Here is a 144,179-nt window from a genome sequence, read left to right on the forward strand (position 1 = left end):
ATTGGTCTCTCCAGCATTGAGCTCTAATCTTGTAGAGAGATAGAGTAGTTAGTTAAGGCTTTGCTATGTGACAATGTTGGATGATATGATGCTAAACAGATGGATTACCAATCTAACTTTTCTTATGAGAATTCTTCAAATTGAGAATGTCCCAGTACCTTGTATGGATTATGAATACCTCCCTAGTTAACAGAGAATGTTGAATTATGTAATTAGGTTCAGTCTTCATAACAACATGTGTAATCATGACTTTATGTAATTAATGTAAAGAAAAATAAAATTATTTAGTAATGCTGGAGTCATGGGTTTCATGCTCAAGGAAATTTATTTTATAAATGAAGCTCCCATTGTGAGCTATTAGGTTTGGTCATCAAGTCATAAAGTCTATTGAGTCAATATCAAGTATTGAAGACCCATTTGGGCATGTTACACATTGTAAAAAGAGAATTTATTTGAATCACAAACTCTCCAAGACCTTGTCACAAGAACTACCTCATGTCCACCTTCAAAAGGAGATGAAGATCATTCTAGAAAAGCATGTTAGCCTATCCAATGGCACAAGTCAGCCTATTTTACATGAACAGATCACTATATATAGAAGTGCTCAACCTCGCTTGAAGGGCATACTCTCAAGCGTTTGAAATACATTAAGAAGTGCGAGAAAAGGAGAAATAGGAGCCTCTCATCCAGCAAAGGAAGAAGGAGAAGGAACCGAAGTATTTTGGCACTATTCTTAGGTAATTTTTCTCGCATGTGTGATAGGGGTTAGGGTTTCTGCAGCAAGGTTACACCAGCCTTTGAAGAAGTCAAGAGGAAGGTGACTAAACCAACATTCTTGCTAGTCGAGGTCACAAGGAGAACCTCTCAAGTCAAGTCAAGAAGGAAAACACTATCAAGATCTATAATTCAGCCCACACATGTGAAATTGCAAAATTTTCAGGCAGCCGAGAATTGCAGGACTATGGAGGAGGACCGAAATTTCAGAATAGCCGAAATTCGCAATGCTAGAAGTCAATTTCACTAGAGTTGACTTGGGCAAGAAGAAGAAGCAGTAAAGATGGGTCTTGTGACTTGGCCTTGGAGAGGTTTATATGTCAAGGGTCTTGATCTTGGTATTCGTCAATTAGAGTTTCTATAAGAAGAATTCATTTGGGTTTTCCTCTCAAGTTGGAGAGGTTTTGGCCCTGGTTGATAGCCTACATTCTGTCTCTTGTCTCATGCTTGTTTATGTTTTGGTTGTTGTTTGATGATAGAAAACATTAACATTAATTAAGAGAAAGAAGAAGCCAATTAAAGACTACGAAAAGTTGAATCACAAGCAGTTATCATAGAAGAGAAATCACCTAATTTCCATGCCCATGATTTCTCAACAAATCTTTCAATATTAATATTAGATTTAATAATGTTTTTTTTATGGCATGATAACAAAATTTATAATAAAATTACATCAAATCAATATTTTCAAATATTACAAATTTTATATGGAAATATTTATGTCTTTAAAGGATTTTAACATACCCATAGGATATGGTTTTCCTTTTAAACATTTATTTTACAAATATTTAGTTAAAAGAAATATTAAAGATTTTGGAGCAATATTTTCAATTATTTGTGTTGAATCAACCTTTTTACTTTGATTTCTTTTTTATTTAAGAAATGGTATTGGCTTTAGAAAAAAGTAAAGATGTTTAAAATTTTACCTAGTTTGAAATTCTAATGTGGTAAAAAAAAATTGTTGAAGGTAAATTTATGATCATGTTGTATTTTTTTTTATCTATATGGTTATTTTTATTTTTGTTTAGGGCTGACATTAATTTTTTCTATTATTATTATTATTTATTGGAAGGACAGAGATACTTACACATCACCCTCATACTGGGTTGTAAGATGCACCTCTCGGCGCAATAAATGAAGGTTACTTCTTAGATTGCTACAAGATTGTTTTGAGATTTGAACCAGCATTACACAGAATAAGGTTCAATGCACTGAACAACTAAATTCCAATAAGAAATGGAAAATCTAATCTACTACACCATCCCTTTCACACAATGGCTTAAGCTCTACATTGGTTTAACCATTCCTTTCACACAATGGCTCAACCTCTACATTGGTTTAAGATGGTGGTACTGACAACGCTTAACCTTCAAGCTCCCAATCTTCAAGATGATACCATCTGCAACAAGCTGCACTGATGAAGAGAAATACAATCATGTCGTGAAGGATAACAACAACCCTTCATATGTAGATTTGTAACTTTGATAGCGACGACCCTCGAATATAAGTTACGAACTTTACAACGTGTTTCTCATTGTTAACTCTCTCTCTCTCTCTCTCTCTATATATATATATATATATATATGTAATATATATATATATATATATATATATATATATATATATACGTAATATATATATATATATATATATATATTACGTTGTATGTAAAGACATTTCCAACTTTAATAAATCGTTTGACTCACTGCCTCATTTTATAATGTCCCTTTCAAGTAATATAAATTTAATTCCACAAATATATATATATATATATATATATATATATTGTCTAAGTTGAACCTAGGCCAAGGCCAGCCCCTATATTGCATGGAAGAAGAACTGATCATCCACAATGGGATGATTATGGCCGGGATTGTGCGAAGCTCGGTCAAACTTGGATGGCTCTTGGAAGGTTTTTAATTCCCCCAAAGTGGCTTCCATCCTCAACCCTTCCCATGAGGTTTGAACATGTGACCTAGTGGAGACACCCCACGCAAATCCGCGGGTCTACACCTCATGGTCACAATTATCATATCTTATATATGCACACAATCCTCAACCCTTCCCATGAGATTTGAACATGTGACCACGTTACATAAAATTCAATTTCACGATTATCATAGCTTCTATACTTGCTAAGGTTGACAACATAATCTCCTCTCAAGTTACATAAAATTCAATTTCAATATTATCGTATCATTTATGTTTGCTAATGTTGACAACGTAATCTTCCTTTCAAACTACATAAACATGGTTGAACCATATAAACAAGGTCGAAAAAGTGCCCTCTTGATAGTCTCCAATATTGGAAACAGGCAGATCACTGATATGCAATTGTCCATATCAACAAAATATATAGATATATATATTCCTCTATTTTCCTGTTATTGAAATTCTAATTTGGGCATCCGTTGAAAGATAATCGAGCGTAGGTAGAGTTCATATTATATTGGCATCCGTTGAAAGTTAATCGAGCTTAGGTAGAGTTCATATTATATCCGTTGAAAGATAATCGAGCGTGTAGAGTTCATATTAAAGAACAGGAAAATAGAGAAATATATGGGCAGCTAATGATCAGCGGATATCTGAAACTGTCGTCTCCATTGATCATCAACAGCTGAATAACCAGTTTCAATGACTTTGCTAGGACCAGTAGGTAAATACCTGAACCACGGAGCTTCTACTAGTAAGAAGAACCACATCTGCTAATAGCACACTGATGTAGTTCATGAAGAGCACCGTAAATTTATTGCAATTTTCTACTGACATCATACATTAATATGGCAAAAACTGAATACTTCAAATGACAGACAACAACAAAAAGTATGCAACTTTTCTCTATGCAAAATTCCCACTCATTACCAGGATACCTTGAACGACGACCTACTACATCCACCCTTAGCCATGTGATCCAGCAGACCTTGCAAAAATTCGGTATCAGACAAACCATAACAGCAGAGGAAAACAGGACCGCAAAATAACAGTTTCCTTGAAATTGATGTCCAAGTTATACAATGGCAAACATCATGCATATCAAAAAGCAGCATGTAACAATCGGATGACATCAATTTATCACTAAGACCGCAAAATAACAGTTTCCTTGAAATTGATGTCCAAGTTATACAATGGCAAACATCATGCATATCAAAAAGCAGCATGTAACAATCGGATGATATCAATTTATCACTAAGACAGGAGATATTAAAGGGCTTAAAGTTTAAGCTTGCCGTATCAAGGGCTTTGCTTTATGCTTATGACCCATGCTGTTTACAAGTGCTCGACGAGTACAGACAGGAAACATATTGATTCGCATTGTATGCAGATGTTTGAGGACATATGGAAAACTTAATTGATCCCTTGAAGTGAATCGAACCACTTCGCTGAACCAAAGACACATGAATAAATTTGTCATAGCCGTGTGCTCCCTCACAATGACAGAGGCTTCTGCAAGAGCTGCATGAAACAATATTAATGGTTAAAACAAAGACACAAAAAATTTAAAAAGGCTTATAAGTTCATGTTTGTAACAGTAACACAGCGTCAAATGGAAAAGAAAAGGAAGAAACAATGGATATACATCCTTAAATGACTCCCCTAAGACATGCATTGAGATGATAATAAGAAACAGAGAAATACAAAAAACTCTGTAAAATCTACAGAAAAATAACAACACTAGGGGTTTTCCATCTGTTAAAATAATATAAAATAGGCAGCAGAAACAAGTCTCTAACCTAGACAAGCAACTCAATTACCACTAAGCCATGAAGAAATGTTGTTCTTTACGCATTCCGGAGGCAATTTCATTACTTTTTATCTCAATTATCAGTTACAAAGGACTTCTCAAGGTGCAAACGATGCATCTCCGAAACGTTCACTATTCTTGACATACCAATACAGTCGAGACACTTAACTGACTTAAGTAACTTCCCTCACGGTCAACAAATGCCCAGCCCTCGCTCACCTTATCTCCTAATATATTATTTACTAGGATCCCTAAGTCAAGACCTTTCACGGTGTTCCATCTCTTCTGCAATACATAAACTCATCTTTCTTCGCATCAATTTTTAAATACTTTTTATCTACATGCGTCTTATGGGCTCGTCCCTCTTCTCTATGGATGTATTAGCTCATGAACCGTTTTGTTCACTACATGCTCGATATATATAGGGAACATATCGTGTCTGCAAATAAAATCTTTCGGTAGAGCAACAGGAAAGTTTTTAAGATCGGCAAGCTCAAACCAATTGGTTGCATGCCACGACTAGGTAGGAAAAGGTAACGATCAACAGCACAATTTCCTCTCAATTTCTGACCAATCTTAAATCACTCTAGTAAATGATTAAACTAAGTTATTTGAGCGACTAAGCAGTCAACAGTCTAACAAATTAAGAGGTGGAGGTGCCCTCTCCGCCAGAATCAAACTGGACTATAACAAATCCAACCCTCTTCAATTGACAGCATTTTACATGGGTTGGCTTTCAAGAAACACTCCATAACTGAAAGATAGGCCATAAAACTCAAACTTTTTCGGCCATAGGCTACTCAGGGCTCTGTCAGTTCCTCTTGAAAATGAAATACATAACTCAGTGAAGAAACAAGATCGTATATTTTTTTTGACATACAAATTCTCCATCATAAGGTCAATAAAACATCTTAAATTTATTATCAAGAAGTAACAATTAGAATTAGGAAGGTCACATTCTCATGATGAAAGGCTAAAACTACAGAACGAAAAAATCCAACTAGCCTAACGCATCAACTAAAATACTCATACTGAAAGATCGAACTACACTAAAAATATTATCATTGAGCATACATTGAATGTAGTTTTTATTTTGAACGTCTTGTGAACATTTCAACAGGTACCACACTTCTGAATTGGCTCGCAACGTGAAATGTCAAAAACAATATCCCCAGTACCAATAGCTAAAGTAATAATGAAATCTAACCTATGCTGCACGGTGCACCAAGTCGTGAGGATGGGCTTAGAGGGAGAGCATAATATATTTTAAAAACATTAAATATCAAAAAACAAAAAACAAAAATTCTAGAATATAGGACGATGATACAAAGGATATAGATTGATGGACCATGGTGTGTGTTGGTATGTATTGATGTTCGTCTTCTTGATGGCACACTCATGTGATGGCATTGATAGAGCTTGATGGTAGCACGTTGGTCATGGAGGAGTTAGCATGTGTTGGCATGTACATTGATGGACATGTCATGATGGTTTGCTGATGCTGCTACATATAGATGGTGCTCCTACATGTTGATCATGTAGATCTACATGTGATGGAGATTGTTCATGGCACACTAATTAAGTTGTCAACTAGGTCATCATTAGGTCATCATGTCTATGCCTATGAGGAGACTTGTTTTAGTGATGTGATGGTTTGAAAATGGTGCTATAGAGGTTGCAGAAATGCTTCAGATGTGTTGCAGCTTGTTCAGATGTCTATTGGAGAGTGGAGGACTTGTTAGCACACTTGCCAACCTTGTTTATTGGCCCTTCTAGGTCAACTTGGCAGCGACAATTGAGAGACTTATTTGGTCTACTTGCAGATGTGTCAGAGACAATGTCAGAGGCTTCGAGGAGTCCTCAGATGCTAGAAAAGATGTTCCAACAGATGGCAGAGGTTCTGCACTGAAGAATAGATGTTTTACTTCAGTTTTAGGCCCAGTTGTTTAGTATGGTGTTTGGATAGAAGTGACAGTTTTTCATTGGATTTTTTGGGCAAATAAGGACGGATCTCAAAATTCTGAGACATGGGTTTTGTGCAGAACTAACTAAAGTGGCTTTCCAATGACCATTTTTTCAAAATTCAGTCTAGATTTAGAAAAACGAAAGCTTCTTCGAATGTTCTTCTGCCCAGTCGCATGCTTGCTGAGTCAAGGGAGCAGTTTTAGAGCCATAGTCGCATGGAGAGCAGCCTCTATGGGAGCGACTATAGCTCCAAAAGGCTAAATTTCCCTGCAGAGCAGTGCTAAGGGAGCAACTATGGGTTGTGACGAGAAAAGCTCTGCATTCCTCGCATTGTTTGGAAGTTAATTAGCATGGAAATTCCTAGAGGCTTCCAGAATTAGTGAAAAAGGTCACAAATGGTTTGAAAATGTCCTCTCATGATGTGCACACATTTAGTGCACTAGTAGTAACCTTAGTGGATTGATTTGGTCCAATTTGTGCACATTTGATCCTAGCCCTAAGCTCAATTTCGCCCTACATGTTTTATATACTTGATCTTGGAGCTATCTAAGATTTGATTGTGAGTTGGAGGATGTGTATGTGAGTGAGAAGGTTGCAGAGAAGTAGTGGATGCTTCAGACCTAGTGGAGAGTGTATATGCTTCAGTCTATGAGTGCTAATGACTGAATAATGTGCAGATCTGAAGCATGATTCAGAGTAGATCAGATTTGGAGCTGCCAGTGTAGTGTTTGGTTGGAGAAGTTTTGTATGCCGCTGAGTAGAGTTTTTTTATGGTGATTCGCACGCTTGTTTTATGCAGGAGGTGCTAATGCATGTACCACATAGCCATGTGTCTTATGATGTTATATGTAGTATGCAACATTCTATTGCTGTGAGGGTCTGATATTCAGATTTTTGTTGACACAGTTTGTATTGGAGAGCACATATTTTGTGCATTTGTTTTTTTATTGATCTGATGATGAGATCTTGCTACTGAGAGCATGTATGCAGAGTTGATTTCTAGTTGAGCATAGTGTCTTGGGATCCAGTTTGAAAATAGATGAAAAGAAGGTTTGCATGGTGGTGAAGAGTAGTGACTTCATGGAGGTGGAGCAGTAATAGGGAAGCTTCAGCGAAAGGAAGAAGTTGTTGGATGGTGTTGTCATTGATGTCAACCCATGGAGTTAATTGGGTTTGACTTTGACCAAAAATGCCATACATTGATGTCAAATGGTTAATGAACGCTTCTTAGTAATTGTCAGATTACATCAATATGGCAGCTATACTGTTGGATGGTTAAGAACCCAAGTCCTAGGGTTTGGGTTCCTTGGACTGAGGATGTGCCCTGACTTTGTCAAGGGTTTTTGGTAGGTCAAATCATTGATTTTGGGTCGAAAATCCATCTCATTATATTCTCCTCAAAAATATGTTTCTGCTAATATGTGGTACACCCCAAAAGGCCTCCTGGTTTGAGAGATATTCACAATTGAAGTTAGTAACCCCAGTTTCTGGGCTAAAACCCCAAGGTGTAGTGACGTGACACCTCCTCGTACAATTCTCAATATATGATATTGTTTATCACTGTAATCTCGATTCTCACCCCATATAAGTTACATAACTTCAAAACCAAAGACAATAAATCAATCATTGACTTTATACACTCATGTGTCACCTACAAAGCACACCAAAGAGGGTTAGTGTACAAATTGTAGGAATTTACAGGGTAAGTTCCTCAGACAAAACACCAAAGGACACCGCTCACAAACAGATCACAGATCAATACACCAGTATTTTGACGTGGTTAAAACCCTCAAAGAGGGAAACAGTCCACGGCCTGAGCCAACGCGGCCACTTCAGGCAATTCATTAATAAAAGAATGAAAATTTACATAAGCTTCTCTCATGAACAGTTAACCTACAAATGACCCTCCATGCTCTTTAAATAGAGATCATGGACCAATCGGGTGTTAAGCCACGGATCAAGTGTCGGTAATACCGAGGAGAGAATGAACCGTCGGATCACTACATATCATGACCGTCGGATTGTAAGTTACAAAATGTACATAGTAAAGAAACACACTTTACCTAACTCTATACTAGACCAAGTTATACTTAACTATTTCCTATGTGTCGGAATATCCTAACATCCCCCCATAAGAACAACTTGGGATAGGATTGAAGGATTTACAAATATGACACAATAGGAGAAGGAAGGAGGCACTAGAGCCTATCCCCCCTTAGTGACAACTTCCTGAACTCCAACCATAAATCGAAGTTTAGTAAACTTCGCGTCTGTGAGAGCCTTTGTAAAGATGTCTGCAACTTGATCATCTGTTGAACAATATTGCACTTCAAGAACATGGTCATGAATGAGCTTTCTGATGAAGTGCGTGTGCAGTTCAATGTGTTTGATGCGCTGATGTTGGACTGGATCTTTGCATAGTTGAATGGCACTTTGATTATCACACCAAAGTGTAGTCGGATGCTGCTGCTGAAAGCTAAACTCTGACAGGATCTGACGAAGCCACAAGGCTTCCTTACTAGCTTCTACGGCACCACGATACTCTGCTTCTGCTGAAAAAAGAGAAATGGCACCTTGTTTCTTGCAAGCCCATGTAATAGGTCCTGAACCAAGAGTGAACACATAACCTGCAGTAGACTTCCGATCATCAGGGTCACCAGCCCAATCGGAATCAGTGAAACCAACCAATAGAGGAGCTGCTTCGGCACTGTAATGAATCCCAAACTGAATTGTACCTCGAACATAATGAAGTATCCTTTTAGCTGCTTTCCAATGACTTTCATGTGGGTTTTGCATAAACCGAGCAACAAGGCCAACGGCAAAGGAAAGGTCAGGACGAGTATGGGTTAGATACAAAAGTTTTCCTACAAGTTGACGGTATAAGGTAGCATCAACTTCAGGAGAAGTACAAGTGACCGAAAGTTTGACTCCAGACTGGAAGGGAGAAGGGGCTGGCTTACAGTCTTCCATGTGAAAATGGCGTAGAATATCACAGGCATACTTGGACTGGGAAAGGGAAATACCTTCCTTGGATTGCAAGACTTGAAGACCAAGACCTAGACTTCACATGGTTTATAAGGTTGGGATCACTACCAGTCAGAATAAGATCATCAACATAAAGAACAAGAATGATAAGAGACTTGCCCACTTTCTTGGTGTAGACAGTATTGTCAGAATGACACCTAGAAAACCCAGATTCTAAAAGAAAGCTATCCATTTTGGCATACCAAGCCCGAGGAGCTTGCTTGAGACCATAAAGGGATTTCTTAAGCCGACATACAAGACTGGAGTCTGTTTGTATAAAGCCAATAGGTTGTTCCATATAGATTTCTTCATGCAAGTCCCCATGCAAGAAGGCAGATTTAACATCCATCTGATGGACTTCCCATTTGAAAGAAGCAGCGAAGGAAAGAACAAGGCGAATAGAGTTCATTTTGCCAACAGGGGAGAAGGTTTCAGTGTAGTCAATGCCTTCAACTTGTGAAAAACCCTTAGCAACAAGACGAGCTTTATGTTTATCAACTTTCCCATCTGGTCCATACTTGGTTCTGTAAACCCATTTGCATCTAACAAGTTTTCGTCCCTTTGGTAGAGGAACAAGATCCCATGTATCATTTGCCAATAATGAATGATATTCTTCATTCATAGCTGCTTCCCAATCTGGATGGCCTGAAGCTTCTGCAAAGGTGTCAGGATCATAATTCACTGAAGCTTGAGCCAGTAAAGAAGAGGCTCTATCAAACTGAGAACGTGTACGTCGCTGATCTGTAGGATCACCGGCAAGATCACCTGCTGCATCCCGAGTAGCACGAACCCATTTTGGAAGCTGAGGAGTTGAAGGAGGATCCTGAGAAGGTGGGGAAGGATTTTCATCCTCGCTTTCATCATCTAAAGAAGAAATATTTTCAAAAGTAGAAGAGATAGGGAGAGGTGGCACATCCGCCGAACTAGGCTCGTAGGCCAATATATTTTCAGCAAACTTTACATCTCTTCTAATGATAACATTCTTGGACTTAAGTGGAATAAGTCTATATCCTTTGACATCTTCAGAATATCCAACAAAAATACATTTTTCACTCTTAGGTTCTAAAGCTTTATGTTTCTCATCTAGAATATGGGCCCATGCTTCACTTCCAAAAACACGAAAGTGACTTACATCTGGTTTAATTGAGCTCCATGCTTCTTCTGGAGTGATATTTTTTAAAACCTTACTAGGAGTGCGATTTATTATGTAATTTGCACAGTTAATTGCTTCTGCCCAATAATTAAGACTAAGTCCTTTAGATTGAAGCATACAATTAGCCATTTCCTTAAAGGTGTGATTCTTCCTTTTAGCTACACCATTTTGTTGTGGAGTATATGGAACAGTATGTTGCATTTGAATTCCATTCTCAGTGCAAAAGTTGATGAATTTGTTGTTAACATATTCTCCGCCATTATCAGATCTTAGCTTAAGAATTTGATGTCCAGATTGTTTTTCAACAAAGGCCTTAAAGCCAAGAACATGTTAAATACTTCACTCTTGAGTTTTAAGAAGTATATCCAAGTGCGTATGGAGAAATCATCAATGAAAGTTAAGAAATACTTGTAGCCAAAGAATGAAACAACTGGAAGTGGACCACATAAATCACTATGCACGAGCTGTAAAGGAGCTGAGGCGTGCCAAGAGGCACGTTTTTCAAAACTATCCCGATGATGTTTTCCGAGTACACATCCGGAACAAACACCATCTCTGCAAGATACCATTGGAAGACCTATCACCATATTTTCTTTACATAGATTCTGAAGAGAGCGATAGTTTAAGTGACCAAATCGCTCATGCCAAAGTTTGCTCACTTCATCATTATGAGCAACAAATACCAAGGGAAGATTTGATGACCCAAAGTTGTGAAACTTATAAAACCTTGTAGAATCATCAGCAATGCCAGTAGCTAAAATCTGTCTAGGATCTCTTAGGTCCTTAATTACAACATCGTGAGGTGAAAATTCAACGATTTTACCTTCACCTGAATGAGTTATCTGATTTACAGATAGAAGGTTGCAGGATAAGGTTGCAACACATAATACATCATTAAATTGACCATTGTCTATATGAACAGTTCCAGTCCCTACAACACTAAGAGATCTATCATCACCAACATATATATTTTTGGTGTTACAATCATTTAAAGAAGAAAACATGGCTTTGTTTTTGGCCATGTGATAAGAAGTTCCAGAATCAATGAGCCACTCATGAGAATGAGAAGAAGAAGATACATTTAGTGCATAGCCAGACCGAGATGCTTGACAACCACATGCAGAAAGTGCCATTCCTGAAGATGAAGTTGAAGTTGAAGAGTGCTCCAAATGGATATTATGCTTCTTCATTGCTGCTTCCAAGGCTTCCATCTTCTTAAAGCATTTGGATTCTAAGTGGCCATCTTGATTACAAAAGTTGCAATGTCTATCAGTCTCCTTCCCTTTGTTTTTATTTGTCTTATCATTTTGTTGAAATGATTTTTCATTTTGAGGCTGAAATTGCTTATGACCCTTATTTGGTTTAGGACCATTCCTTTTAGGATACAACTTCTTAGGATTCTTTGAATTTGGTTGTTGTTGGGCGGGTAACGCTTTCTTAGAAGAGTTTCCAAGATGAAGCAGACAAGGTGTAAGAGTTTTTCATGTTCTCTTATTAAAGAATCACAAAAGGAATCAAAGGAAGGGGACTTGTAGGCTTGTCCTTGAGAAATGAAGGCTTCTCTTGTAGAATGGAAGGTGGAAACAAACACAGAATAGGTTGGTCCCAACTTAGTAAGAATGGAGTAGATAAGGCTACTATCTTCTTTCTTAACCTTAACACCTTCCAAGAGAAGTCTAAGGGTCTTGAACTTGGACAAAAAATCTTCAATGCAAGAAAAATTATTGGGGTCCAATGTAAGCAACTCATTTTCAAGTTGATGGGATTTAAATTCATTTTTAATTCCAAAAACTTTAGTGATCTGTTTCATTGCTTCTTCAGGAGTATCAAGTTCTGCAATATGGAATCTAAGATCTGGAGAAATAGACATCCCTATCAACCCACGTGCTTGATCTTGCCTATTTTCCCATTTAGTTGTCTTATCTTCATCTTTCGGTTTGGTTTCTTGGCCTGAGGCTATTCTGTAGAGACCTTTACTTCTAAGTAAATCCACAATGTAGGACCACTATTGGAAGTAGTTGGTGCTGTCAAAAATAACTTGGCATGGACTTTCCATTTTAACAGAAACTGAAGCTATAGATGTTGAAACTAAGTGTTCCAATGGAAAGATCTCAAAAAATTAGGCTGGTTCAAAAAAAACGGCTCTGAAAACGGCTTCCGGATGAAGAAGTTATGGCTTTTTGAAGAAAATTTGATGAAGATGCCGACGAAGTGCAGGAATGTGCGGAAATGAAAAATCCGCCCCCACAAAAAGGAGACTTGAACTCAAGACCTCTACTCTCATAAATTAGCTTTGGACCAAGTGAGCTAAACTAAAAGTTTGAGAGAGAGGGGGGTTTAGTCACTGAAGCTTTGGGTTGCGTGCTTGCTTTGAGAAAGCTCTTTTTTCCTACAAAACAAAAAACACAAAACCCAACACGGACATACAAAAAAAAACGAACCTTGCGGCTCGAAGTTAGCTTTAGCCGGAAACTAAATATTTTCCTCAATGTTTCTGATTTTTCAAGCTCACACTAAGGCGCAACGGAAAAGAGCATACGCATGAGAAAAATCTTTCCTTTCTCTTTCTGATTTGCCCAGATCGCACAGAGTCGCGGGGCAAAGAGCATACGCAGAAATGAAAGGTATAGATCCGGTAATAAAAAAATCTAAATAAACCGAAACCGAAATAAACAGAGAGAAAATAACTGTAAACTACAAATAAACACTATATACCTCCAGATCTTAAAAATGACGTAGCTAGGGCTACCGGAAACCTTTTCACATGAAACGAAAGGGGTTCCTCACTGGAACAGATGCTCCCAACACAATAGAGCAGTCCTCTCGGCCCGAAAGTAGTCAGAAACAGTAGATCTAGGAAACGACAGTCGGATGCAGTTCTACCGGCTTCAGATTTGGATCACCAACGGACGCGGCCCTCAAATAGCTCTGATACCATGTAGGAATTTACAGGGTAAGTTCCTCAGACAGAACACCAAAGGACACCGCTCACAAACAGATCACAGATAAATACACCAGTATTTTGACGTGGTTAAAACCTTCAAAGAGGGAAACAGTCCACGGCCTGAGCCAACGCGGCCACTTCAGGCAATTTATTAATGAAATAATGAAAATTTACATAAACTTCTCTCATGAACAGTTAACCTACAAATGACCCTCCATGCTCTTTAAATAGAGATCATGGACCAATCGGGTGTTAAGCCACGGATCAAGTGTCGGTAATACCGAGGAGAGAATGAACCGTCGGATCACTACATATCGTGACCGTCGGATTGTAAGTTACAAAATGTACATAGTAAAGAAACACACTTTACCTAACTCTATACTAGACCAAGTTATACTTAACTATTTCCTATGTGTCGGAATATCCTAACACAAATTTCTTAGGGCATAAACAAACAAATTTATAGCACTTATAAAATAAATTAACCATACTTTAAAGAATCTTAGAAAGACTATTAAATTATTTTCTTTCATAAAAGATATCCCTCGTATTGTAAAGGCTAAGATCTTTTACCCATAAAATTCATGGCCTTTCTCACTCATAAGGTTCATGGCTTTCCTTACTTAACACACAACACATGAAATAATTAATTTCTAATAATTTAATTCCTTATGGAACCTCTCCCAGTCACCAACGTTCATTTCAATGAAGCCCTTCTTAGCCCACACCTATGTCTATAAAAAGGAGACATTATACCTTACCTCACATATCATAGTTCAACATATCTTATGCCTTTATGCTCTGAAATAGTTCGGATTCCTGAGGTAGAATAACGAATTTCAGAAGACGGCTAGGGCTTGTTTCTCTTGTCTTTTACTTAATTTGGATTTTCTAGGCAAGGTGTTTCGCAGGTACGCTCTCCCTTTTAGGCTTTAAATCACTCCAAAAGCAATAACTTCGACGCATGGTATTTAGACCTTGAAGAAACCAGCGAAGAAATCTCAGTGAGTTTGGTTTGTTTGTCACGTGTTTGGGGACGGTGTTTTTTGAAGAAGAAATCTCAGTGAGGTTGGTTTGTTTGTCACATATTTGGGTGGTATTTTTTGAAGGTTTGTTCTTGTTAAAGGGTATTGCAAAAAGAGTGAAGGTTCAAGAGTGAAATATCTCCAAAACAACAACGAAATCTTTTAATGATTAAGTGCAGTCTTGTTACAGGTCAGTGAATTGCATATTCTTCTGTTTTGGATTTACTTGAGTTAGTTTTTTATTACAGCTGGAGGTGCGGTCCTTAAATGGCATAACCATGACACAAATACCACTCAAATTCTGAAATTTAAGGTCAAAATTGCAGACCAACAAAGGTTGATTTAGAGTAGGGTTTTGCATTGCAAAATTTTTGTATCTTGTGATGGTTTCACTTATCCTTGAAGGAGTATCCATATCATTTCTGTTTTTGAAATTTAGTGATTCGACTGGGCATTAAGAGTAGGTCTCATTAGGGCACAAAACTGTTTTAGTGCATTCATCACAGGTTTTCCTTTTGGCTTTTGGATTCGCTTGGGTAAATTGTTTTTGCAGGTGGATGACGACCCTTACATGACACAACTGTGACATGATTATGCACTGAAATTACAAACCAACGAAAGGTCATAGGTCTGCTTGGGTAAAATGTTTTTGCAGGTGGATGACGGCCCTTACATGACACAACTGTGACATGATTATGCACTGAAATTACAAACCAACGAAAGGTCATAGGTCTGCAGTAAAAGACGTGAAGTTTGGAATAGGTTTTCATTTGCACATCAGCCAGTCTCCCTTATGTTTGGAATAGGTTTTCATTTGCACATCAGCCAGTGTCCCTTTCTTTTTGGACATTTGGATGTATGTTGGTATTGCATTGGCACCTACTTCATCGTTAACAAAAATTCGAATGTAAAGACACCTTAGTCAAAGGTCCTCTTGTCAATATATGACGTTGAATTTCACCTTAAGACAGTGGCAGTAATCTCTTTGTATATCAAAGAGTAACCTCCAGAATCAAATGTGCTAAGCCAATGATTGATTTAGCATCTTGTTGACAAACCTCTCATTGCAATTCTGAAACAAAGTAAAGTAACAAATAATCATTATGCCATTACACTTACCTCGTGTGACCCTGCGACAATACAAAACAGTGAGACTGTAAAGATGATAATGACTTTTGATGACTAGACTTTGTTGACATATAGACATCTCTGTGACAATCCTAGTGTAATAGTGAAAACTGACTTGACTTGATGTGATGGCAGCAGTGCTATTGTTCATATGATTTAGTAATGGAACTATGCCATTCATTATGATGAATTAAGGATTGTAACAATAATACAGTGACCTGATTGTATTGTCTGTGATAATGTGTACTTACAACGACCTCAGTTATTTAATTGGCTATCCAAGATATATGTATAATTAACTGCTGCTTGCCATAAAGACTGTTGAAATTTGGTATTGGAGGACCGCTGGTTCCCTAAGGCTTTGATCTTTAGCCTAGGGAAAAGTGTCCAAAAGAATTTAATTTTTCTCCTAAAGTGACTTTATAATTTTATAAAGTTAAATCTAATTTAAAAGTGACTTTAAGTGATAAAGTTACTAAGTCTAATTTTAAAGTGACTTTTATAAAGTCAATGAAAAATTAGAAAGGAAAAGTGACTTTGGAAATAAATGACTAAGTGGGTCTTTATTAAAGTGGGGTGAATTAAAAAATAAAAAGTGAGATTTAAATGAGCATTTATTCTCAGCCTTAGATCTCAATCTATTTCAGCCATTGGATTTAGGGATCACCCAAAAGTCACTTGGGGTTAGATTAAAGGAGAAAAAGGTCATTCATTCTTTCATGAGCAGATTGGGAGAAGGAGAGCAAGAGAGCAAGGGAGATTTCTGGACAGGGAGGAGAAGGAGAAAGCAGCTTGGCACACATTCCAAGGCAGCAGTTGAGCAGATTTGTACAGCTGGTTCAACACACAGTGAAAGGTAGATTTTGGCACGATTTTCTAGAAATCCGTACAGCTGGTTTGCACAGAAATCGAGCAGTTTGTTGTTTTTTTCTGCACGCAAATCAAGGTCCGTACAGCGCATTTATTGCAGTCCGTACAGTGCATTTAATGCAGGTCATACAACAGCATTTAATGCTGAAAGTGGGCACGAAAATCGAGGAGGCCGTACAGCATTTTAATGCAGGTCATACAACAGCATTTAATGCTGAAAGTGGGCACGAAAATCGAGGAGGCCGTACAGCATTTATTGCTGTCCTGTTTGCTGCAATTTCCAGTTTGCTGTGAGGCATGGGAAAAGAGATAAGTTGTAAATTTGCTTGCTGATTTTTTGTTGAATATTTCTCACTATAAAAAGACAATTTTCAGAAATAAAGAAGATTCTCAAACTGGTTTTCCCCAAGAGTTGTAGGGGGTTTTTCCAGGGTCACATTGACCAAAAATATCTGTGTTTAAATGTGTTTTAATGGCTGTTTATTACTGCTGATTTTTATTTCTGCAATTTCCAGCATTCTGTAAAATTACCAGAATTTGTGTTTTCAGCAAATTTATTTTTTCCAGCTTATTGAATGTATGGTTATGGGAAAGGGCATTTAACTACATGGGAGAAATGAGGTGAAACTGAAAACCGGAGTAGGAAAACAGAAATTTCTACATGGTATCAGAGCTTGAGTGCTGAAGAACAGTTTGGGACAGCAAAAGGAAAAATTACAGCTGCTGATTTTTTACTCAGAAAATTCCAGCAAGCTGATTTTTTCATAAACAGCAGTTTTATCTTTACTACAGCAGTGCTATTTTTCAGTTTTAGGACAGCAGGATGTCATTGGGATTGAGGGTGGAGGATAGGCTGGATGGGCATACAAATTACAACGTTTGGAAGGAGAGAATGCAAAGTATCTTTGAGGAGGCAGAAGTCTGGGATATCATGGTGCATACCACACAGAACCCTGTTGTTGTGCCTACTGATGCTACTCAGTTGACAGCTTATAATAAAAAGAACAACAAGGGTAAGAGGCTGATTCTAGACGGAATCAAAGACCATTGCATTCCTCATGTGAGAGGAAAGATCAATGCCCATGAAATGTGGACAGCATTGTCCAATCTCTACCAGAGTACCAATGAGAACCGGAAGATGGTCCTGAAGGAGAAGCTGAAGAACATCAAGATGGGTAATGATAGTGCAGCTGGATATCTCACAAAGATTACTAATGTGAGAGATGAGTTGGCAGCGATTGGAGAGGCCATTCCACCCACTGAGTTGGTGCGGATTGCAGTGAATGGCCTCCCCCGTTCATGGTTGAACTTTGCTGATGGGGTTTGTGCACGTGAGACCCTTCCCACATGGGAGAGGTTTTGGGATGATTGAATTCAGACAGAGATCAGGAAAGGTCAGCTTGGGGCAACCAAGCCAGTTGAGCAGGATGAGGATGTAGCACTGGTGGCAGGAGGCAAGAAAGGCAAAGGGAAGAAGCAGGCTTCCACAAGCAGTGGTGGGGGCAAAGGCAAAGGTAAAGGTAAACAGGGGAACACACAGAAGGACTATTCCAAGGTGAAGTGTTGGAATTGTCAAAATATGGGACACTATGCAGTTGTGTGTCCGGAGAAGAAGAAGAAGAAGGGGAAGAACCAGGACGTGGCAGCTTCAGCAGAGATTGAGGACTTTGCAGGTCGTTTTGACCGGGAGTTTGCGTTCACTACGTGTGAGTCCTCTAGTGCAGGATCACCTGCCACACAGGTTCAAAGGGAGCATGCTTTTCCCTTGATTAGCAGAGCATCTTCAGGTATCTGGTATGTGGATAGTGGGGCTTCACGTCACATGACAGGAGTCCGTGAATATTTCTCAGAGCTTTCAGAGAGTGGCACTGATATAGAGGTAGTACTCGGTGATAACAGAGTTGTTAGAGCAGTCGGGGTGGGGACACTGACATTTCAGAGGGAGTCCAAACCTCCCTTGAAAGTGTCAGATGTTCTTTATGTGCCAGGGATGAGGAAGAACCTCATATCCGTCTCAGCTTTGGAGGACAGAGGATATGAGGTACTGTTCAGAGGAGGACAGGTGTTGATGTATCCCAGGGGCACTCCAGCTGATTCAGCTAGAGTGATAGGTGTACGCCATGCAAAGGTGTACAAGTTTGCATTCCAGCCCCTTTTGGCATTGAGCAGTAGTACCGACAACAGAGCTAGCAGTTCTGAGCTGTGTGAGATTTGGCACCGCAGGATGGGTGGGACATATGTATCATGGAGCCTTGAGGACATTGCGGGAGATCACTACAGGTGTGCCAGATTTCAGTACTAATCACTTTGATACTTGCAGAGGTTGTGCAATGGGCAAGTTTGCCAAATCCCCTTTTCCCAACAGTGACAGCAGAGCGGTCGGATGTCTCATGTTTCCTTGAGTGGATATGAGTACTATGTTTTATTCATTGATGATCACTCCAGGAGGACCTGGATTTATTTTTTGAAGACCAAGAGTGAGGTCTTCAAGCGGCTTCAAGAGTTTAGAGCTCTTGTGGAGACACAGACAGGTCGGAAGATCAAGTCCCTGAGGTCGGACAATGGAGGAGAGTGCACCCTTGGAGAGTTTGTTGACTATTGTACGGAGGCAGGCATTAGGAGGGAGTTCACTGTTCCTTACAACCCCCAGCAGAATGGGATTGCAGAGAGGAAGAACAGATCCATCATAGGGGCTGCCAAAGCCATGTTACATGATCAAGGGTTGCCATTGTTCTTGTGGGCAGAGGCCTGCAACACAGTTGTTTACTTGCAGAACAGGAGTCCGCATCGTGCCTTGGGGCACATGACTCCGGAGGAGGCTTTCTCTGGGAAGAAGCCTGATATTGGTCATCTTTATATCTTTGGATGCATTACATACTCCTATATACCCAAGGAGAAGAGGACCAAACTAGAGCCCACCGCAGAGAAGGGTATCTTTGTGGGCTACAGTGAGACCTCAAAGGCCTTTCGGATTTACATTCCTACGCAGAGGAGAGTTGTTGTCAAACGGGATGTGAAGTTCGAGGAGGACAAAGCCTTTAGAAGGTCACGGGAATTAGAGTATCTGGATCAGCCAGACCCTCAGCAGCAGTTGAGTCAGTCGCAGGGATCAGGAGGATCAGGAGGTACATCTATGAGGATGTCAGGTCCGTCAGTGAGCAGTGGCTCACCGAGCCAGAGGGGTGGTGCTCCGGGCAGCATGCAGAGCAGTTCACTAGGGAGTCCACTGATGGACAGTTCACACGGTACCTCAGCTTCTACAGGTTCAGGTGCAGGCAAGAGGACAGCAGACAGACAGTCAGGAGTTCAGGCTCCTGATGATGATGAGGAGGAGTTTCATTCTCCGGTGGGAGCTTAGGGAAGAGGAAGCCCAAGTGGCTTCAGGACACCTTGAGAGATGCCACATCTGTTGCTGAGCCGAAGAGGCCAGTCAGAGAGAGTAGACCACCTGAGAGGTTTTGTAGCTATATGGCGATGGTTACCAGCATCCTTGACTCTGAGCCTTCTAGCTATGAGGAGGCAGCTAGCCAGCAGGTCTGGAGAGAGGCCATGCAGGAGGAGTATTCTTTTATCATGAAGAATGATGTTTGGGAGGTGGTGCCGAGGCCTGAGGGAAAATCTGTGGTTACTTCCAGATGGCTTTACAAGGTAAAGCATGCTGCAGATGGCAGCGTTGAGAAATTCAAAGCGAGGTTTGTGGCTAGAGGGTTCTCCCAGGTAGAGGGAGTTGATTATGAGGAGACCTTCGCTCCCGTGGCTCGATATACTTTGATCCGCTCCATTATATCGATAGCAGCAGAGATGGGTTGGAAGATCCACCAGATGGATGTGAAGACTGCATTTCTCAATGGCTTCATACAGGAGGAGGTGTACATTGAGCAGCCACAGGGCTTTGAGGTGCATGGGAAGGAGTCCCATGTGTGCAGACTGAAGAAGGCCCTTTATGGCCTGAAGCAAGCTCCCAGAGCTTGCTACTCCAGGATAGATACATATTTGCAGGGGATGGGTTTCACAAAGAGTGAGGCAGATCCGAACCTTTACTTTATTGTGATTGGTGAGGAGCCTCTCATTCTAGTGTTGTATGTGGATGACTTGGTCATTACAGGTGCAGAGAGACTCATAGAGCACTGCAAGAGAGATCTTGCGACGGAGTTTGAGATGAAGGACATCGGCTTGATGCATTACTTTTTGGGCTTGGAGGTGTGGCAGGAGGAGGGGCATTTCTTCCTGGGGCAGGGGAAGTATATTGTGGACATCCTTAGCAGATTCCACATGGAGGATTGTAGACCCATGTCGACACCGATGATCACCAACTGGAAGAAGCTTCATGCTTCGGATTCCAAGTTGGTGGATCCCACATTGTACAGGGAGCTGATTGGTTCCTTGATGTATTTGGTCAACACTAGACCAGATATCTGTTTTGCAGTCAACACGATGAGTCAGTTTATGTGTGAGCCTAGGAAGGTTCACTGGGTGGCTGCAAAACACATTTTGTGGTACTTGCAAGGGACAGTGGATTATGGGGCCGTCCATCATGCTGTATTTTTTTTGTATACGTTTTTTCCATTGTATACGTTTTTCCATTGTATACGTTTTATGTATAAGTAAAAAAAAGGTAAATGCTCCTTCACATAAAAAAAATATTGATTTTTTTTTCAATCTTTCTGAAATGGCCTTTTTATATGCCTTTATATCACTTTTTTTTTTTTGGCTTATTTCTAAATAAAAAAAAATTTACTATGCTTTAAATGCTATAATTTGGGTATTTGATATTGTTTTTAATAATTGTATTGGCTTTAAATTGTATTTTTTTTTTTCTTTTTTTTTTTTGAATTTACCCTTCCGTTTTCTTTACCGACTTTCTGAAATGGCCTTTTTATATGCCTTTTTTTTTTTAATTTTGATATAAATTTAAATTTTGTCCAATTTTTTTTACTATCACTTAAATGCTCTAATTTGGGCCTTTGAAAAGGTTTTCAATTAGCTTTTTTGGACTACAAGCAGGGAGATGGAGTGAGATTGGCAGGATACACTGATTCTGATTGGGCAGGTTGTGCTTCTGATAGGAAGAGCACTTCAGGGTGCTGTTTTGGGTTGGGTTCAGCAGTAGTGTCATGGTTCAGCCGGAAGCAGCAGTCAGTAGCACTGAGTTCAGCGGAAGCAGAGTATATGGCAGCCAGTCTAGCTAGTTGTGAGGCCATCTGGCCTCGCAAGATGTTGTTTGGCTTATTTGGTCAGCCGTTGAGACCTTCAGTGATTTACTGTGATAATCAGAGTTGCATTAAACTCACGGAGAATCCAGTGTTTCATGACAAGTCAAAGCATATCGGGATCAGATATCATTTCATCAGAGACTATGTTCAGAAGGGCGCTGTGAAGCTTGAGTATATTTCCACTGATGAGCAGGTTGCAGATATTCTTACCAAAGCCTTACCACGGGGCAAGCATGTCTACTTCAGAGACAAGGTGGGTGTGGTGAGGAACACCTTCCTCGGTAAGAGGGAGTGTTGAAATTTAGTACCGAAGGACAGGTGGTTCCCTAAGGCTTTGATCTTTGGCCTAGGGAAAAGTGTCCAAAAGAATTTAATTTTTCTCCTAAAGTGACTTTATAATTTTATAAAGTTAAATCTAATTTAAAAGTGACTTTAAGTGATAAAGTTACTAAGTCTAATTTTAAAGTGACTTTTATAAAGTCAATGAAAAATTAGAAAGGAAAAGTGACTTTGGAAATAAATGACTAAGTGGGTCTTTATTAAAGTGGGGTGAATTAAAAAATAAAAAGTGAGATTTAAATAAGCATTTAATCTCAGCCTTAGATCTCAATCTATTTCAGCCATTGGATTTAGGGATCACCCAAAAGTCACTTGGATCACCCAAAAGTCACTTGGGGTTAGATTAAAGGAGAAAAAGGTCATTCATTCTTTCATGAGCAGATTGGGAGAAGGAGAGCAAGAGAGCAAGGGAGATTTCTGGACAGGGAGGAGAAGGAGAAAGCAGCTTGGCACACATTCCAAGGCAGCAGTTGAGCAGATTTGTACAGCTGGTTCAACACACAGTGAAAGGTAGATTTTGGCACGATTTTCTAGAAATCCGTACAGCTGGTTTGCACAGAAATCGAGGAGTGGTTTGCACAGAAATTGAGGAGCAGTTTGCTGTTTTTTCTGCACGCAAATCAAGGTCCATACAGCGCATTTATTGCAGTCCATACAGCGCATTTAATGCAGGTCGTACAGCAGCATTTAATGCTGAAAGTGGGCACGAAAATCGAGGAGGTCGTACAGCATTTATTGTTGTCCTGTTTGTTGTAATTTCCAGTTTGCTGTGAGGCATGGGAAAAGAAATAAGTTGTAAATTTGCTTGCTGATTTTTTGCTGAATATTTCTCACTGTAAAAAGGCAATTTTCAAAAATAAAGAAGAGCTCTCAAACTGGTTTTCCCCAAGAGTTGTAGGGGGTTCTTCCAGGGTCACATTGACCAAAAATATCTGTGTTTAAATGTGTTTTAATGGTTGTTTATTACTGCTGATTTTTATTTCTGCAATTTCCAGCATTCTGTAAAATTTCCAGAATTTGTGTTTTCAACAAATTTATTTTTTCCAGCTTGTTGAATGTATGGTTATGGGAAAGGGCATTTAAGTACATGGGAGAAATAAGGTGAAACTGAAAACCGGGGTGGGAAAAGAGAAATTTCTACAAAGACATGACATGTTGACTTGCCATATACGTATGCAAGACTTGACAATGAGTTGACACATAGATTTGGCATTGATACCTTGAAAATGACATTGTGATAGTAGGAGTACATATATATTGTTTCACTTTTAGTTCACAGCAGCTAGATAAAAACCATTGACATGACAATTCCTATGTGACAGTGATCTACTTGATATGATAGCAATAAATGATGATGGCACATTGACTATCTGAGCAGCGGCAATAAGACATATGCTGGTAGCCCTCCTTGGGTAAAGTTTGAGAGCATTGCGAGCAGGTCATAGGGATGACCCAAGGCACCTTGGTTTGAGCCATCATCACACTTTAGTGGCCGGTACAGGCAGTTTGGTATAGTGATGTGGGTTGCCTGCATATGAGCTTTGATGCTTATTCATTCGTAAGCAGTGCAGTGCAGTGACGTGCAGTTGGTAGCCAGTTTGTGAGCTCATGAATGCTCATCTATTCATGTGCAGTTGAGCAGTGACAGTGATGTGCAGTTGAGTAGTGGCAGTGATCAGTGATGACAGGTTGTATAGTGGTCAGCTTGTGCAGTGGTTAGTTGACTTGGTAGCATTAGCAGTGAGGCCTTGATGTGTAGTATTGTGTAGTGGTCAGCTTGAGCAGGATTGTACAGTGGTCAGTGGCTACCAGGATTTGACAGGATACGCATTATCTTCATTACAACATTCTTATATTGATTTAGAGCATAGGGGGATCCAGTGTGAAAATTTTGAAACATGGTCTTTTGGCTCGTTAGGCTGGCAAGGTGGTGCAAGGCAAGTGATTGGAGTCACCTTCAAGTTGTGGCTTGAGAACACTTCAGGGCGGCAGGGTGGTGCTAGGGTAAGTTGTGGCTTGCACAGGGCATTGTGGCGTCCATTCAGTTGTGGCTGATAAACTAATAGGGCAGCAAAGCATCCTTTCTGAAAACATCTAGTAAACAGAGTGTTGGGACACTCATCAGGTTGTGGTCTGATCTACAGGGCGTTGGGGTGTCCTTCTGGTTGCAAGAGGATATTAGGGTCTAGTAGCATCCTACAAGTTGTAGCCTGTGAATTAGGTGGTTGACGCCTCCCTCAGTGGTAGCTGAAATCTTGATGTAATCAATTTTCTTTTAACAGGGAGAAGACAATTACTAAAAAAGCGTTCGGTGGTTTTTGACCCGGAGGGGGTTTTCCAGCTAAAAATTTGTGTCTGTTTCATTTTTCAGCGTTGTTGTATGGTGTTGTCTAATGTTGATTATTGTTTATGATCATCTGAAGAAAAACAATAATAATAACTGAAGATTAACTAATGCTCTGAAAAAGATTAAAAAGTGCTAATTGCTAGGAATCACTGATTCACCCCCCCCCCCAATGTTTCCAATAGAAGTTTCTCAATCCAATGGTGGTTGGATAGTCTAATGGTAGTTGGGCGAGCATTGACTGATCGTGGTGGCCTTCAACAGATGGTAGTTCGTAAAGATCTGTAGAGAACAGAGTATTCTGAGTTGATCCAGTAGTATCGAGTCTCCTAGCCGATGGGTGTTGGCGTTATGTATATGAGGTCGAGACTCCATGTTGATGGGAATCAACACACTATGTAGAAAACCAATTGCTTGACTAATAGAAATTAAGAGCAGAGCAATAGCAGCAAGGGTGGTTTTTCTCCCAGAAGGGTTTCCACCAGAAATCTTGTGTCTCATGTGTGATTGATGTGATTGTGCATTTTTATTGTTTATATTGTTGCTAATGGTTTCAATTATGTTATGTGATGCACATGTTTAATGAGTAGTTGTTAACATATGTGTGATTCAGTAATTGAAGTAATAAAAGGAAAAAATCATATATAGTTCACACTACTGATTCTCCCCCCTCCCCTCCCCCCGTTGTAGCTGAAATCTTGATGTCAATTTTCTTTTAACAGGGAAAAGACAATTACTAAAGAAGCATTCAGTGGTTTTTGACCTAGAGGGGGTTTTCCAGCTAAAAATTTGTGTCCTCTGTTTTATTTTTCTGCATTGTTGTATGGTGTTGTTTACTGTTGATTATTGTTTATGATCATCTTAAGAAGAACAATAATAATAACTGAAGATTAACTAATGCTCTGAAAAAAGATTAAAAAGTGCTAATTGCTAAAAATTACTGATTCACCCCCCCTCTCAGTATTTCCAACAGAAGTTTCTCAATCCAATGGTGGTTGGATAGTCCAATGGTAGTTGGGCGAGTATTCACTAATCATGGTGGCCTTTAGTAGATGGTAGTTCGTAGAGATCTATAGAGAACAGAGTATTCTGAGTTGATCCAGTAGTATCGAGTCTCCTAGCCGATGGGTGTTGGCATTATGTATATGAGTTCGAGACTCCATGTTGATGGGAGTCAACACACTATGTAAAAAACCAATCGCTTGACTAATAGAAATTAAGAGCAAAGCAACAACAGCAAAGGTGGATTTTCTCCTAGAAGGGTTTCCACCATAAATCTTGTATCTCATGTGTGATTGATGTGATTGTGCATGTTTATTGTTTATATTGTTGCTTATGGTTTCAGTTATGTTATGTGATGCACATGTTTAATGAGTAGTTGCTAACATATCTGTGATTCAGTAATTGAAGTAATAAAAGGAAAAAAAAATTGTATATAGTTCACACCACTGATTCACCCCCCCCCCCAAATAGTGCTCAAAGGTTTCCAACAATTGGTATCAAAGCGGGGCTCTTGGTTGCATCTTGATCGTTGGAAAGTAGATCTGAGGTTTTGTTGGCAAAAATTGAAAAAAAATTTAGGAATGGTTGTGCTCACTGCTGCAAATTACAAGGTATGGCACAAAAATGTAAAATCTTAATTATTATATTGTGGATCTAACATTTGGAAAGTAGTGTGTGAAGGTTGTGGCAATGATCCTATTCCAGACGAAGTTTTGCAGCAGGATGCACAAGCACGATGTATAATCTATGAGAATCTTCATAATCATGATATGAAGAGACTAGTGGGTTTGAAACGTGTCAAAGATATGTGGGACGAGCTAGAATCCATTTTTGGACATGATACGAGCAACAATAAGGAAAATGAGAAGAAGAACAATAATAACAAGAACAAGAAGAACAAAAAGAAGAGTCTCCAAAAACTAGAATCCCAACCATAAGAGTCTCATTCTTCCACTACACATGATTCAGCAGATGATGAGGAGAGATCAGAAAATCTTGCACCTAAAGGTATAACCATTAATGATTTTCAGTTGAGTTATAATTTTGATGATTCAGATTTTGATCATGCTAAATTGGCTAGTGAAGATGAGAATGATATTAAGGTTCTTAGAGCTGAGATTTCTAGACTAACAACTGCATGCAAAGATCAAGAAAAATTGTTGCAGATCTGTGATTATAAGGAGGCCAAGCTCAAGGAAGAGATTATGAGCTTAAAAGTTAAATTGGCTTAATCTGAAAAAGTGGAGAAAGGTATGAGGAAACAATATCCAGTGAAGGTAGAAGAGGTTGAGAAATTAGAGGCCAAAGTTGTTTCCTTGAGAAAGCAGGGAAAAATGGAGAAGGGCACCATAGCTTTGGATAGTTTTCTTGAGATCCAAAAATCACCATTGGATAAAACTAGTCCTGGATTTCAAAACGGTGAATCTAGTTTGCATGCAGGTAGCAGCATGAAAGAAGAACCCAAAAAACCTGTAGCAAACAACACCAGTAGAAAAAGTGAGATCCAAGGAAATAAGAAGCAGATCCAGCAGCGAGATAGCAAACAAAAGAACTAGCAGCAGAAGAGAAAGCAGAACCAGCAACAGATCAAGCAGCAAAACCAGCAATAGAGGAGGAAATCTCAAGGATCTCCTACATTCAGAAGATCCTTTGCTCCTAGAGATGATCGTGGTAGCTCCATTAGATTTCAAAGGAAGCAAAGCCCTTTCATTCCTTTGATGCATGACATACAATGCTACATCTATCACAAGTTTGGGCATATTGCAACGAATTGCTGGAGCAAATCGTATAGACCATATCAGCAAAGATTCCAGCAACGAAGGAGAATGGCCAACAAGTATACTTGTGATTTTTATGGTTATTATAACTCATGTCACTTGTTTGGCCATAAGGCAATAGATTGCAAGTCTAACCGTTGGAGAAGAGATACATTTCAGTCAAGGTCTAAATCTAACATGAGCAGTAGAAGACTTGATCCTCTTAGCCATGTGGAGTGTTATATTTGCCATAGATTTGGCCATATGGCAAAAGATGGTTTGTTGCCCCGTTACTCAAGACAAAACCATCAAGGCAAAAAAAAAAGGTTCTAGCTCAAAAGCGGTGAAGCAAGAAAGAAAGCAAAAGGAGGAGGAAAATAAGCAGCCCAAAACTGTTGATTTCTGGTAGCATCGGATGTGCTCTAAGTCTCAAATTTTGCAGGGAGGCTTGGGCACATGTATTCCAAAGAACCCAAAAATTATTTTGGGAAATTCCACCAAAAAACAGTTGTATTAAAATAATTAATTTTTTTAATGGGACCCTAAGTCTAAACTTAGGAAAATAAACAAATTGAAGGGTATTAATATAAATTGTGGGTGTAACTTCTAAAAGAAGACAACGATCAAGCAAAAATAATCTTAACCATTGATTAACTTCTAATCTGGGCCGTTGAATGTCAACGAAAAGATTATTTAAGGAGGCTTGAGGGTCACTTGGAAGGACACACAAAGGGAATTCAGAGAATCAATTTTCTGAAGCAGAGTAGCTGCCAGGAGATTTTCGATAGTGAGCTTTTGCAGTGAGGGGCAGGTATAGTTGGGTTGGAGTATCTTCTCCAGGTTCTCGGATCAGTAGCAAAGAGGCAAAGAGACACCAGGAGAAGGCAGCGCAGATGGCTCAGCGTGAGGAGAGCTGGTGGGACCAGTTGAGGCTGACGCAGGGCCAGCGCAGACGCCTCGGCGTGAGGAGAGATGGTGGGACCAATTGAGGCTGATGCAAGGCCAACGCAGAGATAGCCGAGGACAGTCAGTACAGCTGTCGGAATAGCCGGAATTGCCGAGTCAAGTGAGGTAATCTCACTAAGTTTTTCTGCCAGTTTATTTTCTTTGTAACTGGATTGCCAAAAGGGCATCCAGAGTTGTATTCAGAAACTATTGCTTAATAGTATAAAACCCTCAGACCTGCTGCATCGGTTTTCCAGCATTGGGTTTTTCCGGGGACATTTGTCCAAAAAATATTGTCACTTGTGCATCTTTCTCTATTTGTTCTTTTCTTGTTTTGGGCAAATTAATTAATTAAGTGAAGGCTACCGTTTGTTAGCTTCGATATTTGTTGTAGGAAACAGTAAATAATTTGTTTCAGTAATTAACAGATAGAAGTTTAATCAGTTGTTGCAGTAGTTGATTCGGGTGGGATTCTCGAATTTTCACAAAAACCGTGGAAAAAGGAGCTTTAGCTCTTCAACTAGTGAAGAGCATTCCCTCCTGCAATCCATGGTTATTTCATGCGTACTTATAGAGGATTGTAGATCATGAGAGGTGCATAACCTCAGGGGGAGTGTATGATGGAGTTTTCAGCAGCATTGATGAATTCATTTCAGCCTCATGCACATTCAGGTCCACAGGATCAGCCTGTCTCTTGGAGGTATATTGAGCTTAGAGAGAGCTATGCATGGTATTGAGATTCATGATTTATCTTGTCTCTTTCATTTCTTTCTGCTCATGTGTTTATAGCAGCCTTATATGTCTTTCATGAGTAGAAAGTAGAGCACATTTTTCAGACATGTATGTGTTTTTGGTTTCCAAGATGTATTGTGATGACATGTGACATGGACCAGCCATGTATGAGTTGTTGTATGATGCTTACTACAGCCATGTATTTTCTATTGTTTCATCATTATGTATTGGTATTGAGTCCATTCAATAGTATGATGAGTCATCATGGTGATAGGCTTGTTATGGAGGAGTCATATGGAGTCATTTTGCAGCCATATGTATGGGCTAATGATGATGTAATTGTCATGATGTATCATGTTTTTGAGTCATTGGTCCATAGGAGATGATTATAGCAGCCATGTATTTCATTGATATATTCATGTAAAATGCTCATGGAGCCATGTACTTGTATTGTACTATCTTTTGGGTCATATAGCCATGATTCATGAGGTCATGTTATGGTCATATGAGAGTATGTATGAGGTCTTATGTCACTGCTACATCCATGTATTTATCATTGTATATGTCACTTGAGTCATGGTCATGTGGAGTCTTGGTCCATATGGTGCTTCTATTTGTCAAAGGAAGCATTGTTTGCAACGGAAGCATTGATTTCAGCCCAACAATTGATATCTCTACAGCTTGGAGATTGCATGTGTTCAAGGGGACCATTATTTGTTCCTATTTGCTCCGGCCATACATTGTTGGCATTCTGATCCACATGGAGGTGTTCACGCTATGCCTCATACTATACTATGACAGTGGGGTTCTTGGCCTTATGTGATGAGATGTTATGGTAGTTGCTACTATGTAGTCATGGGGGAAATAGTGTGTGGTTGCCTCATATGATGTTTCTATATGAAGGAGTGTTGGATGATGCTCATGTGCATGTTGATGTTATACTTGATGTTGCTCATAGTTGTTATTATGATGATGTTGCATATGTTGATGATGGTTGCCTTCTGTAGGCATATTGTTGCTTGCTGCTAGAGGTGTCGATTGGTGTTTTGCTCTGAATGATGATTGGTTCTATATGTTGCTTGTTGTTTATATGGAGACATGGATGAGTTTTGATATGAATTATATTTCAGCCATGTAGCGATGTATGCTCTAGTATGTACTTCAGTTCTAGCTACCTATTCATATGGAGTTGACCCTTTGCCATTGATGTCAAAGGGGGAGAGAAGTTTCTCAAGGTTTGAAGCATCCACTACTTCTCTGCAACCTTCTCACTCACATACACCCTTGGCCAAAGGAAGAAGTTTCTCAATCCAATGGTGGTTGGATAGTCCTATGGCAGTTGGGCGAGGATCGATTGATCGTGCTGACCTTCAGCAGATGGTAGTCCGTATAGATCCGTAGAGAACATAGTATTCCGAGTTGATTCAGTGGTATCGAGTCTCCTAGCCGATGGGGGTTGGTGTTATGTATATGAGGTCGAGTCTTCATGCTGATGGGAGTTAGCGCACTATGTAAAAGACCAATTGCTTGACTAATAGAAATTCAGAGCAGAGGAGCAGCAACAAGGGTGGTTTCATTGCGTCGAGAAGCGCTCTACAGCGCAATATAGAGTAGAAGTGTAGATGTAATGTAAGTATGTAAACAATTTTAAATATCGGCTTAATTAAAAAATAGAAAAAAATAAAAAGTGATATCGATGATGTTGGTTCAATTAATAATAAAAGGTTAAAGTAATAAAAATAATAAAAATCAATGTTTTATATTTGGATTTTGTGAATAGGCTTTGTTACAATACCATGGGCCAATAACACGGCTTATCAATACGGCATGCCCAAAAACCATAACTTATTTCACAACCAAAATATTTTATAACAGTGTGACAAGATTCTTAACTATGGATATTTACCCCCATTTGACCGTGGATATTATTAGCTTGTAATTCAATTAGGCTTTGTTACAATACCATGGCTTACCAATACCATATGCCCAAGAAAACATAACTTATTTTACAATCAAAATATTTTAGAACAATATGAAAATATTCTTAACCATGGATAATCACCCCACTTTACCATGGATATTATTAACTTGTAAATACACTGTGTTACCATACCATGGGCCAATCAATATCACATGCCCAAAAAACATAACTTATTCCACAATCAAAATATTTTATAACAATATGACAAGATTCTTAATCAGGGATATTCACCCTTACTTTGTCATTGATATTATGCACTTGTGAATAGGCTTCGCTATAATAGCATGGGCTAATACCATGGCTTATCAATACCACATGCTAAAAACCATAACTTATTTCACAATCAAAATATTTTTCAACAATATCACAAGAACCATGGATATTCACCTCCACTTTACCATGGATATTATTAACTTGTAAATAGGCTTTGTTACAATACCATGGCTTATCAATACCATATGCCCAAAAACCATAACTTATTTCACAAAATAAATATTTTATTTTAATTAATTTTATAACATTTTTTTAATTGAAGCTAAAAGGAAAAATGTTATGATTACTTTTGAGATATATCTAAATCCTCTATCCTCGAGACTACTAAAAATATTCCCATAGAAATTAAATTAAGGTTTTAATAAAATTGAAAATGAGAATACTTTCATATTTAAAGATGTGGAATTTATATAATATAAATAATATTAGTAAGAACCAACATAGATCCATCTTAACTAAGGATCCAAGTGATGACAACAAGCAAAGTGAAGGGGAGAGAGGGGGGTCGAGAGGGAGGGAGATAGTGACAAAGCTAGAGAGCAGAGAGAGAGAGAGACTTGGAGGGGGAGAGAGAGGGAGGAAAGAACAAAGGAGAGATGGAGAGAGAGTGAGGGAGACAGGAGAGGAGGGAGGAGAGAGGGAGACATTGAGATGGAGGGGAGAGGGAGGGAGATAGTGATAGAGTTGGAGAGAGAGAGAGAGAGTGATGGGGGGAGAGACAAAGGGAGGTGGGAGAGAAAGGGAGAGAGGACTCAAGAGAGAGAAGGAGATAGAGATGGAGTTGCGGGTGGAGAGAGAGGGAAGGAAGAAAAAAGACAGAGGGAGAAAGGTGGAGAGAGAGAGGGTGTGACAAGGGAGCAATGGAGAGAGAGTTAGGGGGAGAGGGGAGTGGGAGGGGAGAGGAAGAGGGAGGGGGGCAGTGAGGGAGATAGATAGATATGGAAAGAGTGTATGTTTGGGGGTGAGATAGGGAGAGCGAATAAAAAAGAGAAACATAGATAATATATAGTTTTATATAACCTACCTAGATCCATCTTAACCCCGGATAGAATCTCTTGAGGTGCAAACCTTTCCTCAAGTTTTATACTTAACAAGAGGTTTGTACCTCAAGAGATTGGATCGCTCTCAGCGCTTGATAGATCCGGGATTAAGATGGATCTAGGTTTCCACCAGAAATCTTATGTCTCATGTGTGATTGATGTGATAGTGTGCATGTTTATTGTTTATATTGTTGCTTATGGTTTCAGTTATGTTATGTGATGCACATGTTTAATGAGTAGCTACTAACATATGTCTGATTCAGTAATTGAAGTAATAAAAAGAAAAAATCGTATATAGTTCACACTATTGATTCACCCAGCCCCCCTCCAGTAGTGCTCAAAGGTTTCCAACAACATCCTCCCCCCCCCACATGTCCCATATTTCACATGTCCGACATGTTGGTTGATGTAGTTCAAATAGGTGTTCTAGCCTAAGATGGCACCAGCGAAGCTAGGAACATAAGAGCAGAAAATGTCTTCAAACCTAGTTTATTTTAGGGATGTTTTGTCCAAAAATATTTGTGTCCATTTTGTGCTTGGTTTTAACTCTTCTATTCAAGTTTCTACAAATTATTTGGTGAATATTGCAATCATGTTTTTATTTAGTATTTGTATTAAATAGTTTTGCTCAGAATTAAATACACTAGTTAATACTGATTGATTGCAATAAACAATATTTTTATCGATTTTTAACATGGCATTGGAGCAGATCTAAAGCGCGAAGGTTTATTGATCAACACGGGGGTTCGGAAGAGGAAGCCAAGGGTTTAATATCCAAGATTGATTTCTTCAGTTTGTTCCAAATTTACTTGGAGGAATTTTACTAGTGTTATTTTATGCAAGAAAGAGGCATAATTAACCAGTGTGAATTGTCAATTTACTAGTATGTGTTGTTGGAGACATTGTTTCATTTACTAGTTACCAAATCGATTTTCTAGAGGCAGTGCGAATGGGTTTCTCTAGTTGCTAAAGCTAGAGAAATTTGTCAAAGTGATTTCTCGGAGGCAATGCGAGTTTTTGGGAGGAACAGTGCACAGTTTCAGTGGGCAAAGCGAGTTAACAAAGGAAATGCAAGTTACCCAGTAGCAACGAAGATCACTTGCAGAAGGAGACCATGAGGTTTTCTAGATACTTTTGTTAGCTAGTAGAAGAGATATTATTTTTATTTTCTCTCAAGGGCTTTTGCAAGATTGACGGATCGAAACATATTGGATGGGGCATCGAACGTGTCTGGAAAATTTGGCGCCTTCTTATTTTAGAAGAGCATGGGCTAAAGGAGTTTGGTACGACACATATTGTTGTACCAACAAATCCTATCATGTTGCATGAGTATCAGAAAGATGATGCCAAGGCCAAGCGTATTATTCTAAATGGGGTCAAGGACCACATAGTTCCACATTTAGCACAAAAAGATGTGGGATGCCATCAAAAAAAAATCCAAGATAAAAATATGAATCGGAAAATGATCCTAAGAGAGAAGCCCAGAAGCACCAAACAACACAAGGGAGAAAATGTTGTCAGTTATCTCACCCGCATCAGAACAATCAAAGATGAGCCATTGGAGAGAAGGTTGATGATGAAGAGCTTGTGAGAATAGCCCTGAATGGGTTTCAAAAGCAGTGGGATGTTTTCATGCAACTAGTTAGTGGAAGACCCAGCTTTCCTACTTGGGAACGCTTACAGAACAACTTCACAAAGGAGGAGCTTCAACTGAACCTTATGAAAGGCAACAATGGTACTAGCAGCAGTTCCGAGTAGAAAGGAGATGACAGCGAGAATGTTGCTCTTGTGAGCAAGGGCAAAGCGAAGAAGGGATTCAGTAAAGGGTCCAACTCCAAGGAGGAAAAGAAGAAGGACATGACGAAGATCAAGTGTTATGTCTATCACAAGTTTGGACATTACTGAAGCAATTGTCCAAACAAGAAGAAAGGTGACAAGAAGGGTAGGAAGCAAACAACGACAGTCGCAGATGAGCTTTCTAGATAAACAAAGCATGAGTTTGTACTTATCACTCGTAATAGCAGTCCAGGAGAGTTGTGGCATAGTATAATGGGTCATGGGCTACTCAAGGTGACAGGTGGTCTAGATACAAACACGAAGCACGATGTTGTCGAACATAGAAGACCTTCCTCGCTAAGAGAGAGTGTTGGTTAATGTAGATTGAACAAGTGTTCTAGCCTTTGGTGGTGTCAGTGAGCCTAGGAATAGAAGAGCGGAAAATATCTCCAAGCCTAGTTTATTTTATAAAGTGAAAATGACTTAATTAAATTAATTAATCATTTTTTTAATTACTTTCCCAAGTTTCAACTTAGGGATATAGATTAATTAATTAGTAATAATTGAGACATGGTCAATTTTCATCTAGAGACTTCTAGTAAAGTTTCTAAGCGATCTTAGCCATCGATTATATCATTTCAGATATAGATCTTGGTCGTCGATTTCTCAACAAGAGATTATAAAGAAAATCGATGCGTAGTCTTGGAGATCATTCATTGCAATCAAGAGGGCGCGGTGATAGCGTGAGGATTGACACAGTGAAGATTTCAACTTTCAGCAGCAATTGAAGCAGCAAATATTTATGAGGTTTTCATTCATTAGTATTCTTCCGGTTTCTAAGATCCGAAGGACGAATTCTCCTAGCGTTTTTCTGCGAACAATGAAGTTGACTTATTGAGGTTGCGAGGGTCCAAGAGAGGCTAAGTTTTCTCTGAGAGAGGTTGAGATTGCCAGGAGGGTCGTACAAGTTGCCAGCATATCTGAGAGGCTAATTTTGTCCAAGTCATGAGTATCAAAGAGCCAAAGGAGTCGCACGTGTGAGATCGTATAGGTCGTATTTGCTAGTGAGTTGTGTCAGGTTGCGGAGGGAGGTTGTGAACCTTCCAGTGGTCAGATTGACTTGTGGAGGCTGTACAAATTGCCAGGAGGGTTGTACAAGTTGCTAGCATAGCTAAGAGGCTAATTTCGTCCAAGCCTCGAGTATCAGAGAACCAAAGGAGCCGCACGTGTGAGGTCATACAGGTTGTATTTGCCAGTGAGAGACTGTGTCAGATTGCGGAGGGAGGTCGTGAGCCTTCCAGTGGTTAGATTGACTTGTGGAGGTGAAGAAATATTTTTGTTGGAGCTTTGTCGGGGTTTGGAAAGCAATATTGTAATATTCATCAATTGCAAAATTTGCTAAAGATTAATAAAGCTCTCATATTTGAAGTATTGGTTTTCCTTTTAGGGTTTTTCTAGGGATGCTTTGTCCAAAATATTTGTGCCCATTTTGTGATGGTTTTCTATCAATGTTTCTGCAATTTATTTGGTGAATATTGCAATCGTGTTTTTATTCAATATTTGTAGTGAAATAGTTTTGCTCATAATTAAATACATTGGATAATTACAGGTTAATTGCAATAAACGATATTTTTATCAATTTTTCACACTACACGTGTTTGATTCATGTCTTGTTCGCGGGACACGAGTTTGACTAGTGCTAAACACAGCCTACTGGTGTCCCAGAATTTGGACATGTGTCTAGTTAAAAAAACATCCTAAAATCTATTTATTGCCCCATTCTCACACAATTCAATCATAGGTTTGGAGCTCTCAAAAGTTTTAGAGTGCAGCTAAGGGAAATTAAGGAATGTTATAAAGGATTCCAAGTGTTGGGAAGTGGATTTGTCCAGGCCCTACTAATGCTATACAATTAATGGTAATGTTAAATTCATGAAGTAAAAGTATTACTTGAATTTTTAACATTACCATTGACGCAGGATGTTAGAGAGTGGTTCTAACCTCATCAGATTTCATATGGAGAAAGTGGAATTTTAGATACCACTAAAAATTCAGCAAACTTAACAATTTTCAGGATTGAGGGGATTGCAATGTTTCGATTGGAGTTTATGTATGAGGGTATGGAACTAGCGTTTAATTAAGAGGACCAAGCCTTCTATGTACCTCGATGTTGGTGGCATTGATATTTGAATTCCTTTGTCATGACACTAGTAAAAAGGTACCCATCACTCTAAACAGAATCTCAATTTGACATGTTAAGCTTTTTCTATCTTATTTTAATACTTAGGGTGATATTGATGATGAGGGATCCCAATATAGGCAATGATTTGATGATATGATTTTGATGATATGTAGTACTAATTATTTATTGTATCTTGATTTGTTTTGGACTCTATAGGCCATTTTGGGCCTCTTTGTTGATGTGTTTTTGGTTCAGATATGGATTGCAATCAATGCTATTTTGGTTATATGCATTAGCTGTATGACTGAATTTGTATCATCATCATGTAAATGTTTTATATATTTCATATTTTATGTGTAATTCACTAATTTGTTATATGTTTTAATATATATTATAACTTTTAATACATGATATATAATGTGTCCTCTATGTCATGTTCCAAAGGGGTCACTATGTCACATGCCACGTGTCAGATACTTGTATTTTTGTGCCCTCCATGTCCCATGTCCTCGTGTCATGTGACTTTGCCAGTAAGTGAATACTTTTCTTGGAGAACTAGTGCCACATTGGTGTCAATGTAGATAGGGGGCATCCAGATTTCCCCAAAACCATTGTCTACACCTCCCTGTTTTTCGCAGGAAACATCTAGGGAACATCATGGAAATCCTCCACATCCTTGGGGACATCCGCTTCTAAACCGGGACTTTCTCCTGCAGTCTCCAAAGTCTTCAGAATGAGGAAACATAGGAGATGTGTCACCTAGGGGTGGGGTTCCAACTATAACAATAGCCCAATCAATATCTAACTAATATACTTTGCCAAAACAAAATCCATGTTGTTTTAATGTTAAATCAAATTTCCAAAACAAGACAAATGCTATTCAGCATACAATCTGAAGTAAATGTTTCTAGAGATGAATTAGTGCCAATCAACCTAATGAATGTTGATCAAAAACTTAATCTGCATGCTGAATGACAAGGTATGCTCAATGTTTATGCCAATTCTTCAAAATTCAAATAAAACAACAAAGACATTGTTTAAAGGGGAATACATTCCATCCTTCTAACATATTAACACCAATCTAATATATATTCTCAGACACACATATTGCATTTACTCAAATAACTGGAAAAACAATAGAGGAAGTATGGCCAAGATTATGGATGATACCTTTGTGACCATCAAATCTAGCATCTTTTGGATATCCATCAAGACGATATTGAGTTAATTGTCTGTCTACTTCTTCTGGAATGGCTTTGTGCTTTTTAATTATTGCATTCCCCTCATCATAGACACAACTCCGAGCTCCATGCTCTGAAATTGCAAGTACGGAATTTGTACGCCAAAGTAGTGTTTCAAGTACAGCGATTGGATCCCTTCGAAACTGAGACTTAGAATCCACCCAGATTGAGTATCTTGCTTGAGGAAAAAGACGATGACCCAGCATCTGCTTTGAATAGCAAAATGTTAAATTACATTCATAGAAAAACAAAAACTGAAAATTGTCACAAATATAGTCAATTCTACAATTAACTAATAAATATCAGCTTCAATATGCCTGTTCAGTTCATACAAAGTAAAATCACCGCTGCTTGCTTTCTGATTTCTAAAGCAAAGTCAGTATATATATGTATCATCAGTCCTAATGATTAAAAGACATCAATGTACTCACTAGTAGAGCCTACAAGTTGATCCCTTCAGAATCATTACAAGTCAAAGCACAAGAGAATGTATAGTAAACACAAAAGCAAATTGTATCATACACTATCATTAATCTGATAAAGAAAAACACGCATCTCGAATGTTCTATTCTCAATCCCCACGTTTGCTTAACGATGTAGTGTGGAGATAACAAACAAAAAGAGGGCATTGAATGGAGCCAAAAAGAAACCCAAAAACCTGCTGTAAAAAGAGAAAAAATCAAGCACTAAATAAATGTGCAAGGGCTGAACAAAAAGTGTTCTAGAGAGAGAAAGATGCACAAGCATGAATGCATGATACACGAGATGGACAAATGCACATAAAAGAGAACATCTTCCAACCACAAGAGAGTGCAAAAGATATAATGCTTGTAGGCTTCAAGCACTTGTAATGGAGAACCTAAGCCCAATCATCAAACAAAAGATACATACATATGATGTTTGAGTTGTATATTTATACACAACTTAAGTAAGGCATTATCCCAAGACGGGTTATAGGTCCACATAGGTAGGGCACACTTCCCAAGAGGACTATTGATCCTACATATCAAAGTTCACTAGAATGGCCTTAATCATAACCTACTATTACAATAAATTATGGCCTTAGCTATAAGTAATGCATATCCAAATGCATTAATGATACCATATGGGAGGGCCATGGCCAAATGAGAAGATTACACTAGTCTCAATACCACTACTTAAGCTGAACAGGAGAAGACAGAGGAATAGTGAATATAGATGCAAGTGGGTTTATAGATACCCAACTCAATATAGGATCGACTGATGCCAAAATAGAAATGACAGTAGTTATATGGATACCCATGTTATGAATAAAAATATTCATAAACATCAATTAAATAATAAATATTAAAATAACAAATATTAATAATAATAAATTAATTAAATTAGTTAATGTCCCATTAATTGTGAAGAGACATGGGTCAAAAGTTGTGACCTTCTATCTTCATGGCCAGTCAATGCCTATATAAGCACACCGCCACGAAGAATTGTAAGCACCATTCATATTTTTATAAATAATACAACTACTACTTACTACAAGACAAGTCTACACATACAAATTCATGCTTGCATACAGGGAAAATTGCTCCAGTGGTATCAGAGCTACCAATCCCCCCGTCTGTGCTATCACTCCACCCTTTGTCTCTGCATACCCATCGTCCGATGCCCACACACCCCGGCGTCCACTCCCGTCACATACACATCCACTGCCTTGCAGATAGTCCGTTGTGCCCCCACTTCCGCATACAGTGTTGTGCAGCCCACGTATTGTAGATCGGCCCACTGTCCGAATGCCAACGAGGGAGCCACAACTGTGTCGTTGCTCCACATAAACAACGCATATACACCGCGCCGCTATTCCAAACAAGCCGACGAGTGAAGTCCACTAGTCAAACTGTGCCCACACACCATTTAAAATATTGTCTTCTCCCCGTTGTCGTCAAACGCTGTGCCTCGGTCAACTATCAAAGGGTGTGATATGCATCAATTCATAAAGGGTTGATATATATAAGCATGGTTGGTATACGTGTTGAATCAATGTATATTTGTGTGATACATCGTGATACGGGTTGGTCGGATTGTGTGATACACCGTGGTAACATAATCGTGATTTGCGTTGATAATTATAAAATCAATTATAAAATCAAATTAAATTAATTTAATTAATTAAAATTATTTAATTATTATTAAAAAAATTATATTATTATTATTTAAATAAAAATGGGTCTACAAGGAAAAAAAAGGAACAAAATGGGAAGCAGTAATAATGACAACAATTCAAAAAATTTCAAAAACTCGACAGAATGCGCAAGTGCCTTGACGATGCCGAGAGGAAGCAAGATGATTTCGGGAAGAGTCAAGAACAAATGGCAGAGGATATCATGGCAATAAAGAGCATGATGAGCCAGTTTATGGGAGGAGCCAGTCCACCTTTTAACCCCTTGGCTACACAAATTCCAAAGACTCCAGAAGGCAGAATTTTTCCAAGTCATGAATTTTCGTCGATGCACGAAAAGCCACGAGTACCGCAAATACAATTCTAAGGAAGTCAGTACCATACAAAGTTTCCCGACGGAGACTACCTTAAAATTAAAAGGGAATTACCTAAGTACGATGGTAAGAACCATAAAGGCATCATTGTATGGATAAATAGAATGGACGCCATTTTCGAAGCAAACCCGCCAATAGGTGAACAAGAGAAGGTCATGACCGCATCCAACAACCTGGAAGCGAAGCATATGATTGGTTCCTATGGTGGTCCAACAAATGTGCAGCTCGCTCATTCAATTGGGAAAATTTTAAAAACGCCTTGCTAAAAAGGTTTCATGACGAAGAAGAAGACGATGTTTACGAGAAATTCGTTCACCTCAAACAGAAAAGATCAGTAAGCGAATACACCCACGAGTGGGAAGTATTAGCTATAAGGCAAAGGGGATTCTCAAACGAAGAGCTACTAAAAATGTATCGATGTGGCCTTAAGGATTATATTCAGGAAGAATTAAAACTATATAAACCCCAAACCATTGAAGAAGCTAGACATGCAGCAATAATTATTGAGAGAAAACATAAGCTCAGAATGTCATCATTCAAGGAAGACAAAGACCAACAACAACATTCGGAAAAAAAAAAAAAAACACTAACAAAAGTAGGTATCGTGGAGACAAATGGACATCATGACACAGATGCCTTAACAAGATATTGTATACTTACGAAGTGGAGAAGGAATCGGACACTTCAAGTAATGAGCCAAAAAAATATTATTAAAAATTAAAAATAAAAATAAAAATAAAAGAAATTGTCACAAATGTGGAGAAAATTGGACGTCATGCCATAAATGTGAAGATGCATCCCTGCGCTACTATAAAATGGTAAATGGGAAGCAAATAGGCAGAGAGGCCAATAGCTGCATTTGACAGCAATTTGAATCCCCTTGAAGGGATTGTGCAGTCCTTGCCGGGAAAGCAAAGATTCCGAGGAAATCTCTCTCTGAGGGAGTCGACAAAGAGGTACGATTTCCAGTTTGTTAGCTTGCAGAGGCAGAGGGAGTGACGCAGAGCCTCAGTGTAGTGCTTGAAGGGTGCAGTTTCTACAGGGGTAGAAATCCGTCGGAAAAGAGCGAAGACACATAGAAGGGGAATTTTCTCCTCAGAGGACTTTTTTCGCCAAAATTTCGAATTTTTCACTTGCCGGGTAGCAGACTAGTGCTGCATAGTGACTAGAGGAGTCAATTCGACAGTTTGGGTGAGATGGCATCACATGGGCTCAGAGATCAAGACAGGTTGGAAGAAGCTTCCAACTATGTCATATGGAAGGCCAAAATCTTAGTTATTCTGGAGGAGTACGATCTCAAAAGCTTACGTCCAGAGTGTTGTGGATGTTCCAGTGGACAATGATCAGAAGAAGTACAAGGCCAAGCAGGCAAAGGCGAAGAGATACATACTCGATGGAGTTCGAGATCATGTGGTCTCACACTTGCAGGGCAAAGATACAACCCAAGAAATGTGGGAAGCTTTGTCTTCACTGTATGAAGGTTCTTCTGAACAGCGGAAGATGCACTCAGAACAAAAGTTGCAACGGACATTGATGCAGAAGGGAGAAGGGGTTAACTCTTATCTTCAACGTCTTCAGGACACCAAAGACCAGCTTGCTGCAGTGGGGTCTACTCCTCAGTCTACCACGATGGTAAGGACGGCCTTGAATAGAGTCTCGGATGAATGGCAAGTCTTCATCCAAAGTATATTGGGCAGGGAAAGACTACCTTCATGGATGGAGATGTGGACAGCCCTTCAACAGGAAGAATTAAGGAGGGATTCGGTTAAGGTCAACCTCAATGGCAGCAGTGGGAGTGGCACGAAGACCAAGGAGGAGGAGAATGCAGCTCTAGCATCAAAGGGACAACAAAAGCAGAAGCGGAAGGACATTTCAAAGGTGAAATGTTTCAGATGTGGCGAGATGGGCCACTTTGCATCCTAGTGTCCTTTGCAGCAAAAAGATAAGGATGAAAAAAATGATCCTAAGGTTTCTCCAGTAAAAATTGACGAAGATGAGTTTGCCACGAGTTCCCACACATCTCCAGGAGGCAAATGAGGCGATATAGAACTGTAGTCGAGAGGACTACATGTGGTCAGGATCCTTGAAGAACCCCTTAGATCAATTCCTTGCTACGGAAGCCTGAGATTCAGTAGTAGGGAGATGGACTTAGTGTCAGATGATGTAGTGGGTTGGTTGGAGAGACATATGCAGTAACCTGAGACTAGAGACTGATCAGCACAGAGCAAGGTTGGCAATAGTGCAGATGGCACATTGCATAAGTTAGCAACAGCACAAAAGATTCAAAGGGTCAAAGACTAGTATCATTCAAGTTCCAACATTCACATGGTATTATGCTGAACACAATTAGTTCAGTAATTTTGGGTATTTTTTAGTTGCTTCTCTCAGCCACTGAGTTGCAGTACGAATGCAGTGTTAGCAGTGGCAGTGCTAGCAACATAGCAGATGCAGCATTTGAGAGGGAGTTGTGGTACTGATGTAGCAGTCGCAGTGGCAGTGGCAGTGTCATGGGCAGTAGTACAGTAGCAGCAGTAGCACAGCATTGATGGCAGCAACAATGTGAAAAGGAGATGCTTCAGAGATAAGAGCAGCATGCAGTTGGACGTTGTTAGAGCACATCCCTCGCTAAAAGGGAGTGTTAGTTTTTGGTAGCATCGGATGTGCTCTAGCCATGAAAATTGGTGGAGAGGCTAAGGCACATGATTTCTAAAGAACCCAGAAACCGTTTGGTGAAATTCCATCCAGATTGTATTTTATTAAAATAATTAATATTTTTAATGGGATTCCCAGATTGTATTTTATTAAAATAATTAATATTTTTAATGGGATTCCTAAGTCTAAACTTAGGAAAATTAAAGTATTAATGGGTATTAATCAAAATATGGATGAGAATGTTCTAGAAAGCAGATCAAGTCAAGTTTTTAATCCTAGTCATTGATTAAACACTTAATCTCAGTCGTTGAAGTCTCAACAAGAAAAGTATAAGGAGGTTTGTGGTTCATTCAGGTACACACCGAGAGAACGGATTGATCTATAGTTCGAAATTTCTAGGGCTTGGAAGCTGAGAAATTCGAAATAAGTGATCATTCTACAGCAGAGGGGCAAGGATAGTTCGGGAGTACTGAACAGAGAAGCGGAGAGCCACCAATGGAGATAGCGCAGCACCTCGAGGGACTGCCATTGGGCCAGTCTAGGCTCACGTAGGCTTGACGCAGAGCCAGAAGGGCCAGTGCAGAAGGGAAGTTGCCTTCACGTAGAAATTCGGAACTATCGAAGAGCTGCCAGAACAGCCGGGAGAGGTTGACACAGAAGCTCCAAGAGACAGAAGAGAGCGCAGAGCTGACCCAAAGCCTCTGAGCCAACGCAGAGATGGCCAGGGGTTTGCCAGTTCTGCTGCCAGATCAACCGGAAACTGTTGAGTGAAGTGAGGTAATCTCACTCAGTTTTCTGCCATTATATTTTTCTCTATAACTGGATTGTCGGGAGGGCATCTAGCATTGTATTCAGAAATACTACTTAATAATATAAAACCCTTAGAGTTGTTGCACCGGTTTTCCCGCATTGGGTTTTTCCGGGGACTATTTTGTCCAAAAATAATGGTGTCCAATGTATTTTGTTCTTTGCTCAGTTTCTTGTTTCATGTAATCAAATTAAATTATTGTAGGTTGCAGAAGTAATTTACTTCAATATTTTTCAGAAAATAACTTGATAATGTATATTAAAATCAAGTAGGAGAAGTAAATTCAATTTTGCTGAAGTAGGGGTTCCTTGAGTATAGGAATTTTCACAATTATCATCATCATCTTCTTCATAGTCATCTTCGCCATTATCATAATCCAGGTCATCTTCATCTTTAAGATCATCTTCATTCTCATCATAATCTGTAATTGACACGTTTTCATGATCTTTTGCGGAATGTAGGGATTCTTCATCAATAACTTCTGTAGAATCATTTTCTTCCTCCCTGTTTTCATCTTCAGTCATCATATTACCACTTTCATTATCAGTCTCATTTATGTCACCCTGAGGAGTTCCTAATTCAATATGTTTAACATTATTTTCCTGGTTAGAGCATTCTTTATTGTTAGTCTCTTTCATGTCAATGTCCTCTTCCATTGTAGGTGTTGAATATGTTTCAAAAAGCTTTATTGATTTTGCGAGTATTTCTCTCATTTCCAGTAATAATTCTCACCTAGTTTTATGGTCATAATCTTGGGAATATGTTCCCATGATTTCTGGACCTAAGGCTTAATGGACAGATTGTGCAGTGGTTAACGTCCAGAGGTTCGAATGGCTCTAATACCACTATTGCAAACAAATATTGTAGCTTGTTTGTACTTACAATGTAGAATACACAAATGTATAGTAAGTAACAATGTTTCACCCAGACTTTGAGACGCAGCTGCGAGGAGACGCACAGGGGGGGCGTGTCAAAGTATCCTCAAATTTTAGGGAAATTTAGGGGGGACAATGAGACGTCGGGGTATATTATTTTTTTAATATATATATATACATAATTCAAATTCATATTCAATAATGAAAGCATAAATATATTGATTCCATTAGGGGACTTTTAAGGTCTAAAATGGACCTCCTAAGAAAAATGTAGAACCAGAATAAACTTTAAAAGAACCAATAGGATTCAAGATGATGATGTCAACCATGGGGGATGGTTCACCATTTTTGGAGTAAAAAAACAAAAATATTAAAAAATAATAAAACTATTTTTTCAACAAATATTTTTAACTTATTTCCCTAAGGTTTTACTCAAATTTCGAGCGGGAGTACTCGTTGGATGCAAAACTTAATTCCTCATCCAAAGAGTACCCATGTTGCATACTTTCGATGGACCTTGCTACACGAAAAATGAGAAATACATGAAAAACGTGATTGTAATCACGTTTTTTCATGTATTTCTCATTTTTCATGTAGTAAGGTCCATAAAAAGTATGGATCATGTGTACTCCTTGGATGAGGAATCAAATTTTGCATACAACGAGTGTTTCCGCTTGAAATTTGAGTAAACCTATAGGGAGATAAGTTGAAAAAATAGTTTTTTCCTTTTTCCCTTTAAAATTTGATGATATAATCTAATCTAATATTATTATTTCCACTATTATTTTATAATTTCCTTAGGAGGCCCATTTTAGACCTCAAAATTCCCCTAATGCATACATAATTGAATTAAATAATGAAATACACTAATCCATATTCATATTTCATACTAGTACATACATCATCCCTTTCATCCATACACCACGAGATTCAATAATGAAATACATCGATCCATATTCATCATTCATCATTCTAGAATCTACATTGATTTAAAAATTAAATTTATCTCATCATTCCAGAATGTAAATTGATTTAAAATTTAAATTCATCATTCTATAATCTAATTAGTACCTAGCAAAATAGACTATAGTAGATACCAATGTTATTGGAACTGAACTGGTAATTGAACCGAAAAACCCTATGAATCAAGAACTAGTTGAAATTGGACCAGAACCGGTAAGAAAACCAGTCAACGAAAAACACCTAAAATATTGAAAATTTAAAGAAAAACATATATATTCATGTGCATCCATATCAATCCAAAACATTTATACACTAATAAAAAAAAGTTCTCATTTATATAACATGTAAGGGTGCACGTAACCAAAATAGCGCCAAGCGCAATCCATCTCGAACCAAAAATACGTCAACAAACAAGCTCTAGATGGCCTCTAGCATCCAAAAAAATCATTCTACGACAAATAACATATCATCAAAATCATTACCTATATTGGAATCTTGTCATCAATATCACCATCTAAGCATTAAAATAACATAGAAAAAATGTAGCATGTCAAGTCAAGATTTTGTTTGAGTAAAGGGTACATTTTTAGTAGGGTCGTGATAGAAGAGTTCAACAACCAATGCCACTAACATCAAGGTACATGTTGAAATTTGGTACCAGAGGACAGGTAGTTCTCTAAGGTTTTGATCTTTGGCCTAGGGAAAAGTGTCCAAAAGAATTTAATTTTTCTCGTAAAGTGACTTTATAATTTTTATAAAGTCAAATCTAATTTAAAAGTCACTTTAGGTGATAAAGTTACTAAAGTCTAATTTTAAAGTGACTTTAATAAAGTCAATGTAAAATTAGGAAGGAAAAGTGACTTTGAAAATAAATCACTAAGTGGGTCTTTATTAAAGTGGGGTGAATTAAAAAAATAGAAAGTGAGATTTAAATGAACATTTAATCTCAGCCCTAGATCTCAATCTATTTCAGCCATTGGATTTAGGGATTACCCAAAAATCACTTAGGGTTAGATTAAGGGAGGAATTCCCCTAATGCATACATAATTGAATTAAATAATGAAATACACTAATCCATATTCATATTTCATACTAGTACATACATCATCCCTTTCATCCATACACCACGAGATTCAATAATGAAATACATCGATCCATATTCATCATTCATCATTCTAGAATCTACATTGATTTAAAAATTAAATTTATCTCATCATTCCAGAATGTAAATTGATTTAAAATTTAAATTCATCATTCTATAATCTAATTAGTACCTAGCAAAATAGACTATAGTAGATACCAATGTTATTGGAACTGAACTGGTAATTGAACCGAAAAACCCTATGAATCAAGAACTAGTTGAAATTGGACCAGAACCGGTAAGAAAACCAGTCAACAAAAAACATCTAAAATATTGAAAATTTAAAGAAAAACATATATATTCATGTGCATCCATATCAATCCAAAACATTTATACACTAATAAGAAAAAGTTCTCATTTATATAACATGTAAGGGTGCACGTAACCAAAATAGCGCCAAGCGCAATCCATCTCGAACTAAAAATACGTCAACAAACAAGCTCTAGATGGCCTCTAGCATCCAAAAAAATCATTCTATGACAAATAACATATCATCAAAATCATTACCTATATTGGAATCTTGTCATCAATATCACCATCTAAGCATTAAAATAACATAGAAAAAATGTAGCATGTCAAGTCAAGATTTTGTTTGAGTAAAGGGTACATCTTTAGTAGGGTCGTGATAGAAGAGTTCAACAACCAATGCCACTAACATCAAGGTACATGTTGAAATTTGGTACCAGAGGACAGGTAGTTCTCTAAGGTTTTGATATTTGGCCTAGAGAAAAGTGTCCAAAAGAATTTAATTTTTCTCCTAAAGTGACTTTATAATTTTTATAAAGTCAAATCTAATTTAAAAGTGACCTTAGGTGATAAAGTTACTAAAGTCTAATTTTAAAGTGACTTTAATAAAGTCAATGTAAAATTAGAAAGGAAAAGTGACTTTGGAAATAAATCATTAAGTGGGTCTTTATTAAAGTGGGGTGAATTAAAAAAATAGAAAGTGAGATTTAAATGAACATTTAATCTCAGCCCTAGATCTCAATCTATTTCAGCCATTGGATTTAAGGATTACCCAAAGTCACTTAGGGTTAGATTAAGGGAGGAAAAGGAGGAAAAGGTCATTCATTCTTTCATGAGCAGATTGAGAGAAGGAGAGCAAGAGAGCAAGGGAGATTTCTGGACAGTGAGGAGGAGGAGGCAGCAGCTTGACACACATTCCAAGGCAGAGTTTCAGCGAGTCCGTACAGCGGAGTTTCAGCAAGGCGGAGTTTCAGCAAGTCGGAGTTTCAGCGAGTCCGTACAGCGTAGTTTCAGCAAGGCGAAGTTTCAGCAAGGCAGAGTTTCAGCAAGTCGGAGTTTCAGCAAGTCCGTACAGCAGAGTTTCAGCCAATGTTTTAAAACTCCGACTCCGACTCCGACTCGGCCGAAGGTAGATACGACTCCGACTCCGACTCGGTATCGACTCGGCCGGCTCGATTTCAATGACTCGGTCGTTGTAAAAAATACATTAAATATTTATTTTTTATAAAAAACATATAATTTTAAAGATTTTCATTCATGTTTCCAAACACACAGCATTAGAATATAGATAGAAGACAACATATGATCAAAGTAGGCTCATGAATATATCCATTATATCAAAATGGCACCCAGTGCATTGTCCAGTACATACACGATGATGATATAGATATCAAAACAAAAACACATAACAAAGGAGGCTATAAATGGCCTCTACAACAAAAGTCTGTGACCAGTACTACTGGCTATTGCTCGAGTTGCAAACATCATCTAGCTCAGTGTTACTTGGGAGCAGGAGCGGAAGTGGGGAGCGAGAGCGAAAACAGGAGCGGGAGTGACATTTTCAGAAGCTCCTGGTTTGGGAGCGAATCCCAGAGGAGTTCGACAACCAATGTCACTAACATCAAGGTACATAGAGGGATTGGTGCTCTTGATTAAATACGAGTTCCATACCCTAATACATGATAAAATTCAATGGAAACATTGCAATCCTCCAATCCTGAAAAACTGATAAGTCTATTAGATTTTGAATGAAATCTAAAATTCTAATTTCTCCATATGAAATCCAATGAGGCCGAAACCACTCTCAAACATCCTGAGTCATTTCATGGTAATGTTAAAAATTTAAGTAAAAGGATGAAAATGAAGATTAAGGAGAATGTCACTTTTACTTTAAGAATTTAACATTACCATGAAATTTGAATAGCATATCAATAGTAGAGAGCGTTTGAGCGTGTTAAATAGGGTTTGGGAGGGGGAAATGGACCCCAAATAACATTTAACTAATTCATAAAACACATTGAAGTCCAAACCAATCAGCAAACACTTCAAAATTTCATTAAAAAAATGACAAATCATTGTTTTGATGGGGTTACGGGCAGCTGGTTATGACTCGGCCGAGTCAATATGGAAACGGCCGAGTTGGCCGAGTCAGCCATGACTCGGTCGAGTCATTGAATGACTTGGCCGAGTCATGGCTGACTCGGCCTACTGAACCGTTTCCTCCCCCGAGTCACAATTCTGGGCAATGAAACGGATCAACTCGGCCATTTCCGTTTCGAATCGGCCGAATTTTAAAACTATGGTTTCAGCAAGGCGGAGTTTCAACAAGTCCGTACAGCGGAATTTCAGCAAGTCCGTACTGCGGAGTTTCAGCAAGGCGAAGTTTCAGCAAGTCGGAGTTTCAGCAAGGCGAAGTTTCAGCAAGTCGGAGTTTCAGCAAGTCCTTATTGCGGAGTTTCAGCAAGGCGGAGTTTTAGCAAGTCGGAGTTTCAGCAAGTCGGAGTTTCAGCAAGTCCGTACTGCGGAGTTTCAGCAAGTCGGAGTTTCAGCAAGTCCGTACAGCGGAGTTTCAGCAAGTCCATACAGCGGAGTTTCAGCAAGTCCGTACAGTTGAGTTTCAGCAAGTCGAGGGCAGAAATCCGTACAGTTGTACTGCTATTTTTCGAGGAGGTCGTACAGCATTTATTGTTGTTCTGTTTTGCTGTTTGCAAGTTTTTCCAGTTGGATGTGAGGCACGAAAAACGAGATAAGTTGTAAAATTTGCTTGCTGATTTTTTTGTTGAATATTTCTCACTGTAAAAAGCATTTTCCAGAAATAAGAAGGAGCTCTCGAACTGGTTTTCCCCAAGAGTTGTAGGGGGTTTTTCCAGGGTCACATTGACCAAAAATCATTGTGTTTAAATGTGTTGAAAGGTTGTTTGTATGTGCTGATTTTTATATTTCTGCATTTTCCAGCATTCTATAAAATTTCCAGAATTTGTGTTTTCAGCAAAATTTATTTTCCAGTTGTTGAATGTATGGATATGGGAAAGAGCATTTAACTATTTAGGAGAAATAAGGTGAAACTGAAAACCGGGGTGGGAAATGAGAAATTTTTACATGGTATCAGAGCTTGAGTGTTGAAGTGCAGTTTGGGACAGCAAGGAGGAAAATTACAGCAAGCTGATTTTTCACAAACAACAGTTTTATCTTTACTACAGCAGTGTTATTTTTCAGTTTTAGGACAGCAGGATGTCATTGGGATTGAGGGTGGAGGATAGGTTGGATGGGCATAGCAATTACAGCGTTTGGAAGGAGAGAATGCAGAGTATCTTTGAGGAGGCAGAAGCCTGGGACATCATGGTGCATACCACACAGAACCCTGTTGTTGTGCCTACTGATGCTACTCAGTTGGCTGAGTATAATAAAAAGAACAAGGGTAAGAAACTGATTCTAGACGGAGTCAAAGACCATTGAATTCCTCATGTGAGAGGAAAGAGAAATGCCCATGAGATGTGGACAACATTGTCCAATCTCTACTAGAGTACCAATGAGAATCGGAAAATGGTCCTGAAGGAGAAGCTAAAGACTATTAAGATGGGTAATGACAGTGCAGCTGGATATCTCACAAAGATTACTAATGTGAGAGATGAGTTGGCAGCAGTTGGAGAGAACATTCCACCCACTGAGTTGGTGCGGATTGCAGTGAATGGCCTCCCCCGTTCATGGATGAACTTTGCTGATGGGGTTTGTGCATGTGAGACCCTTCCCACATGGGAGAGGTTTTGGGATGATTGCATTCAGACAGAGATCAGGAAATGTCAGCTTGGGGCAACCAAGCCAGTTGAGCAGGATGAGGATGTAGCACGGGTGGCAGGAGGCAAGAAAGGCAAAGGGAAGAAGCTGGTTTCCACAAGCAATGGTGGGGGCAAAGGCAAAGGTAAAGGTAAATAGGATTACACACAGAAGGACTATTCCAAGGTGAAGTGTTGGAATTGTCAAAAGATGGGACACTATGCAGTTGTGTGTCCGGAGAAGAAGATGAAGGGGAAGAACCAGAGCATGGCAGCTTCAGTAGAGGTTGAGGACTTTGCAGATCGTTTTGACCGGGAGTTTGGGTTCACTGCGTATGAGTCCTCTAGTGCAGGATCACCTGTGACACAGGTTCAGAGGGAGCATGATTTTCCCTCTATTAGCGGAGCATCTTCGGGTATCTGGTATGTGGACAATGGGGCTTCACGTCACATGACAGGAGTCCGTGAGTACTTCTCAGAGCTTTCAAATAGTGGCACTGATATAGAGGTAGTACTCGGTGATGACAGAGTTGTTAGAGCAGTCGGGGTGGAGACACTGACATTTCAGAGGGAGTCCAAACCTCCCTTCAAGGTGTCAGATGTTCATTATGTGCCAGGGATGAGGAAGAAACTCATATCCGTCTCAGCTTTGGAGGACAAAGGATATGAGGTACTGTTCAGGGGAGGACAGGTGTTGATGTATCCCAAAGGCACTCCAGCTGATTCAGCTAGAGTGATAGGTGTAAGCCATGCAAAGGTGTACAAGTTTGCATTCCAGCCCCTTTTGGCATTGAGCAGTAGTACCGACAGCAGAGCTAGCAGTTCTAAGCTGTGTGAGATTTGGCACCGCAAGATGGGGCATATGTATCATGGAGCCTTGAGGACATTGCGGGAGATCACTACAGGTGTGCCAGATTTCAGTACTGATCACTTTGATACTTGCAGAGGCAGAGGATGTGCGATGGGAAAATTTGTCAAATCCCCTTTTCCTAGCAGTGACAGCAGAGCGACTGGGATACTTGATTTGATTCATTCCGATGTGAGCAGTCGGATGTCTTATGTTTCCTTGAGTGGATATGAGTACTATGCTTTATTCATTGATGATCACTCCAGGAGGACCTGGATTTATTTCTTGAAGACCAAGAATGAGGTCTTCAAGCAGTTTCAGGAGTTTAGAGCTCTTGTGAAGACACAGACAGGTCGGAAGATCAAGTCCCTGAGGTCGGACAACGGGGGAGAGTACACCCTTGGAGAGTTTGTTTACTATTGTGCGGAGGCAAGCATTAGGAGGGAGTTCATTGTTCCCTACAACCCCCAGCAGAATGGGGTTGCGAAGAGGAAGAACAGATCCATCGTAGGAGCTGCCAAAGCCATGTTACATGATCAAGGGTTGCCATTGTTCTTGTGGGCAGAGGCCTGCAACACAGCTGTTTATTTGCAAAACAGGAGTCCGCATCGTGCCTTGGGGCACATGACTCCGGAGGAGGCTTTTTCTAGGAAAAAGCCTGATATTGGTCATCTTCGTATCTTTGGGTGCATTACATACTCCTACATACCCAAGGAGAAGAGGACCAAACTAGAGCCCACCGCAGAGAAGGGTATCTTTGTGGGCTACAGTGAGACCTCAAAGGCCTTTCGAATTTACATTCCTGCACAGAGGAAAGTTGTTGTCAGGCGAGATGTGAAGTTGGAGGAAGACAGGGCCTTTAGGAGGTCATGGGAGTTAGAGTATCTGGATCAGCCAGACCCTCAACAGCAGTTGAGTCAGTCGCAAGGATCCAGTGGGCAGGGATCAGGAGGATCCGGAGTTACATCTATGAGGATGTCAGGTCCGTCAGTGAGCAGTGGCTCACCGAGCCAGAGGGGTGGTACTCCAGGAAGCATGTAGAGCAGTTCACTAGGGAGTCCACTGATGGACAGTTCACACGGTACCTCAGCTTCTACAGGTTCAGGTGCAGGCAGGAGGACAGCAGACAGACAGTCAGGAGTTCAGGCTCCTGATGATGATAAGGAGGAGTTTCATTCTCCTATGGGAGAAGTACGCTCAGGGAAAAGGAAGCTCAAGTGGCTTCAGGAGCCTAAGAGGCCGGTCAGAGAGAGTAGACCACCTTAGAGGTTTTGTAACTATATGGCAATGGTTATCAGCATCCTTGACTCTGAGCCTTCTAGCTATGAGGAGGCAGCTAACCAGCAGGTCTAGAGAGAGGCCATGCAGGGGGAGTATTTTTTTATCATGAAGAATGATGTCTGGGAGGTGGTGCCGAGGCCTGAGGGCAAATCCGTGGTTACTTCCAGATGGCTTTACAAGGTAAAGCATGCTGCAGATGGCAGCATTGAGAAATTCAAAGCGAGGTTTGTGGCTAGAGGGTTCTCCCAGGTAGAGGGAGTTGATTATGAAGAGACCTTTGCTCCCGTGGCTCGATATACTTCGATCCGCTCCATTATATCGATAGTAGCAGAGATGGGTTGGAAGATCCACCAAATGGATGTGAAGACTGCATTTCTCAATGGCTTCATACAGGAGGAGGTGTACATTGAGCAGCCACAGGGCTTTGAGGTGCATGGGAAGGAGTCCCATGTGTGCAGACTGAAGAATGCCCTTTATGGCCTAACGCAATCTCCCAGAGCTTGGTACTCCCGGATAGATACATACTTGCAGGGGATGGGTTTCACAAAGAGTGAGGCAAATCTGAACCTTTACTTTATTGTGATAGGTGAGGAGCCTCTCATTCTGGTGATGTATGTGGATGAATTGGTCATTACAGGTGCAGAGAGACTCATAGAGCACTGCAAGAGAGATCTTGCAACGGAGTTTGAGATGAAGGACATCGGCTTGATGCATTACTTTTTGGGTTTGGAGGTGTGGCAGGAGGAGGGGCATTTCTTCCTGGGGCAGGGGAAGTATATTGTGGACATCCTTGGCAGATTCCACATGGGGGATTGTAAACCCATGTCGACACCGATGATTACCAACTGGAAGAAGCTTCATGCTTCGGATTCCGAGTTGGTGGATCCCACATTGTACAGGCAACTGATTGGTTCCTTGGTGTATTTGGTCAACACTAGACCAGATATTTGTTTTGCAGTCAACACAATGAGTCAGTTTATGTGTGAGCCTAGGAAGGTTCACTGGGTGGCTGCAAAACACATTTTGCGGTACTTGCAGGGGACAGTGGATTATGGTCTGGACTACAGGCAGGGGGATTGAGTGAGATTGGCAGGTTATACTGATTCTGATTGGGCAGGTTGTGCTTCTGATAGGAAGAGCACTTCAGGGTGCTGTTTTGGGTTGGGTTCGGCAGTAGTGTCATAGTTCAGCCGGAAGCAGCAGTCAGTAGCATTGAGTTCAGCGGAAGCAGAGTATATGGCCGCCAGTCTAGCTAGTTGGGAGGCCATCTGGCTTTGCAAGATGTTGTTTGGCTTATTTGGTCAGCCATTGAGACCTTCAATGATTTACTGTGATAATCAGAGTTGCATTAAACTCACGAAGAATCCAGTATTTCATGACAGGTCAAAACATATCGGGATCAAATATCATTTCATCAGAGACTGTGTTCAGAAGGGCGCTGTGAAGCTTGAGTATATTCCCACTGATGAGCAGGTTGCAGATATTCTTACCAAAGCCTTACCACAGAGCAAGCATGACTACTTCAGAGACAAGATGGGTGTGGTGAGGAACACTTTCCTCGGTAAGAGGGAGTGTTGAAATTTGGTACCGTAGGACAGGTGGTTCCCTAAGGTTTTGATCTTTGGCCTAGGGAAAAGTGTCCAAAAGAATTTAATTTTTCTCCTAAAGTGACTTTATAATTTTTATAAAGTGAAATCTAATTTAAAAGTGACTTTAAGTGATAAAGTTACTAAAGTCTAATTTTAAAATGACTTTAATAAAATCAATGTAAAATTAGAAAGGAAAAGTGACTTTGGAAATAAATGACTAAGTGGGTCTTTATTAAAATGGGGTGAATTAAAAAAATAGAAAGTGAGATTTAAATGAACATTTAATCTCAGCCCTAGATCTCAATCTATTTCAGCTATTGGATTTAGGGATTACCCAAAAGTCACTTAAGGTTAGATTAAGGGAGGAAAAGGAGGAAAAGGTCATTCATTCTTTCATGAGCAGATTGAGAGAAGGAGAGCAAGAGAGCAAGGGAGATTTCTGGACAGTGAGGAGAAGGAGACAGCAACTTGGCACACATTCCAAGGCAGAGTTTCAGCAAGTCCGTACAGCGGAGTTTCAGCAAGTCGGAGTTTCAGCGAGTCCGTACAGCGGAGTTTCAGCAAGTCAGAGTTTCAGCAAGTCCGTACAGCGGAGTTTCAGCAAGGCGGAGTTTCAGCAAATCGGAGTTTCAGCAAGTCGGAGTTTCAACAAGTCCGTACTGCGGAGTTTCAGCAAGGCAGAGTTTCAGCAAGTCGAAGTTTCAGCAAGTTCGTACTGCGGAGTTTCAGCAAGGCGGAGTTTCAGCAAGTCGGAGTTTCAGCGAGTCCGTACTGCGGAGTTTCAGCAAGTCCGTACAGCGGAGTTTCAGCAAGTCCGTACATCTGAATTTCAGCGAGTCGAGTGCAGAAATCCGTACAACTGTACTGCTATTTTTCGAGGAGGCCGTACAGCATTTACTGTTGTTCTGTTTTGTTGTTTGCAGTTTTTCCAGTTGGCTATGAGGCACGAAAAATGAGATAAGTTGTAAAATTTGCTTGCTGATTTTTTTGCTGAATATTTCTCACTGTAAAAAGCATTTTCCAGAAATAAGAAGGAGCTCTCGAACTGATTTTTCCCAAGAGTTGTAGGGGGTTTTTCTAGGGTCACCTTGACCAAAAATCATTGTGTTTAAATGTGTTGAATGCCTGTTTATATGTGTTGATTTTTATATTTCTGCATTTTCCAGCATTCTGTAAAATTTCTAGAATTTGTGTTTTCAACAAAATTTATTTTCCAGTTGTTGAATGTATGGATATGGGAAAGGGCATTTAACTATTTCGGAGAAATAAGGTGAAACTGAAAACCGGGGTGGGAAATGAGAAATTTTTACAATACATAGAGGGCCTGGTGCTCTTGATTAAATACTAGTTCCATATTCTCGTACATGACAAAATCCGATGGAAACGTTACAATCTCCTTGATCTTGAAATCTTGAAAACTGTTAAGCATGCTGGATTTTGAGTGAGATCTAAAATTCTACTTTCTTCGTATGAAATCCAATGAGGTCATAACCATTCTCAAACATCCCGAGTCATTTCATGGTAATGTTAAAAATTTAAGTCAACTTTAAAGATAAAGGAGAATGTCAACTTTAAGAATTTAACATTACCATGAATTGCATAGCAATAATAGGGCCATAGGCTTGAATATTAGGCTTCCTCACATAAGTGTTCTTGAAACTCAAAATGGGTGCTCCTAGGCACCCCCCCCAGAAGGGGTTCTTCTAGGCGTCCCCCTTTTTAGGGCGAGTGCTCAGAAGCACCCCTTTTAGGGAGACGTGTCCCCCACACTAGGGAAATGTTTCCCCCTATGTCTCCCCAAAAGGGGGACGTGGGGAAATGTTTCCCCAGGCGTCACCCCGTCCTGGATGCATGGGAATCGTGGGGTGCATGCACCTCACCCTAGGGGACAAGTCCCTGTGGAACACCAGTAAATAATATATATTGATAAGTTGATAGAATGAATGATGTTACATTGCCTTCGTGACCCAAAAGGGGGACGTGGGGAAATGTTTCCCCAAGCGTCACCCCGTCCTAGGTGCATGGGAATCATGGGGTGCGTGCACCTCACCCTAGGGGACAAGTCCCTGTGGAACACCAGTAAATAATATATATTGATAAGTTGATAGAATGAATGATGTTACATTGCCTTTGTGACGATTGCCTATATAGGCAATCACTGGCCACAAAAGTGAATGGTCATGTCATTTGACCCTTTAACCTTCCATAACTAATAGTTAATTAATTAATTTTTATTATTTATTTAATTAATATTTTATGAATTATGTTTTTCATAACATTTTGGTTTAAAGAAGAATCTTTTGTCTATTTCTATAGGGACCAACCCTATAAACTTATTTTAATATATCTATGAAAATTAATTTGTAAACAATGTCGTTAAAATTTTAATAATATAAAATTATATTAATTTATCATGGGACAAGTCATGTTGGTTGGAGAGAAAAGAAAAAAGAGGCATATGGCGGAATTCATTGAAATCGCTGCATACAAGGTACATTGCGAACTTGTGAGAACAATTCTTTATATCTTTAAATTGACCATGGAATAAATTTGTATCACCGGGTCATCAATTCTGGGATTCGTATTTTGATTTAATTTTATATGTATAAAGTAGTCGTTTGAAAGATTAAAAAGTTTACGATGCTTTTTATTTTTCATATAGTATATGCTAATAAGTTTTTTATTATTATTATTATTACAAGGATGTCTCATAAAAGATTGGAAATCTTACACAACATTCATTTATTATTAATTTTCATAGATATATTAAAATAAGTATTATATTGACATGACTGCTATTATATTCGAAAATCGCATTTAGGTTTGAAAATAAATTTCTCTTTCAATAATAATTAATAAAATTGATATTTTCGCAAAATAAAATATTTTTTCAATTAATAAAAACAATCAAAGATTTGGAATGAGAGAGAAAGACCTAGAGTAATCAGTCACATGTTGAAAAGGATTGTGCTCCCTGTCAAGCTTACAAAGGTTGAGGTTAGGCAGAGGTTCAAACACATTTAGAGCCAAGGAAATAAGCCACATCATACATGTAGAATTTTGTGTTATATGGTTTTGTTGAATATAGGAAATGTGTAAAATTTAATTAAATTTTCAAATAAATTATTTATTTTAATTACTTTTATTTTAAATTTGTTATGAATAGATATAATTTATTTAAGGAAAACATTTCAATGATTTTTATGTTATTTAAAAAATCATTGAAACGTTAGAAACGTATTTTCTCTCTCTACTAAGGACATTCTTAGTTTACGTTATGATAATGCTACCAACCACCTCTACCATTTACATGACATGATATAGTCTAAACATACTATTTGAGTAGATTGATGGTATTCTTTGGATTAAATCTTATAGGAATATAATCAAGAACTTATAAATGCATAAATTGTTCCTTTGGAAGGATATAAACATAACAATAAATTATAGAACCATTGAGGTTGGTTAGAACTTATAAGAAAAAATCGTGTTAATTTGTGGCAGGATTTATTGGTAAACCATGGTTAGAAGAGGTACAAGAAGAAGTGGGGCAACTAAAGGACGCAACATGGCACCACCACAACAACTGACTCCTACCTACCCACCCAATGATGGGGAAAACATCACAACACTAGAACAGCTACCAACGGGAGAAGTGTTGAACTTAATGAGATCATTCCAACACATGTTTGAAGCATTAGCAAACCATTTGGAACGGGAGCATGGAGGACCTGTCATCAATGTTTTAAAACTCCAACTCTAACTCGGAAACGGCTGAGGGTCGACTCCAACTCCGACTCCGACTCAGTATCGACTCGACCAGTTTCATTTCAATGACTCGGTCATTGTAAAAAATACATTAAATATTTTTTTTATAAAAAACATAATTTTAAAGATTTTCATTCATGTTTCGAAACACAAAGCTCTAGAATATAGAGAGAAGACAACATATGATCAAAGTACGCTCATGAATATATCCATTATATCAAAATGGCACCCAGTGCACTGTCCAATACAAAGTTCATACTTAGCCAACAATGTCAGGGTTCTTTTTTGCCTCAGCCTAAGGACAATCACTAGACTACAACAACAATAATACCAATTCTCTGCCCCTAATGAAGTCTCAAAACCCTTGATTTAATTCTAGTCAAGCTCCAAAACAATCAGAGGTAAATATGTATTTATTAGTACATTGCCATAACGTTTGCCTTCTTAAAAACATTGTATGGCTCAATGCATTGTTTCATTTTTCTAATTCATGCCACTAAGATAACCATACTTTGGCCTTGTAATTTTCAAAACTTTCTCACAGTGATAGATTACTTTAGGGCTATAAATATGCAATAAACAACAACCCAACCATTGATATGTAGGAGGCGGAACAATTTTTCACAAATGTGCTTCAGGATTTTTGTCAAAGAGCCCAGTCGGCCGAGTTATTACCGAGTCGGTCGAGTCATTACAGAGTTGACTAAGTCAATGACTGGCTCAGTAACAACTGGGCCAGCCGTTTCGTTTCGGCCACCGAGCCAACCCGGCCAAGCATTGGCTCAGTCTGACTCGGCCGAGTCGGAGTCGACTCGACCATTTTTTAAAACAATGCTTGTCATACAAAACACTTCGACTCTGCCGTTTTTTAAAACAATGCTTGTCATACAAAACACTCTGACTCGGCCATTTTTTAAAACAATGCCTGTCATACAAAACAAAGTACCCCAAAACACTACAAGAAATAATGTACGTCGAGATTTGAAAAAAAGTAAAATTTCCAGAGTTTTGGGTGTCCACGAATGGTCAGTCTGCAGAGGCATGGTTAGAAAACATGGCTATGTGCTTTACCCTGAGAGATTACACCTCAAATATGAAGGCCAAGATGGTAAATTCCAGGGAAAGGGAAACACACTACTTTGGTGGAAGACATTATTAACCCAATTGGGGATGGATATATCAGAAGTAACTTGGGAACTATTTGAAGAAAAATTTAGAGAATGTTACTTGTCAGAGGAGTTCCTTGAGAGGCAACTAAATGAATTCAATGCATTAAAGCAAGGGAGTCGCTCACTACCAAAGTATGAGGCTCGTTTCATGGAATTACTTAGTTATGCCCCTCACTTAAACACAGAAAATCTCAACATGAACAAATTTGTGTATGGACTAAATGTTAACATTTGGGCCAAGGTTAGAATCTTAATGCCTCGCACCTTGCACAAGGCAGTTCAGCGAGCAATCATTGCAGAGGAGGAGATCATGAGCAGTGGACCTAGTAAGTCAACAAGGCCCACAAGATCAGGAGTACCAAGTGGAAACAGTATGAAACGTAGAAATTTGCAAGGGGGTCCTATGCGCAATCATCAAAAGTGGTTAGTAGGAAATCAAAGAACACCATATAAGCATCTAGCTCAGCACTCGCACAAGTTACCTCAACAAAATCGTCAACCACAACAGCACTGGCCTATGCGACAGCACCAAGTCACACCTCCTCAGCACTGATCCCAACAGTCTGGCTCTTTCCAGTAGAGTTCCAGGCTAACTCCTGATTCAGTTGGTAGTAGGAGCCAAGCTCCTAAGAGGGGGTGTTGGACTTGTGGAGGTCCTCACTACGAGAGGGATTGCCCTCAAAAGACAGGTAATACCAACTCAACTAAGAATGCAACTAAGGTGGGGGATCTGGGGAAGGCTCATGGCATCCATGCAGCGGTGAACAATCGCCAGGTCGAACACCAGTCCACTGTGTTGGAAACCTCAGGTAATATTGATGGTATGAGTTTTTTCATTTTAATAGATCCAGGAGCTATTGATTCCTTTATTTCTCTAAATGCATTATCAAGGATTAAACATAAAGCAATTGCACAATATGAATTTAGACATGTAGAAATGGCATGTGGTATGAAAAGAAATGTAGGAAGGATGGTAAAGGATTGTGAGGTGGACCTGGGTGTATGTAAGACCAAGGTATCCTTGTACTCTACAATTTTAGGAGTCTATGACATAGTTATAGGAATGGATTGGTTGGAACGACATGAGGCACTCCTAGACTGCAAAGACAAGATTCTACATTTCACAGACAATGACAGCCAAAGAAAATCATTAAGGGGAAAGAACCGAGGGGTGTCCCTGAGGTTCATCTCCTCCATGCAACTAATGAAATATAGGCGAAAGGGATGTCAAATGTTCTCGGTGGTAGCTCTAAACGATAAGGGTGATTTTGAAAACCTTGATAAACATCCATTTCTTGTTGAATTTAAGGATGTATTTCCCGAAGAACTACCCGAGCTACCCCCAAAAAGGGAAATTGATTTCACCATCAACCTTAAACCAGGCACTGAGCCTATTGCAAAGGCACCCTATCATATGTCAGCTCCAGAGCTAAAGGAATTGCAGATCCAATTAAAGGAACTGTTGGACTTGGGGTTCATACGACCTAGCATATCTCCGTGGGGAGCCCCTGTAATTTTCATCAAGAAGAAGGATGGATCTTGGCGATTGTGCATTGACTACTGCCAGTTGAACAAAGTGACGATAAAAAACCAATACCCTCTGCCAAGGATAGATGACTTGTTTGATCAAATGAGGGGGGCAACTGTGTTTTCAAAGATAGATCTGAGGTCGGGATATCATCAGTTGAGAATCAAGGAAGAAGATATCCCAAAGACAACCTTTAAGACAAGATTTGGGCATTATGAATTTGTAGTTTTACCCTTTGGACTGACAAATGCCCCGAGTGTTTTCATGAGTTTGATGAATGGAATATTTCGGGATTACTTAGACAAGTTTGTACAAGTCTTTATTGATGACATTTTGATCTACTCAAAGACCCCAAAAGAGCATGACGAACACTTGAGGATAGTTCTACAATGTCTTAGAGAAAACCAATTATACAGGAAGTTGTCAAAGTGTTCCTTTTACCAAAGTTCAAACCAAGATTCATCATCTTGGGCACATTATCTCTGGGGACGATATCACAGTAGACCCGGTAAAGATCGAGGCCATCATGCAATGGCCAACACCAACCAATGTTCATGAAATACGAAGTTTCATGGGCATGACATGGTATTGTCGTAGATTTGTCGAAGGCTTTTCGAAGATAGCAAGCCCCATTACTAAGCTACAAAGAAATAACAAGAAATTTATTTGAACTGAAAAATGTGAAGAGGCATTCCAAAGGTTAAAGGTGTTATTAACGATAGCACCAATTTTGAAGGTGTCAGAGATGGAACAAGAATTTTTGGTTTGCACTGATGCCTCCAAAGAAGGGTTGGGTTGTGTGTTGATGCAAGAAGGAAGAGTAATAGCTTATGCATCAAGGAAACTTAGAACCCACGAAGAAAACTACGCAACCCATGATCTAGAAATGGCTGCAATCGTTTATGCACTAAAGATTTGGAGACACTACCTTCTAGGAAGGAAGTTTGATCTTAGGACTAACCATTGTGGGCTACAGCACATATTCACTCAAGACCACTTAAATGCAAGACAAAGACGATGGTCTGAGCTAATTAGTGAATATGATTTTGATATCACTTACATAAAAGGAACGGTAAATAGGGTGGCTGATGCTTTAAGTAGGAGGCCTCAGATTTTTTCAGTGATTCCCTTAAAGACAAATTTGAGGGAGAAATTGCTTGATTTACAATTTAAAGACACCTTGTATCAGGAGGTTAGCAAAAGTTTGAGGAGGATGAAATGAGGATCCCAAAATATGAAGAATACTCCCTTGATAATGATGGGCTACTACGATTTCGGGGAAGGATGTATGTACCACCGAATGAAGATATACACCAGTTAATCTTGAATGAAGCACATCGCGTAGTATACATGGCAGACCCTGGTGTTAAGAAGATGAGTGCGGGCCTGAAACCACTCTTCTTTTGAAAAGGGATGAAGAAGGACATTGTGAACTTGGTAGGAAGATGCTTAGAGTGTCAACAAGTAAAAGCTGAACACAAACATCCAGCAAGGTTATTGCAACCCCGTGAGATACCAAAATCTAAATGGGAAGTTATATCAATGGACTTCATTGTGGGACTACCAATGACCTCAAGAAGACATGATTCCATATTTATAGTGGTGGACACGTTGACCAAGAGCGCCCATTTCATACCAGTTAAAACTACATATAAGGCACCAAAAATAGCCAGAGTTTTTATTGATGAGATTATGAGATTGCATGGAGTGCCTAGGAAGATCATATCTGATAGGGGAGCAGTGTTTACAAGAAGGTTTTGGACCAGTTTCCAAGAAGCCTTGGGAACCCAGTTGAACTTCAACACTGCTTATCACCCTGAGACAGATGGGCAGACAAAGAGGACTAATCAAATCCTCGAAGACATGCTTCGGATGTATGTGATGGACCAACAAAAGAGATGGGAGGAGTTTTTACCCTTCGTGGAATTTGCTTACAATAATAGTTATCAGAGTTCCATCAAGATGGCGCCATCTGAGTTCTTATATGAAAGACCTTGCAGAACACCTCTAAGTTGGGACCAACTAGAGGAGCGAGTATTAATAGGACCAGAAGTGGTGCAAGAGATGGAAGAACAAATGAATATGATTAGGGGAAGGTTAAAAGAAGCACAAGATCGACAAAAGAGCTATGTTGATGCTCATCGGGTAGACCAAAGTTATGAAGTGGGAGATAGGGTGTTCCTGAGAGTAAGGCCCCAAAAAAGCTCTATAAGATTTGGAAAGGGAGAAAAATTGTCTCCACGGTTTGTGGGACCTTTTGAAATCTTAGAAAGGAAAGGGTCGGTGGCATATAGGCTTGCCTTACCTCCATCTTTAGCGCGTATGCATGATGTGTTTCATATTTCTGTTTTGCGTCATTATATTTCAGATCCTTCGCATGTTATTGACTTTGGTCATTTGCAGGTTTCGGACGAGGGAACAGTAATGGTCAAACCAGTTCGCATACTAGACCAGCGAACCTTGCAGCTTAGATGACAATTAGTGGACCAAGTTAAGGTCCAGTGGAACAACTATAGTCCCACTTCAGCTACTTGGGAGGACACCGAGGAGATGCGTCACTGTTTTCCTTACCTATTCCAAGGACTTCGAGACGAAGTCTATTATTAAGAGGGGGTGTGTGTAGCGCCCGCTCTAGTTGACTGACAGTGATATGACATTAACATTTATTTAGCCCTAAGGCCCACACTTTATTCTTTGAGGACCTCAGGTTGAGGATCTGGACATATGACTATTATTAGTGGTTTTGATGTTTATGTATGTTCTCCATTGATATTATGATGAAGATATCATTAATGGTTATGTATGTTATCTACTGGTATTATGATGATCATAGCATTAATGGTTATGCATGTTTTCTATTAATATTATGATGATTGTAGCATAAATTGTTATGTTTGGTCTCTATTGAATTTATGATGATGATAGCAGTGAAGGATATGTATGCTCTCTATTGATATCATGATGATGATAGCTTTGATGGATAAGTATGTTTCCTATTTATGTTACGATGTTGATAGCTTTGATGGATATGTGTGTTTCCATTGATGTTATGATGATGATGATGACCATGATGGATGTGTCCCCTATGTTACCTACTTGCATTAGTTCTGGTTCACAATGAACAATGATGTGAATGACTAGGTGATATTGATGATGCTATTATGACAAAGACTGACGCTGAGAAACCTTGTTACTGATGATTATTGAGTGTGGCAGGAAACCACCAGAGGCACTCGCATATGAAGAGTTGACGACACCTAGTTTGATAAAAATTTATATTTTGTCTTTGAAATTCTAAGTCAAATTTTGAAACTTGTTATATATGTTTATCTATATTCTGATGATATGTTAGTGATTGCAAGCACAGATTAGTTGTTTGGCCGAATGACTCACATATGGGTAAGCATGGAAGGGGTGGAGCAGTTTCCCTGATCTCACCCACTAGCACTCTCATCGTGACTTGGGCTGGAAAGGTTGAAACACCTTCACCTTGAAGATCACGATGTCACGAGGGCAAGTCCCAAAGTTGGGTCGCTCATGAGGATTTTACTTGGGGGGCACGCATCAAGATGGATTCCCCGACACCATTAGTCTCACTATAGCAGGCAACATAAGAAATGATAGTGGTCTTTGTCATTGCACCTATACTTTCCCCTCGTAGCCACTGAATGCTTTAAGGGCAAGTGGCGTGGCACCCTTGGCATCACAAATAAGCTGTTAGGTGTGACACCCTTGTAACTTCAAGGGAAGTTCTTGAAGGGCACGACCAAACTTGGCACCCTTGGAATCATTAAAAATTAATAAACTAATAAATATAATCAAGATATGAAAACCAGGTAAATTCACATCAACGGTAAATGATGTTAGAAACCGAGGTAATTAAATCAAGAATAAAACTTGGGTTAAGAGGATCATAGGAAGAAATAAAATATTTTACCCTAAAAACTCTACCCTTCCCATGTTGGAAAATATTAGGTAGATAATATAGTTTAATTAGATAAAAAGGGGAAAGAGGGACATAAATGTAAGAATAAATATTAATCCTAAAATAGTTAAAACCTAATTAAGAAAAGAAGATGGTGAATTAAAATAAGATTAATAAATTAAATTTTAGAGAAATTTAGAGAACCTCCATGTGGCAACAACCAACATAAGATTATCCATCTAAGAGATAACTTGAGTTATATTAGGGAGTAGATAGGGGATCAAATCTTGACTTATCAATTGACTTTAGTAATGAGCACAAATTAAGCAGCAAAAAGGGGGATCAAGAGACAACTAAGAGAAGAAATAGGAATCTTGTTGAGGTGAGGGAAAATATTATTTTTAACTTAAAATTTAAGTAAATAATTTTGGAGATCCTTGATGAGAGAGTAACACATGGGTGGGTGAATAAACAAACTATTGGATTATCAAAAATAATTAATTATGCATGAAAGGCCAAGTGTCACCTATGAGGACTCCTATAAAAGAAGGGGCGGGCCATTGGAGAAAGGACTTTTCTTTACTCTATTGTTGGATGGATGAGACTATGTCAGAGTAGTGACTACGAGCTATAATGAGTTTGGTGAGGTAGAGGACTTTAGAGAGGGGACTCTTGAGCCAAAGAGTGCTCTCCTCTACCAACTAATACATTCCTCCATTGTACAACCCCATTGCAGCTCAGGGGTCCGCGGGGAAGGAGAGTACCCAAGGAGTAGGCTGGGAGGTCAACCGGTGGGTCATTGCATTCGGATTAAGCACGTCGACATTCACACTTAAAGACGACCGACAACAAAGGAGGGCAAATAGAAGCAAGTCAAGTTTGAATCTCGTCTCCTAGTGAACGGTACCTATGTTGTTATAATATTCTTTTGTATGACTTCATTATGGTTTTAGTTAATAATATGTAAATTAGATGATATGTTCAATAAAATGAAATTCAGAGAAGTTTTATATATTGCTTAATAATTTGCGTGTTCCTAATGCTATTTTCTTATATAATGGTTGTATAGCATTGGGAACTCAAAAATTATTAAAGCATTATATAAAACTTTCCTGAATTTCACTTTATTGAACATATCATCTAATTTACATGTTATTAACTAAAACCATAATGAAGTCATACAAAAGAATATTATAACAACATAGGTACTGTTCACTAGGAGACGAGATTCAAACTTGACTTGCCGCTATCTACCTTCCTTTGTTGTCGGTCACCTCCAAGTGTGAATGTCGACATGCTTAATCTAAATGCAATGACCCACCGGTTGACCTCCCAACCTACTCCTTGGGTACTCTCCTTCCCCGCGGACCCCCGGCCTACAATGGGGTTGTAAAATGGAGGAATGTCTTAGTTGGTAGAGGAGAACACTCTTTGGCTCAAGAGTCCCCTCTCTAAAGTCCTCTACCTCACCAAACTCACTATAGCTCGTAGTCACTACTCTGACATAGTCTCATCCATCCAACAATAGGGTAAAGAAAAGTCCATTCTCCCATGGCCCACCCCTTCTTTTATAGGAGTCATCATAAATGACACTTGGCCTTTCATGCATAATTAATTATTTTTGATAATCCAATAGTTTGATTATTCACCCACCCATGTGTCACTCTCTCATCAAGGATCTCCAAAATTATTTACTTAAATTTTAATTTAAAAATAATATTTTTCCTCACCTCAACAAGATTCCTATTTCTTCTCCTAGTTGTCTCTTGATCCCCCTTTTTACTCCTTAATTTGTGCTCATTACTAAAGTCAATTGATAAGTCAAGATTTGATCCCTTATCTACTCTCTAATTTAACTCACCTTAGTTTAACTCAAGTTGTCTCTTAGATGGATATCCTTATGTTGGTTGTTGCCACATGGAGGTTCTCTAAATTTTTCTAAAATTTAATTTATTAATCTTATTTTAATTCACCATCCTCTTCTCTTAATTAGGTTTAACTATTTTAGGATTAATAATTATCCTTACATTTATGTCCCTCTTTCCCCTTTTTACATAATTAAACTACATTATCTACCTAATATTTTCCAACATGGGAAGGGTAGCGTTTTTAAGGTAAAATATTTTATTTCTTCCTATGATCCTCTTAACCCAAGTTTTATTCTTGATTTAATTACCTCGGTTTCTAACATCATTTACCCTTGATGTAAATTTACCTAGTTTTCATATCTTGATTATATTTATTAATTTATTTATTTTTAATGATTCCAAGGGTGCCAAGTTTGGTCATGCCCTTCAAGAACTTCCCTTGAAGTTCCAAGGGTGTCACGCCTAACAATTTATTTGTGATGCCAAGGGTGCCAAGTTGGTCGTGCCCTTCAAGAAATTCCCTTGAAGTTCCAAGGGTGCCACACCACTTGCCCTTCAAGCATTCAGTGGCTATGAGGGGAAAGTATAGGTGCAATGACAGAAACCACTATCATCTCTTATGTTGTCTGCTATAGTGAGACTAATGGTGTCGAGGATCAAAGAATCTGCCTTGATGTGCACCCCCCAGTAAAATCCTCATGAGCGACCCAACTTTGGTACCTGCCCCCATGACATCATGATCTTCAAGGCGAAGGTGTTTCAACCTTTCCAGCCCAAGTCACGGCGGGAGTGCTAGTGGGTGAGATCAAGGACACTGTCCCACCCCTCCCATGCTTACCCATATGTGAGTCATTCGGCCAAGCAACTAATTTGTGCCTGCAATCACTAACATATCATCAGAATATAGATAAACATATATAGCAAGTTTCAAAAATTGATTTAGATTTTCAAAGACGAAATATAAATTTTCATCAAACTAGGTGTCATCAACTCTTTATATGTGAGTGTCTCTAGTGGTTTCCTGCCATACTCAATAATCATCAGTAACAAAGTTTCTCAGTGTTAGTCATTGTCATAATAGCATCATCAATATCACCTAGTCATTCGCATCATTGTTCATTGTGAACCAGAACTAATGCAAGTAGGTAACATAGGGGACACATCCATCATGGCTATCATCATCATAACATCAATGGAAACATACATATCCATCAAAGCTATCAACATCGTAACATAAATAGAAAACATACCTATCCATCAAAGCTATCATCATCATGATATCAATAGAGAGCATACGTATCTTTTACTGTTATCATCATCATAAATTCAATAAAGACCAAACATAACCATTTATGCTACAATCATCATAATATCAATAGAGAACATGCATAACCATTAATGCTACGATCATCATAATACCAATAGATAACATACATAACCATTAATGCTATCTTCATCATAATATCAATGGAGAACATACATAAACATCACAACCACTAATAATAGAGGCACGTGTCTGAATCCTCAACCTGAGGTCCTCGAAGAATAAAGTGTGGGCCTTGGGGCTAAATAAATGTTAATGTCATATCACTGTTAGTCAACTAGAGTGGGGCACTACAATTTCATCTTTTGAAGATAAGGACTATAGAATTGCATTTGTGGATGGGCAAGTCCTTGCTTAGAAGAAAGACTCTTCTTTTGAATCTGCAAAAGTAATAGGTGTACGAATAGGAGGACTATATCATCTCCTTGGAAGATATGTCCAAGCTCTCTTGCACAATACAATTGATCTATGTGAGCTTTGGCATCGAAGGTATGCCTCTGTCCATCATAAAGCTCTTTCTAAAATGAAAGATAGTGTCAATGGTGTCCTTGAAATCGAAATCGATCATGATGGAAATTGCAAAGGTTGTGCCCTTGAAAGAATGTAAGAGGAAGATTCTCTAATAGCGATAACAGATCTAAAGAAATCCTTGATCTCATTCATTTTGATGTTTGTTGACCCATGCATGTAAAGTCTTTAGGTGGCCATCTGTATTATGTCACATTTATTGATGATTATTCTCGAAAAACATGGATTTACTTTTTAAAATCCAGGGATGAAGTATATGATAAATTTTGTGAATTCGAAGCTCAAATTGAGAATTCTACCAGAAAGAAAATCAAGACATTGAGATCTGATAATGTAGGTGAGTATATCTCTGATGAACTCATTGCTCTTTGCAAAGATGTTGGGATTAAGAGGGAGCTTATTGTTCTCTATAATCCTGAGCAAAATGGAGTCGTTGAAAGAAAGAATAGAACAATTATGGAGGTTGCCAGAGCTTTTGATCCGAATTTAAACAGGAACGCAACCAATTACAGAGATAACCATAAACACATAAATGCAGCGGAAATAATATTTCATTTCATTAATGTAAAATACTGAAATATGCATACAAACAGAAATGGAAATACACTAGCTAGGGCGATGGTAGCTTATCTATGAGAAGAGATGTGGTGGCTACATGCCTCTAAACTGTGTTACAATGAGGCTCGAAGGCCTATTTATTGTTGAGAAACAATGGAAAACCCTTAACATCCCAAAACCTAACCCTAGAAGATGAAACACCAAATTTTGGACCCCGTTTTGGGTAAGTTGATACATCAACTTCGCGGGGTCATAACTTTGGCACCTGATCTTCGTTCGACATGTGCAATAGCTCTTTAGAAAGATCTATCCGAGCACCATAACTTTGGGAAGAGCAACATCGGTCCATGGACCCATGTTGCTCCCAGATTTCCCAAAAAAACGTCATTTAGGGCCTCAAAACGACTTCGAAATTTCAGGACCCGAAAAACTGCTAAAAATAGTAAATTGTGCTACAATTACGGAAACTGAAAAACTAAAAGAGACAGTTGTGGGGGTCCAAGTGGGATAGGTGGGTGGCCACCAACATCCACCTGGATCATCCTCCCCCCTTAAGAAGCAATGGTCCCCATTGCGTTGAGTTCCTCCATCTGTTGAACTTGGTCCCTGGTGAGCTGTTCTACAATCTCTTATGTGTCCAGTAATGGTGGGAAGCATGGTCGAGGACGTTCCACATTGAACACTCGGTGCAAGCAAAGGAATGGAGGAATGTTGTGCTCCAAAGCATTGCTTCCCACATCCTTGGTAATGCTGTAAGGACCATGTTGGAGTGGTCTGAGCTTCTGATGGGCTCTTGTCAGTCGTTCTTTCTGCAGGTGCAACCAGACTTTGTCGCCCACCTGAAACTTGTGTGGTACCCCTGTGGGTGAGGAGAAGTTGTTCCTATGTTCTGTCATGACCGTATCCCTTTTCTGCTGCTGCTGCATGGAGGAACCCTTCGTGAGGTTCATAGATGTGGCCACGATCTTTCCCTTACTTTGGGAGCGAACCAAACAGAAAATGAATTTCCTAGTCTGGGAGATGAGCTCGTTGCATTTCTTAGCAGAGATCAAAAAGGTGGCAGTAGGTGGGGCTACCTCTGGTATCCTGTATAATGAATTACCCAAAGTAATAATAACAACGCAAGGCCTTGACTCATACACAGCATGTCGCTTCCACAAGTATGGCTGGCCTAATAGTACATCACAAACATCCAGAGATGCAACATCACACAATACCTTGCCTGTGAAGGGTTTGATGTTGTAGGGAAGGCGACACTGTTGGCGAACTCGGAGATCTCGTCCTTGGTGAAGCCACCCGATACTGTACGGTTGCGGGTGAGCTGTAGTCGGTAGGCCCAACCGCTTCACGACCTCTGCTGAAATGAGGTTCTTTTCGCTGCCACTGTCAACAATGAATTGCGGCGGCGAACCCTTCACCCACATTTGTGAGTGGAAAAGACGCTCCCCCTCCTTTGGGTCTTCAGGCTCATTCTTTTGGATCTTGGCGGTGGCAACAGTGACGCTGGGCTCCGCATCAATGATCTGCTTCTCTTTGCCATTCCCCTTGTCGTGTTCTGACTTAGGGTCGGAACATGCATCTGATTCGGAAGCCTTCAACTCGTCCACCAGCGACTGCTTGGTCCAACACTCACTTGTGCTGTGAGTGGGGCTCTTATGGAACCCACACCACTTTCCTGTGTCTTTCTTCAACTTCGTGGTGTTGCTCTTTTCTTGCGGCTTCGACGAGTTGTCTTGGGTCACCCCGCCTTGGCTTTGTCCTTTGGTCTTCGGATTCGCAGATCCAAAGTCTCGCTTCTATTTAAACTTCTGTTCAATCTTGACAACGTATCAATACGTCGTGCTGAGCGATGAGATCTTCAAGAACTCCATCTCTTCCTAGGTGTATCTGTGTAGGCAGCCACGATATTTGAGTACCAGATGCAGCTCAGTATCTTTGATACCCAACTGTGTGCAAAAGATATGAAAAATGTTTGTGAACTCCGGCAAATCTTGGTCCCATCCATGCCACAGCGTGGACCACTTTATGTATTTGTCCTCATAGCTTTTGACAAGGTAATCCTGCTCCTTGATGGCATCCCGGAAGGAATTCCAAGTGGGTGCGGCTGAGAAGAGTGAGTCTGTACTTTCATCCTTCTGCTCGTAGTAGGTTTCCGACCAGTCCTTGATGTGGGGGGCTACTTCGAGAAGAGCGAAAACAATCTTTTTCCGCCTCGAAAATTAATGAATAGAAAAATAACCATCTAGCAGATTTAACCATTTATCTACGGCATCTGCGTCTATCTGACCCTCGAATATGGGGATTTCAAAATTAACTTGTACCTTAAAGGGCGTGGCGTTTCCAGAGTAGCTATTGGAAGTCGATGCGTCTCCTCTGGGTAGCCGCTGAAGGATCTGGGCAAAGTTGTCCATCATCGCGTTCTTTTGTCGCTCGAGGGCTTCTTCGAGTAAGATTTTGATAGGATCTCCTGCCCCCTCATCTTTCTTTTCATCCGCCATGGGAGGCCATCGAAATTTGCAAAGCTGGTCTTGCAAAGGTTCAACCAGTTCAAGCCCTAACTCCTTATATCCCGATCTCGTTGGGGACATGCAAAGAAAAACAGAGAAAAAGCAGACCGCTCTGATACCACTGATCCGGATTTAAACAGGAACGCAACCAATTACAGAGATAACCATAAACATAGAGATGCAGCGGAAATAATACTTCATTTTATTAATGTAAAACTAAAATATGCATACAAACAAAAATGGAAACACAGCAACTAGGGCGATGGTAGCTTATCTCTGAGAAGAGATGTGGCAGCTACATGCCTCTGAATTGTGTTACAATGAGGCTCAAAGGCCTATTTATTGTTGAGAAACAATGGAAAACCCTTAACATTCCAAAACCTAACCCTAGAAGATGAAACGCCAAATTGTGGGCCCCGTTTTGGGTAAGTTGGTACATCAACTTCCCGAGGTCGTAACTTTGGCACCCGATCTTCGTTCGACGCATGCAATAGCTCGTTAGAAAGATTTATCTGAGAACTACAACTTTGGGAAGAGCAACATCGGTCCATGGACCCATGTTGCTCCCAGATTTCCCAAAACGCGTCGTTTAGGGCCTCAAAACAGCTCTGAAAGTTCAAGACACGAAAAAACTGCTAAAAATAGTAAATTGTGCTACAATTACGGAAAATGAAAAACTGAAAGAGACAGATGTGGGGGTCCAAATGGGATAGGTGGGTGGCCACCAACATTCACCTGGATCAGCGTTGATCCATGATCAAGATTTGCCTAACTTTTTGTGGGGAGAAGCTACAAGGACAGTGGTATATGTTCAAAATCGTTGTCCTCATCAAATTTTGAATCATAAGACTCCTATAAAAGTCTTTTCAGGTGAAAAACCAAATGTTGAACATTTAAAAATATTTGGTTGTCTTGTATTTGTTCATGTGCAGAAGGAGAAAAGGACGAAATTAGAACCTTCTGAGAAAAAAGAATCTTTGTTGGATATAGTGAAACCTCTAAGGGTTTCAAGGTATATACTCTGAGACATCGCTCAAGGTATATGTTGCTTTTTGGAAATCCAAGGAATCTCACTTGGAAATTGATGATGAAGTCAAAGAAGCTCCTAAATCAAAGGAACCTGTCCCTATGGAGGAAGATGCTCATGAAGATAATGATCTTCCAAAAGTTAATGTACCTAAAACCAAAAAGAGACCTGCCTAGCTAAAGAATACAATAAAAGAGGTTGAAAAACATAATACACCTTATAGGACTTTTAGAGAAAGCAAAAGGCCAAGGAAATATTCAGGTTATACAGCCTTGATGTCCAACCTCATTGAAGTTGAGCCATCCTCTTATGAAGAAGTTGTTGATCATCAAGTTTGGAAAGATGCCATGATAGAAGAATATCAGTGCATTCTGAAGAATGATGTTTGGGACATTGTACCTAGACCTGAAGGCAAGACTGTTGTAACTTCAAAATTGATCTTCAAAACTAAATATGCAGCTAATGGAAGTGTGGAAAAATACAAAGCAAGATTCGTGGCTCATAGATTCTCCCAGAAAGTAGGAGAAGATTATGAAGACACTTTTGCTCCAGTTGCCAAGTATAGATCTATTAGATCAATCATTGCACTTGCTACTATTACTAGTTGGAAATTACATCAATTAGATATCAAAACTACCTTTCTGAATGGGGTTATTGAAGAAGAAAAGTATGTTGAAGAACCTCAAGGGTTTGAAGTCCATAATAGAGAGACCTGTGTGTGAAAATTTCAAAAATAAAAATAAAAAATAAAAAAATAAAAATAAAAAATAAAAAAAAATCCTTGTATGGACTAAAAGCCCCTCATGCTTGGTATGCTCAAGTTGATAGTTACTTAACGAGTCTTGGTTTTACCAAAAGTGTTGTTGATGCCAACCTATATTTCAAGATCATGAAAGGAGAACCCTTGATATTACTATTATATGTAGATGATTTGTTTCTTACAGGGGCTGAGACTCTAATTGTTCAATGCAAGGAAGAGTTAATTTCTGAATTTGAGATGAAGGATCTAGGCCTTATGCGCTACTATTTGGGATTGGAAATTTGGCAAAGATTTGATGGAATATTTGTTGGACAAGGGGAATATACTATTAAGATCCTTTAGAGATTTCGCATGATGGATTGTAAGTCCATGGATATTCCCATGACAACAAATTTGAAGAAAATTCAAGATGATGAATCTGATTTGGTTGACCCCTCAATGTATCGAAAGTTAATTGGCTCCTTAAACTTCTTAACTAACACAAGACCTAATATCTGTTATATTGTTAACACTTTGAGCCAATTTTTGGTTGAGCCGTGTCACGCACATTGGATTGTCGTTAAACACATTCTAAGATATCTTCGTGGCACTATTGAATATGGTCTAATGTATGCCTCTAGAGAATGGATTTTGCATGCCTTTTCTGAAGTTGATTGGGTTGTATTCTCCGAAGATAGAAAAAGCACATCTGGGTTTTGTTTCAGTTTGGGATCTGCAATGGTTTCTTGGTCAACCAAGATGCAAACATATGTTGCTCTTAGTACCGCTAAGGTTGAATATATAGTTGCCAGTTCTACCTGTAAAGAAGCAGTATGGTTTCAAAAAATGTTTGCATAATTGTTTGGACATGCATTAGAGCCAACCATTGTATATTGCGATAATCAAAGTTGTGTAAAGCTGTTAAATTTTAGGTATGTTCTACGCTTAGAGCAATTTATTTCAATTTTCATAGTTAGCTCAATACCTTTTCCAGATTAGCAATCACATCAGCATTAAAGTAAACTGCAGATAGAACATAAACATAAATCGCAGAAGACAAGCCAAGACAAAAGGACACAAGATGTGGCGCTAGACAGGGACGAACCCCAATGTGGGGAAACCCTTGATCAATTCTTTTTATATGTTCTTCAATAGTTCAGCAGAGAGAGAAAGAGAGATAGTACATTTACAATAGAAGTCAACACTTTGACTTATCTAGATAAGAGCATAGATCATCTCTTAAGAAGATGATACATGAGATCAGTTGAAGACACGTTGCTTCAATTGATTCTCCAAGGTGACTCCTTCACCTATCATTGTGCTGCATCTCGTCATCATGTTGCACCTCGTCGTGTTGCACCATGCTGCACCCATCATCACAATGTTGCATCTCATCATGCTTTACTAATCATGACTGTACCCATCACTATATTGCATCTCCTCTTGTTGCACCATGCTGAGCTCTTCATTGCACTATGTTGCACCCAAATGCATGCTGCAATACCTCAGCATCCTATTGTTGCTTCCATCACATCATGTTGCACTATGTATCACTGTGTTGCACCCCTATTACCATGCATTATGCTACACTATCATACAGTTGTAGTATACCATGTTGTTGCTTCCATCACAACAGGTTGCACCCCTTTTCACTCATTCATGTTGTCTTCAGCACCTTACTGTCCCATGCTGCCCACGCACCTTATTCCATTGTGCTGCACCTAAATATCAATGTGTTGCACTTTAATCCTTCATGCTATTGGCTATGGCCTGAGCAGCAAGACAACCCAGCTATCTTTAAATCTTCTCTTGCACACTCAGCAATTAAGGTACATGAGACCCCTCCTAATACTGTGGTCTAGAACAGTGTTAAGGTCTTCACCATAACTTCAACTTCACTGCGTTTAGGGCAGCTTCAATATAACAACGTACATGACTATTACCTAGAACCAAGACAACGTAGAGGGCAATTAGATCCATGACAGCATCTAGGTCTCTCTTCTAAGTCTACGTTTTCGGTGGCATCCTTTTTAGGTAGCGTAGCTTCTTCTTACCCAAGGCAGCAACTATGTCTAGGGCATCTCCTTTCCCTTTAGTCCTGTGGCTAGGGCATTCTGCCTTCATGACTGTGTTAGGGACAACGTTAGGTTCTTTATGACTGTGCCTTGATCTTGTAGAGAACAGCAATTAGGGCATCTCTTAGCCCTGCGTTTCCCACACTGTTCTTCCAATTATGACAACGTATTAAGATCAGATCAAGGTTCTCTTCTTGCTGTGTTTGAGGGTTTCTTTTAGGACAGCGTTAGGGCTGTTAGGGCTTCTCTATACCAGCGTTGAACCCTATCCTTGCTGCGATATAAGAGCCTCCTTTTTGGGCAGCGAAGATTCTTCTCCATGAATGTAGATGAGGGCAGCGTATAGATCTCTTCATCTAGGGCTAGGGCAAACCTCCTAGATCAGCATATTCTCTTAGGGATTATTCCTTCCATTAAAACCCAAACAAATGGAGAGGAAGAGATCACAAGAGAGTTGTGAGTGTTTCCAAATGACTTTCAAGGCACCTCTATTTATACTAAAATGTTGAGCACATGTGGGGTTTATTTGGTTGTTGGCCGACCTTAACGAATTGTCCCATAACACAAATAAATTCATATCTCCATGAATACTTATCGGAATCGAATGATCTTTAGATCAATCCTAAACCTCTCGATGAGAGGGATCTAAGAAAAATATCAGCTGCCATTAATAAGATGACCCACATGGGGTTTGGCCCTAGTTGCCAATTTTAACACTCCCTCTCAACTAGGGAGAACTCCATCCGCTAATCCATCTACCACATTGTACTATCGCTGCCATCAATGCCCTGCACTGCTCTACTCTGTTGAACCATGAAGAAGAAGAATTGATCGAGAATGTCTCATACCATTCTCTAATGACCCGAAGTCAGTTTTATTGATCCCAGATCAATATCACAAGAGAGTGTCTCAAACCACTCATACTGATCCCAAATCAATGGAGGTCATCCTAGCATAGGGAGTATGGTAGATACAACGATGCATCCATCGATTGTATTACTATGGTCCCTAACCCCATTTCCCTGCTCATTGATGAGATGAGAGGTATTTCCCATGAGTCCCAGACTGCATGGGTAGGATGCCTCCACAGGAGAACCAATCATCATGTCCATAAGTCGCCTCGGGGTATCACAGGGGAAGGTTGAGCCATTCACCCTATACACAGCGCACCATTAGGGGAGGGTGAGTTGCCCTATGCTCGCGTGTTTCTCCAGTAAGTACCCCAAGCCCCCCGAAGCTCCTAGAGCTCAATGCATGCAACATGCAGGACCCTTATAAGAAGGTCTCTCAATGACTCCAAGTCGTTCGGAAAAGTCACAAATATGACCTTTCCCTGGGGCTTAGACAGAATCTCTGCGACCTGTACATCAATCTCAATGCAATGGAGCCTCCTTGCTCATCAACGTACCATATCCCAAATAAGGTAGTATATGATGTCTATATGTTGGAGCAATTATAGAATACGAGATTCCTCTACAATCAAATCCCCCCTGGTTGACACAGAGGATCACAGTGGTATCCATCATGTGTACAAACAGCTTGTTGAAGAGCTTCCACAACCAGGCAGCGTCACACGAGATCATACTCGTAGCTATGTATTCGGTTTCAGCAGTGCTTATAGCAACCGCCTTCTGCTTCCTGCTCATCCATGATATCGAAGCAGAAACCAGAGAGCACCAGCACTCAAAAGTGCTCTTGCAATCTTCCACACTGCCTGCCCAGTCAGCATTCGAATAATCATGTAGCTTCACATTTCCGGCAGTGTATCTCAATCCATGAGAGATTGTGCCCTTAAGATATCTCAGAAGATTCTTGGCACCAATCCAATGAGGCTCAACCATATATGAGCTCATCATGCTCACTACCATATAACTTCTGAAAGTTAAGATCCTCGAGGTAGTCACGGTCTTGCAGTTTAACATTCCACATCCAGAATCCAACTCCCTCTTACTTCTGCACATGAGAGGGTCTGCACCTTTCAGAAATAAGTCGTCCTCAGAAGGTGTCGATATGAGAGGCCTATCATCCACAACCTTCGAGCAATGGTTTGGATCGACTTCACTCCTAGTGAATCTTAGCTTCATCAGACAGCTATCAATCCTCTCATACTATGCCTGGGCAGTTTTGCTTCAAGCCATAGAAGGCTCTCTTCCACTTGAGGTTCCTGATCATGAATCTCAAACTCCTCGGGTTGTTCCAAACCTGTGGACCTGCTACATGAGGGGAATAGTCCCCTTGTAAGATTTTCCTTCGGTACATCTCAGACGTGTACCTTCATGCTCTTCTTGAATTCAGGCATCTGAGTCACCATCTGACTCACATCGGGTAGGGCCCCATAAGCAAACCTCCGATGCTATAGATGAGATGTGCCAATTGACATGGTCCCCAATGGACCATCCTGCAACTTGATACAAATTGTCAACCCTAAACTCACGAGTAAAAGCATCTTTGAGAATTCTATTTTCAAACACGTACCTTTCCATCAATGAATGCCACCCTGAAACCTTTGACTTCCATTGCCAAAGTGGACATCATGTTCTTCTTGCGATCAGGTACATAAAAGAGATTCTGTAAATGAATCGAGTTACCCTCATTCAATTGAGGGGTAACATTTTCTACACCCTTTCCGGGATAGGTGGCATCGGCTCCAAGTATAATCCCACGATTATTTCCATCTCTTACCAAATTCGAGAGAGCACCCTTCTATCTGATGAAGTGCCTTGAAGCACTATAATCAATAAGCCAGATTCCCACAGAATCTGAAGGAGAGGGCCAATACAAGATAATGCTTTTTTATCTAATCAGAAACAACATTTGATTCTTCATACCTAGGGTTCCTTGCTTTCCTTGAAGAGTCAGTCGTTTCCTTGATGACCTGCATTACCTATCATTCCTCCGATCATTGAAGATGTCCCTGGAATGATTGTTATCTTCACCAAGATATGTGTCCCTGCCATTCGGACACTCCTTCGCATAATGGTCGAACTTATTGTAACCAAGGCATTTGCCTTTCCTTTCACCCTGAGATCCGAACTTCCCATTGAAGTGATCTGTAGGTAGGCCATCATAAACTTCCGCTGCGCCATTTTGATAATATACTCTGCTTCGACTTTACCCTTGGTGAATTTGAAGAGGGATGAGGAATCCATTGATCCTTTTGTCCTTTCCCAACTGTCTTCGGTGATTGCTCTTTCACTCTTACTTGGGCTTTGTCTTCACCTCACCTCTGATACCATGTTAAATTTTAGGTATGTTCTATGCTTAGAGCAATTTATTTCAATTTTCACAGTTAGCTCAATATCTTTTCCAGATTAGCAATCACATCAACATTAAAGTAAATTGCAGATAGATCATAAACATAAATCACAGAAGACAAGCCAAGACAAGAGGACACAAGATGTGGCACTAGCCAAGGACAAACCCAAATGTGGGGAAACCCTTGATTAATTCTTCTTATATGTTCTTCAATAGTTCAGCAGAGAGAGAGAGAGATAGTACATTTACAACAGAAGTCAACACTTTGACTTATCTAAATAACAGCATAGATCATATCTTAAGAAGATGATACATGAGATCAGTTGAAGACACGCTGCTTCAACTGATTCTCCAAGGTGACTCCTTCACCTATCATTGTGTTGCATCTCGTCATCATGTTGCACCTCACCGTGCTGCACCATGCTACACCCATCATCACAATGCTGCATCTCATCATGCTTTACTAATCATGATTGTACCCATCACTGTACTGCATCTCCTCTTGTTGCACTATGCTGAGCTCTTCATTGCACTATGCTGCACCCAAATGCATGCTGCAATACCTCAGCATCCTATTGCTGCTTCCATCACATCATGTTGCACTATGTATCACTGTGTTGCACCCCTGTTACTGTGCACTATGTTGCACTATCATACAGCTGTAGTATACCATGTTGTTGCTTCCATCACAACATGTTGCACCCCTTTTCATTCATTCATGTTGTCTTCAACACCTTACTGTCCCATGTTGCCCACGCACCTTATTCCATTGTGTTGCACCTAAATATCACTGTGCTGCACCGAAGTCAAACTTTAATCCTCCATGTTGTTGGCTATGGCCTGTGGCCTAGCCCAGCAGCAAGACAACCCAACTATCTTTAAATCTTCTCTTGCACACTCAGCAATTAAGGTACATGAGACCCCTCCTAAGACTGCGGTCTAGAACAGTGTTAAGGTCTTCACCATAACTTCAACTTGACTGCATTTAGGGCAGCTTCAATATAACAGCGTACATGACTATTACCTAGAACCAAGACAACGTAGAGGGCAGCTAGATCCATGACAGCATTTAGGTCTCTCTTCTAAGTCTGTGTTTTAGGTGGCATCTTCTTTAGGCAGCGTAGCTTCTTCTTACCCAAGACAGCAACTATGTCTAGGGCATCTCCTTTCCCTTTAGTCCTGTGGCTAGGGCATTCTGCCTTCATGACTGTGTTAGGGACAGCGTTAGGTTCTTTATGACTGTGCCTTGATCTTGTAGAGAACAGCAATTAGGGCATCTCTTAGCCCTGCGTTTCCCACACTGTTCTTCCAATTATGACAGCGTATTAAGATCAGATCAAGGTTCTCTTCTTGTTGTGTTTGAGGGTTTCTTTTAGGATAGCATTAGGGTTGTTAGGGCTTCTCTATACCAACATTGAACCCTATCCTTGCTGCGATATAAGAGCCTCCTTTTTGGGCAGCAAAGATTATTCTCCATGAATGTAGATGAGGGCAGCGTATAGATCTCTTCATCTAGGGCTAGGGCAAACCTCCTAGATCAGCGTATTCTCTTAGGGATTCTTCCTTCCATTAAAACCCAAACGAATGGAGAGGAAGAGATCACAAGAGAGTTGTGAGTGTGTCCAAATGACTTTCAAGGCACCTCTATTTATACTAAAACGTTGAGCACATGTGGGGTTTATTTGGTTGTTGGCCGACCTTGACGAATTGTCCCATAACACAAATAAATTCATATCTCCATGAATACTTATCGAAATCGGATGATCTCTAGATCAATCCTACACCTCTCGATGAGAGGGATCCAAGAAAAATATCAGCTTCCATTAATAAGATGACCCACATGGAGTTTGGCCCTAGTTGCCAATTTTAACAAAAGCTCTTAGAGAACCCTATGTTTCATGATAGAGCGAAACACATTGAGATCAAATATCATTGTATTCGTATTCTCGAGTAAAGTTTGCATACTTTAGAGAAAGGCTTGGACTAGTTAAAAATCCCTCTCAAGCATTGACTATACTGCATTATGAGAATGACAATCTTCCTTAACGTGAGACCTATGGTATAGTCAGGAAGATTGCCTTGTATACTCCCTTTGGGAGTAATGATTTGAAGGCATATTATTATTGCTTCAACTTATTCTATGTTTCATCTTTCCTTATGAGGAGACTTATGGTGTCCTCTGTTTCATCTCTTCTTGTGAGAAGATTAACGGTTGGTTTTTCATCTCTCCTTAAGAGGAGATGGATGGTGTATTTATTTTCATCTCTCCTTGAGAGGAGATGGATGTTGTATTGATTTTCATCTCTCTATGAAAGAAGATTGATAATTTACTAGTTTTCATCTCTCTATGAAAGGAGATTGATGGTATGATCCCTTCCTTGATTGGTGAAGGATGAGTCATCTCTATAAAAGAGATTGGACTATATACCTTTCGTTATGATGAGGTTGATCTCTCCCTTTTGATATTTGATGAGACCTATGACTTGGTCGGAGAGATGGATCGTGAGAGAGAGAGAGAGAATGAAGAGTACCTCCCTAGCTAAGAGGGAGTGTTGAAAAAGTATAGCTTCGATCGGTACCTTCATTATGAATTTATTGAAGTCAATAATAAACTTAATGTTGGACAGGTCGACTCCAACTAAGTCAAGTCTATAAGTCAAAGGTCATGACTCTTCACTTTGACAACTATAATATGACTATAATTGGAGTTCATTTGGATCATCAATCAATTCGACCTTTGAAGTTCAATTAACATTTTGATAAGAGCAAAGAAGACAGAAGACAAGTTTGACTTGCGTTGACTTCTTTTGTTTGACTCCTTGGACCAAGCGTTGACCGTGAGCTTCTCTGTTCTGTTTGACCAAGTTGACTGGGTGTCCAAACATTCTGAAATTCTGAGTTCTTCGGACCTATTGACCAGACTGCAATTTTTGGACTTGTTGACTCATGTGTTGACTTCTACGTTGATTCTTGCATCGATTGTTGACAAAATTGTAAAGGAAGTTCGAACTCTTTGTTGACCTTAAAACTATATTTTGGACTTGTTGACTTCAAACCTATTGACTTCAGATCTGTTGGCTTTGAACCTGTTGACCATAGTTGACTTTTGGTTGACCAAATTATTACAATGCTATGTTGACTGGGCTTTGTAAGACTAATTCTGTTGTGACAATATTAGAATTGGTTCTTTATTCATTACAGTGATTTGGCTTGGTTTTGATGGTCAAAGTTTGACCTTTGACTGGTTGTAATTGGACATATTCAATTGGTATCTCTCATAAGGAAGGTTGCTCGGTTTTTCCCCAAGGAGTTGGGTTTTCACAAGGTAAATATTGTTGTCTATTGTCTTACTTTTCTATTGTGATCTCTATTGCTCATTATTGTCATTGATTGGAATTTTTCATGTGTAGCCACTTGATGATAATCTACTCCAAGAATTAAAGTTGAATGATCTAAAGTCTAAATACATCATTGGAAGTAGTTACCAAGTTGAAAAATTATTTCTAGTCCTACATTAACTAGAAAAACAACATCAATTACATGGAGTCTTCTTCAATTTGACTACAAAATGAGGTGGCAGTTACAAGTTCAATTAGAGCGAGTTAGTTTTCAGTGTTGCTTGAAGGAAAAACGAGTTAACACTCCAAGTGTTGATTGGAAGGAGAGTTAAGACTCCAAGTGTTGATTCGAGGGAGAAAGAGTATCACTCTCAATTAACTCGTTATTAGAACTCAACTTCTAAAATTGAACTAGGCCTTCCTTGCATGCTCGAATTGGGTCTATAAAAAGGAGGATTGTTGAAAATGTAGCAACTAAAGGTCTTCTGGCTTGTGCCTTATAGCATTTGTCTTTCTCTCAGTATGAGTGCGAGCTCATGAGATAGACTGTAGTTAGGATGAGTTTATTTCCATCTTACTAAAATAATCATCAAGATAGCATGCATAGAGTTGGAGCTTCAGTTAAGTGGAGTTTTCATCAGTTTGACTATAGAATGAGGTGGCAGTTATAAGTTTAGTTAGAGAAAGTTAGTCTTCAGTCTTGATTGAAGGAAGAACGTGTTAATACTCCAGGTGTTGATTGGAGAGAGAAAGAGTATCACTCACAGTTAACTCGCTAATCAAAACTCGAGTTTCTCAATTGAGCTAGGCCACTTGCATGCTCTAATTGGGTCTATAAAGAGGAGGACAAAGGCACAAAATTCACACAAGTTTGTGAGAGCATCTTTGATTGTGGAGAGCGTAAAATTGAGCATCAATTGTGGGCAAGGATTTAGTGATTGTGCCCTACAAAATAGGAGCAGATTTGCGCTTGGAATAGGGCCTCTTATGCACTAGGAAATAGGGCCACAGGTGCGCTAAGGTTTAAGAGTCCCTTGTGCGCTAGGAAATAAGAGAAGTGTGCATGTAAATAGGGGTTGCAGTGTGCAAGGAAGGAAGAGTCAGGATCAGGCAAGAAGGGCAAGTAAAGGCTTCAACAAGGGAACAATTACGTGCTAGAGGGCCGAGATCAAGCAGTGATCAAGGCAGGCGAGATCAATTGTATCGATTAAGATTAGTGAGATGAAGCAGAACGCTTTCTCATAGACAAATTGCTTTGTAATAGATCCAATTGCTCAAGAACAATCAATAAAATACCACAACAAAGAAAGCAGGTTTTCCCATTTGGGTTTCCTAGGTAAACAAGTGTGTCAATTTGTGTGATGTGTTTTCATCTCTGGTATTTTATTTCTTTGCTTATGAATTGTCAAGAAACTTTGTATCTTGGTGAAAATAAATTTGGTTTCAATTTTCAATTGCCTAGTTTTCAGTGATTCATCCAAGTAGTTGTAGAGTTTCATGGAATATTAACAAGGATGAAGGCACATAATTTACACAAGTTTGTGAGATCATATTTGATTGTGGAGAGCACAAAATTGAGCATCAATTGTGCACAAGCATTTAGGAGATTGTGTGTCTACGGAGATTTGAGGAGCAAGTGTGCATGAGTTTCAAAGTTGAATTGCGCTAAAGAATAGGAGCCACAAGTGTGCTAAGAAAGATGGACTTGTGCGCTAGGAAATAGGAGAAGTGCGCAAGAAAATAGGAGTTGGGATCAAGCAAGAGGCAGAGCAAGTCAAGGCTTCAGCGGGGGAACAGTTGTGTGCTAGAGGGTCAAGATCAAGCAGTGATCAAGGCAGGTTGAGATCAATTGTATCCACTGAGACTAGTGAGAAGAAGTAGAACGCTTTCTCAGAGACAAATTGCTTTGTAATAGATCCAATTGCTCAAGAACAATCAGTAAAATACCACAACAAAGAAAGAAGATTTTTCCCTTTTGGGTTTCCTCGGTAAAAAAGCATGTCAATTTGTGCGATGTGTTTTTATCTCTGGTGTTTTATTCCATTGCTTATGAATTGTTAAGAAACTCTCTACCTTGGTGAAAGTAAATTTGGTTTCAGTTTTCAATTGCCTTTTTTTCAATTATTCATCTAAGTAGTTGTAGGGTTTAAAGGAAAATTAACAAGAAGGAGCTTTATGAATGACATCTTGCAAAAGCATTTTTATGATAGATAAGGTTGATGTATTTTCAATATCTATGAAGGACTATTTCAAGCATCACATGCTCCTTATCCTAGCATTCCAAGAACACTGTCAATATGCTAGAGTCTAATCTTTGCACATCAAGACAATCAAAAATGAAATGAAGAATGGATCATTGTCATTCATGTATGTTGAGGATTCGTTCATGAAGCAAGTCCGTTGGCTATATTGGATCTGCTTGAACTAAAAGAAGCATTCCCTATTTAATGTATAATTAACATCTCATATAGGCATGAAACTCCATGGCTTGAATTGTCCCATCTATAATGACTATGGCAAAATTTGCAAAGACAAAAAAATTGATGATCCTAGGGTTTGTAAGCCCTAGAAGACTTGTGTCTTGAGTGCAGAATTTGTAAATGGTGTAAATCAATGACAACCACTGATTGAATTTGGACTATGACTAAAGTTCAAGAAGACCTATCAACAAAATAAGGTATGCTAAGGGAAATGGACCAAGTATGTATTGAGAATGTTTGGCATTCTGCAGTATAGTGTGTTGGTTGAAGTATGACTTGCATTGATTATGATTGTATTGATTGAAATATATGGCTGGTATAAGAAGGCCATCGCTTGATTCTAGTTGTTGCTAAAACAATATATAACAAAGTTTTCCTTCAAATGTTTGAGACATGGTCAATCCAATTGGATTCAAGAAGTTTCTCTAGAAACAGAGGGAGTTGAGAAGAGAAGTCTTATCACTCATGCTATGAAAGATCTGGTAGTCTTAGGGTTTGTAACCCTAGATAAAATCTTGAAGGATATGACTGAGAAAGCACTAGGGTTTGTGAATAAGACCCTAGAGCTAGACCTTAAGTATTGAAGGTTGTTGCTTCCGTTGAAAGAAGAAACCCTAGCTCATGAAGGAAAGGAAAGCAACATGTCAATGATGAGGCTGAGGATCATGAATTTGTAGATAGATCTCAATGATTTCTGCAGAAAGGCAAAGATTAAGAGGGAGTTGACAATTCCCTACAATCCTCAAAGATAAGTACATTATATCTCTTCTCCTTGATTATTATCATTATTGTTTTGATATTAGTTAGCCTCTTGTCTTTATTTTTTTTTGTTGGGTTATAATTGTTCTTCCAAGACCTCCTAGTGAGGATTGTAGCTACATTGTGAAGGCTGCCAAGGCCCTGGCAACAGGTGGAAGTATTGGAAGAACGAAGCAAATATTTGTGACAAGAGGATTCTCCCAGGAAGAGGGAAAGATTTATGAGGAGACATTTGCTCCAGTTGTCAAGACTCACATGTCAGAGGGAGCAACCAAGATTGCCAGAGTTACTGGGAAGCAACTGTGATACAACATGTGTTGAAGTGCCGGCATGGTTGATTGAGATATGTGTCATATGATGAAGTACAGTTGCTGGGATTCACAAATTCAGCTTGGGGTCCGCTATGATGAGCAAGAAGCTGTTTGCACTACTGAAGTAGAGTATATTGCAGTTTGCTTAGCAAGTTGAGAAGCAGGGTAGCTTCAAGATTATTTAATCAAGTACAATCATGATAATAAATGTGTGTGGAAACAGAGCAGTGAGACTCCTACGTATTTCTATGTTGAGCTGTTGACATTCTCTGTGTCCCTGGATGAAGTTGGTGTACTTCTCGAACAAGCTTGGAGTAATTGAGAATGTTTCCCTTGGTTAATGGAAGTGTTGGTGCTGTAGCAGCTATGGGCCTGGATTGCTCCCTTGTTCATGGGGTTTGATCTGGAAGCCATAGAGTTGGCAGGGGATATAAACTTGGAGTAATTGAGAATGTTTCCCTTGGTTAATGGAAGTGTTGGTGCTGTAGCAGCTATGGGCCTGGATTGCTCCCTTGTTCATGGGGTTTGATCTGGAAGTCATAGAGTTGGCAGGGGATATTGGCTCCGTAAGCATCAAAGCCTGGATTGCTCCCTTGGTCATGGGTTTTGTTGAAGAGATCACTATAGATCCACTGTCCTCCTATAATATCAAAAAAAATAAGACCAGAATATAGAAGAAATACAATAATTTTACCATTCAGTCTCTGATCACTGAAAGGCAGATTGTGAACAACAATGACACGGCAGTCCCATTGACTTACTTTAGCGGTCATTTGTTGGACATGAATAAAATTATCTTATGTTGGATGGAGAAATGGTATGTGAACATCCTTATTCTCATCTATATTAAGTGGTGTTATAAATCTGCTTGTTTGATAACTGGATTAGGGTTTGTTGAAGAGATCAAAATAGATCCACTGTCCTCTTATGATCTCAACAAGATTAAACCCCGAATATGGAATAAATACAAAAATTTTAACAGCAAACCTTGTGACTGACCTTTGGAATTTTACCATTCAGTCTCTGATCACTGAAAGGCAGATTGTGAACAACAATGATACGCCATAGTCCAATTGTGCGATTCTCACCAAGTTTCTTTCCTTCTGCTTCTTGTTCCAACAATGTGATTTCATCCCAAAATGCTACATAGCACACCTGAATTTCATCCACTTAAATCAGAACTACTCTGATTTAATAGCAAATCAGAATAACTTGAGAGTTATAAATACAAACCTTTTTTAATGATGTTTGTAACATGCCAATAGGTTGGTAAAGATCATCTCCTCCACCAAATGTGCAGGTTGACACAACAGCTTTACAATTGTTCATAAATCTTTTATCTTCAAGATCAATATCAAAGCCTCCACGTTCACTATAGAAACCACAGTGTACAGTCGTTGTCTCTTGTACCTAAACAGAAAACCAGTCCACAAAATTTAAATTCAAGTGTTGAGATTAGGCACCGCAAAAAAATTGTAAGTGTGTTTAGTTATGCATATGACAAACCATGTAACAGTTTAGAACATCAGACTCACAATCAGTTAAAGTGTCATGCATCCAGCCAAGCATACGGAACAAATTGTTCACGTAACATACTGTTGTATCAAAAGCAATATTTGGCCAAAGTTCAAACATTTGGGCCCCCACAAAAATCTCAGAAATATCTGGTATCTGGAGGCAGCTTATAACCTTGAAACTTTCTTGTCTCTCTTGGAGTGTTTGGTTTCCAGTGAACAAGTTAAAATTTTGGCTTTCCATTTCTAGTTGTTTAGAAGCTGTAGCATTGCCTCCGACTTCTTGTCTACTCTCCAAAACAGCATAGAGCACACTTCTAACAGGACTATCACTGGCCTGTTCGGACGGCAACTCCAAATGTTCAATATCCTCTGGAGGTAGAAGCTTCAAACAGGCTGATCAAACAATAAAAGTTTTATATGAATCTTCAACTCAAAACCCAGTAGTTAAAACATATTAGTGACATTGTTCACAATTCCTGTGATATGCATAAAGTATTTCAAATATTTTGCTCAGGCACCCCTAGTGATAAACTGAATACACCATTTGAACACTTAAAAGCAACAGACACAGGGTAATTCTGAAAAGCAGTTTCTACATGTCTAGTTCATTGAGAGATGACATCTGATAATACAAGTAACGAAAGGAAAGAAGCTCACTCCAGCTTCTAATGCTCCAAGGAATTAAGAAGGAAAACTAGAAGGTTTTAGCCAGAAGCCACCATCTCTATGGCTGCACCATAGAATTTACTTATTTTTCTCTTGATGGGTTGAGTCATTCTCGAATCTCAGCTGATGACGTAGACAAAATTCATTGTCCAGTCTAGGTTGAGTCCCCTGGTTTTCCCCAACCCTTTTAGCATTTTTTAAATTGTTAACTTGCCCTCTGGGCAAGTTTAAACCTTATCTATTAATATAGGCTTTTATATTCCTCCACTACCATCCGAGAAAATCTGAGTGGAGATTAAACTCTCCAATGACCTCAACAATTCCATTCGCATTAATGTCAAAAAACGCAGGTCCAAAAAAGGGTGACTTACATTAGTTTTCCCAATTGTATCTCCATTTTTTGAAGCAAAATGGTTGATGGTGAACTAGAAACCTCCCCAAATATATGCAACCGCCTGCAAGTCACATATATCAGAAACTCATAGTTCAGCCTAGGACCGAGACGTCTGGAGACCACCGGAAACTGGAGCCGGGATCCTAGACTCCAACAAGACACCTATCCTTCAAGCATTAGTATGACGGGCCATGGTGTCCCTCTGTGGAATTTGAAACTGGGTGCAGCGTATAACATCCCAGTGAGACAACCACCCCATCGTCCCACGAGGAGACTTCACTGACCAAACAAGGATTACAAAATCAAGGACCATCCATTAAAGGCTCCCAATATACCTGAAGACATAGACCTATCCTCACTCTCCAGAGGAGCAATCACAAAAAGATGAAGGATGCACCAAAGTGGTACATGGAAGGCCTGCAGCAACAATTGTGAAAAATCACAATCACAATCTTTTTATTTCCTAGAAAGATGTCGATGAAAGGTTGTAGCATAGCTCCCACAAGCCAAGCCTTCTAAACCTACTAAGCAAGAGGCTCTACAGATACCCTTGAAGTCCTTTACCAAAGGTAACTAAACATACATATCACTCAGTGGAAAAGAAAGAAGTCCCAAGGAGATAAATAACCTTCAAGGAATGTTGGAATAGGAAAATGAAGCTGCTCTGAACCCAACTATTATAAACCCAGAAAAATCTAATGGCTATTAAGATTGTCGCTTGGAAGGTGATTCTGCAAGGATAAGGTGCCATGACATGCAGCAAGTCACCTTAATTATCTCCTATGGTGTTTTATTAATCAATTTCCTAAGTCAAGACTTTAGACAGCAATTTAATTTAATTGTTGGGTATTTTTTATAAAAAGGGAAGATAAGTCAATGATGGATTAAGTCGTAGTCGTCAATCTCAATAAAGTGAGATCTAATCTCAACCATTAAAATTAGGGATTTCGCTTGAGATTAGGGTTTGATCTTTTTAATAGGAGGTTTGAGCCAAAGGAGAGGCACATTTGATTTGGCACGAGTTGGGACTCAAAGCAGTGCAGTATTTGGTAGCGAGAGCAAGGAAAAGCTAGATTGGGCTAGCTGGAGTACGATCAGGGAAAGTGAGATCAGCAGAGAGGTCGAGTTTTCTCTTTGGCCAACAGGCTGAGTTTCTTTGTATACAAAAGTATTTTTCTGTTGAGTTGTGCATATGGGTCGTACAAGAGCCGAGTGAGAGAAAGAGAGCTGAGATCTTTTGTTGGGTATTTGCCGGAGCAAATTCTTGTCTAACTGCTAAAGAAAATATTTCTCCTGGAGCTAAATAAGATGCCCGTCATTTGCTAGTTTTCCCATACTAGGGTTTCCAGGGTATATCTGTGTTATTCTTTGTTGCATGTAATTGCATGTCATTGGTTTCAAATATTTTTGCTTCTGTTGTTTATTTAGTTTAAAACCAGAAAATTTCTTCTTACAAATCAGATTAGAAAGCATTGTTTATTTCAGATCTGTGATTATTTGTTGAGACAATAAATTTGTAACTCGGTTTAAGGAAATTAACATGGTATCAAGCTCTAAACTCTAAATACGAAGCAAAGATATTTGACACAGGTTTCAGGACCAAAAATAAATCAGATTATAGTTTTTCAATCTCTTCGAGGGTTTTATTCTACAATGGTTACTAATGTTGGATATGAGGGCAAGCTTGAGGGTTCTTCAAACTATCTGCAGTGAAAGGTCTGAAACTCAGACGTTCTCAAGGAGAACAAGCTGTGGAGCTTCATTAATGTTGACAAACCAAGTGTAGTGTACTGTAGTTTAATGCTTGATTCCTCTTCTTGATAATTACTTGTGAATATTAGGTGTCTTCTTCATCAAGCAAATATACAAATGTTCAAAACATAAAGATCACAATGAAGCAAGGGACACCAGAAATTAGGCAAGAGGCCAAGGCAAAACCCACAAGGAGAAAGCCCAACAATCCTTCTCTTATAGAATCAGATCAGAAGAGACCAAGACCAAACTGCCACAAAGATACCAAGTCAAAACCTCCTCCAAGTCTCCTCTAGCTGTCGAAGTCAACGCTATTGTTTAGTTTTTGAGCTACATTGAGGTCAGCTTGTGCCCTCACACTTGCTGAACACTAAAGCAAATTTGTTTTAAGGCTTTGCTTGTAAAATTAGTGGAAATAAGGCTAGTTATACCTCATGTAAATAGAGGTAGCTTTATTTCACTTTTCATCACCACTCACTCATCACTCTTCTCTCCCTAAAGAGTGCAAATTAGTATTCATGTTTCTCTTTGAGCAAAATGTGATCTTTTGTAGTGCATGTTTCTCCTGGAGATGGTTTTTTCTTGGAGACGATTTCCTAGGATTATTTGAAGTGTTTCTCTTAAAAAAATTTGTAAGTTTGCTACAAATCTTCTATATTTTGTATATTCTATCTATGTCATAGGGTTTCTAATTATACCATCATATAAATGCAAAATCTATCTCAAAATATTGCTCGTTTATGACATGTAAAAATGTTTTCCCGAAAACCTTTAAAGGAGCATCGAGTATGCATCCCTTATATTTTGTAAGTTTGCTACAAATCTTCTATATTTTGTATATTCTATCTATGTCATAGGGTTTCTAATTATACCATATTATAAATGCTAAATCTATCTCAAAATCTTGCTTGTTTATGACATGTAAAAATGTTTTCCTGAAAACCTTTAAAGGAACTTCGAGTATGCATCCCTTAGATTTAAAACCTCCCCTCACAAGGAAATCGCTGGGGTTTAAAGTGGATCTCCTAATCATCCTCCCTTACTTCAACAAGGTCATTCTCACTGATTTAGCCCTAAAAGACTCCATTTTCCCATTTAGGACAACGCACTACATGTAGTAGTGTTGATCAAAACCTCTTCTTTAATTAATTTTTCCTCCTATCTAATTCCTAGATATATAGGGTTAGGGTTAGGGTTTTATGCGAAAATTTGCTAAAAAGGTAATTTTTGTTTGATGTTTTATTGCTCTTAAAGTAGCAAATGGATTAATAAATTATATAAAAGCGAAATATAGCATTGTTGCATGTTAAAACATTACCTTCCAGGTTGATGCATCACTTTTTTGTTGTTTAGGCATGATTTCAAACATAAACTAAATCCTTGGTATTTATTTGACAATTTTGCCTCCTTAGTTGATTATTCATTGAAAGACCTTTTCCTCTCACTATTATATCACATCGCTTACCTTATCACTGAAAATCTGCAAAAACCTAACTTATAATAGCCTTCTAATTGGTCTAAGAATAGTGTATCTGAACTTTGGCATAGATTACTTAGGCCTTCTAAGCCTTGCTGGTACTATATCCCAATTTATAGACCTCATATCAATCACCTTGAGCCATTCTAGTTGGATATCCTTTAAGTGAGCTTTTAGGGAAACCTCCCTTGTGGTCAAACACCACCAAATAGCTGGAGAAAGGTTGTTGATGTGACAAAGGCAACCAATCTCTTGTTGCCCTAGGATTTGGATCCACCTAGTAAGGCTTTGCACTAGGCCTAGCAACACAGCCCATTTTGTCTAAATGATTATATCCATTATGAACCTCTAGATCCAATCTCTTGTTGCCCTAGGATTTGGATCCACCTAGTAAGGCTTTGCACTAGGCCTAGTAACACAGCCCATTTTGTCTAAATGATTATATCCATTATGAACCTCTAGATCCATGTGTGGTCTTCTCTTCACCCCACTACCAAGCACTAATTCTTCTAATCACAATGTAGAATAATATTTTGGTATAAGGACATATGCTAAGGTATGGAGTGGAATATTTAGCTAATCCCATGGTTTAACCACCTATTTGCGAATCTAATCATACAAGGTCGTGTTGAATTTTTTTAGCTATGGTCGGTCTTCATAATTTATATTTTTAGCCCTTGTAATGTGTAAACAATTTGTAAGACATGTTCTTCATGTCATTTTGATTATTTAGGCCTTGAAAGAATTTTTGTAAGACATGTTCTTCATGTCAGATTTAAAAGAGAAAACTTTGAAATTTGAATTTTGGGTCCAAAGTAGTCAAGTCGGCCATCCCTCAAATCAACTCGGCCGCAACGAAGAGACACACCCATTCGCGAAGGTAGAACACTATATAAAGGCATTCGACCTCCTCCACAAAGGCACCATTCGACCCCACAAAAGAAAGAAGTTTTTGGGCATCCAAGCGAAGGACAAGAAGGACGAAGATCTTTGTCTCTCTAGGTTGCATTTCTCTCTCTAGACCTCGCACATTGAGATCACTCTTGAAGAAGTTTTGGTAAGAGACCACTCTTGAGGAAGACCTATATCTACAATCTATTTGCTTGTCCATGACTATGGGTTCCCATATGAAGGCAGAAAACAAATTAGAAGGAGCTACAAACTTTAAGGCTTGGAAAACAAGGATTGATCTTCTCCTTGCAAAGGAGGATCTCTTGGGTACTGTGAAAGGCAAGGTCACTGAACCTAAAAAGGATGAAGAGAAATGTCACTAAACCTGAAAAGGATGGAGAGAAATTAAAATTTGAGAAAGATGATATTTCAGCTGGAAGTTTCATTGTAGATTCCATCAAAGATCATTTGATCCCATATATTGCAAATCTTGACTGCTCAAAGAAAATGTAGGATGCCCTAATTGGTTTGTATGTCGTCAACAATATTGGTCAAGCGATGAGTTCAAAGAATAAGGTTCGTGATGTTAGAATGAAAAGGAATGATACTATAACCTCATATTTCATGAGGATTTCTCAATTGAGACTCAAGAGATCAACTTCAAGCAATTGATGAAATCATTCCAGAAAAGGAATTGGTGACTACAACACTTAATGGTTTACCTGAATCATGGGACTCATTTGCAACAGTAATATGTGCAAGAAAAGATGTTCCAAAGTTTAATGAACTATGGACCGTGTGTACTAAAGAAGAATCAAGACTCATATCAAGTGGAAAGATTCAGCCATCCAAAGATGGTGACTCTCAGGCATATGCAACATGTTTCAAGAAGTGTGGAGGAAGAAAGAAGTTTGGCTTTCAAAGAAGAAATGGAAGAACAAGACCTAAAGAAAGAAGATATGCTCCACACGGAAAGAGAGATATGACAAAAGTTCAATGCTATCAATGTCACAAATTTGGTCACTTTAGACACGATTTTCTTGAAAGATCGAATGATAGAAAGACAAAAGGAAAGCAGCATGCCTCTGCGGCATATTTTGAAGAACTTCCAAAAAGACCTAAGAATGAAGATCCAAGTAATAAAGAATTCTTCTACCTATCTACTCTTACTGGTTATGTTGCGGAAAGTGAAGACTTGTGGCTAGTAGATGGTGGTGCCTCAAGGCACATGACGGGAGATTGAGACAACCTCGCAAGTATGACGGAAAGTAGATAATCACAAAAGGTGGAACTTGGAGACAACAACAGTTATGCAATCAAAGGCATTGGGAAGACATCCATTGAGCTTGAATCAAGTGATAATGTTCATCTTAGCAACATATTATATGTACCAGGTTTGAAGAAGAATTTGGTTTGTATTTCATGCTTGGAAGATAAGGAGATAGAGTAGCATTTGTTGATGACAAAGTTCTTGTTTGGCCCAAAGGCTCTAGTATAGATTCCGCTAGAGTAATTGGAGTTCATGAAGGAAGGTTGTATAGACTTTTGAAACAACCTACTCAAGCACTTGTACATAATAATATTAATCCATGTGAGCTTTGGAATAGAAGATATGCTCATCTTCACTATAAAGCTTTGTTAGCCTTAAAGCAGACAGCCGCAAGTGTTCCAAATTTGCAGGAAGAACATGAAGGAATATGTAAAGGATGTGCACTTGGGAATAATGTAAAGAAACCTTTTCCAAGCAGCGAAAGTAAATCCAAGGAAGTCTTAGATCTATAATTCATTCTAATGTATGTGGTATGATGCCAACTATGTTGCACGAAACTTCTAGGAACTCAACGTTTTGGGCCGAACCCATACCCAAAACTTGGCAGAAACTCAACCATCATATAATCATCTATGAGAGTTAATATAAACTTCTTTTTTTCCTTCTAAATTGTCATCTATGGGTCTTATTCCTTTTTTTCTTGCAAGATAATGTGTTACACTTATTTATTTATATATATATTTTTATATATACATATATGACGTTTTGGCTGAAGTTTCGGCCGACGTTTCCATTTTTGGGAGGTAGTGTTTCTAAACGTTCTCGTTTCGGAAACTCCAAAACGTTTCGGCATTTTGTGCAACTTAGGATGCCAGTGAAATCTCTTGGAGGCTCTTTGTATTATGTAATCTTTATTGATGATTTGTCTCATAAGGCGTGGATCTACTTTGTGAAGACGAAAGATGAAGCCATTGACAAGTTCTAGGAATTTAAGGTTGAAGTTGAAAACTTGAAGGGAAAGAAGATCAAGATTTTGAGATCTGACAATGGAGGAGAATATACTTCCAAGGAACTTGTTGCCTTTTGTAAAAATTTGGGATTAAGAGGGAGATAATAATTCCTTGCTATCCACAACATAATGGATTTGTTGAAAGAAAGAACATAAGTATTGAAGAATCTATTAAGGCAATGGTGCACGATCAAGATCTACCTATGTTTCTATTGAGTGAAATATCCATGACAATTGTCTATAATCAAAATAAAAGTGCTCATCAAATTTTGGAAGACAAGACTCTTGAAGAAGCTTTCACCGAACAGAAACTTCAGGTTAGTCATTTAAGAATATTCAGTTGTCCTATTTATATTCACGTACCGAAAGATAAGAGAAGGAAGCTAGAGCCTTCAAGAAAGAAAGGAATATTCGTTGGATACAGTGAGTCATCAAGGCCTATAGAATCTATGTTCCAGGTCAAAGACAGGTTGAAGTTAGCAAAGATGTGACCTTTGATGAGAATGTGACTTGTTGGAATCCAAGGAAGTCTCCATGGATTCTGATGGTGGTGAAGAAAGTGAAGTTCCCAAGGAAGAAGTTACTGGTCCATCCAATAATGCAGAATATCCCAAACATCTTCAAGAAGAGCCAGAAGGGCTTAGTGAACTAGTGGATATGATTGTTGTTCCTGAAATCAAAAGGAGGCCAGCATGGCTTATAGATCTACCTTGCAAGAACCAAAAGGACATGCAACACCATGTGGCTCCTTTACAGAAAGCAAGAGGCCAAAGAGGTATTCTAAATTAATGTTACATTTATCGTTATCGGCAATTTATTGTCGGGGGTCCAAAATTTTAATTATCGGCAATATCGGGGAAATTATCAGGAAACTTAAAAAATAAAAAAAATAAAATATTCATTTTTTTCAATTTTTTGAACTTATAAAGCAACATCAACATCAAATAAACACATTATCACATAAATATGAAGATAACACTACTATATAAAATTTATAAGATGTCAAGTGGTACATCAAACATTGATACTGAAATATGACATATGTCCTAACTCTCCTAAGTCACAAGTCTTAATAAGATCAAACAAAATTGCATCAAACAAAAAGGTGTATCTCATGAGATGAACATCATGAGGCATCTAGACACTGCAAGCCTACAAGGCTAATCATGATGCACTAAAATGTCAAGTTTCAACGATTCCCCCTACCTCTTTTATGGGCAAAGGTCACTGGTGTCATTCTTCCTCTAGAAGCAATAGGTGGATGTGTTGAGCCTGAGCCTGGAGTGGAAGGTGAAACTTTTGGGGAAAATCTAGAAGATGAAGTGGGGTGTCTTCCACCTTTTCCCCTAGATGCAGTCTTTTGTGCAGGTGGTCGTGGTTGCAGTGGTCGTATCTTTGGCAACTCTCAAATTCAATATCCTCCCCCTGCTCCATATATGTCTCTCCTACAAGTGGAGCATCATCCTCCTCCTCCACCTCCTCCCCCTCATCCTCTTGCTCCAATTACTCAGGTGCCTCCTCCATAATAGGCCTCTCGGTCTCCACCCTCCACAGACTCATGGTGTCAAGTGCCTCCAATGAAATGGCATCTGTATCAGGTACTTTGTTTATCTGCCTGACCCATAACCTGAGATTGTAGTAGACATATACCATGTCATTGAGGCAGTGGACATCTAACCTGCATGAGGAGAATTTTGTGATTAATCATTAGAGGAATCATTTAATCGGGATTCAAGATGATGTCCCACATATGTCATAAATTAAATTAATGAACTTACATAAAAAAATTAAAATTAAATTTGAAAAATTCTAAGTTTCTAACCTGTTGCGCTTCTTGGAGTGTATCTTTTCAAAGACACTCTAATTGCGCTCACACCCTAAAGAGCTGCAAGTTTGACTTAGCACTCGATGGCAAGTTTTTGCAACTCTAGGACTCTTCCACCATATTTTGCCCACCAAACATCTACAACAAATAAATGGAAAGGATACAAATTTCCAAGGAAATACAATGACTTATAAATGACTTATATTTCAATTTTCCATTAAATAACAAATGTCAAAATTCAAATAGAATCATAGATAGTCATAGAAACTAAGAAAGGAAACACATTGAAATTTGAAAGTGAAAATTGAAATAAATTTTACTTGCAGCTTACCTGGCATCCTTGCAGTCCTATCTTGAATATCCATATCATACCCAAATGTCCCAGAACCCAACGTATATACCTCAAGTTGTTTGGAAATCTCATTGCATTCAGTGGAAGTCAACACCATCCTCAAAATACATTGGTAAAATCCATCCATAACCTCTGCATCAAACTTGAATCTACATGCAGAAGAGAATGTAGGGTTGAGGTAGATCCTTGCTGCATGAATCGGATGATGGAGAGTGTTGTTCCATTGCTCATCAATCACACCCCATATCTCATCTCGTCTAGTGAATCCTTCTTCCCCCTTGTCTTCATAGTATTGATAGATAGCTTCCTTGGCCTTATCCACGACCTCATACAAGTAGCCCATTGTGGGCTTCTCGCCATCAACCAAGCGAAGAACCTTTACTAAAGGTTCACTGATAGCACACAATTCCTCCACTCCCATCCAAAAACTCTAGTTGTGTCTCACAAGTTGGGCTATGGGTTTCCCATCCACTTTTGTGCTATAGATACAAGAATTTCGCTCATCTAAGAGAAACATCCTTTGCAACTCCAACATTGAATTGTGAAGAGATTGAATAGAAATGAAGCTTAATTGCAAAACGTGTGATAGCAGGACGGACCAACTCCTTTCCCCCTCTGAACTATCTCATGAGTGTTAGAACAAATGTATGATTGTAAATATATTTTGTAATACTCCTAGCCGACTCGACAATTTCCTTGATCCAAGGAATATTTCCCACGTCCTCTAGCATCAAATCAATGCAATGGGCGGCACAAGGAGTCCAATATAAGTTCGTATACCTCTCCGTGAGCAACTTGCCAGCAACAACATAGTTAGCAACATTGTTTGGAATGACTTGGACAGCATATTGCAGACCTATCTCCTAAATGAAGATATCCAATAACTCACATAATAATTGTGCATCTTTAACATATGTAGATGCATCAATAGATTTGATAAACATTGTCCCCTTGGGACAATTAACCAAGAAATTCATAATGGACCTGCCCTTCCCATCTGTCCAACCATCTGAGATAACGGTGCATCATGTGATCTCCCATGATTCTATCAACTCAATCAATCTCCTTGTACAATCAGCCTTTTCACCTTGAGGGAGATGCCCTCTCAAGTCATTATAAGAAGGGCCCTTTTAGCTTGGACCAACAATGGCAGCAGCTTCAAACATGGAATGGTAGAATGGGTTGTTCTTGGCAATGTTGAATGGTATGTCACTCCATAGAAAGCATTTGGCCACAATTTTGTCAGCCTCTTCCTTCTCCTTCGATTTCACCATTGACCAAATAGAAGGTTGCCTTCCAGACACGAATCTTAGCACGGAGAAAGGTGAGGATGTTGAAGGGCCAGGCATTATAGAAGGTGTGCCCAAGGATTGGCTTTCCCCCATTGCTGAGAAGCTTGTGGATCTATTTGCAAGATCAAGCCTTGCTTCTTCCTTTTGTTGAAAATAATAGCGAGAAATTGATTCCTTGATTTGTACCTTAATTCAAAGAGTCAAACATGAGTTCCTTCTTGTGCATTCTCAAGTTCCTAAAATTTAGGAGTTTCCCTAAAAATTAAGAGTGCATGAGGCAGTGAACTGATGTGTTGAAGTTGAAGGTTGAGTTAAATTGGGAACTGAAAGCTTAAGTAGAGTTAGCCTCCTAAATTTTAAGAGGACCCAGTTAACTAGTTTTGTTGACTTTTGATATCTAGAAAAGCTCCAGTTCAATTCCTTAATTAGAAAACTCACTAATTTTAACCATTCAAATTGCCTTTAAAAGGAGGAACGAAGGCACAAGTTTAATCATTGTTTTGGTGCGCACAAGTTGGTGAGACCAAGCAATAAGAAGCACGAGTTTGTGCGTGGAGCTTGTGAGAGGATTAGTGTGCAAGAGAAACTTGTGCACAAGTTGATAGAGGGCAGCAGAGATCGACAGTCTTGCAAGGGTTTCAAGCTTAGAACAAGCAGGAAAGACGAGTGTGTATTTCATATCGAAACAGTTGTATTTTGTAAGATATCAATTGCTCAGTTTTTCTATCAATAAAATTATCATCAAGTGGAGAGTTTTCCAAGTTGGGTTCTCTAGTAAAAAAAATTGTGTCTTGAATTGTGTGATTGTTTTATTTATGTTCCTAATTCTGCTACAAATTGAGTAGAGAAATTTTGTGTTTGTAAGAAAAGAAAGTGTGTTTCATATTGTTCTTATCAACAGCTCAGAATTTCATGGAAATTCTACATGGTATCAGAGCGTGGATCAGAATAAAGACCATCACAAGTAAAACACTTCATAGTAGAAGACACTTATGTGATAGTTGCAGTCGAGGGAAGCCTAGCGAAGGAGGGAAAAGGGATTGTTTGTGGTGCTATTTTCTCATGACAGCGGGCCGAGTTATTGGAGAAGGTAGCCAACGAAGAAGGAGAGGTTTTGGGCTAATTTTGTGCTAGTTTGAAGGTCTTATATCTTTGTTTAGCATGCCAAATTTCTATGTAACCTCGAGTTGGACAAAGCAGTTTAGGGCAATTTTGAGCTAATTCAAGTCTATTATAACAGCCTAGAAGGAGGCCAAGTACAGTGGAAATGCAGGGCTAGAAGGGATGAAGGGCAGCGCTGAAGTTGTGGAGGGTTGAGGTCGTGTTGAGGGCTATTGCAGTGGTATAGAAAGCCCTAGCCAGTGGGCCAGAAAAACTGAGAACCAAGGGCACGAGACCGAGTTGAATCTCAGGCAAAAGAGGTATGTATTTGTCTTCTTAAGTTGTTTTGCTAAGTGGATATTGTTCAGGTTGGACAATGTATGTTTGGCATCTTAAGAGTAGTGAGGGGGGCTGCTAGCAGGTGTCAAAAGGAGCCATGAGTGCAGATCTGTGAAGGACTATTAGGTCTGCTAGGAGAGCCAGTTTTAGAGGCCCTAAGTACAGTTCTTGTGAAGGACTACAAGACTGTTAGTGGGCAAGTTTTTAGATAGCTCCCAAGGGAAGTAGGATGGCTTACCAGGGGTTGAGAGCAGATCATTGTCTAGAGGGAGCATCGAACTTCATAGCTTGGAAAGGGAGGATCACGATAGTGCTGGAAAATAATGGGGTGGGACAGTACATTAAGTAGGCGATAGCACCACCTCAAGACCCCCAGCAATTGGCCCAACACAATAAAAGTGATATCAAGGCAAAGAGGATCATTCTAGAAGAGATCAAAGATCATATAGTGCCTCGTATCCATGAGAAGAAGACAGTGTATGAGATGTACAATATAATCCTGAAGTTGTATCAGAGGAACAGTGATACCAAGAAGTTTGCTCTTAAGGAGAAGTTGAGGAGCATCCAAATGAGCAAGGATGAGCCCATCGACCCATATTTGTCAAGGTTCACTCAGGTACGAGATGAACTATGTGGGGTAGGCGAGGTTGTATCTAATCATGATCTTGTGAGTTTTGCCTTACTTGTACTTCACAAGTCGTAGAAAGGGTTCCAGGATGATGTTAGTGGGAGAGAACTTCCCAAAGTGGGAAAGGTTTTGGATTCACTGCATACAGGAAGCGATCCAAAGAGGAACCATAGAAGGGAGATCAATTATGACAAAGGACAAGGAGAACTGTGCCTTGGCAGGCAAGGGTAGCAAGGCTAAGGGCAAGAAGGGCCAAGGAGAGGTTGGGTCCAATGAGAAGGGAAAAAGAAGGATCTAAGTAAGATCAAGTGCTTCCATTGCCATGAGTTTGGACACTATGCTTCTAAGTGTCCTGGTAAGAAGAAGGGGTCAGGAAGGATCATGTTGTTGCATCAGCGGAGGTAGATGACTTTTCTGCCCAGTTTGAAAAATATTTTTTGTTGATAGCTTGCATGGCAAGCTCGGCAGATAGCAGTATGTGGTATATTGATTCAAAAGCTTCCTTCCACATGACCGGGAACAAGAAGAGTTTCAGCCACCTGAAGGAGAAGAACATGCAGGTTCAGATTGAGCTAGGAGATGATGGTCAGTATGTAGTTAGAGGAGTTGGTACTGTCAGCTTTCAGAGGGAGTTAGGTAATTCCCTTCATCTCAAAGATGTTGTTTATGTTCTAGGATTGAGGCAAAATCTTGTTTCAGTAGCCAACCTTGAGGACAATGGCTATGATATCATCTTCAACAGAGGTAAGGCGTACCTCCAGCACTTGGCTTCTGGATGTAAGAAGCAGATAGGTGTGAGGGTGAAGAATCTCTACAAGTTACAAGTTACAAGTAGAAACAGATACAACCTTGAGCAACAAGATAGGGAGTTCTCATAGTAGAGATGTGGTGGTTGAGTGAGAGCTAGATAGAGCTGTCAAGAGGGAGACTCAGCCAGTATCTTATTTTCAGGTTAAGCTAGTTGGCAATTGGGCTGACCAACAAGATGATGAGGAGCATAGCCCAGGGCAAGTCGAGGCAGCCACTCAGTCAAAGACTTCAGGTATAGAGAAAGTTCAAGCCAAGTGGGCAGAGGGTTTGGTCAAGGGAGATCAGAAGAGAGTTGAGTCTCCCAGCATCGAGAAGCAGACACAGAGGTACACAGGGTACATGGCACTTTTGCCTAAAGCGGTGGACTCGCAGAGCATGGTGGGAAAGAACGGGTCTTCATAGTAAGTTCCACAGAAAGAAGCAGGGAATTCTTCTAGTTCAGAGGGAGTAGCTACAACAGCAGCAAAAAACTTGGTTGTATTGGAGATAAATCCAAGTGGACGAGGTTCTTCCAAGAATCCCTTCTTCACTGAGAGGGAGTGTTGAAAATAATAGCGAGAAATTTATTCCTTGATTTGTGCCTTAATTCAAGGAGTCAAACTCGAGTTATTGTGCATGCTCAAGTTCCTAAAATTTAAGAGTTTCCCTAAAAATTAGGAGTGCATGAGGCAGTTAACTGACATGTTGAAGTTGAAGGTCGAGTTTTAATCTTCTAGTGTGAGTCAAATTGGGAACTAAAAGCTGAAGTGGAGTTACCCTCCTAAATTTTAGGAGGATCCAATTAACTAGTTTTGTTGACTTTTGTTAACTAGAAAAGCTCTAGTTCAATTCCTTAATTAGAAAACTCACTAGTTTTAACCATTCGAATTGTCTTTAAAAGGAGGAACGAAGGCACAAGTTTTATCATTGTTTTGGTGAGCATAGTTGGTCAGACCAAGCAATAAGAAGCACGAGTTTGTGCATGGAGCTTGTGAGAGGAAGACTGTGCAAGAGAAGCTTGTACACAAGTTGGTAGTGGGCAGCAGAGATCAGCAGCCTTGCAATTCAACCTCATTCTATTATGACCCCCATAGGGTAGACCATACTCCCACATTGGATCTAATGGCTTTGGCATTTTAATTCTTTGAATGTGTAGAGTTTATGGACTCTAGAGTCTAGAGCACATTCAATTTGTAAACCTATGGGACAAAAAATGAGAGGAACTTAGAATTACAAATTTTGAAATAGAACACAAATCCACAAAATTGAAAAAACATGAAAAATGCCCCAATTACAATACCCTAGCTACATAAGTATTAAATCCTCCAATCAAAGAGAGAAAAAAGAAGTATATCTAATGAACATTGCATACCCTATACTAGATCTTGAAAAACAAAGAAAATGAAGGAGAAATTTTGTTTACATCCCTGGAAATGTGGAAATGGTATATTGGAGTAGATATCCACTCCACGAATACTCAGCTAATGGCAAAATAATCTATCAAAATCCCTTTGTTCGTTGGTTATAGTCAGGTCACAAGGTCAATATACCTCTCAGAGCTCAATCCCAGCCAACAAAAAACTGAAATGATAAAAAAAAACTAGACCCGGACGCTTAAAAATGAATTTTGGAACAGGAGGGCGATAATTTCATTCGACTAGTGATAATTTCCGTAAATTATCGCAATAATTTTGATTTCGCCAATTTATCATGATAACTACCAGCAATAATATCAGTAAAGGTGATTTCAGCAACATTGTTCTAAATACGCAGCTTTAATGACTAATTTGATTGATGTTAAACCTTCCACTTTTGAAGAAGCAGCTAGCCAACAAGTTTGATAGGATGCGATGTTGGAAGAATACAAATCAATTATGAAGAATGATGTATGGGAAATTGTGTCGAGACTTGAAGGAAAATCAATGGTGTCCTCCAAATGGGTATACAAGATCATGCATGCAGTGAATAGCAGTATTGACATATACAAGATGAGATTTGTTGTTAGAGGGTTCTCCCAGAAAGAGGGAGAAGACTATGATGAGACATTTTCTCCAATTACCAGGCACACTACCATTAGATCTATGATTTCTATTGCTTCTTCTATGGGTTGGAACTTACATCAAATGGATGTAAAGACTGCCTTTCTTAATGGCATGATTGAGGAAGAAGTGTTCATAGAGCAAAATCAAGGTTTTGAGGTCCATGGTAAAGAATCTCACGGTTGTAGGTCGAAGAAAGCCTTGTATGGACTTAAGCAAGCATCGAGAGCCTGGTATACACGAATTGACAATTATCTGACAAGACTTGATTTCTCCAAAAGTGATGTTGATCCAAACTTGTACTTCAAGGTCGAAAAGAATGAACCTGTGATGACTTATTTTTTATAGGTGTGGAGCATCTTATTATTTGAAGAGGGAGTTGGCCTCTGAATTTGATATGAAGGATCTTGGTTTGATGCACTACTATTTGGGGCTACAAATTGGTAAAAGCCCGGAAAAATCTTTCTTGGTCAAGGAAAATATATCATCAAGATCCTACAGAAGCTTGGAATGATAGATTGTATGTCGATGCTGACTCTTGTGGTGAAAAATCTGAGAAAGCTGAGAGACACTGAGTTTGATTTGGTAGATCCATCCATGTACCAGACATTGATTGGCTCACGAATGTATTTTTTTAATACCAGGTCAGACATTTGCTTTGCAATGAACACGTTGAGCCAGTTTCAAGTGGAACCAAGACATGGCATTGGATAGCAACAAAGCACATATTGAGATATTTGCATGGTACAATTGACTTTGGTATGAAATATTTCTCATATGGTGACATGTAGTTTGCTATAGAGATGCAGATTGGGCAGGGAGTGTTGAAGACAGAAAGAGTACCTCCGCAGGTTGCTTCAATTTGGGCTCTATTATGATTTCGTGAAAGAGCGGGAAGCAAACATTTGTCGCACTCAGTACTACCGAGGCAGAATATATTGATGTTAGCTCGGCGAGTTGTGAAGCAATATGGCTTCGAAAGTTATTTGCTGGACTATTTCATCATGTGCTCGAGCCGACAGTGATATATTGTGATAATCAAAGTTGTGTGAAGCTAATAGAGAGTCCAATTTTCCATGACAGGTCGAATCTTATCGAGATCAAGTACCAGTTCATCCATGACATGGTGTAGAAGGGAACACTGAAGCTTCAATATGTCTCCATTGATGACCAAATTGTTGATATTCTTACAAATCCTTTGCCCCGAGCGAAGTTTGTTTACTTCAAATATAAGCTTGGATTTGTGGAGAGTGCCTCTCTCATTGAGAGGGAGCATTGATAAGATAGCATCGTGGACAAACATTTTCCATGTGTCAACCATTGTGACCCGCATTAGGGAGATTATCCCTGTGTCAAGTACATTGACCCAAATTAGGAAGGATGGTCCAGCACAGGACTGACATTCTTCATATGTCATATATGACCCAAATTAGGAGGAATGGTCCTAGAGCATCATATTCATTTAGCATCGGCCCATGGATTGTGCTGCTAGAGTTTGGCCTTTGGCGATTCACCATTATTTGGGTACCGACCCGAATTATGGTGACTAGTTGTATGCTAAATGGTATCCCATGTGTCTGAAGTACTAACACGAATTATGGTGAGCACACACCATAGGTCTAAAGTACTAACCTGAATGATGGGATTAGTTGATGCAGTGGATTTACCGTGCATTTGAAGCATTGACCCCGAATTAGTGACGATACACCATAGGTTTGAAGTGCTAACCCGAATTATGGTAAATGATTTGATGTTATTGGATTACGGAGTTGTCTGTAGTGCTACTTTTTGGAAGCTTTTCCAGTGAGTTTTTCTAGTTAAATTTCTCTAAAATCCGGCAGCAATTTATTGAAATCACAAGCTTGATGGGTAATCCCTGCACAATCAAAGTGTCCTAGGGGTTTTTCAGGGTGTTGAATCCAAATATGCAGTTAAAAAACCAGTTTAAATAACACAAATCAAGATTTCACCTCAAATTTTTCCGCCAGATTCCGCACCGGAAAGTCCAAAAAGTCGCACTAAAGACAACTCCATTGGATTACCATGTGTCACAATTGTGACCCAGTTATGGTGATGGTTTGTTATAACCTTTTCTTAGAGAATTTTTTTCATAAGAAGAACATTCGTCTAGCCATTATGAATACCTTCCTAGCTAAGAGTGTTGAATTTTTTTAGCTATGGTCAGTGTTCATAATTTATATTTTTAGCCCTAGTAATGTATGAAGAATTTGTAAGACATGTTCTTCATGCCATTTTAATTATTTAGCCCTTGAAAGGATTATTGGAAGACATGTTCTTCATGTCAGATTTAAAAGAGAAAATTTCGAAATTTGAATTTTTAATTTTTACCTCCAAAATAGTCAAGTCGGCCTTCGTCAAGTCAAGTCAGCGCTAGTGAAGAGACACACCCATTTGCGAAGGTAGAACACTATATAAAGGCATTGAACCTCCTCCACAAAGGCACCATTCGACCTCACATAAGAAAGAAGTTTCTAGGTATCCAAGCGAAGGACAAGAAGGACAAAGAAGAAGGACGAATATCTCTCTCTCTCTAGCTCACATTTCTCTCTCTAGCCTCGCACGTGTAAATTCTGGGCAACGGTTTCTGGGCAGGCTGAGTTGCAAGGTCGAGTTGAAGGGTAGTTTGAATACTTTACTTGAGGGTTGTGGACCAAGTTTGACCATAAGCTTTGTTGGTCAGTTTGACCTCATAGTTAACTAGCTGCATTAGATGTATCTCTTGTTGAACTTAAGAATTTTTCTAAGAAGGTTGTTGGGTTTTGCCACCAAGTGGGTTTTCCCAGAGTAAATCTTGTATTCTCTTTATGCATTGTGATCTCTATTTTCTTTATGGTTTATGGTTGAATTTCTGAAGTATAATTGCTTAATGATAGACTAGAATTGTTAAAAGAAGATATATATCATTAGAAGTAATTACCAGTATTTCAAAAATATTGTGCTTGTATTTATTGCACTTGAAAACTCAACAAATCGCACTCCTATAGTATGGTATCCATCTACTCATATCTTTCCAAACGTAACTTGTATTTGCAAATCATATCATATTATAAATAGGATTTGTGAACTGCAAAACATACTTCACCCGTCACCAAAAGTGAAAATCCAAAATGGTTTCTAGCACTTTATGCACTCTCTCTCTCTCACATGCAGAATTCTACTACCTCAATTGCTCCCATGACTCACTCACTGCCATATTAGTAATCAATGTCTATCTCACCTTCGAAAGGAGCCTAAAGGTGAGCTAATAGATAACAAAATCTGGTCTTTGCAAGTTTAAGTGGCTGCAACTTAGAGTGAGTGCAAAAATGTATTAGATAGTACTACAATTGGTGACAAATTTAATGATTGATTCATCTTTCTAAAAAAAGTTAATCCATTCACATTCATGATGCTTCACCATAAAAAATTATGCATCAAAATGTTCAATATGTGCACCAAGCAACCAAACAAAAAAAACACAAGGATGTACATGCTCAATGATTGATCCCGCTGCCTCACAACCAACTAGATTATCAGTAATTACTTGAATCACATTAAATGGCATTGTTACACACCATTTTGTGGGTAATATCCCTAGGAGAAATTTATTCTCCAAGACGGTCCTCAGCTAGCAGCCCGCAGCCCCTTGTGGCCACCAGCTAGCTCATTATGTCATTTCTCCGCCACCTGAGCCACCCATGTCGTCTCTCGCCCATCTACCATGATCGCATGTTTAAAGGTGGGCCTCTCGAACCTAATATTGTAGTTTGCTTATCATGGACACGTTTGGGCATGGATTAATGGGGGATTCGGCGGAAAGAATGGGCTAGGTTTGTGCTTTTTGTCCCCTAGACCCCTTTTAGGTATTAACCTTGGATTCTAGTCTCGTGGGATCTCTTTTACTGACCATTTGGCTCTAAGGATGGTATTTCATGAGAAGCCTCGATTTTGATTGCATGGTCCTGCTCCCTTATCCATTTATATTACCCTCTTTCCATTCATTATTACCCCATTCAACATTTCTCCCACCTGGGTCCACATAGGGTTAGCATGCCCCTTCCTCTTGCCCACACCTTGGGTCATGGCCTGGAATGAAGCCCAAAGGTTGATGCAGCTAAAAAAAAGATAAAAGCATATATGGCCACATTCAATGGGAAAATGTACCACAAAATGCAAAATATGGTCGAGACAAACACATTTAGCACGTGGGCAAAAGCCAATACATGAGCTCTATCCCATCATCATGGCCATCAGCCTGGTTCCTACAGGTTCTATGAACCTCCATCATTTAGGAACCCATAATTGTCCCAACCCCTGATGGTCAATGAACCGCCCCACCTTTAAAGGGGGTATTCACTGTTATATCTTATACATCATACTCTTCCCCCTTTGAGCCCCGAGCAGTTAATCAAAGAAAATCATAAAAAGGCAAAAGGCATATAAAGAAGGGTGGAAAAATCAAGGTCGGGGCACCTCATGTACCACGATTGCTCCCTCCTATACATTATAAACCCAAGTGTGGGATTTCCTCTTATTAGCTACCCTTGTACCCCAACATGTGACCCAGGGCTGCCCCTTCTCATTCCCTACTTCATTCACCTATCTGCCACATGCCATCACCTTTTGAAGGATGTACCTTGACTGTATTATCCCCTTTAGAAGTAGAAACCACCTAATAGGATTATTGGTTAACCCCATTTGGAGTTCAGGAGACATCGGCACATCCCGAAGCCCATTATGGAAGGGTAGGCCATTATGAAGTCCCCACTTGTGGCCCATGATTATTGGGTAAGCTCATTTACTCGATTTATCTAATGACTTTTTGTACTGGAAGGCTAGGGGATGCATTGGATCTTATGCAGAATTGCAGATGGTCTCCATTTTGGGTTTGGTCTCCCTATACGGGGTCCTAATCCTTCAAAGGTCTACATTGGCACTTGTAGGGTGTGCATTGAGAGCCATGGGCCTCCACAGCAGCAAACAACACTCCATGGATCCCCACAGCCATTCAGAGATTGCTCGTGGTTGACTTATTGGATGCAGGAGATGCACCTAATCCATCACGCCCAGTTGGCCCCAGATTTGCACCATACATTTGGCAGATGATCCAAGACTTGCATGATGATGTGGCATCACCTACACTATCATCCAGTCCTTGCAAGCAATCTACAGGCATTTTCAATTTGTTTGGAAACCCATGAGGACACTTGTGTGCCCCCACATGTCACTTGGAGCACCACAAGTTATTATAAGGGGCCACCCCCTTGTCCACTGCTTTTGAGGGTCCTACTCTTCATTGTGGCACCCATGGACCTCATTAGGCCTCTTAGAGGGCCCTACGAACTGCATAGATTATTATTTGACCTCTTGAGAGGCTTACTTTTTCATTTATGAGCTAGTTTGGTGGGCTTGTCAACAAAAGTTGAATTATTATAACATTATTTAATTTTTAGGCCAAGGAGGCTAATTTGAATTCCTAAGTTGTGTATAAATACAAGTGAGATGAGCTCATTTGCTCATTATCACTTTGGATTGGATCTTTCCTCTCTCTTGAGGATTTCGCACTTTTTCTAGAGGATGAATTGGAGCTTTATGGATGAATTTTGATGTGTGGATATTGGTCTATCTTATCTTGGAGCTTCTCTTTTGTCAATTGTGGATGGTTGGATATATTATGTTACGTGTAAGTACATGTTTTTAATGCTATTCTTGTTTATTGGAGCTTTATGGATGAATTTTGATGTGTGGATGTTGGTCTATCTTATTTTGGAACTTCTCTTTTGTCAATTGTGGATGGTTGGATATATTATGTTACGTGTAAGTACATGTTTTTAATGCTATTCTTGTTTTACTTTGTCATATACATTGCACTGGGATTTTCGCTATTTTTAGGGACTATGTTGTAGGAAATGTTGGTCCTAAGGGCATTTCTGGGCTAAAAGGAAACGGAAATGTGTTTGGTACAGCCTAGAAATGCATTTCAGGTCATACTGCCACGTTTCATGTGGGGAAAGCATGGCCCAGTACAGCCTGAAACGCGTTTCCAGGTTGTACAGCCATGTTTCAGCGATAAAGTGACTTTTTCAGTTTTTTTTTTTAGATTTTTTGTTTTTATTTTTTTATTTTCACTCCCTGTCAATTCAGGAGTGATGGAGGAAGCTATTGAAGATAGGAAACAAAATTTTTTGAGTGGGGCAGCCTAATGTTCAAGCCTATGGCCTTAGTGTTGATATGCAGTTCATGGTAGTATTAAATTCTTAAGTAAAAGTGACATTCTCCTTTATCTCTCATTTTCATCCTTTTACTTAAATTTTTAACATTACCATGAAATGACTCAGGATGTTTGAGAGTGGTTTTACTCTTGTTGGATTTCATATGGAGAAAATAGAATTTTAGATCTCACTCAAAATCCAGCAGACTTGTCCATTTTTTAGGATTTCAGCATTGGGGGGATTGCAATGTTTCCATTGGATTTTGTCATGTACTAGGGTATGGAACTTGTATTTAATCAAAAGAACCAAGCCCTTTATGCAGGGGAGACTCCCAATAATCAAGAGCACATAGGCTACTAGTGTATGGAACTTGTATTTAATCAAGAGCACTAAGGTCGTTCAACTATGCAGGAGGAGACTCCCAATCAAGCACGAGACAAGAAATTAGAAATTTCTCGTGGTTGATTTAGGATATTGCTATTTTCATTATGTGATCATTCATAAGTAAATGTGATGTAAATTTAGAGACTTATAGTTTATGCATTGACGTTGGACAATTTAATCATAACATAATAAATTAGAATGTATCATGTATGCTCTATGATTGCACATATTTCTTAAATGTCCTTATATATATATATATATATATATATATATATATTGCATTTCCCCGTTTCCAGAATTTGTTGGGGTCACGTTTCATACCTATACCCATTTCGGAAACTCATACTTGTTTCCCCATATCATACAACTTAGTTTAGGGCTAATTGTTGCATGCATTTGCTACTTAAAATTGTGGAATTTTGTCTCTATTATAGCATCTCTCAATGTATGGGCCATGTAATATGAACGAAATCTCCTAGGGGTAATTCTATCAAATAATTTGACCTTGATAAGCCATTCCCTTTGTGCATCGAAGTATAAAAGCTGAAAGATTTTTTTCCTTGACCTAGAAGGCTAGTGAAGTGGTCTTGAGGCCTCCTTGACTGGGAACCAAGAAATCCTACTCATATTCATCATAGACTCCATTCTCCCAAAGACTAAGGCACTGATCTACCAAAAGGTGGTCACCAAAAATCACATTTCTTCACCTTCTTCCAGGTCTAGCCAAGTTGGGGCACCTAGGGCATCAATTTCCCAACAAGCTAGCCCTCCAAAAAGTTCGATCTCCTAGGGTCTCTTGCGTTGGTGTTTCCTCAAGGTCTCCTCCAATTTTGTTGCCATTCCGACAGTGAAGTTGGGAGAAAAGTCAAGCCCTAGCTCTTGGATCAAACTTTGTCTTAGCATCCCCAAGGCTAGTACTTCATAGGATCAAATCGACACCTTCAAGTGAAAATTCTTTTTTTGATCCTTTCCCCCACCTCGCCTCGGGTAAGACCATCATTGGTTGCTATACTCATTCCCCCTATCCTAGATCGGGTCCACTTGGTCCCATGTAGTCCCATTCCTTTGAAGAGACAATTCTTCAAAAACCATCTGGGATACCAATTACAATAAGGATTTTAGGGATTGGGAAGTTCTTTCATATGTCATATCCCATAAACCTAACCCTTGAATCCTCCTCTCCTTTCCCTAGACGACCTTGTACTTTGCTTAGGAAGCAAGCAAGCCTTGCCCTTCTAACTCTTCTAGGAAAAGGGATTGTTTGGGGCACTCCGTATCATTTCATTGACTTATCCTTCATTGGTGACTCCATAATATACTGGGTCTCCTCCCATCAGCGAAAGTCCATAGATAGAAGGGAACCTTAGCTGAGGTGACAGTGGGCTAAGTCTCCATTTGTTGCCCTTGGCCTAGCATTTGCCCTTTAAGGATCCTCTTTAGGTCCCCTGCTAGTTTGAGCAGTAACAGGCCCAACATCTAAATTGGTTTTCAGTAAGAGCTCTGCAATACGAGTAGCCGTAAACAACAAAAAGATACTAATCCTTGCTTAAATACAAGGGTGTAAGAATCAGAAATAACTTCAAGAAACAGATCAGGACCTTGGTAACTAGAAATTCTTGTTACAAAGCACCAAATTATTGATAAGTGAAAATGTATCAGAGGCACACACTATGTTACCAGAAAAGGGAAATGTCAAAGAAACAGGAAACAGGCATAGAGGCTTTGGGGGGTTGAGAAACATAAACCCATCTCCTAATCCAGTGTATCTCATGCATAAGAATTTGATTAGTAATGCTTCATACAGTCAAGACAAGAATCGAAACAAGGAAAGAAATGGGAACAGAACAAGAAACAGGCCTCCTCGTGAGTTTTTCGTAAACCTAGTCAACATGGCATAGAGGCTTTGGGGGGTTGAGAAACATAAACCCATCTCCTAATCCAGTGTATCTCATGCATAAGAATTTGATTAGTAATGCTTCGTACAGTCAAGACAAGAATCGAAACAAGAAAAGAAATGGGAACAGAACGAGAAACAGGCCTCCTCGTGAGTTTTTCGTAAACCTAGTCAACATGGAAGTTTACCGGGGGTCACAGTTTGAAAGAAACAGAATGTCAGTGGCTTCGATTTCTTCAGTGGTTTATTGAAAAGCAATGAAGCCATTTATATTAGAAAGAGTTTCAACAACAGACAATGTACTCGAGGCCATAGTACCAAGATTCAGCCGTATTGGCTTTTGCTGTACGGAAATTTGCTAATGGATGAAATTCGTCCAATTTTCCATGCAGCATGGTTATGACATATCAACAAAGCATTTACCCTTTTTGATAATATACCTCATTTCCTTAATAATCGGTGGACTCATTAACCCAAAAAAACAGACCCCAAAAAACTATAAGTATAACAAACTCATCTATATTTCAGGAAATGAGTTATTTTCCTGATCTGTTTTACATTTTTAAGGCTGAAATTCTTCTAAAAATTAAATAAATGTATTTTATGTATCTATGAGATGTATACTTCCGTATTAAAAGTCATACCAAGCTTTTCAGTTAGATCATTTTTCGAATGCTAGATCATTTTCACATTTGTATTCACATTCAAATCTTGCTCCTATGCTTCATAGTTTCCACAGTTTTCAGTTTTCAAAAGGTAAAATGATTAATCCTTGTAAAATACATGAGTAGGTCCTATCCAAGAAGAAAACATGTCCCTGATGTACGATCCACCTGATCACACAATCACGCCAGAATGAGATCTTGAAAGCAATATATGTTGTCATTCCCTTCTAAGCCTCCGGCCTGAATAGACTTTGCAACTCCACTTCTATGGTGACACATGCTTATTCAATGGAAGATAACATGCTTATTCACTGTAACGTAAGTGCCTCGTCAAATACGCGAATTTAATCTTTTGGTATAAACTGACACTTACAAGTATAAAGATCAAAGATTAAGGTTAAAAAAGCTATTTTCCCCTTTTAGAAAAGAAAATTAATGATGAGTTTCACATAGGAAGTTAACATACGCTCTCTGACGCCGTTGACAGACCGTGTAGGCATGTCTAGACGATTTAAGTTGCTCTCTCCTTCTTTTTCTGATTTCTCCGTCCCCTTTTCACGGCTTATTACGGCTCGGCTGCCGTTTGACAAGAATTTCTCTGAAACAAAATATGCATTACTGCATTAAAACGGGGCAGAAGGGAAAAATTTAAGATACAGTAGTTTTGTAGAAAGTATAGAAGCAGAAGCTTTAACAAATCGTTATAAACAAAATAAAATAAATAAATTTTAACTATAAATTTTTTTAGGAGATTGGACAAATTATACCCATTACAAAAACACACACACACACATCCCAAATATTAGCCCTAAAATTTTATTTCTTTGTCATACACAGATAAAATAAACAGGTTGTACACTAAACAGCAAGTCAGGAGAATATTTTGCTATTTTCGACTTTACCACGGGTTTCCCTAGGGCCGTGGGGGACTGTTTTGAAGAGTTCGGAGTAGAAGAGCACAAGGGCTGGCAGAAGAAGCAAACAAAACCACCACTTGGAGATGTTTCTGAGCGTCCGGAAGCAGAAATTCGGCCTCCTGTCTTTCCTCCTCTTGATCTTCTTCGTAACCCTGAATCTCATTCTGGAAGGTTCGTCTGATTCATCATCTGAAACCACCACCGATATGCTGCCGCTCCCGCAGGACCTCTCCGGAGAAATGGAGGTTCTGGAAGTCGAATTGCTCCAAGATGGCGCCATTTTTGGCCGAAATCCCTACAGATTTGAACGCCAATAACCCGGTTAATGTCGATTAGAATTTATTCTTTAATCAGAAGAGACAACGTGATGCCCTGGGCAACCATATTCTCCTGGAAGCTCTGCTCACAATTGGCAGAATGCTTGCGCCCACTCGATTTCGCAGATTCCCCTTTAGAATAATTAATTGTAACAAAAAGCAGTTCACATCTGGATTGCACTGAATTGTGGTCTTGTCACCTGTATTTCATCCAGTTGTTTTAAAGCCCTAAAACTCTTTTTTCCGGTTTGCTTGCGTCGGGATCTTATTTCCCCATCTCAATGACGGAATTTATGCAAACCTGCCAAGTTAGAATGTGAATGAATGGAATTGCACTCTTCACATGCCACTCTGAATTTCCAACTTGTTGCTGCTAATTTTTCTTGTTTTTAACTGTAAGCAAATGTTATGGTTAACTGGTCCAAATAACTTACAGTTATCTAAACAGTCGCCGCGTGGCACGCATCTCAAATTAATACAAGACATCCGAGCAAGCAAACCCGGTGTCAGCTCCACCCTGTGCCCGATAGCCTAATTGGGTTTGTAAAGGCAGCAAAAAGCGCGTGGAGACGTAGGAGACGCCCACGGTGATAAATCCTCAGCAGTTGCAGGCTTGCAGGCTTTCGGTAACTTACAGCGATTTCTTCGTGGGTGAGAGCGGAGAAGTATTTAAAGAATTATATTAGTTCCACGTGTTGACTACTTCCCAAAGCGTCGTGCGTTGTAAGGGTACATGTGATGCACTAGTGCTCGATTGGAAGAAAGTGCAAACATGATGAAGGAAGGGATTTTAATTACGTCCACGAGACCAAGTGGCTTAACGGATCTAGGGCTCCAGCGTATTTTAATTTTTTTTCCTTAAGTTTACTTGGTTGTTATGAATTTTGACAAGGAAGTTTGTAGTTTTGATAAGTCTCGTTTCCTCAAACAATTTGTTCAAATAATTTATTTTAAGGAGGTTTTTAAATGGATAAATGAATGAATGAGAGAAATTTTAATGTTTATGAGACTAGTTATAGTCTATAGGACCACTAGCTTTTTTGCCTTTTGCAATTTAATCTTCTTATTATTCAAAGTTGGCCCAACTTTCTAACAGTCCCTTTATTGAAAAGACAATGCCAAGGAACCGATGTTAACATATTGTTGTAATAGTCTCTAATGTCTCTGAAAGCATCACATTCCAAAATGAAATGTTTTTCGGATTCCACTGCTCCAAAAGTGCAAAAAGTACACACTCGCTCTTCCCAAGCTTCTTTAGGTCTTTTCCACCAACCTGTTTCGCACCGTAATTAATGCGAGTTAGTTCTTAATTAAGCAATAAGAATCTTTGCTCTCTATGGAATGCTAGCTCCAATGTACTCTTTTTGTTGGAGATCACACGTGGGGTTGAATTCTTGAGCATAATAATTCTTCTTTTTACCCAACTATTTTCCCCAAATATGCTTACGAAATTTCTCCATAACATAACTCTTCAAATCCTTGTTATTTGTGGGACATGCATTGATGTAAATATTCCATTTTTGCATCCATTTGTAGTTTTGTCTCATCCATGATTTCTTTCTTTCACTCATTCCTTTATTGAAGATAATTTTAGGCCATCTACCTTCTCCCATTTGCTCAATTCTCTGAAGATACCTTATGAGACGCACCATAACAATTGCTTCGACGGAAGTTGCTCTTGTTTCACTCAGCATTATCTCACAAGAAACCAAACTTTTTATTGTAAACTTGCTCATGATCAAGCGTTTTTGGATTTTCTCAATTTGCTTCCATTTTGAAATAGGGATGTTGCTGGCCCACAATTCACACCTATATAATATCACTGGACAAACTAGGAGCCCAAAAAGCACTTTAATTGTTTTCCAATCCCATAACTCTGCCTCTCTACATATGTTTTGAAAATCATGTAATGCTTTCCACCCTCCTAAAATTCTCTTATTTCTGTAGTGCTTCCAATTAAGCTTGTTGTTGAAATCAATCCTGAGGTACTTGTATTCATTTACTTCTTCAAGAATGTTGCCTTCAAAAAGAACGTATGTTGGCTCTGCTTCTTTTTATTTGAGAAAATTATTATTTTGGTCTTGCTGGTATTGACTTGCATCTCCACTGCTTTACAAAAATGCTCAAGGGCATATAGGTGCATCTGCAATCCCTGGGCCGATTTAGCAATCAATACAAGGTCATCAGCATATAATAGAACCTTTATCACAAACTCCCCCAACCGAACACCATCCCCACCTTGTAGATTTAGTCACTCTTCCAATTTATCAATATATAAACCAAAAAGAGTCGGGGATAAAGGGCAGCCTTGCTTGACTCCGATGTCACTTCTAAAGCTTTTTGAAATGTCTGTTGAAATTATAATTTGGACTTTCACCTCTTCATAAAACCTATGGACAACCACTCTATAATGCAAAGGAATTTCAAGTTCTTCCAGTCTACTCCACAACTTATCTCTAGCAACCATGTCAAATTCCTTTTTGAAGTCAACGAAGCAGTGAAATACTTCTTCTTTGCTTTCCCAAACTTTTTCAATAATGTGTCTCAGTGCGATACCATGATCTACTGTAGAATGTTTCAGTCTAAAACCTGCTTGCCCTTTTGCCCTCTTTTCTTTGACTTCCGCCCACTTACTGATTATATTTTCCACCATGCTGCTGAAAAGCTTTGCAAACAAAGGATTGATCATAATGGTTCTGTAGTTGGAAGGATTATTAATGTCTCCACTTTTAAAAAGGGGTATTGCTAGACTAGTTGTCCAATCTCTTGGGAATCCTTGTTGAATGTTATGCAACCAACTCACAAAATAGAAGAAGAGATAGATCAACGACTTCAAAATTAGCTTCTTTGAGGGGGCAACCTCCTTTACATTACATAAATGAACAATTCTTGGATGATTCAAATGACAAAACCCCATTTCTATATATAGGAGTCTAGGGGGTCGCAAGATAATTAGAGTCGACATAACAATAATATTGTAAGGGCACAACAATAACAATAATGGGCTTCTATGGGGCACAATAATAACAATATGGGGACAACATGGGCACAACAATAACAATAAGGACTACAATGACAATAATAATGGGGGGATACACTAGTATTATAGGGATCTAACATGCCCCTCTCCTTCAAAAAAGTGTTGTCCTCAACGCTTGAGTAGTTTGGGATGCTTCTGTATAAAATTCTCATCCTCCCATGTGGAATCTTCAGCAAGTAAGTTCTTCCACTTAATGAGATACTCTGAAAGTGATCGATTTCGTAGCTATCGAGTTCTTGTTTTCGTGACTGCTCAGGTTCCAATATGATTTTTCCTTCCTCGTCAAGTTCTGGCAATATTGTTTGAAATGGGAGCTTGTCACCTATAATCTTCTTTAAGCATGAAACATGGAAAACTAGATGCACTCGGGAAGATGCAGGAAGCTCCAATTTGTATGCCATAGTACCAATCTTTTGCAACACCTTGTACAGACCATAATACTTTGGTGGTAATTTACTATCCTTCTTAGATTGCTTGAGGGACATTTGTTTGTATGGTTGTAGTCGTAGAAATACCTAGTCACCTACATCAAAACTTCTTTCACTGCGATGTTGATCTACTTGTTGTTTCATTCTATTCTGCGCCAAAGTAAGGTTATCCTTTAAGAATTGAAGAACTTGTTGTTGATGCTCAATGTGATCTTCCACTGCTTGAACCTTAGAATTTTCTCTTAAAGATGATGTGATGGATGGTGGATGATATCCACAAAAGTTCCATAAATGGGGTCATTTTTTTGCAGTATGGAAGGAAGTGTTATACCACCATTCAGCCAGAGGCAACCACTTGACCCATTGTGTTTGTTTATCAATTACAAAGCAACGAAGATATCCTTCCAAACATTTGTTCTGTACGCTATCTTAGTTTGCCCATGAAATTGAGGATGATAAGATGAGCTATGAGCTAACTGAGTACCCAGACAATAAATAATTTCATCCAAAAATTTCTAGTGAAAATGGGATCTCTGTCACTTACAATAATCTTTGGGTTTCCATGTAGCTTTTGTATTGTTTCCATAAATGCAATAACAATTGTATTGCCTTTAAATGGACGAGATAATGCACAAAAGTGTGCATACTTGGTAAGTCTATCAATTACCACCATGATGATGCTCTTTCCTTCAGACTTGGGTAAACCTGTGATAAAATCCATTGAAACCTCCTCCCAACGTTGACTTAGAATGGATAAAGGTTGTAACAGACTCGGGGCATTAATTGTTTCAACTTTATTTTGTTGTCAAACCAAACATTCCACCACAAACTTTTGAATATCAGATTTAAGGCCATCCCAAAAAAATTCCTTCTTAACCCTATGGTAAGTTTTTTAAAATCATGAGTGCCCTCCTAACGGAGAGGTTTGCAATTCCAGACAGATCTTCTGTTTGAGTTGGGAATTCTTATAGAGGTATAAGCGATCTTTGTACCATAACGAATCATTTTTCTAGCTAAATGTGTCAGATGTACTAGAATCTTGTTGCAACTTTTGAATGAGTGCCCACACTTCTTCGTCATTCTTTCATTCATCCCTTGTTTCGTTTATCCAATCTGGTTGGATAACAGAAATGGCACAAAGCAATGCTTCCACATCCTCATCCTTTCTTGAGAGTGCATCTGCAACAATATTTTGCTTCCCTTTTTTGTAGATGATTTCAAAGTCATAACCCAACATCTTTGTGACCCAGTTTTGTTGCTATTCTGAAGATAATATTTGTTCTAAAAAGTATTTAAGACTATCATGATTTGTTTTTACCTTGAAGTGTCTTCCCATTAGGTAAGGTCGTCATTTCTTAAATGCGTGTAGTATTTCCAACATTTCCTTCTCATAAATAGCTTTGTGTAAATACTTTCCTTTGATTGCATGACTTTCAAAAGCCTTGGCTCTTCCTTCTTACATTAAAACAACACCAATTCCATTCTATCAGGCATCACATTCCACAATAAAGGGTTTTGTGAAGTCTGGCGTAGCTAATACCGATGCTTGGCACATTGCCTCTTTAAGATGTTCAAAGGCTATCGTTGCTTTTGGAGTCCAAGAAAATGCATCTTTCTTTAGTAATGTTGTTAGAGGTGTTGATATTCTCCCATAATTCTTAATAAACTTGCAATAATACCCTGTTAACCCGAGAAATCCTCGCAGATGCTTTATGGATGTGGGAATTTTCCATTCCTTAATGGCTTTAATTTTGCTAGGGTCTACCTTAACACCTTCATGAGATACAATATGACCCAGATATTCCACCTCCTGTACTCCAAAGAAACATTTGGAGGTTTTTGCATATAATTGTTTCTCCTCCAATAGTTTGGGTACCTTGTCAACATGTTGAACATGATCCTTCCAAGGCTTGTTGTAGATTAGCATATCATTAAAAATAGTAACACAACTTTTCTAAGGAAGGGTTTGAAAATGGAATTCATCAAACCTTGAAATATAGAAGGTGCATTAGTAAGGTCGAAAGTCATGACCGAGAATTCATAATGATCCTCACGAGTTCTAAATGTTGTTTTCGGAATGTCTTCAATCTTCATTATGATTTGATGATATCCTGAATGAAGATCCAACTTGGTGAAGTAAATTGCTCCATGTAATTCATCCAATAATTCATCAATGATTGGAATGGGAAATGTATCTTTAATAGTGAGCTTGTTGAGCTCCCTGTAATCTGGACACATGCGCCATGATCCATCCTTCTTGTGCACTAATACTATTGGAGCAGAGAAAGAACTTTGACTAGGTTGAATTATACCAGCCTTTAGCATTTCTGCAACCATATGTTCAATTTCCCTCTTTTGGGCATAGGGATATCTATAAGGCCCGATGTTTGGAGGAACACTTCCTGGAATCAAATGAATAGCATGGTTATGATCACGAATAGGTGGAAGGCCTTTAGGCGTCTCAAATACCTTGGAATGATTGTCCAAGACTTTTTCGAGATTTGGAGAAGTAAATGATTTTGATGTGGGAACCTCTAGTGAACATAATTGTGCAATTATGCCCCATTGTTATTTCTTTAGAAGTTTTGTCATGTTGTTAGAGTTGATTATCTTTCCCGGTTTCACTGTGATACCCCTTAATTCGACTTCCTTTCCTTCCCAAAAAAATTTCAAGAAATTTTTTTGAAAATTAAAAGCTATTGTACCCAAAGATTGTAGCCATTGGACTCCTAGTACAACACCTGTACCACCCATTGGAATGGAAAGCATTGAACTATTTAATACATATTCTCTGATGGATAACTTGCTATTATGGCACTTTCCAAAGCAATTTATGGTTCCTCTATTTGCAACCATCACTTGACACTCTAGTGCTAGATATAGGAAGCAATTCAATTCCTTGGCTATCTTACAGTGAATAAAATTATGGGTACTACCCGAATCAATCAACACTATTACCTTATTCTTCTTGATATATCCTTCTATCTTGAGAGTTTGAGGAGTGGTAATTCCTGCCAATGCATTACAAGATATGGTCAAATTCATTTCTTCTTTCTCTAGGGTTGGTTCTTAGTGTATATCCTCTTCTTTTGATGTTTCTTGTTCCTTTTCTTCGTCCTCTTCACAGTCTATGTAAAATAATTTATTCTCATCACACTTATGACGTTTAGTGTATTTTCTATCACAACTATAACAAAGCCCTTTTACTCTTTTTTCTTCCAATTGCTGTGGTGTCAAACTTGTAGGTTGTGGAAGGATAGGGGCAACAACACTTCCATCTTTATAGTTGTGAGCGAGGCTTCCTTGTTGCCATAATTTTTCTTTCAATTTTTCTTGCCAACCTGAATGCCTTTTCCAATGAATCAGGTTCCCAAAGGCGAATCTCATGTTGGATGTCATCCTTTAAAGTCCCTATGAACACATAAATCATATGCTCCACTAGAATATCATTTACCATTATATTCAATTTTTGGAAGTCCTCAATGTGCTCCACCATTGGACCCTTTTGTTTGAGATTTATCAATTGACTAAAGAAGGTGTTGCTCTTTGTATCTTCATAATGTGTTATCATTTCTTCAATAAAAATTGACCAAGTGACAAATTTTTTAAAAGATAAAAGTCATCGATACCATACAAACTGATTGGGTTACAAATATAAAGTTGCAATGCGTACCTTTTGTGTGTTTTGCACATTATGGAGATCGAAATATTGCTCCATCTGTAGTATCCATGTTACAGGATCCTTGACATCAAACTTCCTCATATCGATCTTTGGAACATGGTGGGTTTTTGATCCAATTTTAGAGCCTATGAAATCATGATTAAATTCTTTTCTTCTCATCATGAGTTTTATCTAATACCTTTTTGTCATTAGGAAGCATTTACTGTAGCAACCTTGTCAAACCTTCCTTGAAACCTTCCATGTCTGCTTTTACATCATTCTTAAAATCTTTCATATTATCTTTCATGTCATTCTTCAATCCTTCCATGTGTGATTTTAAGCTATTCTTCAAACCATCCATCTTAGCTTCCATTTCATTTTTGGTTACTCTTTGTGAGAGCGAAAATTGTTGCACTTAGTCTCGTAATTTTGATATATCATGTTGCATTTCTTCTTCTTCTTCATGTGTCATAGTAGAACTTTTGGGTTGCTTACTAGGTGTTTCCATTTTCTTTCTTCAGGGCATAAATTAATGATTATTATGCTTCACTATGCCCTTTGAATCACTTCAAATTATTTTTTCAAACAAAACTTATGCAAATTAAAAAAAAAAAATACACACCTTTTTTTTCTCTTTGTAGGAGTTCAATATTGAATTTGTTTTATCTCTATAATTGCAGATCTTCAAGGTCTGAAATTTTGTCCTACGGTAGCCCTCTGAGTCCTCTTTCCAACCCCACAAGTCTTATCGATATTGGATTCTCCAAGAAAGAGTTATGCCCAATCTCCCACAATGACCTAATTATAGACTAGTTCAGTAGAGCGAACTTGTACAAAGTGCCACGTGTCACTGTTTCAACCTTCGGACCTGAAAATGATACCCAACAAACTACAATCTGTTTTCTTTATGTCACTTTTTACTAAATTTGAATCCGATCCTCAAAGAGAGATTTATGATGATTTTCCCAAGGTCACCTGTTTGAGATGGAACTCTGGAGCCTGCAAAAACCCTAACTTCCTTGGATCATATCTCCGAAAATATAGCGATACAAGATCTAATTTGGACACGACGTTCATCAAGATGTCATCTCAAATGGATTTTTTTTTAGCTTTCGAAGCTTCGTAAAAAAAAGTTATAGAAAAAATGCCACGAGGACCTGTTTGAAACATTGAAACCCTAGAATCCAAAGCTCTGATACCAAATGTTATGCAACCAGCTCACAAAATAGAAGAAGAGATAGATCAATGACTTCAAAATTAGCCTCTTCAAGGGGGAAACCTCCTTTACATTACATAAATGAATAATTCTTGGATGATTCAAATGACAAAACCTCCTTTCTATATATAGGAGTCTAAGGGGTCACAATATAATCAGAGCCGCTTCACCAATTCCTAGACATAGAGATTTGACAACCAAGTAAGAGGTGTCTATGTGGGACTGAATGGTTGAATCATCTTTATTTTTTGCTGCTCTTATTTGTTTTCTTTTTCTGGGATTGCTTTTTCTTCTTCTTTGTTCCCATTTAAAACGAGCAAGTCTGCGCTTTAAAATGCCACGATATTGTTTTGCATTTACCCAAATCCACTTCCCTATTTTGCTTGCTGAAGCAATTTTGACTTGGCCTAAGTGATTTGTTTCCACAAAATATGAGATTTCCTTGCCATTGTTTTCCATTTTGGGATGAGGCTACTTGTAAAACCCTAAACCCGAATTCCACTGCCACTCTCCAAACCTGAAAATCTGAACCCATAATTGAAAGGGCCAAACCCAAACCCAGAATCGAATCGACTCAAAACTGAAGCAGAAATTAACAGTTACAACATGAAATGGAAGGATGCAATGAAATGAAATGATTGAGATGAAATGGAAGGATGAGTTAGAGATGAAAATGGTGACTGTGTAGAGTACATTATTTGTGTTGGTTTTTGTTTTCTCCTCCTTCTGGGTTTAATCAAATATATATAAAAATAGCATTTGGATGCCACCAGTTACTTACCTCTTACCCAACAGAGAAAAACACAAAGAGGGGGAGAGGCAGCGACAATACAACACCTACTCCCTCTTCTTCTCTCACTCCTCGTCCGTAGAATAGTCAACTAACAGATTGTGAATAATGGAGACAAGGCAATAAATGTAGAGGTAAAAAGTCTTGTGCCTTTTTTCAATGTTCGAGACTAAACACAGTAGGTCTAATGTTCGAAACATAATGAGTTCCAAGTTCCCACTCAACCCCACCCTACTAAGCCTGCAACTTCTCCATGGTGAGCCTGTCGAGTTCGAGTTCACTGTTGATTGAGCCTAAGCTCGTTTGAGTTCATTGTTCGAGTTCACTGTTGTTCGAGTTCCAAAAGGATGAGAGGTTCAAACCCTGACCTTGATTATGAATATCCTCATAAGCTAGAAAATCCATGATGTAGTGTCATTCTGTTTCAACCTCTCCTTTCCTAAAAGATGCATATTCTTTCTTCCCACTCTTCTTTTGGAGTTGTCCATCTACTTGTTTCACATCTGAGATGATGAGACCCAGTCCTCAACTATGTTATTAATAATCTAGCCTTTCCCGTGATTTTGGCACCCAAATATATCTTCTCATCATGAGACCATGTCGGGTTGAAATCTTTGACATATAGAGATTTTTTTCGACCAATCTGTTTTTCCCACACGGTAGTCCTGAATTTTTCAAGCACTCATTTTTTAACTTCCTCTTCAGAGTTAGGAATTTAGAATGAAGTTCTGATTGAGGAAGATAAAGTAATAATTTAATGGTAATGATTATTTATTATACATTAAGTTAATTATTTTCTTATGTTTTATTCTAATTAATCACTAGCATTTCCCCTTACAACTTCAATCAACTATGAATGCATGATATTTTGGAAGTAGTCAACAAGATTGGGTTAGTGCATGATGGTATGCTAAAATATGTATTTTCCCTATATGTTGATATAGTGGTGAGTATGATGAAGATAATCTAAGGATTGAGTTCAACAAACCTTAAGGGTAAGTGAGTGGTTAGTTTCACTAACATGATGGTGGAAATGATGTCAAAGTGAGTTACTATGAGATCTTATTATGGATATTGTGTTTATTGTCACGACAAGTCTTACCAGCTCATGAGAGGAAAATATGGCTCTCGCTCTCCTTAGGTTTTCGCGTCTCTACTCTTTGCAGTGCCCCAACGTCTGGGCTCAATCCACTACTGGAGATTATGGCGGCTGGGGGCTTTTGGGCTCTAAGATATTCAACAAAAAAAACCGTAGTAGCGGTCATAGAACGACTTCTCTGGCATAGACTCTTTTGGAAATATGGCATATTGTTCCGAGGGTTTCACATGAAATGGGGGAGCATGATTATACAGATGAATCTTGCTTGGTGGATAGACAAAAGACCATTAATGGCATACATTTTGATGCTCAAAGATCTGAGCCTATAGATGTGGATGTTTTTTATATGTTGTTGCGGGCAAAGTGAGATGGAGAGGCCACTATTACGTGGGTAATCCTCTCTCCATGTTTTTTCCTTTGCTATAGTTTACTTTATAGGGTTCCCCGGGTGGTTCCTCTTAGCCATGGAGAAATATGAATGTATGTTCCTTCTGGTGCAACATTGTGATGGGGTTTATATTCATTTGGACATTGTTTCGAGAACCTTTTTGGGGAGGGAAGACCGAACCGCCGTTCTCAGGCAAATTTTTAAAGGAAAGGTTGACAAACAAGAAAGGGGCGAGAGCATAGGGTCTGTAGGTTTTAACCCCATACAGAAATTACTTGCATACTAATTCTAAAACACAGAAAATAAACAATGCGAGAGCATAACACATAAAACACATATACACAGAGTTTTTCCCTTGGATCCCAAAACCGGGACTAGCAGCTTGATTTTTCATTATGTTCCTTTCAATGTTATAATACATATTTATACATGCCGAAGCATCCAATACCATGGAACGAAAACCGTCGCGTCCAATACCATGGACCAAAAACCATCGCATCCAAAAACATGTGCGAAAATCATGCACAAAACCATAGGTGGGTTCGCCCATCCTAAGATAGGGTACAAAACCAAAATTTTCTAGGGCACTGCCCCGGACCCCATAAAGTGAGGTTACGGGTGCACCTCAAACCCTTTGTGACCTCCCCCCCTCTAACCCCCGGTTAACTATGTGGGCTAGTCGTGGAAAGAATATAACACAACCCAACAGGGTCGTGGTACAAGCGCTTCGATGCACTCCTGTACACCTCTGAACAGACGTGGAAACATGATTTCAAGGCAGAGAAGAAATACAAGAATCGGGCCCTCCCCATCAAAAATGCCATTCGTCGAGTGGTCAGGGTTTCCCTGATACACACAGGACCTGTGGGTATTTTATATGAGCAGGGGAAAAATGACCTCGGTGAGCCTGCACCCCTTATTGCATCGGTGACCCAAATAGTAGAAGAGTTCAGGGGAAAACAAAACTAGCCATCAAGGACCTCGGCCAGGAACGAACACAAATTTTCATCAGAACCCTGTCAAGGAATACGATTTGCAAGAAAATCTGGACAGGGATGCTGATAAAAAATATAAAGGATGAAATACAAGAAGATTTAGGCATCTCAGCAAACCTGCTAAGCTTGGTATATGCAGGACAAATTCTACAGGATAAATATACAGTGCAGCACTATAGCATTGTGCGAGACTCAACCATCATACTAAGCACGAGGCTGAGAGGTGGAAGCTTTGGATCTTGCTCAAAGGGCCCAAGTTCTTTCAAGGATGCTGTCAAAGGGAAGGAGGAAGCCACCAACAAGCCAACACCAATACAAGATCTACATGGACCCTATATTGTGGAGCAAATATCGCAAACTCCAGTACTGACAATCGATTTGCCTGAGGTAAACAATTTTTATACTGATTTCTCTTCCATGGCTGTCATATGCAGATTCAATGGCTTTTGGCCCAAAACAGATGCATTAAGACAATGGATCTTCTCCACATGGACAACAAACTGTGACATCCATTTGTGCTCCAAGGGTTTTTTTATTGTCAAATTCGACACGGTCAAGGAAAAAGAATATGTCCTCCATGAGGAGCCATGGTTATGGGGCAATGCAGGACTCTTCATGACCCCCTGGTTCCCAGGTTTCGACCCCTCCTCTATGGTGGTTTCCAAAATGTCGGTATGGGTCAGGCTACACAACCTCCCATTACACTTCTGGCTTCCCAAAGTTTTTGAAGTAGTGGGGAATGCGATAGGTAAATACATCAAGCAAGACGTGGAAAGAATTGCTAGAAGCATACATACTTTTGCCAGAATCTGTGTGGAGGTTGATCTTAGTCAAGGGCTACCTGACAGCATAATTTTGATCCATAACAACACACAGTGGAAACAACCACTAGATTATGAAAACACAGCCTTTAGGTGTCGAGGTTGTCAAAAAACAGGTCACCTCCGTAATAATTGTCCACAAGTCAAAAGAGAAAACGGAAGAAACAAGAAACAAGAAACAAGCACAAAAACCAAGAGGCTAGCAATGCACAGTAAATCCAGAAGAAGAAACAGAGGACGAGGAGGCAGTTAACCCTCCACCTGAACATGATGATGATCCTATTGGGGAAGAAGCCACGACATCCATCCCCATAGCTAACAATCAGATACACAAGTCCCCAGAATCTGAGAAAATTGCAGCACAGGAATTGATGGACTCTTTGCCGAAGAAGATACCAGATATAGAGGACACTAGCGGAGCTAAAAGATAACATTCTCCAGATCACTCTAATACAGACAAGGATAATCCTTGCATTGTGGAGGACTCTTCTCTCGTACTTTTTTCATCCTCACAGACTCTGGGGGAGTGGCGAAAGCCTGAGAAGAAAAAGGGGAGGAAAAAATAATTTCCTCCCCATTTGTACTATATTTTCCGGTTTTTTTTTTTTTTTTTTTACTGCAGACCTTTGTGCTACTTGTTGCATATGCACTTCTGCATCTACAAAATGTAATTTTTTTATTTTTAATAAAATTACGATTTTTTCCAGGGGAAAAAAAGTCTTACCAGCTCATTTTAATGTTGCACCACTATGGCTAGTTACCATGGTTTTAACGTTTGACCTCCCACTTTTCTGCTAAAACAATACGGTGCACAACTAGAGCCCAGTAAGGTGATGTGCCATCGCCACCCTATTCATCTAAGGACCTTACCTCGACTAAGGAAAAGATTATCATAGTGTACATATGTAGGAATTCCCCTTGTATATCAACAGATTATGCAATATACTAAAGCAAAATACAAGATCTACTTCTACAACAAACTTTGCGAAAGCTTAATAAATTTGAGCAAGATCAATCGGAACTCATATAACAGAGAATGAGAAATCAATCACACATGAACATAGAAGAATACTCTGGGGAAAGCCTCAGCTAAAAACCCCGATCTTTGTATTATCGTACAAGTGGAAATATGTTTGGATTACACAAAGCTTTAGCTCACAAGCTATCCAGCTCTCAGTACAATCCCTTTGCTACTCATAGATAGTTAAAGGCTTCTCACAACCTTCTCCTCTACCCTCCAAGCCTCCTATTTCCTTGCATAGTTTCTCCTGGGGTCCAATGCTGCCACCTGTGTGAATTTACCTCTCACACAACACATTAAATTCAAAAGTAACTACGCAGTCCTGAAGGAGATAATTCCTTCTGCATGGATGAGTTTCCTATATAGGAAAAATCCTCCAATTGATAGTACATTGTCCCTTCCTCTAATCTCAACTGGGTCTCTGACTGAATTGACATGCATGAGTTATTTATGAGAGAATATTCAATTATCTGAAGTGCAACAGTTACATGCATGCATGCATTAACTAACTGAACTCACAATTAATTCCACAGACTATTGGAACTAATCTAACTGGACTTAACTCAGTTAACTGAGCTAACTAATTACAACTCAAAGTACAACTCATCTCGATCTCCTTTAATCAAGGGATAACTTCCTCAATCAATGGAGAAATTGTTGCATGTCTTCACATAGACTTCATGTTTGATTTTCTCCAACTAATTAACTCAAGATGAATTAATAAATTATTTTACAAATAGCTGCTAAGATCAAATTCGAATTTTACTTCTCAATTTTAGTTCAGGGACTAACTAAAATTGGAATCTATCTCGAAATGCTATTTATAGCAATGCTATTTTTAGCATTTCTTGTTGTTATTTCCAACACTCCCTCTCAACAAGAAAGGCATTCAACTCGAACCCGATCCTGAACCTTTGGAATGTTCTGCATGCAACTTCTCTCAAGTGTTGTTGCTCCAGCAACTCTAGAAACAAAAAAAACTCCCAATTAACCTCTCTGTTGGGCTAGAAACATCCTTTAATGCTGAAGCTCCATCTGCCGTTGACAAGTGCTCCCTCAGTGACCTCTGAGATGCTACAACACTCCATGCATCTCACACCATTGCACACCTCTCTGTGCCATCCTGCACTGCTGCAACACTCCTGTGCCTCTCGCATTGTTGCAACCTGCTAGCTCTGCACTGTCTTGGGATTCCTACAGTGTAGCTCTCTCTGCTGCTCCATCCACATATATCTCTACTCACTCAGCCAGTCCTTCTACTCCTCGTCGGGGTTCCTGCAGCAAGGTCTAATCAAAGAGGTTGGGTACCTTAATGATCTTGACCCTATTCCAGCCTACTTGGGACTATCACTCCACATCGCCCCACCTCCGACCTAGAGGTATGGATGCATGTGATCCCTCTGCCCACTTGGCTCGAAATTTACACCTACTGGAGGTCTCTGCATGAGTAGATGTCTCTACTCAATCTCCTCTTGGCTTCTCTAGTTGTGGCTACTCCACAACCTCCTGAAGCTGCTTCACCAATTGTGGCTCCTCCACAATTGTTTGAGACTTCTTCTGGCGCTACATGTTGAGAGGTAATTTACTCTCCCTCTCAACCACCAAGTCTCCATCAGTTGCCTTGCTCCTCAAGGCTTTACATGCATCTAGAACCTCAAGAGCATACAGGTTCTTGACTCGTGAACTGATCTGCTTCACTTGTCTCGTGGTGATGTGTCTAAGGAAAACTTTTCCCTTACTGAAGACTACATCATAGCCTTTGTCTTCTAGCCTTGCGATCGACACCAAATTTTTCCTCAGTCCTAGTACATACTTGACATCGGTCAAGGTAATGCGAGCTCCATGCTCCCTCTGAAAAACAATCGTGCCTACACCCGAGACACTATATTTTTCATCATTACCCATCACTATGAGTATCTGGAGATGTTTATCCTCCAAGGTACTGAACAAACTCTTATCGCCAGTCAAGTGGAAAGAAGCTCCACTGTCAAGAAACCAACCACATCCAACCATGGATGAAACCATGCATGTGAAGAGGGTGAAATCCAACTCAAACTGTGAGGCCAGTGCCTCACCTTCTGATCCTTCCTTGGATCCCTTCTTGGATTTCTTCAGTGCATAATTTGTAGCAAAATGGCCCACCTCATGACAATGAAAGCAGCACACTTTAGATTTGTCAAAATTCTTCCCACCATGGGAAGAACTGGATTTGGAATGGGGCGCCTTCCCTTTCCCTTTCCTTGCCTTACTCGCTAAGGCTATATTTTCTTCATCATCTTGCTTTGATGAAGATCCATATCTGGTGCTTCTTCTTATCTCCTTCCACATTAGATCCGACCAAAGTCGTTCCCAATCTGGCAGTTTCTCTCTTCCATTAACCGAGTCTTGGTAGCTATGCCAGCTCTTAGTAAGACCGAGGAGAGCAAGACTCACCATGTCATCATCGGCTGTCGTGATCCCTACACTTCCAAGCTCATCCCTGCAGGTGGTGAACTTGTTCAGATATGTAGAGATCGTGTCGCCCTTTTCACACTTTATTTTCTGAAGCTTGTCTTTCAATGCTAGCTACCTCTAATCGTTGTTGTTCTGATATAGATCATTATGTTTTCCACATCGAAAACGGTATCTCCTTCCCATGGAGGCTTAAGACAATGTGGTCTCGAACTCCCTCCAGGAGGATTCTCCTTGCTCTAGCCACACATTTCTTCCATTCCGCCAATTCTGTAGCATCAGCTGCTGCCGGCTTGGGGACTTCTTGATCAATGAAGTCCTTTAAACCGTTATCGTCTAATACTGCTTCCATGCGATCCTTCCAGGCTATATATGTTATGAAACTAGCTCAAGAAAAGATAGAAAATATAGATCAACGCCTTAGAATTCAGCTTCTTCGAGGGGGCAACCTCCTTTACATTACATAAATGAACAATTCTTGGATGATTCAAATGACAAAACCTCCTTTCTATATATAGGAGTCTAAGGAGTCACAATATAATCCAGCCGACCTAACAATAATAATATAAAGCCACAAAAATAACAATAGAGGGATTCTATGGGGCACAGTAATAACAATATGGGGGCAATAGGGGCACAACAATATTAATAAGGGGTATAACTACAATAGTAATGGGGTAATCACTAGTATTATAGGGACCCAACATGCCCCTCTCCTTCAAAAAAGTGTTGTCCTCAACGCTTGAGTAGTTTTGGATACTTCTGCATAAAATTCTCATCCTCCCATGTGGAATCTTCAGCGGATAAGTTCTTCCACTTGATAAGATACTCTGAAATTGATCGATTTCGTAGCTGTCGAGTTCTTGTTTCTGTGACTGCTTCCGGTTCCAATATAATTTTTCCTTCCTCGTCAAGTTCTGGCAATATTGTTTGAACTGGGAGCTTGTCGCCTATAACCTTCTTTAAACATGAAACATGGAAAACTGGGTGCAATCGAGAAGCTGCAGGAAGCTCCAATTTGTATGCCATAGTACCAATCTTTTGCAACACCTTGTACGGACCATAATACTTTGGTGATAATTTATTATCCTTCTTAGCTTGCTTAAGGGACATTTGCTTATATGGTTGTAGCCGTAGGAATACCCAATCACCTACATCAAAACTTCTTTCACTGCGATGTTGATCTGCCTGTTGTTTCATTCTATTCTGTGCCAACACGAGGTTATCCTTTAAGAGTTGGAGGACTTGTTGTTGATGTTCGATGTGATGTTCCACTGCCTGAACCTTAGAATTTTCTCTTAAATATGATGTGATGGATGGTGGTTGATACCCATAAAGTGCCATAAATGGGGTCATTTTTGTTGCTGTATGGAAGGAAGTGTTATACCACCATTCAGCCAGAGGCAACCATTTGACCCATTGTGTCTGTTTATCAGATACAAAGCAACGAAGATATCCTTCCAAACATTTGTTTACTATCTCAGTTTGCCCATCAGATTGAGGATGATAAGATGAGCTATGAGCTAACTGAGTACCAAGACAAGAAAATAATTTTGTCCAAAAATTTCCAGTGAAAATGGGATCTCTGTCACTTACAATAATCTTTGGGTTTCCATGTAGCTTTTGAATTGTTTCCATAAATGCAGTAGAAACTGTACTGGCTTTAAATGGATGTGATAATGCACAAAAGTGTGCATACTTGGTAAGTCTGTCAACTACCACCATGATGACACTCTTTCCCTCAGACTTGGGTAAACCTGTGATAAAATCCATTGAAACCTCCTCCCAACGTTGGCTTGGAATGGATAAAGGTTGTAATAGACCCGATGTCTTAATTGTTTCAACTTTATTTTGTTGGCAAACCAAACATTCCGCCACAAACTTTTGAATATCTGATTTAAGGCCATCCCAAAAAAATTCCTTCTTAACCCTGTGGTAAGTTTTTAAAAATCCTGAGTGCCCTCCTAAGGGAGAAGTGTGCAATTCCATAAGAATCTTTTGTTTTAGCTGGGAATTCTTACAGAGGTATAAGCGATCTTTGTACCATAACGAATCATTTTGCCAGCTAAATGTATCAGATGTACTGGAATCTTGTTGTAACTTTCGAATAAGTGCCCACACTTCTTCGTCATTCTTCCATTCCTCCCTTGCTTCGTTTATCCAATCTGGTTGGATAATAGAAATGGCGCACAACAATGCTTCCACATCCTCATCCTTTCTTGAGAGTGCATCTGCCACCACATTTTGCTTCCCTTTTTTGTAGATGATTTCAAAGTCATAACCCAACATCTTTGTGACCCACTTTTGTTGCTCTTCAGAGGATAATCTTTGTTCTAAAAAGTATTTAAGGCTATCATGATCCGTTTTTACCTTGAAGTGTCTTCCCATTAGGTAGGGTCGCCATTTCTTAAGTGCATGGAGTATTGCCAACATTTCCTTCTCATAAATAGCTTTGCTTAAAAACTTTCCCTTGATTGGACGACTTTCAAAAGCAATGGGTCTTTCATCTTGCATTAGAACAGCACCAATTCCATTTCCTGAAGCATCACATTCCACAATAAAGGTTTTTGTGAAGTCCGGTGTAGCTAAGACCGGTGCTTGGCACATTGCCTCTTTAAGATGTTCAAAGGCCTTTGTTGCTTCCGGAGTCCATGAAAATGCATCTTTCTTCAATAATGTTGTTAGAGGTGCTGCTATTCTCCCATAATTCTTAACAAACTTGCGATAATACCCTGTCAACCCGAGAAATCCTCGCAGATGCTTTATGGATGTGGGGATTTTCCATTCCTTAATGGCTTTAATTTTGCTAGGGTCTACCTTAACTCCTTCATGAGATACAATATGACCCAAATATTCCACCTCCTGGACTCCAAAGAAACATTTGGATTTTTTTGCATATAATTGTTTCTCCTCCAATAGTTGTAGCACCCTGTCAACATGTTCAACATGATCCTTCCAAGACTTGCTGTAGATTAGTATATCATCAAAAAATACTAACACAAATTTTCTAAGGAATGGTTTGAAAATTGAATTCATCAAACCTTGAAATGTTGAAGGTGCATTGGTAAGGCCAAAAGGCATGACCAAAAATTCATAATGACCCTCATGAGTTCTAAATGCTGTTTTCGGAATGTCTTCAATCTTCATTCTGATTTGATGATATCCTGAACGAAGATCCAACTTGGTGAAGTAAATTGATCCATGCAATTCATCCAGTAATTCATCAATGACAGGAATGGGGAACTTATCTTTAATAGTGAGCTTGTTGAGCTCCCTATAATCCGGACACATGCGCCATGATCCATCCTTCTTGTGCACCAATACTACTGGAGCAGAGAAAGAACTTTGACTCGGTTGAATTATACCAGCCTCTAGCATTTCTGCAACCATACGTTCAATTTCACTCTTTTGGACATAGGGATATCTGTACGGCCTGATGTTTGGAGGAACACTTCCTGGAATCAGATGAATAGCATGATCATGATCACGCATAGGTGGGAGACCTTTGGGAGTCTCAAATACCTTGGAATGATTGTCCAGGACTTTTTGGAGATCTGGAGAAATAGATGATTCCGATGTGGAAACATCTAGCGAACATAATTGTGCAATTACACCTCTTTGCTCCTTTTTTAGAAGCTTTGTCATACCATTAGAGCTGATTATCTTTCCTGGTTTCCCTGCAATACCCCTTAATTCAACTTCCTTTCCTTCCGTAGAAAATTTGATGAAAAGTTCTTGAAAATTAAAAGCTATTGTACCCAAGGATTGTAGCCATTGGACTCCTAGTACAACATCAACACCTCCCATTGGAATGGAAAGCATTGGGCTAGTCAATACATATTCTCCCATGGATAGCTTGATATTATGGCACTTTCCAGAGCAATTTATTGTTCCTCCATTTGCAATCATCACTTGACACTCTGGTGCTGGATATAGGAAGCAATTCAATTCTTTTGCTACCTTACAATGAATAAAATTGTGGGTGCTTCCTGAATCAATCAACACTATTACCTTTTTCTTCTTGATTTGTCCTTCTATCTTGATGGTTTGAGGAGTGGTAATTCCCGCCAATGCATTACAAGATATGGTCGGATTTATTTGTTCTTCATCTAGGCTTTGTTCCTGGAGTATATCCTCTTCTTTTGACCTTTCTTGCTCCTTTTCTTCTTCCTCTTCACAATCTATGTAGAATAATTTCTTCTCAGCACACTTATGACCTTTAGTGTATTTGCTATCACAACTGTAACAAAGCCCTTTTGCTCTTTTTTCTTCCAATTGTTGTGGTGTCAACCTTATAGGTTGTGGAAGACTAGGGGCAAAAACACTTCCGTCTTTATAGTTGTGAGTGGTATGCTTCCTGGTTGCCATAATTTTGCTTTCCATTTTTCTTGCTAACCTGAATGCCTTCTCTAATGAATCAGGTTCCCAAAGGCGAACATCATGTTGGATATTATCCTTTAAAGACCCTATGAACACATCAATCCTATGCTCCTCTGGAATATCTTTTACCCTTATGTTCAATTTTTGGAACTCCTCAATGTGCTCCATTATTGAACCCTTTTGTTTGAGACTTATCAATTGGCTAAAAAAAGTGTTGCTTTTTGTATCCTCATAATGTGCTATCAATTCTTTCGTAAAAATTGCCCAAGTGATAAATTGTTTACGAGAGCAAAGCCATTGATACCATACAAACTGATTTGGTTCCAAATATAAAGTTGCCATACGTACCTTTTGTGTGTTTTGCACATTATTGAGATCGAAGAATTGCTCCATCTGTAATATCCATGTGGCGGGATCCTTGCCATCAAACTTCCTCATATCGATTTTTGGAATATGGTGAGTCTTCGATCCAACATTAGAGTCTATGGAATCATGATTAACATTTCTTTTGTTCTCATCATGAGTTTCCTTTAGTACCCTTTCACCCTTAGTGAGCATTTCTTGTAGAAACTTATTCATATTTATCTTCAATTCTTCCATCTTATCATCCATGCCATCAATTTTAGCTTCTACGCCTTTCTTTAAACAATCCATCTTAGCTTCTACACCTTTCTTTAAACCATCCATCTTAGCTTCTACATCTTTCCTTAAACCATCCATCTTAGATTCTGTTGCTTTTTGTGCAAGTGACACTTGTTGCACTTGTTCTTGTAATTTTGATATATCATATAGCATTTCTTCTTCTTCTTCATGAGTCATGCTAGAGCTTTCAGGTTCCTTACTAGGTGTTTTCATTTTCTTTTCTCAGGGCATCAGTTATCGATAATAATGCTCTATTATTCCCTTTGAATTCCTTCAAAATAACTTTTCAAACCAAGCTTAAGCAAAAATTTAAGAAAATCTACACACCTTTTTTCACTTTGTAGGAGCTCGATATTGCCTCTGATGTATCTCTGTACTTTCCGATCATCTAGTTCTGAATTTGTGACCTACAGTAGCCCTTTTTGTCCTCTTTCCAATGCCACAAGTTTGACTCAAATTGGATTCTCCAAGGAAGAGTTATGCGAAATCTCCCACAGTGACTTGATTATAGACTAGTTCAGTAGAGCGAACTTGTACGACGTGCCACGGGTCACCATTTCGACCTTTGGATATGAAAAATGCATACAAGAAACTATAGTCCGTCTTCTTTCTGTACCTTCTTACGAAATTTCAATCTGATCCCTAGAGAGAAAGTTATGACGATTTTCCCCAGGTCACCTGTTTGGAATGTAATTCAGGAGTCTGCAAAAAAGACCAACTTCCTCAAATCATATCTCCGCAAATATAGAGAGAAAAGCTCTGAAATTCGGAGCCGAGGTTCGGTACGATTTTTTCTCAAATGGGTTTTTTTTGCAACTTCTGAAACATCGCAGAAAAAAAGTTATAGCGAAAATGCCACGATGACCTGTTTGGAGCAGCGAAACCCTAGAATCCAAAGCTCTGATACCAAATGTTATGAAACCAGCTCAAGAAAAGATAGAAAAGATAGATCAACGCCTTAGAATTCAGCCTCTTCGAGGGGGCAACCTCTTTTACATTACATAAATGAATAATTCTTGGATGATTCAAATGACAAAACCTCCTTTCTATATATAGGAGTTTAAGGAGTCACAATATAATCCAGCCGACCTAACAATAATAATATAAAGCCACAAAAATAACAATAGAGGGATTCTATGGGGCACAATAAAAACAATATGGGGGCAATAGGGGCACAACAATATTAATAAGGGGTATATTTACAATAGTAATGGGGTAATCACTAGTATTATAGGGACCCAACAATATAATTCGAGCTGCCATCAATGACATACTCGAGTCTTAAACCGTTGAATGCCATTGGTGAAATTGAGATGTGATAAGAACTCGATTTCTATATTCAGGAACCTCAAACTTCGAACTTCTCCCTTCTTGTATATTGTTCCATTGGTGAAATTGAGATGTGATAAGAACTCGATTTCTATATTCAGGAACCTCAAACTTCGAACTTCTCCCTTCTTGTATATTGTTCTTTGCTTTGACCACCTTTGCTCCAATACCATGTAGAAATTCTCACTGTAGATCAACATATTATGCAATATACTAAAGCAAAATACAAGATCTACTTCTACAACAAACTTTGCGGAAGCTTAATCACTTTGAGCAAGATCAATCGGAACACATATAACAGAGAATGAGAAATCAATCACACATGAACATAGAAGAATACTCTGGGGAAAGCCTCAACTAAAAACCTCGATCTCTGTATTATCATACAAGTGGAAATATGTCTAGATTACACAAAGCTTTAGCTCACAAGCTATCCAGCGCTCAATACAATCCATCTGCTGCTCATAGACAGTCAAAGGCTTCTCACAACCTTCTCCTCTGCCCTCCAAGCCTCCTATTTCCTTGCACAGTTTCTCTTGGGGTCCAATGCTGCCACCTGTGTGAATTTACCTCTCACACAACACATTAAACTCAAAAGTAACTGCGCAGTCCTGAAGGAGATATTTCCTTCTGCATGGATGAGTTTCCTATATAGGAAAAATCTTCCAACTTATAGTACATTGTCCCTTCCTCTGATCTCAACTGGGTGTCTGACTGAACTGACATGCATGAGTTATTTATGAGAGAATATTCAGTTATCTAAAGTGCAGCAGTTACAAGCATGGATGCATTAACTAACTGAACTCACGATTAATTCCACAAACTCTTGGAACTAATCTAACTAGACTTAACTAAGTTAACTGAGCTAACTAATTACAACTCAAAGTACAACTCATCCTGATCTCCTTTAATCAAGGGATAACTTCCTCAATCAATGGAGAAACTGTTGCATGTCTTCACATAGACTTCATGTTTGATTTTCTCCAACTAATTAACTCAAGATGAATTAATTAATTATTTTACAAATAGCTGCTAAGATCAAATTCGAATTTTACTTCTCAATTTTAGTTCAGGGACTAACTAAAATTGGAATCTATCTCAAAATGCTATTTATAGCAATGCTATTTTTAGCACTTCCATTTTTCATTCCTTGTTGCTATGTCCAACACTGGTACCTGAAATGTTATTTATAGCAATGCTAGTTTTAGCATTTCTATTTTTATCATGTTTTGTTGCTATTTCCAACAACATATGATTTTTTAAAAAGAGTATTGGAATATTTGAAATTGATACAATTCACATGTTGGTGATGCAATTTTATTGGGAATAAACGACTTAACCCAATTTTATAGGGTGATGGAAATTCCATTTACAACTTCAAGTCATGAAGATTAATACATCTAGTGAATAGTTCGTGGACTTCATTTTTTTTCTTCTGATGTTTAGATTGGATGAATAATATGATCAAAGTTTCTAGTTTATGAGTTTTGTGAATTGTTATTTACAATTGAACTACTTTTCATTGCACAAATACCTTATGATTAAGATGTTGCAAAGTGAAATGAATGTTTTTAGTTGCTCAGAAACAAGTTATCAATAAGATAATTAAATTCTGAAATTTTTGAGAATAATAATAATGGACCAATGACTTATACTCTAATTACGAGAAGATTTAAGGTAGGAATGTCAATGAAAACAATTTCAGCTTCAATTTTACATTATGTTCGTTGACTTGATTATTAAGTAAAATGTTATAAGTGGAAAGATTATCATTATAACCTTAAAGTGTGATCCTCCTTTACTCTAGAGTCGCTTATGCATATTGATATCGTTTGATTTCAACCAATATTTGTGCATATATTACATTATTTTATGTAATAAACATTTTTTCTGATTGATAATGACCGTGAAATTCTACTTATTAGCATTCTCAACACGAAGACTCTCTGCATCTAGAAACATTTATTCAACCATTTAAAGTTTGAAAAGACGTGTTGAAACCGTAGGCATTACATGATCTAAAACTACTTTGCAAATAAAATCAGATATCCCATTCCTCCACTAGAATGTTCTAGCTTGGTGCTTTAGAGGAGTACATTAATTTTGCCAAAAGTCTTGAAATCCTTGTGAAAAAACCCAAGGATAAAATAAACATCATGTTAAGGTCATATATTTCAGAGATTTGGATGATATCACTGCACAACCAACCTTCAGGTGTCCATTATGTTCTTAAAAGAAAGAAGCTTAGCTTGATCTCCTTTATGGAAATCCTTAAAAACATGCCATGTTCTTTGTCGAAACCTAATTGCCAAATCAAAATTTATTGAATGGCCATACAATAAACACTACAAGCTCCACAATTAAATCCATTCATCTTGGGTGGCAGGAGCGAAAGGGGTAATTCTTTGCCTTGATGAACAAAGAGGGATTCAATTTTCCTAGGGTCTGGGCACTATGACAATCAAACATATTGAATACATAACTCTTTGGAAGGGGCTAGGAATCACCATAGACAAAGGAATTCGTCGATTAATAGTATGTGGAGACTCATTGTTGGTAATCAAATAACTTCAAAATATTATGAAATCTCTTAATAAGGCTTCCCATAGCACTCTGTCAAGGATCTATATGTAGTTGAGACTTTTTGAGGAAGTTAAATTTTCCATGTCTCCTGTCATTTGAATTCAAATGAAAATGCTCTAGCAAATAAAGGGTCTAGATTAGAAATAGGTGTGATGGAGATCGGTAATCATCATACAATTTATATCCCGCATTCATGAGTCGGCAACAAATTTCAGAGGGTAAGATTGGGAGATTTGGCAGTTGAAATAATGATCCCCATCGATGGAATTCCAACTGGACAACTTATAAACATTCCCATTTAATTCCCTCATAATTAACCCTACACCAGTTTTCACAGGATTTAATGACACTGTTGGAGGCCCTTGCTCGACATCAACAAGAATGACAATTGGCAGCCAATTGGGTCTAGTTGTGGGCATTTAGGGAATTCTTGTTTAAATTTGCATGGTGATTCGAGCAAGCATTTAAGTTCCATAAATTCCTCAATTATGCAGCAAAAGTTAACTATCTAGATTGTAATTTAATAGTGGATGTGTGAGAGGTTCTTTTGACCTGCATCATGGAACTAGTTTCCCTAGAATTAAATTCTCTCTATGGGAGTTGTCATCCCATGAGAGGTGCTCCTTCTATTTATTATGATTTAGCAGTAGTGTGCTTTCTGCACTAGTTATTCAATCTTGCTAACATAATTTTTGGGGAGCAAATTCACTGTCTTAGTCCAATGGCTTATTTAAATCAACCATACTTCGAGCAAGCTTTGGCTCGAATGAACCAAATGACCGACAAGTTATAAGACTCAGTTGTTGCTTTGTTGGAGATCATGAACAAGCGCAGTTATCTGGATGACAAGGAAAGGGCTCTGTAATCAGTGTTAATGGACAAGAAAAATTGATTTACTCCAGACGCAATTCGAGAAATTGCAGGATTTCATGGAGGCAAAGGCAATAGTTTTAGATACCAAAGTTAGAAATTTGGAAGTTGCTCTCAACCAGGGCTTGACGAACAAGAAAGAGAAGATGGAAACCAACACAATTTGACCAAGGAAGAGGAATCATGTAGTTGATACTTGAGCCCAAGAATCCCTAGAGCATGATGTAAACCTGAGTAAATCTGATATGCAAAAGGGGCCATCTGATTCGAGTTTCCTTAAAATATTTCTAAAGTATTACATTTATGTTTTGCTATTAGGCATCTTTTTAGAATATATGGTAGATACCAATGCTGTAGTGTTAGCACAAGAACTTCTAGATGTAGTGAAAGCTCTTTTTGGAAGGGATTGGACAATGAAATCTCTTAAATCTAAGGTATTGACCTAGAATCCAGTTTTTCTTCTTTTTGATATAAAATCCTTACCTGTTTCATTAAAAAAGAATACATTCATTGTATGGTCTCCTTCATTAACTTGTTCTTCTTCTTTCCATATTTTCCAGTTATTGTATACTTCTTTGAAATTTTATAAAACAAATTAATTATGTTGTTTTATTTTTTGTTAATATTTCAACCTATATGTAGATTCTTTCTATATTCATTAAACATAAAAAAATAAAGGTTAATAAAAGTGAGGGGAGAGAGGGAAGAGGGATGATCAAATTTAATTCATTTGTATTGAATATAATATTTATACATATGTGCTTTGGATGTAGTATCAACTTTATACGTCAATGGTATTTGAAAAACATCATAATGGTATCCTAATAACTTGGGTCATTTCATTGCATAATATAACATATGATATTCAAAAATAGTTGTTAGCTTTATATGCTATGGGAATGAAAGAAAACTCTTATTGGCATGTACAAGCAAGTGTCACAACTGATGTTGTTGCTGAGATTCGAGCATTAAGGTATCATATTTGTTTTTTTAAAAGAACATGAAAAATCAATGCTACATTCATGTAATTCAATCTCTTCTAATGTAATAGCATTTCAAGAATTTAACCAATTCATTAATCCTACTATGTGTATGGCATGTCGATCAAGCATGGGTGAAACATGCTAGAAACGAAGTCAAAGTCAAAGAAAACAAAGTTCACATTTTCATGCTTTAGGGGAAATCATGTACGCATGAAATGATGATGAGTCTATACAAAAAGTTATTGCAAGAATATATTATGAATTTAGTGAAGAGGACAAGTTTCTAAAATATCTTGGCACCACTTGGCTATCTAATAATAAAATCTATAATTGAATATCAAATCATGAATATTGTTGGGTAATTTAATTGTTAGTTAAATTACATCATTAAATTGTCAAACCAAGGTCCGTGTACTTGCGAAGTGTATGTGCACCATATGTGTTGGGAGTTTATTTTTGATCAAAAGATTGATTTCAAATGCAAGTTGTAATTCTAATCCTTTAAATTTGAATGCAAATTGTAATCTAAGCTACTTAACACTAACTCTCATCAAGTGCACACATATGTTCTTTCTATAAGACTTGCTCAAAGGAAAATGAATTGAAAATTAATCTAAGAGAAAGAATTGGAAATCTATTCTATTGAGCAGAATGAAAAGCTTATGTTATTGAACTAAATTTAAAGACTATTCTAATTGACAGAATTGAAAACTGATTCTAGTAAACAGATTTGAAAGTCTATGCTAATTGGCTTGAAATAAATCCATTCAACTTTAACTGAAAATGAAACGATTCTAAGTGCTTTGAAATCAATTCTATTCTAAGAACACAATGAGGAAATCTAACTGAAAAGAGGAATTGAGATGAACTTGAAAAGTAATGATTAAATCTAAATTACAAGTCTTGCAGATTACTAAAGTGTGCAATTATGATTAGAACCAATCTGAACATTAACTTAAATCTGAGACTAAGTGAGAAATTAAAAGAAACAAACTAATTAAAGAAATATTTTTGGTGTTTTGATCTTAATGGTGAGTGCTCAACCTGTGACAATCAAGGCAATAATGAGTAACTTGAATGTAAAAACAGAGCATCTATGAATCATAAAATATCTAACTAATTGCAAACCAAATTGAAACAACTTCTAAGAAAGAAATGAAATTAAATGACTATGCTAGCTTACGACTCTTCAGGGGGCCCTCTTGTTGAGCTCAAGGGAGTATAAACTCAAATCAAATTAATCACCAATGCATTCATAATTCAAATATGGAACAAAATGATTGTATTTGTTAAAATAAAGTCTTGGATCTCAACACTTACAAAATTAAAGCTCTTAATAATTATCCTTATCGTCCATATTGAGGCAATATTTATAATGTTTCTAATCTTTAACAACTAAAGAGATAAATACCAAAAGGCAAGTTTGATGATTGACAACTAAGTATTTGAATTGGAATAGGAAATCGACTTCTCATGATTTGCTACAAGAAGAGCAAATCATGAGAAGGATTTTTATCGACATACCAACCATTTGAAATTAGATTCTCACTTCCTTGATTCCATGCTCACCTGGTGATAAAATTGTTTCCCTTGAAACCCTACACGAAAATAGACCAGAGTCGTCTTTCGTTTTGACTAGTTAGATTCTCAAGCTTTATGATCCTCCCGATAAGCATGATAGGTCGATATCCTTATTCTCGACATTTGACATCTATCCACATCTTTTGTTCTTTTCCAAAGTCTCAGAACCTGTCTAACCATGGACTTAGTTGCAGAAACACTGATTAGCTGTGGAATATGTGCTTTTTGGTAGCCATAGTAATGTTTCAATCATTTTCACAAAGAAATTATAAATTACTAGCTATGAATGAATGATACCTTTTATTATGTTTGAGCATAACCAAGATGACCTTATAGCTTGTGAATGTAGAAAAATACGGTATGAAACAGATAAAGGAGAGGGAAAAAGGTATCAAAATGAGGACAATTCAAGACCTCAACAACTATTGTTTAATACTAGCATGTTTTTAGTCATTACTTTTTTTGGATATGTGGACGAAAGATTATAAGAAATTTCCACATTCCAATCAAGACAACAACAATGCAATTGATTCATACTAGTGGTGTCTAAAATATAGGTATTTATGTGAGGTAAACAATGCATGCCGCAAATGTGTGGACTAGCTAATATTTGTGTTGTTGATGGAAGTGGAACTAGATTGTATTCACAATCAATGTTTAAAGGAAGCAAGAGTTATAAGGCCTATAAAGTATTCGGAAAAAAAAAAGATACTTTTTCAAAGTTTAGAGCAATTCATATATAGAATGAACGTTTTGTGCATGAACCCAAAAGTATAAATGAATTTATAGTATGTAGCAAAAATAAGGATACTCATACTTGGTATAATGTCATATACACAGGGTCTGAGTTTAATTTTTATAGTTGTGATTGGGAATTGAATTGCAATGTTGGCAAGCACGTCTTCAAGATTTAAATATGGGACAACAAACATGTTTTAGACATTAATATGTTACCAAATGTTTCAAGTCCAATTACTGAGAGTTTTGGAATTTTTAGCTTATTTAAATAATATATATACAATGAGCCGAGATCATGTTCATTTGAAACCACAACATTGAACAATCCAATCTTTAAAATTGATATATTGAATTTTTATGTGCATCAATCGATTAAAGGGAAAAGGATATATTGAGAAATCTGCCTACAAATTTGGACCATTTAGAAGCCACCCACAACATGTTTTATAGTTTAAGGGATTAATAATAATAAAAAAAATCCAGTGTCATGTCTCCATCTCAAATCATGACTAAGAGAAAACATAGCTTTTCGAGCCCAAAAAGTAAAAAGGAACAATGTGGACGTGGAAGACATTCAATTCAAGAAAATCCACAATTTGAAAGGGTTGAACGAGTTCACACAAAGTTAAGGAAGAGCACGGAAAAGAAAATGGAACAACTTTATGGAAAAGAACATAGGAATGTTGAAGGATCTACATATTGAAGCGAACATCGCCATGTTTGACATTGTCAACTTCAATTGTTTTATGATGATATTGCAAGGTTAACATAGCTACACATTTGTAAATTATTGATGACATGTGAGAGTTGTAAATTTATTTATATATTTATATTAAAGCTTGTCTAATTAAATATTTAGTGCATGGTGTCATGCAAGCATCACTGACTTTATTTTTTTAATGGTTTATGTTATAAGCTCAACCAAATGGTGTATCAATCTCAAAATTTGACACAGACATGCCAACAATCGTAATGATTCTAGATTTGAACATATGAGGTTTGGTGAAAGGTAAATTTAACATTAAAGTTAATGATTTTAGTGCATGCATAGAATAATAGTTGCTTAGTGCCAACTTCCATTATAACATTTTGATAGTGTTAACTAGTGGGAAAATGTTGCTCCATTTTTTATTGTTTGGTATCCCATTTCCAATATAGAGATGCACTAATGATGAGTAGTTATACAAGAGTTCCTTCCATATCATGTGCTTTTAGTTCAAGTTTGCTTTGAAAAATACTATAATGCTTAATGATTTCAAATTTGTGATTATATATCATAGTGCTTAATGAATACGATGCATTTAAAATGTAACCAATCAAATTTCTTCAAGTAATTTGCACACACTTTTAAACATCCAATTCAAGAAAATGAAGGTTTTTTTTTTAATAATGCACTTGATTTTGCTTGCTAGATAATTATATGTGGAATCTAATAAATGTTGTATTATTCTTTCAACAAAAAAATCAACAAGTTTTTGTATTAATAAAAACCAATTTACATATGTCTGATATTCAGAAATTACATAGTCATAACCATGACAAATTCAATCCATAGATCAACATCACGAGATTTTGAAATCTGTCCCATATGGAGTCCAAAACTAACATACACAAAAACTATTAACTAATCTATAATACAATAAAAGCCTATAGATGAGTTTTGAAACTTTAGATCATCTATTGTCATCATGATATAAAGAGCTCATGAATAAGGAATCTTTCCAGAGCTTTGAATACTGCCCAAATAAAAAGCCTAGTATTGGATCTCTCCCATATTGAAAGTTAAGTCGAGCTTCCATAGAGTGCTTTTTTCCATGTAAATATGGGAAAAGTTACATTTTTGATCATTCCAATTAAAATTCTGATTCTTTTCATCTAGTTGCTTAATAATGGAGGTTTTGTAACTTATTTTTCCCCTTGTAATACTTTGTAATTTTCCTTCATTTTCAAAAATTAAAAAAGAAAAGAAATAGAGAAAAAGAAAAAAGAGAAATAAAAATAAGAAAAAGAAATAGAAACGAAAAAAGAGAAATACAAAAAGAATCAAAGAAAGAGATGAAAAATCAAAGGGAGAAAAGAATAATAATAATAATAATAAAATTATATCCCTAATATTAGTG

General features: G+C 38.8%; 1 protein-coding gene across 2 annotated transcripts; it reads right to left on the reverse strand.

The window, feature by feature from the left end:
• Positions 1 to 3,735: 3,735 nt before the first annotated feature.
• LOC149185993 (DNA-directed RNA polymerase subunit beta (DUF616)) lies at positions 3,736 to 113,723 on the reverse strand. 2 transcript variants are annotated; one of them, XM_089410862.1, is made up of 8 exons: positions 113,478 to 113,723; positions 112,712 to 113,344; positions 112,276 to 112,407; positions 87,003 to 87,223; positions 86,547 to 86,723; positions 86,313 to 86,468; positions 37,380 to 37,656; positions 3,736 to 4,227 (listed from the first exon to the last, which is right to left on the reverse strand). In XM_089410862.1, exons 2-8 carry the CDS (start codon positions 113,004 to 113,006, stop codon positions 3,992 to 3,994), a joined length of 1,494 nt encoding a protein of 497 aa, XP_089266988.1. In that variant the 5' UTR covers positions 113,007 to 113,344; positions 113,478 to 113,723; the 3' UTR covers positions 3,736 to 3,991. The 2 variants fall into 2 exon arrangements, with proteins under 2 accessions (XP_089266988.1, XP_089266987.1); XM_089410861.1 differs by having other exon boundaries at positions 112,712 to 113,723.
• Positions 113,724 to 144,179: the final 30,456 nt, after the last annotated feature.

This window comes from Pinus tabuliformis, chromosome 3_1 (assembly GCF_031772625.1).
Source record: "Pinus tabuliformis cultivar Carrire ecotype Pingquan chromosome 3_1, CPIR1, whole genome shotgun sequence".
Taxonomy (NCBI): Eukaryota; Viridiplantae; Streptophyta; class Pinopsida; order Pinales; family Pinaceae; genus Pinus; species Pinus tabuliformis.

Excerpts from the sequence above, each read along its gene's own strand:
- LOC149185993 (XM_089410862.1), bottom strand. The coding sequence starts at position 113,006 with ATGGCGCCATCTTGGAGCAATTCGACTTCCAGAACCTCCATTTCTCCG. Across the intron at positions 86,724-87,002 it reads AGAGACAAGAAAGTTTCAAG|GTACAAGAGACAACGACTGT; the intron begins GTTATAAGCTGC and ends TTTTCTGTTTAG. Across the intron at positions 4,228-37,379 it reads TAGATTTGATGGTCACAAAG|CTCTTGCAGAAGCCTCTGTC; the intron begins GTATCATCCATA and ends TGTTTCATGCAG.